We start from the raw sequence: 103,924 nt of genomic DNA on the forward strand, positions 1-103,924 counted from the left end.
GCATATAGCCATTGCTATATTATCAACATTATGTTTTTATCATAAACATCACAATTATCCAAACCACAAGCTAGAACTAGCACATTTCACTCTGTATTGGTCTGCTCATAGTGAACCACCAAGTTTGGCATTCAGTGAATGCTGATACAGCCTGCCAGGTAGTGCCCACAAACTTGAATAATGGCGTTGTTTACTTCGAAGTACCAACAAACACACAGTAACCTCAGAACTTCTCTAGGCAAGATTTTTTTGAAGTCGTTAGCAAAAATGAGTTATCTTTGTCACAAGTATAGAGAGGAGTAGGCAGGAGGCAGTTGCATGTTTAGAATTACTGAATTTATTCAAGCACCATATATAAAAAAAGTGGGACAAAGCCCAAAGTGCAAAATAAAGTACTCAGGAAATACTAGGAGAGCTTCCTCTCAGGAAAATAAGCAACATTTACAATGACCGACAAAGACAATTGACAGAGGGAGTATATATACAGTGATAGAGTGGGGATTGGAACTAGGTGTGTGTAATGATGACGAGACAAGTCCGGGGTTGATGAGTGAAGGGCGTTTGCCGGCAGCAGGTTCGGCAGCAGCTAGTCCGGCGGCGGTGAACCTGAGTTGGACAGGAGGGGGAGGCAGAGCGAAGGCTGATGTGACAATCTTTCACTATTCTACCTACCAAAGATTCACCTCGATTCTTCCAGTGGCTTGCGGCTATCAAGAATGATGTGATGACCAAAGATTATGAGACAGATTTTCAGGATGTTGGAGAATCCATTTTGACGACAGCTGAGAAGTGATGCTATATCAGCAATTGTTTTTCTTCACAACAAAACTGACGAATCTCAATTATAGGTAACCTAACTTTGGCTAACTTGCTAGCCTAGTTGGGTAAGTTAGCTCGCTAGCTAACTAACTAACATTAGGCCTGTATTTAACTCTGAAAGCCATTAGCTAAATCATATATAGCTATATTTTGGTATACACAATCAATTCCGCCTATGCCATTTTAGTCACTGCTAGACTGGTGGCTACCTTCAGAGTAAGCGTGTTTGTCTGTTCTTTGACTAATGTTAGCTAGCTAATGTTGCCAAATAAAGAGTATCTCAATTTGGCAGCCATATATTCCACCCTTGATTGGAAAACACTCCATTACTAAAAATAGAATTGTCAATATAGCTAACTCACTGTGTGTTGGTAGCAATGATGAATGTGTATAAATCATTTATGGGTGATTAGTTTGTACTCAGCCAGTCTCAGCTGGCTAGCAATCTTGCTGACAATTTAGTAATGCTAGTTAGCTAACAGCAAGATGACAATATTGAAATGTCCATGTTAGGTATGCTTAGCTAGCAAGTCTAATAGAGTTCAATGTGATCATTCTATAATTGTCTGTCGTAGGTAGGTTCAGAAAACAGTTTTTAATTGTCATAACTCAATAAAAATGTGGTCTGTGAAGAATTATAGTCAGATATTTTTGTTAATTGTTTGAGCAAATTGGACTGGTCTGCTGTATTGAAATGCAATGAGGTGGAAAATGCCTGGGGCAATTTTAAGTAATTGTTTTTTGATGCTGTAGATAAGCAAGCTCCAGATGTATTTATTTGTATTAATCAAATAACAGGACCGTGCATAAACGCTAACATTTTAAAGGCAATTAAGCGTAGAAATGAATGCTTTCTGGAGTTCAGGAAATCCAGGGCAGATTATATATTTATAGACTAACAAATGGGGTCAACAGGATAATACAGAAGGCCAAGAAAGATTATTTTAATGACAAAATAATTGAAAATAGGAACAATCCGAGTAAATTATGGAAGTGTCTGAAGCTGTTAGGTTACAGTAACAGATTAAATACCAAAGCTTGAAATCTTAGCTTGGACATTAGAGGAAAAGTTACATCAGACAAGACCATGGTTGCAGACAGTCTGAATAGCTAATTTACAACTATAGCTAATACATTAGTTAGCAAGTTACCTTGTCAATCAGGTTGCTATTGGGAAAGTCATGTCCAGCAGTTTTACTCACAGCAGGGGATTCACGTGTCTGAGTCAACTGTGCTAAAGAAGAACTTGACTATTCCAAAGAAACTGGCCTTGACAACATTCCTGCCAGATTTCGAAGGGATACTCCGGTAATTATCACCCCCGTGTAACTCACATTGGAAATCTGTCTATTGAACTAGGGTGTTTTCCCATTGAACTAAAACTTGCAAGGATCATTCCTTTATATTAAAAAGGGAATAAATTAGATCATGGAAACTATCGGCCTGTCTCAATTCCTGTGTGTTTTATCGAAGGTCTTGGAAAAGATTGTTACATATATCTAACTGACCACATAAGCAAGGAAGTAGATGGAAGGACATTTTGTGGTATGGTTATGTTAGATCTCCAAAAGGCATTTGATACAGTGGATCATGAAATTATGTTAATCAAACTAAGAGACATGGGCTTTAACAAGTTAACAGTAAAATGGGTTAGTTCTTATCTGCAAGGAAGAAAACAGATAGTGGATGGGATCCTGTCTAAACCCAAAATCTTGAACTGCAGGGTACCCCAAGGGAGTGTGCTGGGTCCACTTTTTTTCTATTGTATATAAATTCTATCTGAAATCTGCTTGTGCATGTGAAATGTTCCTCTATGCAGATAATTCTGCACTGTTGGTTTCCCACATAGACAAAAATGTGGTTGAGAAAGCCTTATTAAGTGCTGAACGTCTGAATGTCAGTAAATGGCTATATGACAATAAGCTGTCACTTCACCTTGGAAAAACATCTTGTTCATCTTTTTCCAGTCCAAAGGGAAACTGAGGAAATCCCCTGATTTTAAGTTGGTATTAGGTGACATAGTACTCACAGCAAAATACTCTGTTCCTTATATTGGATGTGTGCTAGATAATCTGACAGGGGAGAGCATGGCACAAAACATTATCTCCAAAGTGAACCATAAAATTAGTTTTCTGGCAAGAACCTGCAAATATCTGGATAAGAATGCAACAGGGGCATTGGCAGGGACTCTTGTTCAGTGCCACTTTGACTATGCGTGCTCTTCCTGGTAAAATAGTGCCTCCAAGATAATCAAACAAATTGCAGACATCTCAGAACAAATTAGTCAGGATTACTCTTAAACTTCCAGCATTTACGCATGATGGCTCAAAGTGGAGCTGAGCGTCTCTCAGATTAAATTGTGTCTTGTACATAAGAATGTCAACAGCATGGTCCCCAAGTAATGTAAATGTAAATGTAAATTGTTTTCCCCCCTCATCAATCTACTGTACACACAATACCCCATGATGACAAAGCAAAAATTGGTTTAGAATTTTTTGCTCATTTTAAACAATTAAAAAACTGAAATATCACATTTACATAAGTATTCAGACCCTTTACTTAGTACTCTGTTGACGCACCTTTGGCAGTGATTACAGCCTTGAGCCTTCTTGGGTATGACACGACAAACTTGGCACACCTGTATTTGGGGAGTTTCTCCCATTCTTCTCTGCAGATCCTCTCAGGCGCTGTCAGGTTGGATGGGGAGCATTGCTGCACAGCTATTTTCAGATCTTTTCAGAGATGTTCGATCTCGTTCAAGTCCGGGCTCTGGCGGGGCCACTCAAATGATAGTCTCCCAGTTCCTGCCGCTGAAAAACTTCCCCGGAGCACGATGAGAGTCCTCCCCTTTTGTTTAGGTGCCTTTTGGCAAACTCCAAGCGGGCTGTCATGTGCCTTTTACTGAGGAGTGGCTTCCAACTGGCCACTTTACAATAAATGCCTGATTGGTTGAGTGCTGCAGAGATGGTTGTCCTTCTGGAAGTTTCTCCCATCCCCACAGACGAACTCTAGAGCTCTGTGAGAGTGACCATCGGGTCCTTGGTCACCCCCCTAGTCAATGCCCTTCTCCCCAGGTTGCTCAGTTTGGCTGGACGGCCAGCTCTAGGAAGAGTCTTGATGGTTCCAAACTTCTTCCATTTAAGAATGATGGAGGCCAATGTGTTCTTGGGGACCTTCAATGCTGCAGACATTTTTTAGTACCCTTCCCCAGATCTGTGCCTCGACACAATCCTGTCTCTGAGCTCTACGGACAATTCCTTCGACCTCATGGCTTGGTTTTTGTAAGGTCCCACAGTTGACATGCACTGTCAACTGTGGGACCTTATATAGACAGGTGTGTGCCTTTCCAAATCATGTCCAATCAATTTACCACAGGTGGACTTCAATCAAGTTGTAGAAACATCATAAGGATAATCAATGGAAACAGGATGCCCCTGAGCTCAATTTTGAGTCTCATAGCAAAGGGTCTGAATACTTATGTAAATAAGGTGTTTCTGTTTTAAGTTTTTATAGACTTACAAAAAATTCTAAAAAGCTGTTTTTGCTTTGTCATTATGGGGTATTGTATGCAGACTGTTGAGGAAAAAAATAATTGTATCAATTTTAAAATAAGGCTGTAACATAGCAAAATGTGGAAAAAGTAAAGGGGTCTGAATGGGGATTGATTGTTTTTTAAGGGTATGTGAGACAAGGGAGATGTACCTGTCCATAGTTGTTTATTACGAAAGGGAATTGTACTAATTGTCTCATGTTATGAAACAAACAGCAATTTTGTTTGTCATTGTCTGTTGCTACTACAATTGCAGCCTAACCTTGTTGCATTCCTTCCCTCTTACCTCTTCCCTCTTCAAAAGGAACACAATGGAAATAAGCTTTTAAGCTTTATTGTGTTATCCTTGATGATTTTCTTAAATTTTACGTGGAGGCATCACCGGCTGGAGCACACTTATGTATGTTTTAAAACAATTGTCTAATAAAATCCATCAAACAATACAATTAGGGGTGATTAGTAGGTTGGACAAAATATTCACAAGCTGATGGCTAAGTTAGCTCAATTGACAGTAACTATGGTATAAACATGAATTGGGTAGTGTTTGTATGGTTTGTGTTATGGGGTAGCAGGTGGTTAGAGGTAGCCTGAGGATCCACATAGTACCTTCCAGACCATGTAATCAATTTAGTCTACCCCTCTTTTCTTTTTACCTTTTCTTTTTGTAAAACTCAGGTTATCTGGAGTCATTCCACAGTGCCCTGCTGAAAAATACCCAAAGCGGGGGCATTTTGGGTACACAAGCATGAGGGAGCAGACACACTTTCCAGTTATGGAGCACAACAAGATTGTGTGGGACACTGAAAAGTATAAAATCAAGACTACAACAGTAATGACACAACCACCTCATTCTCTCTGCAGATTCTCAAAACACAATACAAGGAAATGGCTAGAAAATTCCCCTGCAAAGGGCTACTATTGACAAGAGTGATCTGTCAAAGTCTACAGGCTGGGGGAGGTTTACAGGCAGTATTTTGAGATGAGGAAGGGGGTTTTGGTTGTGCAGGGTTGTGCTTAGACAGTAAATGTATTGTTGTGTATGAGAGCGATTGAGGTGCAATTTCTCCTCAATGTCCAATACATAACAATTCATACTGTAAGAACTGCATTCCTAAGACTTTTCACAACTTATTTAGCCCCCCAGCCCATTCACTTTGTTGACTGATTCTCAAAAGCGTATCCCATGTCCCCTCTTTGTCCCTAAACAATAAGCGTAAAATGCTAAGACCACAAGCATGTATTTCCAGGAGACGCGCAGTACCAGCAAATCTTCTGCAAACTGACAAACAGCTGGTGGTTGAGAAGCCCTAAACCTCTTTCGGCAGAGTCTTATCCAGCTGGCCGTTCACCGCAGACAGGACAAGCCCATAGCTATAAGCACAAATAGTCTCAGTTTCCCCAGCCCACCATTGCCAGTGTACCGAAGCCGGATAAAGGACTGACCAATCAGATCAGTTCTGGAAAAGATCTGATGTGATTAAGACCAATTAGTGGAAAAAAATATCATAATTGGGCTGCCTGTGTAAACACAGCCAGTGTGGCTCAGCATTAGACCATGTAGAACAGGGGTCTTCAACCCTGTTCCTGGAGAGCTACCCTCCTGTAGGTTTTTTCACTCCAAGCCCAGTTGAGACAAACCTGGCTCAGCTTATCAACCAGCTAATTATTAGTATCAGGTGTGCTTGTCACGTGTGGTCCCTCTCTGGCCTCTAGGTCACCAGGCTGCTTGTTATGGCGTACACGTGTCACCATCGTTAAGCGCACCTGCGTGTCATCAGACTCATCTGGACTCCATCACCTCCTTGATTACCTGCCCTATATATGTCACTCCATTTGGTTCCTTCCCCAGGCGTCATTGTTTCTGTTTTAGTTTCCTGTCTGTGCATTGTTTGTGTTTCTTGTTTTGTTTATTAAATGATGCACTCCCTGAACTTGCTTCCCGACTAATCGAGACAGGTGGGTGTTCACACCAAGGTGCTGCATGTCTTGATGACAGAGACCTGTCTCGATCAACGAGTGAGAAGACTTGAAATAGACACGATGGCGGGGCACATATTGTTTGTGTAAGGACCGGCGCTGGAGTAGAGAAGCAGGTATGGGGAGTCAAACATTTAATCGGAACAGACATGGAACAAGACAGGAACAGCATCAGCACACGGGTATACAAGGACATATAACAATCAATGCTGAAGTGGGGAACAGCGGGGGAACAGACAGATATAGGGGAGGTAATGACAGAGGTGATTGAATCCAGGTGAGTCCAATAATCGCTGATGCGCGTGACGAGGGAAGGCAGGTGTGCGTAATGATGGTGGCAGGAGTGCGTAATGCTGGGGAGCCTGGCACCCATGAGCGCCAGGGGGGAAGTCTTTGTGTAGGATTGTTTGTGTTACGTGTATTTTGATATTGTGGATATTGTTACGCGCATTACTTTTTGTCTGTTCCGGGTTTTGGGCACATTTTATGTTATTTTTGTGCTGTCATTTTGACTGGAATAAAAAGTGTGCCTGTTCACTACACTCTGCTCTCCTGCACCTGATTTCGCCTCCGATACACACTCCTAACAGAGTACCCCTATACAGTAACTTCCAGTAATGGAAGTTATCATTCTCCGTTCTGGCGCCTTCTGAGAGCCTATGGGAGCCTTAGAAAATGTCATGTTACAGCAGAGATCCTCTATTTTCGATAAAGAGGCTACAGAAGGCCAAGAAATGGTCAGACGGCACTTCCTATATAGAATCTTCTCAGGTTTTGGCCTGCCATATGAGTTCTGTTATACTCACAGACACCATTCAAACAGTTTTAGAAACTTTAGGGTGTTTTCTATCCAAATCAAATAATTATATGCATATTCTAGTTTCTGGGCAGGAGTAATAACCAGACTAAATCGGGTACATTTTTTATCCGGCCGTGAAAATACTGCCCCCTATCCTAAACAGGCTAACAAACTATAGTTTTAGCAAGTCGGTTAGGACATCTACCTTGTGCACGACACAAGTCATTTTTCCAACAATTGTTTACAGACAGATTATTTCACTTAGAATTCACTGTATCACAATTCCAGTGGGTCAGAAGTTTATTTACACTAAGTTGACTGTGCCTTTAAACGGCATGAAATATTCTAGAAAAGGATGTCATGGCTTTAGAATCTTCTGATAGGCTAATTGACATCATTTGAGTCAATTGGAGGTGTATCTGTGGATGTATTTCAAGGCCTACCTTCAAACTCAGTGCCTCTTTGCTTGACATCATGGGAAAATCAAAACAAATCAGCCAAGACCTCAGAAAAAAAATTGTAGACCTCCACAAGTCTGGTTCATCATTGGGAGCAATTTACAAATGCCTGAAGGTACCATGTTCATTTGTACAAACAATAGTATGGAAGTATAAACACCATGGGACCACGCAGCCATCATACCGCTCAGGAAGGATATGCGCTCTGTCTCCTAGAGATGAACGTACTGTGGTGCGAAAAGTGCAAATCAATCCCAGAACAACAGCAAGGACCCTGTGAAGATGCTGGAGGAAACAGGTACAAAAGTATCTATATCCACAGTAAAACAAGTCCTATATCAACATCACCTGAAGGCCGCTCAGCAAGGAAGAAGCCACTGCTCCAAAACCACCATAAAAAAGCCAGACTACGGTTTGTAACTGCACATGGGGACAACGATCGTACTTTTTGGAGAAATGTCCCCTGGTCTGATGATACAAAAATAGAACTGTTTGGCCAACAATGACCATCATTGTGTTTGGAGGAAGAAGGGGGAGGCTTGCAAGCCGAAGAACACCATCTCAACCGTGAAGCATGGGGGTGGCAGCATCATGTTGTGGGGGTGCATTGCTGCAGGAGGGACTGGTGCACTTCACAAAACAGATGGCATCATGAGGAATGGAAAATTATGTAGATATACTGAAGCAACATCTCAAGACATCTGTCAGGAAGTTAACCTCTTACATCTACACGTTCCGCTAGCAGAACACCTGCTCCAATATCCAATGATGGGCGTGGCGCGAAATACAAAGTCCTCGAAAATCCGAAAACTTCAATTTTTCAAACATATGACTATTTTACACCATTTTAAAGACAAGACTCTCCTTTATCTAACCACACTGTCCGATTTCAAAAAGGCTTTACAGCGAAAGCAAAACATTAGATTATGTCAGCAGAGTACCCAGCCAGAAATAATCAGACACCCATTTTTCAAGCTAGCATATAATGTCACAAAAAACAAGACCACAGCTAAATGCAGCACTAACCTTTGATGATCTTCATCAGATGACACTCCTAGGACATTATGTTATACAATACATGCATGTTTTGTTCAATCAAGTTCATATTTATATCAAAAAACAGCTTTTTACATTAGCATGTGACGTTCAGAACTAGCATACCCACCGAAACTTCCGGTGAATTTACTAAATTACTCACGATAAACGTTCACAAAAAACATAACAATTATTTTAAGAATTATAGATACAGAACTCCTTTATGCAATCGCTATGTCTGATTTTAAAATAGCTTTTCGGTGAAAGCACATTTTGCAATATTCTGAGTAGATAGCTCGCCATCACAGGCTAGCTATTTTGACACCCACCAAGTTTGGCCCTCACCAAACTGAGATTTACTATAAGAAAAATTGGATTACCTTTGCTGTTCTTCGTCAGAATGCACTCCCAGGACTTCTACTTCAATAACAAATGTTGGTTTGGTTCCAAATAATCCATAGTTATATCCAAATAGCAGCGTTTTGTTGTGCGTTCAAGACACTATCCGATGGGTGACGAAAGGTGACGCGCCCGGCGCGTTTCTTGACAAAAAATGTCAAAGTATTCCATTACCTTACTTCGAAGCATGTCAAACGCTGTTTAAAATAAATTTTTATGAGATTTTTCTCGTAAAAAAGCGATAATATTCCGACCGGGAGTCGTTGTTTTCGTTCAAAGACTGAAAATAAAAACATGGAGTCTTCTCGTGCACGCGCCCCCAGTCTCATTGTTCTCTGATCGACCACTATCCAAATGCGCTACTGTTTTTCAGCCATGGCCTGCAAAGTCATCATTCAACATTCTGCCGCCTTCTGAGAGCCTATGGGAGCCGTAGGAAGTGTCACGTTACAGCAGAGATCCTCAGTTTTCAATAAAGAGAGTGTAGAAGGCCAAGAAATGGTCAGAGAGGGCACTTCCTGTAAGGAATCTTCTCAGGTTTTGGCCTGCCAAATTAGTTCTGTTATACTCACAGACACCATTCAAACAGTTTTAGAAACTTTGGAGTGTTTTCTATCCAAAGCTAATAATTATATGCATATTCTAGTTTCTGGGCAGGAGTAATAATCAGATTAAATCGGGTACGTTTTTTATCCGGCCGTGAAAATACTGCCCCCTATCCATAACAAGTTAAATCTTGGTCGCAAATGGGTCTTCCAAATGGACAATGACCCAAAGCATACTTCCAAAGTTGTGGCAAAATGGCTTAAGGACAACAAAGTCAAGGTATTGGAGTGGCCATCACAAAGCCCTGACCTCAATCCTATAGAAAATTTGTGGGCAGAACTGAAATAGCATGTGCGAGCAAGGAGGCTTACAACCCTGACTCAGTTACACCAGCTCTGTCAGGAGGAATGGGCCAAAATTGAGTGTATGTAATCTTCTGACCCACTGGGAATGTGATGAAAGAAATAAAAGCTAAAATAAATCATTCTCTCTACTATTATTCTGACATTTCACATTCTTAAAATAAAGTGGTGATCCTAACTGACCTAAGACAGGAATTTTTACTAGGATTAAATGTCAGGAATTGTGAAAAACTGAGTTTAAATGTAGTTGGCTAAGGTGTATGTAAACTTCCGACTTCAACTGTAAGTAGCTAGTAAAATTATATACAGTTGCTGATCTTACACGTTTGCTAACAAGTTACAAATGTGAAGCATGGTGCGTAAGTTAGCAGGCGCCAGCCTAACTAGCTAGCCAACTCCAGTCATGTGCTAACATTTGCTGATAAACCTAGCTTTAGGTGGCTGGTTATAACGTTGTAGCTTTCTGTTTAGTAGCTAGCCATATTTATGACTAAAAAGAGAAGAGGTTTTAGAATCAAGAGACAAAAGATCTCAGATTGTAAAATCTCTTCTATTTTTCGTCATGGATGTGGCTACTGGCAGTTGTTTATCTAGCTAACTTACCTAGCTAGCTACAAGCTAGCTAAGTTAGAAAACATAAAATAATTGTATTTCCCCCCACTGTATGACAGTAGTATGTTATCCATTAATAAACAATATTAGCTAGCTAGCTTGAAGCCATTATGTCTGGTCAGTTCTTTCAGTTTTGCCCAAATGATTGTTGTTAGTGTCTTCCTCCTTTATAAAAAGCCAGCTTTCACAATATCAATTGTGGCCGGTAATATCAAAGTCTCTGCAATAGTGTGAGGTTTCATAGCGTAGCGGGCCTAGCCAATCACAGTGGGAATGATTCAAGTGCAGCGATCAAGTGTGACCTTTTCCCATGATCTAAAGCAGCTCTCTGGTTGAGTTTTATCTTTTAGTTTTTCATAATTTTCATTTAGATTTTGAATGTTAACCACATTACAATGATTTTGAGATACAAGGACTATGTATATATATATATATATATATATATACAGGATATAGGATTCTGGAAATTCTCTCGTGACCCCATTATCAAATCAGGTGACTCCATATGGTGTCGCGACCCCTAGTTTGAGAACCACTGGGCTAAGGTAACACCGACATCTTTTAGGGAGCGGTAATGAGGTGACCAATAATGGTTGCAATTGAGATCAGCTGTGCGGTGAATTTAGCACATATTGATGGTTTGAGACATCAGCTGGTGATAATCTAGTGCCATCAATGGTTGCAATAGGCTTATCCCCCTCAGTTGAAACTTGTCCCCCCTCAGTTTGAGTTTTATGTCCCTATATAAAAATAGCAAAAAAAAGTTCAAATGATTGAGTGACAAGTTGGTGCAAAATCTCTATCTCTGCTGCGCTATGTCATCATAATGGACAGAGTACGTTGTGGTGTGTGGAGGGGGACGATGGAAAGCCACTGGGGAGCAGGGTTTCTGTTAAGCGGTAATTGACAGCTTTTGGCCGATAAAATACAGTGAGGGAAAAAAGTATTTGATCCCTTGCTGATTTTGTATGTTTGCCCACTGACAAAGAAATGATCAGTCTATCATTTTAATGGTAGGTTTATTTGAACAGTGAGAGACAGAATAACAACAAAAAATCAAGAAAAACGCATGTCAAAAATGTTATAAATTGATTTGCATTTTAATGAAAAGTAAGCTAACATTAGGCTATAACTAGCAATGCAAATTGCTCTGAGATTCAAATAATATTACTACACAGATCCTACATGTAACATTAGCTAGTGAGCCAGCCAGCTAACATTATCTAGCTAGCTAACAGTACACATTAACTTGCAATGAAAACTACTTTCTGACAAAATTAGGAACTTATAATATCTGAAAATGTAGCTAGCTAGACTCTCTTACCCGTATACATGGATGAACGCTTCTCCCGCTCTGTCATGGATGCCATGGTTGCCCTTAGTTTGAAGATGTAATCCGGAGACAGGGGTTTAAAACCTCTTTGGGCTCCCACCTGGCCAACATCCTGTGAAATTGCAGAGCGCGAAATTCAAAATACAAAATTTGTAATATTAAACATTCATGAAAATACAAGTGTCTTACATTGTTTAAAAGCTTAACTTCTTGTTCATCCAGCCGCTTTGTCAGATGTCAAAAAGGCTTTACGGCGAAAGCATACCATGCGATTATCTGAGGACAGCGCCCCGCGTACAAAAGCATTTCAAGCATTTTCCAAACAAGCAGAGGGGTCACAAAAGTCAGAAATAGCGACAAAATAAATCACAACTTTGAAGATCTTCCTCTGTTTGCAATCACAAGGGTCCCAGCTACATAACATATGGTCCTTTTGTTCGATAAAGTCCTTCTTTATATCCAAAAAACATCAGTTTAGTTGGCGCGCTTGACTCAGTAATCCACTGGTTTCCCTTGTTCAAAATGCATACAAATGAATCCCGAAAGTTAACAATAAACTTTGTCCAAACAAGTCAAACAATATTTCTAATCAATCCTCAGGTACTCTAATATGTAAATAAACGATACAATTTAAGACGGAGAATAGTATGTTCATTACCGGACATAAATAACGAAGTGCACGCCCTCACCAACACGCGCCACAACACTACAGCCAAAACAACTACAAAAACTACAAATTCAAGCTCATTTTTCAAAAAACAAGCCTGAAACTCTTTCTGAAGACTGTTGACATCTACATCTAAGCCCTAGGAACTGCAATCTGGGAGGTATTCCATTGATTTCCCCATAGACAGGCATTTTAAATGGTGTCACCTCCAAAAAAATAAATTCCGGATGGATTCTCCTTGGATTTTTGCCTGTTATATCAGTTCTGTTATACTCACAGACATTATGTTAACAGTTTTGGAAACTTTAGAGTGTTTTCTATCCAAAACTACCAATTATATGCATATCCTATATCCTTCTGGGCCTGAGTAACAGGCAGTTTACTTTGGGCACCTCATCCATCCAAACTTCCAAATACTGCCCCCTACAACAGCCTACTTTTGTGTGTTCTCTTTTCAACTCCCTCTCTATTATTTGCAATCAAACAGCAGATTTTTTTTCCATATCCTTAGCTATCATACTCTGCTTCCACCGGGCATTCCACTGATTTCAAAACACGGTCCTCCAGAAAGTGGAGAGCCTTAGCAACATTTATGCAGTTCTTTTTGATATCTTTCAAAATGTCCGTGTAAGAAAAGATTACCTACACATACTGAGCAGCTCATGCTATAGACATTAGCGTGACCAATCTGAACTAATTTCTCGGCTTGTCCAGCCCATCTATTATCTCAGCCAATCATGGCTAGTGGGAAGGCTCCTAACTTTTTCCATTGCTAAAACAACTATACTCGTAATTTAATAATTGTATCTGTATTTACAGATGGCATACAAGTTTGTTATTAAGGCACATGAAAATTCACGTTTCAGAATGCATTTCTGCCAAAAAACGCATTTTGATAAAAAAAATGAAATATTCAAATGCCTCTCCAGTAATGTAGTGACGAGCGACATATACCTATTTTCCTCAAAAGAGTCACATTTAGTTACATTTTGCGACCCTTTGACACCTAGATGTGGGAGTGCAAAAAATTATTGGTTGCATCGGTGCGGTCTGCACATTTATTCACCTCACTAAAAACATCCTATTTTTATAAGGCTAAAACCATGATTTTGTCAAACAGTAAAGTACATTATCCTTATGATTCCTGTAATGAAAGTGTCTTCCCGCCAGCCCCTGTACCTGTTTCTCTGGGGCCTGCTAATGTGTTGAGCGAACCAGTATGCACATTCGCCATTGTGAGTGCATAGGCATCATTGGATGGTAGGCTACAACTGCCAATTTATTTTTACATTAAATGCACTGTTAGATTAACCCTTGTGTGATGTCCGGGTTGTGGGACCCATTTTCAATGTTTACTAAAAGAAAAATGATACAATTAATTATTTTTTCATCCTGAGACTCATTGGCCTTAGCTCATTTTCTGTGAAGAACATGTAAAAGAACACACTGTGCACCCCCCCTACACATGTACAGTTGAAGTCGGAAGTAAACTTGGATTAGCTAACACAACGTGCCATTGGAACACAGGAGTGATGGTTGCTGATAATGGGCCTCTGTACGCCTATGTAGATATTCCATTAAAAATCAGCCGTTTCCAGCTACAATAGCCATTTACAACATCAACAATGTCTACACTGTATTTCTGATCAATTTTATGTTATTTTAATGGACAACAAAATGGATTTTCTTTAAAAAACAAGGACATTTCTAACCCCAAACTTTTGAACGGTAGTGTATGTATTTTTTTGTATACATTTTTTTTATTGTTTCACATAAAATGGGGCGGCAGGTAGCCTAGTGGTTAGAGCATTGGACTAGTAACCAAAAAGTTGCAAGATCGCATCCCCGAGCTGACAAGGTAAAAATCTGTCGTTCTGCCCCTGAACAAGGTAGTTAACCCACTGTTCCTAGGCCGTCATTGAAAGTAAGAATTTGTTCTTAACTGACTTGCATAGTTAAATAATGTAAATACACCATGCAAATCAGCTCCAAGTGATTTTAATTTTGGAAATCTGTTCCAAAGTATTCCCATGCATAATAAATAGATATACACTGAGTATACCAAACATTAGGAAAACCTTCCTAATATTGAGTTGCACCATGTTGACTCCAATGCTTTCGACCAGTTGTGTCAAGTTTACTTGGTGTCCTTTACATTTGACATATTTCAGTTGAACATTTCTCTATATCTCTTTGCCATTGAGGACTTCTTTCATTATGCTCTACTTGTGACTTATTTGTGCGCAACTTCATGGAATTACTTGATTTACTGTTGTAGCAGAGAAGTGTGCCAGGAATGATGTGTGGGTCAGTGACGGCACGCGCCACTCGCTCATTAGAATATCCATGCACGAACGAGATGCAGTGGTGGCCCTTCCCCTCTAAATCTCTCTCTCACACACACACACTTTCGCGTGAAGAACTTTCTTTTCAAGTGGTGCTGCTTGATAGAAAGTTTTGTTCTCAATCATCAGGAGACTTCAACATCTCTTCGCACTTTAAAACCATGAATTATGAGTCTACTCTGCGTAAAACGGCAGTGCACTCAGCAGGCTACCCATATTGTTAAGACTTGGTTGGTTGGATATTTTATAGTAATATGTGAAATTGCCTGTTGTCCAATATCCAACAGTAATTGTTTGGGTTATTAGAGTTCATTTTAATAATACAGAAAAGACATATGATCTGAAAGTGGTCAAAGATCTTAACGTGCATGGTGTAAAGTAGCCTAGTCCCTAGTCCTATAGCTAAACTACTAGATAGCACCCTTTTTTTCTAAAAGGCTATAATGGCAATAAGCACGACAGATGCTGGAAATACCCCTGTTGATGCCCCCTAAATCAATATGCATTAAAAAAGTAGTGTGCAGTTGGGAAGGACCGTTTGAGAAAACACTAGTGTGTGGGGACACCGCACGGTAGATCATGTGCCATTGATTACCATACAGCTGTTCACACAAAGGCAAAAACTCTAGCCCGCTGCAGGGTCCAGAGGGAGTGCCCCTCCCCCGACTCAACCTCAACAATAGACCCCCGAATATCCCCGAAGCGCACATTGAAAGGTCTCATCCATAACCTGCCCGCACGCGTCTGAGCAATTACAATTTTGTGACTGAAGAAAGGGCGGATCATGCTATTCTTCCCTACTTCCTTCAGATCGATATTTACCACAAATTAATTAATACTGAACAATGAATTGATACTGAACAATACATGTTCTTATGCCAACGTTTTGTGAAAACAACTTATTTGGAATAGAATGTAAAGGCCTAAGAATAGGTGATATCGAATAGTAGCCTATGTTATAACCACTCATAACCCAAATGTTTATTATCATGTGATGCTGTCTAACACTTAATTTACCATCATTGTGTCGGTAGGCTAAAGTGCTTAAATTAACAACTTTTTTCTGTTACATGTTTCCAGTAGGTATAGATACTGTAGAGCTGTTAGGCTGTGAAGCCTATTCATTATACTGGTTGAAAATCATGTGCTTGTGTAGGCCTATATTATTATTTGTTTTATTGAAGTTGAATAATTAAATATGTAGGCCTAAAAATTCAGTTTTCGATGCTTGTGTCACACATTTTCTAACTCGACTCCAAAATCGTGGACATTTGGCTAGTTAGTTGTATTTATGTTTTATTTATTTATTTAACCTTTATTTAACTAGGCAAGTCAGTTAAGAACACATTCTTATTTACAATGACAGCCTACCAAAAGGCAAAAGGCCTCATGCCGGGACTGGGGCTGGGATAAAAAATAAATAAATAAATGAAATATAAATATATGACAAAACACACATCACGACAAGAGACACAACACAACACTACATAAAGAGAGACCTAGACAACAACATAGGAAGGCAGCAACACATGACAACACAGCATGGTAGCATCACAACATAACAACATGGTAGCAACACAACATGGTAGAAGCACAAAACATGGTACAAACATTATTGGACACAGACAACAGCACAAAGGACAAGAAGGTAGAGACAACAATACATCACACAAAGCAGCCACAACTGTCAGTAAGAGTGTCCATGATTGAGTTTTTGTTGCAGCTTGTTGCAGCTGTATAACAGTATAAAATGTGTATTGTGCCAATCACACTTCAAATATGATTATGCTCTAAGTATAGACGTTATGTTTTTTTTGCTGATAAATGTAATCAGCACCAAATCCACACACATGACCCGACGCGTCGTGGTTGTCCCTTGGGTCTTACCGTGCCCCGCCTCCTGACGCGTGACAGGGGCGCGCATCAGGGGTATAAAATTCATTCACTCTCAGTAACCACCAGAACCAAAACAAGTGAAGACCAGGACATAGGGAAGAGCGAGGACTTTGCTTGGACTGCTATACCTTTTCATACAAATTTTATGGGGTGACTGCAATGATTTTTTTTCTCTCCAGCTTTTTGGGAATACGCGCCTGTCACATTTGTATTGGACACAACGAGTGCAAACACCTGCGAATTGTTGTATAGCTACCAACCAAACACCTGGCGGAAATGGCCTCGCTACCTCTTAGATGTGTCTTTGCTTTGGCTGTAGTGCAAGTGGTAAGTACGAAGTGTAACAATAAGGAACCATTCAATATTGCCGTGCTTTATGCACAACGGATCTCTAATGTCCAATTCGCTCTTCTCTTGGCAGGTATCATCTTCTGGTGTGTTCGAGTTGAAAGTCCATTCGTTCAACACTGCTCAGCGCATATGCAGAAGGCATAGGGACTGCCACATCTTTTTCAGAATTTGTCTCAAACACTCAGAGGACGTTATCCATGCGGAGCCACCATGCACTTTTGGAACAGGACACACCAACGTCATCCGCGCAGATCAGACCTCAATTTCCAGCAGCGCTCCTATTAGAATACCGTTCCATTTTAAGTGGCCGGTAAATAATATTTTATTCATAAATACTAATGTTAGACAAGGAATTATAATTGTTATGTTACTCTATCATTCTTGCATTCACGTTTTAATCCAGGATTTACCTCTATTACAGGGAACATTTTCGCTGATCATTGAAGCATGGAACGCAGAAATCCCTACAGAATACACAGGTAAGGTGTTGTTGCAGTAGGCTTATTATAGCATTTCTTTTAAAACTGCCTACCTGTTACTTTCAAACATTCAGTATGCCAATAGGCTACTACAATACTATTTTTCTTATATTTTTGCAGACAACCAAAACAACCTGGTCAGCCGCTTGGCTACCAGAAGAAGACTGGCCATAGGCGAGGACTGGTCTCAAGACGTCCACTTCGGGGAGCAGAGCGAGCTGCGCTACTCCTACCACGCATTCTGTGACGAGTACTACTTTGGCGACAGCTGCGCCGAATACTGCAGACCCCGCGATGACGCTCTGGGCCACTACACCTGTGACGTGGAGGGGAACAAACAATGTCTGGAGGGCTGGAAGGGCAACTACTGTTCTGATCGTAAGTTCAGTCTACTTGGTTAACGTCAATGACTTTAGGCTACATTACTGTCCAGACTCAGATTCTGTCAACCAGGTTGTCTCAGTCTGCACTGTATAGGCCTATTGTAAATAGACTGCACAGTGCACACAATGATTAATTGATAAATGAGGCAAATGTTATTTTTGGCATTGTCCTTAGTGAAAACAATTAATGCTCTTTGAAGGTGTCACAAGGGCAGTATATAGACCTGAATGATTGGTGGCAATAATTTGTACATACAGGCCTACATATAACCACACCAACAATTAAGCATGTGCAACACATTTTAATTGTAAATTTTATGAAAATGTTTGTGCCAAGTTATTTCTAAAGTAAGATTACTCTTCTGCCTCAAGGATTTCAATTTAATCCCATAACCAGCCACTACTATTTTAGACAGGCATAATTGGCTGAGTCTTAAGTATGTACTTTTATCTCAAAAAGTCTCCTGTCGTGTTGCTTTATAGACTTTATAGTAAGGAAGGCTTGTGGAGTTTGATCTGCCCTTTGTTCCCCTATAACAAAGGGAGAAAGAACCATGACTCACCAGGGACACATGTTGGAGATGCTGTGTGTGTGAGTTGCGGGGTGTGCGTGAGGCAGAGGGCGAAAAGAAAGTCCTGGCTTCTGTTCTTACGGTGGAGTGCTCACCAGCTGCTTGGTTTAATACTTAACAAACAGTTGGGAGGGCCGGCAGTGGGGGGGCTCAGACAGAGTTGGTGGGTGGGGGGGGGGGCGCATGCGTGCCCAATCTGCCCATTCATTATAATCACACCCTCTCCCCCCTCCTCCCACCAGCCATCTGTTCGGCAGACTGCAGCGCGAGGCATGGCTACTGCGAGGCCCCTGGGGACTGCAAGTGCAGAATGGGTTGGCAGGGGCCCTCGTGCAACGAGTGTGTGCGCTACCCGGGCTGCCTCCATGGCACCTGCGTCCAGCCGTGGCAGTGTGACTGCAAGGAGGGCTGGGGCGGCCTCTTCTGCGACCAGGACCTCAACTACTGCACCAACCATCGGCCATGTGCCAACGGTGCCACCTGTACAAACACAGGCCAGGGCAGCTACACCTGTAACTGCCGCCCGGGCTACGGTGGCACCAACTGTGAGCTGGAGACCAACGAGTGCGACAGCAACCCCTGCAAGAACGGAGGCAGCTGCAATGTGAGTAATATTACAGCTTACAGGAAATAGGGGTAGTTCAATATTGGCCCAGATTTTTTTTATATGTTCAATTGGGTGTTAATGAAACAATATATTTTTTTATTTTAGTTAATTTGGCATTCCATGTTATTGTTAATTGTCCATTTGAAGGTAACATGGAAATGTGTCCAAGGTACAAATGCAGTGTAACATAACACAGTAATAAACATGTTTAAATAAGACACAATGTCAGAAACATGATCAGTAATCATGGTTCATCTATGGATTGTAAAAAGCCAAATATCAGTCAAGGTGTCTGTCTAATGACAATTAACTCAACATGATCAAAAATACTCTAATGACAATCATCTCTCTCTCTTTAGGACCTGGAGAACGACTACTCATGCACCTGCCCCCAGGGCTTCTATGGGAAGAACTGTGAGATCATCGCCATGACGTGTGCCGACGGGCCCTGTTTCAATGGAGGCACCTGTATGGAGATGCTGACGGGGGGCTATACTTGCCATTGCCCTCCCACCTACACTGGCTCAAACTGCGAGAAGAAACTGGACCGCTGCAGCAACAGCCCCTGTCTGAATGGTGAGTCTGACTTCAGTGGATCAAGCTCAAATTCAAGTTGATAGTTTATTTGCAGGTATTAAAGCAGTTGGAATTCTTTATTGGAGCGCCCTCACATATAGTACAGTACATAGACATGTACAGTAAAAATATATTTTTTAAATGTTTTCAGTCATACAGTATGTTGAAGTCGGATGTTTACATACACCTTAGCCAAATACAATAAAATCAGTTTTTCACAATTCCTGACATTTAATCCTAGTAAAAATTCCTTGTCTTAGGTCAGTTAGGAGCACCACTTTATTTTAAGAATGTGAAATGTCAGAATAATAGTAGAGAATAATTTCTTTCTTTCATCACATTCCTAGTGGGTCAGAAGTTTACATACACTCAATTAGTATTTGGTAGCATTGCCTTTAAATTGTTTAACTTGGGTCAAACGTTTTGGGTAGCCTTCCACAAGCTTCCTACAATTAGTTGGCCCATAACTCCTGACAGAGCTGGTGTAACTGAGTCAGGTTGATAGGCCTCCTTGCTCGCACATGCTTTTTCAGTTCTGTCAAAGGATTTTCTGTAAGACTGAGGTCAGGGCTTTGTGATGGCCACTCCAACACCTTGACTTTGATGTCCTTAAGCCATTTTGCTACAACTTTGGAAGTATGCTTGGTGTCATTGTCCATTTGGAAGACCCATTTGCGACCAAGCTTTACCTTCCTGACTGATGTCTTGATGTTGCTTCAATATATCCACATAATTTTCCATTCCTCATGATGCCATCTATTTTGTGTGAAGTGCACCAGTCCCTCCTGCAGCAAAGCACCCCCACAACATGATGCTGCCACCCCCGTGCTTCACGGTTGGGATGGTGTTCTTCGGCTTGCAAGCCTCCCCCTTTTTCCTCCAAACACAACGATGGTCATTGTGGGCAAACAGTTCTATTTTTGTTTCATCAGACTAGAGGACATTTCTCCAAAAAGTGCAATCTTTGTCCCCATTGTGCAGTTGTAAAGCGTAGTCTGGCTTTGTAATGGCGGTTTTGGAGCAGTGGCTTCTTCATTGCTGAACGGCCTTTCAGGTTATGTCGATATAGGACTTGTTTTACTGTGAATATAGATAATTTTGTACCTGTTTCCTCCAGCATCTTCACACGGTCCTTTGCTGTTGTTGTGGGATTGATTTGCACTTTTCGCACCAAAGTACGTTCATCTATAGGAGACAGAACGCATCTCCTTCATGAGCAGTATGATAACTGCGTGGTCCCATGGTGTTTATACTTGCGCAATATTGTTTGTACAGATGAACGTGGTACCGTCAGGCATTTGGAAATTGCTCGCAAGGATGAACCAGACTTGTGGAGGTCTACAATTTTTTTTTCTTCTGAGGTCTTGGCTGATTTCTTTTGATTTCCCCACGATGTCAAGCAAAGAGGCACTGTTTGAAGATAGGCCTTGAAATACATCCACAGGTACACCTCAAATGATGTCAATTAGCCTATCAGAAGCTTCTAAAGCCTCGACATCATTTTCTGGAATTTTCCAAGCTGTTTAAAGGCACAGTCAACTTAGTGTATGTAAACTTCTGACCAACTGGAATTGTGATACAGTGAAATAATCTCTGTAAACAATTGTTGGAAAAATTCCTTGTCATGCACAAAGTAGATGTCCTAACCGACTTGTCAAAACTATAGTTTGTTAACAAGAAATCTTTGGAGTGGTTGCAACACTTAGGTCATTAACTCGTTTATGTAAACTTCCAAAAGTAGGAGAAAAACAGCAGCCAGGTTGCTTTGTTTAAAAGGAGGATTGCACTCTGATTAAAGCTATTCTTGAACCTGGTAGTGGAGGTCTTGATGCTCTTGTAACCCGCCCAGATGGTAGCTGGGAGAACAGTGCACTCGCAGGGTGGCAGGGGTCTTTTGGGCCCTAGTAAGGGATCTGTCTGCATAGATGGCCTCGATGACGCGGAGGGTAGTGCCAATTATTCTCTTTGCAGTGTGTGCTACCCTCTGAAATCTTTTGCAGTCTTATGCATTGGTGTTACCATACCACACATTGATGGATCCAGTCAGGATGCTCTCTACTGTGCATTGGTAGAAGTTGACTTGAGTGCCTGTACTCATGCCAAACTTCTTCAGTAGCCTCAGGAAATAGAGCCGCTGCTGTACCATCCTGATCACAGCGTTTGTGTTGGCTGGCCATATCAGATCGAATGAGATGGTTATGCCAAGGAATTTAAAACAGTCCACCAGCTCCCCCAAAAAGTGGAAACAGGTGAAAGTGGATGGAGAGGAGCTTGCCTTAGTTCTGGCAACATCTAGTGGTTGAAGTACGCACCTGCACTTGCTTGAAGGACCTGATAATGAAGTACTTCAATTGGCTGGTAGAACAACTAATTAATACATGTTTTCAGGGTATATAAATTCATGATGGCATGAAGTGCCAACAGTGTGATATCCCATGTATCACATCTTGTGCTACTTCAGAATGTGGTAGGCTGCAGTGTACTAATTGGCGCCGTGTGATATGTTGTCTTCTAGGTGGTGAGTGTCTAGACCTGGGTCAAAGCGTGCTGTGCCGCTGCCACTCTGGCTTTACCGGCGCCAACTGCCAGTTCAACATCGATGACTGTGCTTTAGCGCCGTGCCAGAATGCTGGCACCTGCCAGGACGGCGTGGACGACTACACCTGCTCATGCACGCTGGGCTACGCCGGCAAGAACTGTAGCCTGCGCTCAGATGCCTGCGGCCGCGGTGCCAGTGCCCAGCCCTGCCAGAATGGTGGCACCTGCTTCACCCACTTCACGGGGCCCGTGTGCCAGTGCCCGCCGGGTTTTATGGGACCCAGCTGCGAGTTCACGCTGCAACCCAGCTTCCATCCTGCCCCTCGACTGACCAATAAACCTTCCTCCACCGCCCTCACAGCCTCCTGCGTCCTGGCGTTACTCGCCCTTGGCCTGGCGACGGGCATTGTGGTGCTGCGGCGGCGCCGGCTGAGTGGCAGGAAGCAGCTGAACGACACGGCGGTGTTCAACGACCTGAAGATGGGGATCAACCGCTTCCCCAGTGAGAGAGAGGCTTTCATGGCGGCTAGCAGCCTGTTCAAGATCAGCAACAGCGACCCGCGCCTCAGCATGGCATCACTTGCATCGCTGAGACCCACAGACGACAGGATGGGCCGAGGACTTGGGGGGGAGCGCCACTCATTCTCCCCTGGACAGGACTACCTCTGGAGGGGGGACAGCGGGGCTGGGCTGAGATGAGCCACTGGCCTGGACCCAAGATGGACAGAAAAAGGAGACTGGACAGCCAAACACCTGGGGAGGTAGAGACAAAAACTGGGAGGAAGAACAGGGGATCGTTAGCACTTATTTTTCTCTCTTTTTGAAATGTTAAGTGAATGAAGAAAAAGACAAACTGTTTGAATGGTTGTAAATTATTCCCCTCATTCTGAAAATGTTGTTACACATTTTGACAACAAGAAAAAACATGTTGGAAAACAACCTTGTGTCGTGAAGAAGAACAGTAAATGACCTCTTGAAGAATGGGAACTTTAGGAAATCTCATCAGAAAGGTCTTCCATGTCAAATAACCCAAAGAGATGACTACCAATACCACATGACTACTTACAATGGACACTTACCTATCATTGCACTTGCTCCAACACAGTGATATTGACCAAATGACTCTGGAAGAACCATTTAAACCAAATACAGGAAGACCTGATTCTCTGACCTGTACCTTTTTGGAAGACAATAGACTGTTATCAATGACCTTCAAGGAGATGAATATATTTGCTGTATTGACTTTTCCCACTGTTTTTGTTTGTAAGCTCATTTCACCAGAACTCTGATAATAGCAATTCCAAAAGATAAAACATATATATTTTTCATTTTGAAAATAACTATTCTTTTGTCAAACATACCATTTCCTAAGATGAAACTATCAGTCTTTATACCTTCATTTTATTTATGTTATTTATTAAATTCAGCAAAAAAAGAAATTTCCCTTTTTCCGGACCCTGTCTTTCAAAGATAATTTGTAAAAATCCAAATAACTTCACAGCTCTTCATTGTAAAGGGTTTAAACACTGTTTCCCATGGCTGTTCAATGAACCATAAACAATTAATGAACATGCACCTGTGCGGTGCATGTTTAAGACACTAACAGCTTACAGAAGGTAGGCAATTAAGGTCACAGTTATGAAAACGTAGGACACTAAAGAGGCCTTTCTACTGACACTGAAAAACACCAAAAGAAAGATGCCCAGGGTCCCTGCTCATCTGCACGAATGTGCCTTAGGCATGCTGCAAGGAGGCATGAGTACTGTCGATGTGGTCAATTTGGTGGTGGAGGGTCCGTCATGGTCTCGGGCGGTGTGTCACAGCATCATCGGACTGAGCTTGTTGTCATTGCAGGCAATCTCACCGCTATGCGTTACAGGGAAGACATCCTCCTCCCTCATGTGGTACCCTTCCTGTAGGCTCATCCTGACATGACCCTCCAGGATGACAATGCCACCAGCCATTCTGCTCATTATGTGCGTGATTTCCTGCAAGACAGGAATGTCAGTGTTCTGCCATGGCCAGCGAAGAGCCCGGATCTCAATCCCATTGAGCACGTCTGGGACCTGTTGGATCGGCGGGTGAGGGCTAGGGCCATTCCCCCCCAGAAATGTCTGGGAACTTGCAGGTGCCTTGGTGGAAGAGTGAGGTAACATCTCACAGCAAGAACTGGCAAATCTGGTGCAGTCCATGAGGAGGAGATGCATTGCAGTACTTAATGCAGCTGGTGGCCACACCAGATACTGACTGTTACTTTTGATTTTGACCCCCCGCCACATTATTCCATTTCTGTTAGTCATATGTCTGTGGAACCTGTTCAGTTTGTCTCAGTTGTTGAATCTTGTTATGTTCATACAAATATTTACACGTTAAGTTTGCTGAAAATAAACGCAGTTGACAGTGAGAGGACGTTTCTTTTTTTGCTGAGTTTATATGTAAAATGTTTTCCTTTTGTCACAAATTCAGAGATATATTTATGTGATCCTAAATAAACAACTTGTTCTACATCTTTGTTATGCTGTGTATTCTAAATACACCAGGAATATTCCTTAGAAATTATTTATGACCTGAAATCAATGAACATGTGACTTTGATACACGGATCATGTGTATTGCTGTTTCTGAAGAACAGCCAGTGTAATTTTATGTTCATGCCAAAGTTAGTTTTGTGAGGCATTTGCTAAAAAAAAATGTTTAAAGTTTTTTGTTGCTGTGAGTGTTTGTGATGTGTTGAATAAAAACTATAAAAGCATCAGCTCTTGTCACCTATCGATTATCAGCATACAGCAAGTTGGCCCTATGATAAACAAAGGTATAAATGTCATTCAATTCAAATGTTGTTTACATGCATATTTGGCTGGGTTTGAAAATAAGCCTATAATGAGGGGTTTATGTCAAACGATTGGTATAAAATGTGAGAAGTAACCTGCCATTGTATAATGCACGCAAGGTAGGCCTACCCAATTAGCACAATTATTCGAACGCTTGCTCAAAAACATGTTTCTATAATATATATTTTTTTTACCAGAATCTGTCCTAATTTCTGTCTGTGTTGGTTTACCAACCTACAATGTTTCGGTCACTTTTTACTATGCGCTTTATTTCGGTGCGCTTCCGCAGGAAAGAGGTGAAACTAGAACCCTGAGACTGCTTTAGGTTTGCTACATTGAATGTTGTCGAATCCACAATGACATTGTCGCTTCATCCCACACAGTGTTTCAAGCTCCCATTTGCTTGGGAACCAGTCAGATCAGACATGGCAGCAGACAGGGTCGGACGGACGCGAGCAGATGAAGTCCACTCATCAGATTTGGAAACGTCTCGAGAACACGGAGTCAACCTTCAGAAGAGACAAGCTCGAGTGACTGTGAAATACAACAGAAAAGAGCTACAGAGACGACTAGACGTGGAGAAATGGATCGATGACTGCTTGGACAAGCTGTACTTGGGCAAAGTGAGTGCCGTCATAGCCTATTGATCATAATAATGGTCACCACACAAAGTGTCATGTAAGTGCTCAGGCAATAGGTTTCAGACTGTAAAGAGATTTTGGGTATCATGGCAAGTTAACTTTCTAATCAGGCAATATTATCTGAAAGTTTCCCATCCTTTAAGAATGAGAACTTTGCTCTTTCACCTTTGCCTAAATCAATAGAATTTGATTTAAAAAATTGTTCACTAAGTTTAAAAACAAGGCTTTGAGTTGGATATTCATATAAAAAGGGCTGGGTTTGTGCTCTGTAAAGACACACTGTACATAACACATGGATCTCAACATTAAACTTGTACTTTTCGCAGCACTGAGGGTATTACAGGGCTTTATAACCCATGTCTAACATGCAGACAAATGAACACTCCTCTGAGACACAAACAATGTAGAATAACTACTGTAGTATATTCCAATGCAATAACTTGCACTTGAAATTACAGAGGCATTTCTAAACCAGCTGTTCTGCGTAGTCCTTAACAGGACTAAGCAGACTTGCACATTGTTGTGGGTGTGATATATGAGATGTATACACAAGGTGTATACAATATGTATGTTATGAGAGGGCACAGTGCCCATAAAAGGACTGGGGAAGATGCAAGGTACACTGTGGACTAAGGCTCTGTCCAAAATGGCACCCTATTCCCTATACACTGCGTGCACAATTATTAGGCAAATTGTATTCCTCTGGATTAATTTTATTGTTGAACAAACACAATGTTCTCAGTCAATCCAAAATGTTATTGAACCTCAAACCTGAATGTTTAACAAAGGAAAAGTGAGTTTTGTCTTTCTCAGGGAAATATATAAGTGTGCAGAATTATTAGGCAACTATTAGTGTGCAGAATTATTAGGCAACTAAATTACAAAAATAATTTCTCTCAACTCACTTGTTTATTCTCAATTTTTAGAGTAAGTGTAACAGATAAGTAACACAAAACGACAATTATATAACATTTTTGGCCTTTCAAAAATATTCAGTGACCAATATAGCCACCCTTATTTTCAATAACTGCCATGAGCCTTCCATCCATGGAGTCTGTCAGTTTATTGATCTGTTCACAATCAATTTTTGCTGAAGCAGCAACCACAGCCTCCCAAATGCTGTTCAAAAAGGTGTATTTTCTTCCATCACTGTAAATCTCACGTTTGAGAAGGGCCCACAAGTTCTCAATAGGATTTAAGTCAGGTGAGGAAGGGGGCCAGGTCGTTATTCAGGCATCTTTGAGGCCCTTGCTGGCTGGCCAAGCAGTGGAGTACTTGGATGCATGTGATGGAGCATTGTCCTGCATAAAGATCATGGCCTTCTAGAATGCTGAGGACTTCTTCCTGTACCACTGTTTGACGAAAGAATCTTCCAGAAACTGGCAGTAGGTTTGGGAGTTGAGTTTCAGTCCATCTTCAACCCGAAAGGGTCCAACTACCTCATCCTCAATGATAGCAGCCCATACCAGTACCCCTCCTTGACCTTGCTGGCACCTGACACAAAGTGGTGCCCTGTGTCCATTACTGATCCAGCTACGGGCCCATCCATTTGGTCCATCAAGAGTCACTTTCATTTCATCTGTCCATAAAACCTTTGAAAAATCTGTCTTCAGATATTTCTTTGCCCAATCTTGATGCTTCAACTTGTGAATCTTATTCAGTGGGGGTCTTGTTTCAGTCTTCTTGACCTTGGCCATGTCTCTGAGCACTTGACTCCTTGTACTTCTGAACACTCCGGGTAGGTTGCTATTCTGGAATACGGTGGCACTGGAGGATAATGGGTTCCTGGTAGTTTGACGTTTAATTCTTCTCAAGTCTTTTGCAGTTCATTTGCGCCTTTTCTTCCGCATGCGTTTTTTGTGCCCCAGTTGACTATTCGCAACAAAATATTTGAATGTCCGGTGGTCACACCTCAATAGTTTAGCTATTTAAAGAGTGTCGCATCTGTCTGAAAGGCATTTTACATTTTTGGCTTTTCAGTGTCAGTTAATAAATTAGTTTTTTGGCCCATTTTACCTGAGGTAATGAGGTTGCCTAATAATTATGCACACCTTGATATAAGGTGTTATTCACTTTCGCCACACCCTCCCTCATTACACAAATACATATCCTCTCTAGGATATGTGGGTCCCACCTACTCAACAGCCAGTGGAATCCCGTGGCGCGTTATTCAAATACCTTAGAAATGCTATTACTTCAATTTCTCAAACATATGACTATTTTACACCATTTTAAAGACAAGACTCTCGTTAATCTAACCACACTGTCCCGTTTCAAAAAGACTTTACAACGAAAGCAAAACATTAGATTATGTCAGCAGAGTACCCAGCCAGAAATAATCAGACACCCATTTTTCAAGCTAGCATATAATGTCACATAAACCCAAACCACAGCTATATGCAGCACTAACCTTTGATGATCTTCATCAGATGACAATCCTAGGACATTATGTTATACAATACATGCATGTTTTGTTCAATCAAGGTCATATTTATATCAAAAAACAGCTTTTTACATTTGCATGTGACGTTCAGAACTAGCATACCCACTGCAAACCTCTGGTGAATTTACTAAATTACTCACGATAAACGTTCACAAAAAACATAACAATTATTTTAAGAATTATAGATACAGAACTCCTTTATGCAATCGCTATGTCCGATTTTAAAATAGCTTTTCGGCAAAAGCACATTTTGCAATATTCTGAGTAGATAGCCCAGCCATCACGGGCTAGCTATTTAGACACCCACCAAGTTTGGCCCTCACCAAACTCCGATTTACTATTAGAAAAATTGGATTACCTTTGCTGTTCTTCGTCAGAATGCACTCCCAGGACTTCTACTTCAATAACAAATGTTGGTTTGGTTCAAAATAATCCATAGTTATGTTCAAATATCCTCTGTTTTGTTCGTGCGTTCAAGACACTATCCGAAGGGTGATGAAGGGTGACGCGCCCAACGCGTTTCGTGACAAAAAAATTCTAAATATTCCATTACCGTATTTCGAAGCATGTCAACCTCTGTTTAAAATCAATTTTTATAAAAATTTTCTCGTAAAAAAGCGATAATATTCCGACCGGGAAACCCTGTTTTAGTTCAAAGACGAAAAAATAAAAACATGGTGTCGCCTCGTGCACGCGCCTCAGTCTCATTGTCCTCTGATCGACCACTATTCAAATGCGCTAATGTTTTTCAGCCAGGGCCTGCAAAGACATCATTCACCGGTTTGCCACCTTCTGAGAGCCTATTGGAGCTGAAGGAACTGTCACGTTACAGCAGAGATCCTCAGTTTTCAATAAAGAGAGTGTAGAAGCCCAAGAAATGGTCAGAGACGGCACTTCCTGTAAGGAATCTTCTCATGTTTTTGCCTGCCATATGAGTTCTGTTATACTCACAGACACCATTCAAACAGTTTTAGAAACTTTAGGGTGTTTTCTATCCAAAGACAATAATTATATGCATATTCTAGTAATAACCAGATTAAATCGGGTACGTTTTTTATCCGGCCGTGCAAATACTGCCCCCTATCCCCAACAGGATATCACCTGAAAATGATTAAATCCAATAAGCATTCAAGTTTATATGGTTTGGAGTTCGAAAATGTGAATAGAAACAATGATAAGATCAGAATACTCACTTGCCTAATAATTGTGCACGCAGTGTAGTTCACTACTTTTGACCAGGGATGTATGGATAGTGCACTAGGGAATAACATACCATGTCAGATGTAGCCTAAGTCTTGAGCCACCACTGTAGCCTCCTGACAGAGACACATGTATACATGGTGGCTGGGGGATGCTGACTCACTGCCTTACATGGCCACTTGGAAAAAGGGAAATTAACAGAAACGGAACTTCATCCAGAGGAATGAGGGATGAAGGATGAGAAACTTGAAGAGAACGTACAGAGGATGGGGTTAATACTCCTTGAGGTAGGGTAAACATACTGCAGCTGGCCATGTGACATCACTAGCCAGATGTTCTGCTCTCCTGTGATGTTTTGGGTTTGGGGATACAGGTGTCCTAGTGGCAGGGAGCCTAGCGGTAAAGAGTGTTGGGCCAGTAACCGAAAAGTTGCTGGTTCAAATTCTAACTAGTTGAAACATCTGTCAATGTGCCCTTTAAACATTTTTTATTTTATTTCACCTTTATTTAACCAGGTAGGCTAGTTGAGAACAAGTTCTCATTTGCAACTGCGACCTGGCCAAGATAAAGCATAGCAATTCGACACATACAACAACACAGAGTTACACATGGAATAAACAAAACATACAGTCAATAATACAGTAGAACAAAAGAAAACAAAAAGTCTATATACAGTGAGTGTCACGTCCTGACCCTTGTAAGATGTCATTTTCTATAGTAGAGTGGTCAGGGCGTGACAGGGGTTGTTTTTGGGTGGTTTTTCTAGGTTTCTATTTCTATGTTGGGGTTGTTGGGATGATCTCCAATTAGAGGCAGCCGGTTCTCGTTGTCTCTAATTGGAGATCATATTTATGTAGGGGTTTTTTCCACTTGTGTTTGTGGGTTGTTAATTTTTGAGTAGTGTTTATTTCTCTCTGCGTCATGGTTTGTTGTTTTGTTGTTTCAAGTTATTGGTGTATTGCAACGTTTCACGGTATAATAAATATGTGGAACTACAACCATTCTGCACGTTGGTCCGATCCATTAAACAGCCGGGACAGTGAGTGCAAATGAGGTAAGTTAAGGCAATAAATAGGCCTGTAACATGGGTCGTATAAAGGGTACCAAGGCGCAGCGTGTATAGTGCTCATATTAACTTTTAATGAATATATTTTAACAAAACAACAAAGCGACCGAAAACAGTTCCGTCAGGTGACATACACTAAACAGAAAACAACTACCCACAAAACCCAGGAAGAAAAAACCCTACTTAAATATGATCTCTAATCAGAGGCAACGAGGATCAGCTGCCTCCAATTAGAGATCAACCCAAACAATCCCAACATAGAAATAGAAAAACTAGAACTTAAACATAGAAATAGAAAACATAGAACAAACCAAAACACCCCCTGTCACGCCCTGACCTACTCTACTATAGAAAATGACATCTTACTAGGATCAGGACATGACAAGGCCATGGTGGCGAAGAAATTACAATATAGTAATTAAACACTGGAATGGTAGGTGTGCAGAAGATGAATGTGCAAGTAGAGATACTGGGGTGCAAAGGAGCAAGATAAATAAATAAATACAGTATGGGGATGAGGTAGGTAGATAGATGGGCTGTTTACAGATGGGCTATGTACAGGTGCTGTGATCTGTGAGCTGCTCTGACAGCTGGTGCTTAAAGCTAGTGAGGGAGATATGAGTCTCCAGCTTCAGAGATTTTTGCAGTTCGTTCCAGTCATTGGCAGCAGAGAACTGTAAGGAAAGACAACCAAAGGAGGAATTGGCTTTGGGGGTGACCAGTGAGATATACCTGCTGGAGCGTGTGCTACGAGTGGGTGCTGCTATGGTGACCAGTGAGATGAGATAAGGCGGGGCTTTACCTAGCAGAGACTTGTAGATAACCTGTAGCCAGTGGGTTTGGCGACGAGTATGAAGTGAGGGCCAACCAACGAGAGCGTACAGGTCGCAATGGTAGGTAGTGTATGGGGCTTTGGTGACAAAACGGATGGCACTGTGATAGACTGCATCCAGTTTGTTGAGTAGAGTGTTGGAGGCTATTTTATAGATGACATCACTGAAGTCGAGGATCGGTAGGATGGTCAGTTTTATGAGGGTATGTTTGGCAGCATGAGTGAAGGATGCTTTGTTGCGATATAGGAAGCCAATTCTAGATTTAATTTTGGATTGGAGATGCTTAATGTGAGTCTGGAAGGAGAGTTTACAGTCTAACCAGACACCCAGGTATTTGTAATTGTCCACGTATTCTAAGTCAGAGCCGTCCAGAGTAGTGATGCTGGACGGGCGAGCAGGTGCGGGCAGTGATCGATTGAATAGCATGCATTTAGTTTTACTTGCATTTAAGAGCAGTTGGAGGCCACGGAAGGAGAGTTGTATGGCATTGAAGCTCAACTGGAGCTTTTTTTTTCAACTAGAGCTGCCGCTATCAAGGAGCCGGACACTAATCCGGACGCATATACGAAATCCCGCTATGCCCTCAGACAAACCATCAAACAGGCAAAGCGTCAGTACAGGACTAAGATTGAATCCTACTACACCGGCTCTGATGTTCACCGGATGTGGCAGGGCTTGCAAACTATTACGCACTACAAAGGCAATCTCAGCCGCGAGCTGCCAGCCTACCAGACGGGCTAAATACCTTTTATGCTCAAAAGGCAAGCAACACTGAAGCATGCATGACAGCACCAGCTGTTCTTGACGACTATGTACAAGACCTTTAAACAGGTAAAAATTTGCGTGGCCAGACAGATTACCAGGATGTGTACTCAGAGCATTCACGTACCAACTGGCAAGTGTCTTCACAGACATTTTCAACCCCTCCCTGACCGAGTCTGTAATACCTACATGTTTTAAGCAGACAACAATAGTCCCTGTACCCAAGAAAGCAAAGGAAACCTGCCTAAATGACTACCACCCCGTAGCATTCAAGTCGGTAGCCATGAAGTGCTTTGAAAGGCTGGTCATGGCTCAAATCAACACCATCCTCCCGGAAACCCTAGACCCACTCCAATTCGCATACCGCCCTAACAGATCCACAGATGATGCAATCTCAATCGCACTCCACACTGCCCTTTCCCACCTGGACAAAAGGAACACCTATGTGTGCTTGCTGTTCATTGACTACAGCTCAGCGTTCAACACCATAGCACCCACGAAGCTCATCACTAAGCTAAGGACGCTGGGACTAAACACCTCCCTCTGGAATTGGATGCTGGACTTTCTGACGGGCCGTCCCCCCTGGTGCTAAGGGTAGGCAACAACACATCTGCCACGCTGATCCTCAACACCAGGGCCCCTCAGGGGTGCGTCCTTAGTCCCCTCCTGTACTCCCTGTTAACCCAGTACTGTGTGGCTAATCACGACTCCAACACCATCAAGTTTGCTGACGACACAACGGTGGTAGGCCTGATCACCGACAACGATGAGACCTGGCAGTGTGTTGCCAGGACAACAACCTCTCCCTCAACTTAAGCACGACAAAGAAGATGATCGTGGACTCAAGGAAAAGGAGGGACGAACACGCCCCCATTCACATCGACAGGGCTGTAGTGGAGCGGGTCGAGAGTTTCAAGTTCCTTGGTGTCCACATCACCAATAAACTTTCATGGTCCATACACACCAAGAAGAAGAGGGCAAGACAAAGCCTTTTCCACCTCTGGAGACTGAAAAGATTTGGCATGGGTCCCCAGATTCTCAAAAAGTTCTACAGCTGCACCATCGAGAGCATCCTGACCAGTTGCATCACCGCCTGGTATGGCAACAGCTCGGCATCCGACTGTAAGGCTCTACAGAGAGTAGTGTGTACAGCCCAGTACATCACTGGGGCCAAGCTTCCTGCCATCCAGGACCTACTGTACCAGTCAAAAGTTTGGAACACACCTACTCATTCAAGGGTTTTGTAACGATGTGCGCTGAGAGTCGGGAAGCAAGTTCAGGGAGTGAGTGTTTTAATAAATAAACACACCATAATATAAAATAAGATCCATGAACAATGCACAGAAATTACACAGGAACAGAAACAATGATGCCTGGGCAAGGAACCAAAGGGAGTGACATATATAAGGCAGGTAATCAAGGAGGTGATGGAGTCCAGGTGAGTCTGATGACGCGCAGGTGCACGAAACAATGGTGACAGGTGTGCGCCATAACGAGCAGCCTGGTGACCTAGAAGCCGGAGAGGGAGCACACGTGACAGGTTTTTCTTTAATTGTACTATATTCTACATTGTAGAATAATCGTAAAGACATCAAAACTATGAAATAACACATATGGAATCATGTAGCAATCAAAAAAAGTGATAAACAAATCAAAATATGTTATATTTTAGATTCTTTTAAGTAGCCACCCTTTGCATTGATGACAGCTTAATTTTAATATATATATATTTTTTACTTTAGTTATAGTTAATATATTTTTTTGTAAATTCTATTTTCTTAACTGTATTGTTGGCTAAGGGCTTGTAAGTAAGCATTTCACGGTACCTGTTGTATTTGGCGCATTTGACAAATAAACTTTGATTTGATTTTAGTACACTAAGAGTGTAAAGCAGGACATTCAACTCAGTAGGGCCACAAGTGCACCTTGTTTGCCCATGCCGGATCTCAGCTAAGCATTAGATCAGATAAACAATAATGTCACCAACTATCATTTTAGTATATGTCCTTAAGAGAGAATTTTAATGGATTTTATGACTGTAAAATCCAGCCACCCAGAAGTTGAACAGGTACCAGGCCGGCAGTTCAGAGGAGTTGTGTGGAGAGGAGGCTGATCTGGTCTGGAACAACAGAGCTCTGTTCTGTCTGGCTAGACCACTGATACAGTTTGGAGAGTTGGATACATGGACATTGCTACTATTACTTTTCTACTCTAATAATATACAGTATACGTGTGTGTATTTTTAATATACAGTTGAAGTCAGACGTTTACATACACCTTAGCCAAATACATTTACACTCAGATTTTCACAATTCCTGACATTTAATCCAAGTAAGAATTCCTGTTTTAGGTCAGTTAGGATCACCACTTTATTTTAAGAATGTGAAATGTCAGAATAATAGTAGAGAGAATGATTTATTTCAGCTTTTATTTCTTTCATCACATTTCCAGTGGGTCAGAAGTTTACATACACTCAATTAGTATTTGGTAGCATTGCCTTCAAATTGTTTAACTTGGGTCAAACATTTCGGGTAGCCTTCCACAAGCTTCCCAAAATAATTTTGGTGAATTTTGGCCCATTCCTCCTGACAGAGCTGGTGTAACTGAATCATGTTTGTAGGCCTCCTTACTCACACACGCTTTTTCAGTCCTGCCCACACATTTTCTATAGGATTGAGGTCAAGGCTTTGTGATGGCCACTCCAATACCTTGACTTCGTTGTCCTTAAGCCATTTTGCCACAACTTTGGAAGTATGCTTGGTGTCATTGTCCATTTGAAAGACCCATTTGTAACCAAGCTTTAACTTCCTGACTGATGTCTTGAGATGTTGCTTCAATATATCCACATCATTTTCCTGTCTCATGGTGCCATCTATTTTGTGAAGTGCACCAGTCCCTCCTGCAGCAAAGCACCCCCACAACATGATGCTGCCACCCCCGTGCTTCACTATTGGGATGGTGTTCTTTGGCTTGCAAGCCTCCCCCTTTTTCCTCCAAACATAACGATGGTCATTATGGGCAAACAGTTCTATTTTTGTATCATCAGACCAGAGGACATTTCTCCAAAAAGTACGATCTTTGTCCCCATGTGCAGTTGCAAACCGTAGTCTGTTTTTTTTATGGTGGTTTTGGAGCAGTGGCTTCTTCCTTGCTGAGCGGCCTTTCAGGTTATGTCGATATAGGACTTGTTGTACTGTAGATATAGATAATTTTGTACCTGTTTCCTCCAGCATCTTCACAAGGTCCTTTGCTGTTGTTCTGGGATTGATTCGCACTTTTCTCACCAAAGTACGTTCATCTCTAGGAGACAGAATGCGTCTCCTTCCTGAGCGGTATGACGGCTGCGTGTTTTCCCATGGTGTTAATACTTGCGTATGATTGTTTGTACAGATGAACGTGGTATCTTCAGGCGTTTGGAAATTGCTCCCAAGGATGAACCAGACTTGTGGAGGTCTACAATTGTTTTTCTGAGGTCTTGGCTGATTTTCTTTTGATTTTCCCATGATGTCAAGCGAAAAGGCACTGAGTTTGAAGGTAGGCCTTGAAATACATCCACAGGTACACCTCCAATTGACTCAAATGATGTCAATTAGCCTATCAGAAGCTTCTAATGCCATGCCATCATTTTCTGAAATTTTCCCAGCTGTTTAAAGGCACAGTCAACTTAGTGTATGTAAATTTATGACCCACTGGAAATGTGATACTGTGAATTATATGTGAAATAATCTGTCTGTAAACAGTTGTTGGAAAAATTACTTGTGTCATGCACAAAGTAGATGTCCTAACCATCTTGACAAAACTATAGTTTGTTAACAAGAAATTTGTGGAGTGGTTGAAAAACAAGTTTTAATGCCTCCAACGTAACTGTATGTAAACTTCCGACTTGTGTTTTGCAGGAGGATGACATGCCAGATGAGGTAAACATTGATCATCTGTTAGACCTGGCTAGCAATGAGGAGCGAGTGAAAAAGTTAAAGGTAGGCCCCGCCCACCCAAAGTTGTTCTGATCATGGACTCAAACCAACCAGACTGCCAGATAATTTTACTGATGGAATTTTGATACAAGGAATTCTCTCTTCTTTAAACTTTGTTCACCATCAGGAGATCCTTCAGACATGCAGCAACAACACAGAGGTATGTTTTACCCTAATGTTTTATGATATGGAATAATCATGCATATTGAGTCATACCTATTTATTTTGTCTGCACACACACACACACACACACACACACACACACACACACACACACACACACACACACACACACACACACAGACACACACACACACACACACACACACACACACACACACACACACACACACACACACACACACACACTCACACTGTGTAGGCCTCAGATAGGAGGCAGCAGTGTCTGACACCTCCTTCCACTGTCACTCCACATGCCTTACAATGACCATCTGTCCTAGCCTTCTCTCTCTCTCTCTATTTCTTCTCTTGTCTTTTTCCCTCTGTTCCCTGCTGTAACAAAGGACCTATTTTGACAAAGGACAGGGCCCACTCTGGCCTGCTCAGTGTGGGCAGGCCAGTGCATGCACATGCACCAGAGCATGTGAGCACAGTTGAGCTGTTGGAAATCCCACTCATCACTCATGGAGTGGTGGTTCTGGCGCTCCTTGTCCTTTCCTACCGTTCAGCTAAAATCCGTTCCACACTCACAGAAAAAAGAACCCCCCGCTCCAAACTCACTACATTCATTAAAATCACAATTGAACCAACACCCATCTATTTGTGTGACTACCTGGACCTACCAATTGGGTTTTTAAAGTATTGAAACCAAACCATATGGATTTGAATGAAAAGTATTTGAATAAACATGAAAGGTGAATGTAAGAAGCGAACATAGTTTCAAGGAGCTTTCAGTTTTGATTGGGTTATTTTGCCTAAAAACCTTTAGGCCTACCTATAGAAAAACAAAAAAAAACAACTCTGCCTCTCTGCCCAACCTGGTAAGAGCGGCCAAAGGAGTGTTTTTAGCATCCCCAGTGGTTCTGCAAGTGTGGAGAGGATATTCTCTGCTGCTGGCCGGCTCTCCAGTCACCATCGCATGAGCCTGAAGCCCCAGACTGGCCTAACTCCAGTCACCATCGCATGAGCCTGAAGCCCCAGACTGGCCTAACTCCAGTCACCATCGCATGAGCCTGAAGCCACAGACTGGCCTAACACGTGTCTCTAAAAACTGATTGCAAAACAAAAATTCTAAGGCACTAATAAGGCATTTTTCATTTAATTTGTATTTAAGTCACAGCCTATATACATAATTTATAGACTATAATGATTTAATACAACAAAATGTTGTTCAAATGCTGAGGGTTTTATGTCCTTACCAGCCTATTGTGTCGCACTTGCAAATGCTTCACAATGTATTTCTTTGTAGGCTATAGCCTTGAAAAAATTGAAATAATATAGCCTAATATAGCCTAAAGCACCTTAATTGGGCAGGACAGGCTCGTGGTAATGGCTGGAGTGGAATAGGTGGAATGGTATCAAATACATCAAACACGTGTTTGATGCCATTCCATTAGCTCCTTTCCCAACATTATTATGAGCCGTCCTCCCCTCAGCAGCCTCCACCGGTACATACAGTACCAGTCAAAAGTTTGTACACACCTACTCATTCATTGTAGAATAATAGTGAAGACATCAAAACTTTGAAATAACACATATGGAATCATGTAGTAACCAAGAAAGTGTTAAACAAATCAAAATATATTTTATATTCTTCAAAGTAGCCACCATTTGCCTTGATGACAGCTTTGCACACTCTTGGCATTATTTCAACCAGCTTTATGAGGTAGTCACCTGGAATGCATTTCAATTAACCGATGTGCCTTGTTAAAAGTTAATTTGTGGAATTTCTTTCCTTAATGCGTTTGAGCCAATCAGTTGTGTTGTGTCAAGGTAGGGGTGGTTTTCAGAGGATAGCCCTATTTGGTAAAAGACCATATTATGGCAAGAACAGCTCAAATAAGCAAAGAGAAACAGCAGTTCATCATTACTTTAAGACATGAAGGTCAGTCAATCCGGAAAATTTGAAGAACTTTAAACATTTCTTTAAGTGCAGTCACAAAAACCATCAAGCACTGTGATGAAACTGGCACTCATGAGGACCGCCACAGGAAAGGAAGACCCAGAGTTACCTCTGCTGCAGAGGATAAGTTCATTAGAGTTAACTGCACCTCAGATTGCAGCCCAAATAAATGCTTCACAGAGTTCAAGTAACAGACACATCTCAGCAACTGTTCAGTGGAGACTGCGTGAATTAGGCCTTTGTGGTTGAATTGCTGCAAAGAAACCACTACTAAAAGACACCAATAATAAGAAGAGACTTGCTTGGGCCAAGAAACACTTGAAATGGACATTAGAACGGGGGAAATCTGTCCTTTTGTCTGATGAGTCAAAATTTGAGATTTTTGGTTCCAAACGCTGTGTCTTTGTGAGACGCAGAGTAGGTCAACGGATGATCTCTGCATGTGTGGTTCCCACCATGAAGTATGGAGGAGGAGGTGTAATGGTGTAGGGGTGCTTTGCTGGTGACACTGTCTGTGATTAATTTAGAATTCAAGGCACACTTAACCAGCATGGCTAACACAGCATTCTGCAGCGATACGCCATCCCATCTGGTTTGCGCTTACTGGGACAATCATTTGTTTTTCAACAGGACAATGACCCAAAACACATCTCCAGGCTGTGTAAGGGCTATCTGACCAAAACGGAGAGTGATAGTGGTGCATCAAATGACCTGCCCTCCACAATCACCCGACCTCAACCCAACTGAGATGGTTTGGGATGAGTTGGACAGCAGAGTGAAGGAAAAGCTGCCAACAAGTGCTCAGCATATGTGGGAACTGCTTCAAGACTATTGGAAAAGCATTTCTCATGAAGCTGGTTGAGAGAATGCCATGAGTGTATAAAACTGTCATCAAGGCAAAGGGTGGCTACTTTGAAGAATCTAAAATATTTTGATTTGTTTAACACTTTTTTGGGTACTACACGATTCCATATGGATTCTTTCATAGTCTTGATGTCTTCACTATTATTCTACAATGTAGAAAATAGTAAAAATAAAGAAAAACCCTTGAATGAGTAGGTGTGTCCAAACTTTTGACTGGTACTGTACATGATGCTACTATATGTCCCTCCATGCCAGGCCTTCATCGGAGAGCTGTTGGTCAAGCTGGAGGGCCTTCACAAGCAGGAGGAGCTGGCTACCGAGGGCATCGAACACCCCTCCCACTACAACCACGCCCAGCACCGCCATGAGCCCTACCACTTTAACAGATCCCACTGGCCCCGAACCCACACCCACCAGACCCCCTGAGCTCACCAAACCCCTGACATATGACCTCTGACTAGGGTCGTAAAACTCTGAAAATGTTCCATAAATTCCCACGTTTTCCATAAATTCTGGTTGGAGAATTTCTGGAGTCAGGAGGGAATATGCAGGGACCAAGTAACCAAGTATTCGGGAATCCTACAATCAGGATTTCTAGAAAAGTGGGAATTTTGGGAATGTTTCTGTAAATTTGTTTCCCAGTCACCCTATTTCATCCCGGTCATCTTGGCAGTGATGACCCCAACCAGTTAGCCCTCTTGTTTGTACTGCCAACTTTATTTTTGTGTGAATTTTAATGAATTCGTCATATTAAAATTAAGGTAAATAAAACATTTGTCAATCACTATAGGGCCTGTATTGTCGTTGTTGTTGTCATTCACAAAGACGCTGTAGATAGGCTGCTTAGACAAGGTTTTAAAAGAACAGCATGTCTAGCCTGGCCCCAGGTCCTGAATTCAGTAGCATTGCTGATCTTGGATATTGTTTTGCCATTTAGATCATAATGAAGAAGATGATATAGAGAGAGGGACTTAATCCTAGATCAACACTCTTACTCTGGGACGCTTTATGAATACGGGCCTGGAGATCTGTATGTGTTTTAGGCAACTCCTCTTTCTATGGTTGTCATGCTTCACATGCACTGTTCTAGGCAGTTTATCTTTGGCTCTAGTTCAAAAAGAGGCCGACAGTGTTACTACTCTGGGCTTGCATGTGACCTAGCCTACAGTACGTCCGTCCTTCTTTTGTACAGGTTTGTCTGTTTGACAGGCCAGGGCTGGGACAGGCATGCAATCTTTTAGGGGGGAATTTCTATAGAGACAGATAGCCGCCAAAAGGTTGAACGGACTTATTGTCAGGATCGTAAGAAAAGCCATGTGTGAAACATGAAAGGTAAACACAAAATGTTATCTTTGAACAGATAATCACCATGTTACGATTATGGACTAACATTTTAGGCTTGAGCAAATCTCGTGTTGCGATTCTGACGTACCTTAACACCTTTCAGAGTTTTATCAGTTTAATCTCACCAACAAAAAAGAACGTACGCAAAACGGTCTGTGAGGAATGCTACTCAACAAGCATAACACAGTATAAAAAAAACGGAAGTCAGGCAAACCGGAAAGAGGTATCCTGCACGTATTCAAGTTAAAAGTCTCCATTCTCTATTACTCCTCAGTTGAGTTTACTTCACATTTAGGTAGCTAATGCAATGGATTTGTTTACCAGCACAGGTCTAGATAGCACTAGCTGTATTATAACTACAACAGTGAAGTTTCAGTCTGTTAGGTGTATCTCTACAGCATGTCCATATCTCTGAGTGACGTGGACATCCCCATGCATGCACTTAATCAAAATATGACTAATTCAATATTGCACCATCCATTCTCTGGGCTCTGTCTGCAATCATAACCAGTAGTATATACCAGGAATAATGAAACTGTAACGCCCTGGCCATAGAGAGGGGTTTTTTGTTCTTTATTTTGGTTAGGCCAGGGTGTTACATTGGGTGAGCGTTCTATGTTCCTTTCTCTATGTTTTGTATTTATTTGTTTTGGGCCGTGTGTGGCTCCCAATCAGGCACAGCTGAAGCTCGTTGTTGCTGATTGGGAGTCACACATAAGGAGCATGTTTTTCCTTTGGGTTTTGTGGGTAATTGTTTTCTGTTTAGTGTGTTCCTAACAGAACTGTTGCTAGTCGTTTTCTGGTTTCTTTTGTATAGTGTTCGTTGATCATTAAAACCTTTTATGATGAACACTAACTCCGCTGCACCTTGGTCTCTCTCTCATGACAGCCCTTACAGAATTACCCACCAAAAACGGACCAAGCAGCGGAGGAAGGAGAGGCACCAGGAGAAGGAAAGGAATGTGGACTCATGGACTTTGGAGAAAATGGAGAGGATCGTTCAGGATTCCTGGAGACGGGAGGAATTACTGGACGAAGGTGGACCATGGGCTCAAGCTGGGGATTATCGTCACCCGCAGTGGGAGATCGAGGCAGCGAGAGCTGAGAGGCGCTGGTATGAGGAAAGGGAGCGCAGCAGACACGGGAGGCAGCCCCCCAAAATGTTTTGGGGGGGGCACACGGGGAGATTGGCGGAGTCAGGCGGTAGACCTGAGCCAACTCCCCGTGCTTACCGGAAGCAGCGTGGTACTGGTAAGACACCGTGTTATGCTGTGGAGCGCACGGTGTCCCCAGTGCGCGTTCAAAGCCCGGTGCGCTACATACCAGCCCCCCGCAAGTGCCATGCGAGTGCAGGCATCGAGCCAGGGCGGATGGTGCCAGCTCAGCGCGTCTGGTCTCCAGTGCGCCTCCTCGGTCCAGGTTATCCTGCGCCGGCGTTGCGCACTCTGTCTCCAGAGTGCTGGGAGGGTCCAGTTCGCCCAATGCCTGCTCTCCGCCCGTGCCGGGCCAAAGTGGGCATTCAGGCTGGAGTGTGGGTAAAGAGCGTCCGTACCAGAACTCCAGTGCTCCCCCACAGCCCGGTTTATCCTGTGCCTCCTCCTTGGACCAGGCCTCCAGTGGGTCTCCCCATCCTGGTCAGTCCTGTGCCTGCTCCACGGACCAGGTCTCCAGTGGTTCTCCCCATCCTGGTCCGTCCTGTGCCACCTCCCAGGACTAGGCCTCCAGTGGGTCTCCCCATCCTGGTCCGTCCTGTGCCGCCTCCTAGGACTAGGCCTCCAGTGGGTCTCGCCAGTCCGGAGCCGCCAGAGCCGCCCGCCAGTCTGGAGCCGCCAGAGCCGCTGCCAGAGCCACCCGCCAGTCCGGAGCCGCCAGAGCCGCCCGCCAGTCCGGAGCCGCCAGAGCCGCCCGCCAGTCCATAGCCGCCAGAGCCGCCCGCCAGTCCGGAGCCGCCAGAGCCGCCCGCGTGTCCGGAGCCGCCAGAGCCGCCCGCCTGTCCGGAGCCACCAGAGCCGGCCCCCTGTCCGGAGCAGCCAGAGCCGCCCGCGTGTCCGGAGCCGCCAGAGCCGCCCACCTGTCCGGAGCAGTCAGAGCCGCCCGACAGCCCGGTGAGTCCTGTGCCTACGCCTAGGGCCAGGCTTCTTACATGTCTCCTCAGCCTGGTGAATCCTGGGTCAGTGCCGCCGGAGCCGCCAGGAACGCCCGCCAGCCGGGCGCAGCCAGGTACACCCACCAGCCGGGCGCAACCAGGGTCGCCCGCCAACCGGGCGAAGTCAGGGTCGCCCACCAGAACTTCGGCGCGGCCAGGTGCGCCACCTAAGAGGGCGACGCCAAGAGTGGAGCAGAGGCCACATCCCGCACCTGAGCTGCCGCCGTAAGAAGGCCCACCCGGACCCTCCCCTTCAGTGTCAGGTTTTGTGGCCGGAGTCCGCACCTTGGGGGGAGGGGGGGGGGGTACTGTAATGCCCTGGCCATAGAGAGGGGTTTTTTGTTCTTTATTTTGGTTAGGCCAGGGTGTTACATTAGGTGGGCGTTCTATGTTCCTTTCTCTATGTTTTTGTATTTCTTTGTTTTGGGCCGTGTGTGGCTCCCAATCAGGCACAGCTGAAGCTCGTTGTTGTTCGTTGATTATTAAAACCTTTTATGATGAACACTAACTCCGCTGCACCTTGGTCTCTCTCTCACGACAGCCCTTACAGAAACATAGAATAATGTTTGGTAAATCTATGAATTATGTATGACCACTGGAGTCTTTGACACTCAAAATAGCTTTTATAGAATATTTTGAAATGTATTTCATCACTCAAAATCTTGTCAAAACGTATTCTGTAGGAAACATAATTTGACATGATTTCTATGAATCGAGTCATGAACATATGGACTTAATGTAGGGAGAGGTTAAACGTAGGCTAAGTCTGGCATAAGCTTATTCCCACACTTTAATAATTAATAATAATTATGTTGCAGTGGTCTTGGGTAGTCTCTGTATAGGCTATTCCCTCCATCGCGACACTGCTGCCCAGTTGAAGAGCTTGTGATCTCCATGCAGCACCATGCGCCTTTGGAAAAGCACCCCTCAGGATCAGAAGATGCCCTTCTGGAGGCATGAATCCATGGAGTCATTATACCTAACGTAACCTAATGAATCACACTTTTTCCAGTATTTGGGAGCATGGACTGTAGGCCTTATATTAGGCATTTTTGACTGTTGTGTTTGCGAATTCCACTCTGTATGTAGGCTTGTTATAGTCATTTGTGTTGCACAATCCCATCACACAGAAGCTAAATTAATTTCAATAAATGAGACAAAACTAAATATTGATTAAGTGTTGGCTATAACCTGTCCTGAGTGAATAGCCAAGGGGTCCCAAATGGTCAAGAATATCTAAAGCCTATTCTTATTGCCAGTACTGTTTCCCTTATCAGCCACTACACGTGCTTCTTCAACTATTTTGTTTAACATTTATTTAGAGACTATATTTAGAGGCCTGTGAGCTAGGGTCTCTTTTTAACTGGAGCCGTATAATAGAAACAGTCATAAAACACAAATAGAGTTCTAAAATTATTCCGCAAGACACCAGTAGCCAAAATGATTGCAATGCCTACAAGTTGAAGGCCTATTTCTTTTTGGATAGGCCTAAATGAAACGTTGAATTATTACATTTTAGATAATTTTGAATACACATGAATTTCAATAAACTCATGGATAAGACTGTTCTATTCTGCACTGTTGGAGCTAGAAACACAAACATTTCGCTACACCTGCAATAACACTGGATATCATAAGGTGAATGCACCAATTTGTAAGTCGCTCTGGATAAGAGCGTCTGCTAAATGACGTAAATGTAAAATGTAAATGTAACAACTGGGCGGCAGGTAGCCTAGTGCTTAGAGCATTGGGCCAGTAACTGAAAGGTTGCTAGTTCAAATCCCTCAGCTGACAAGGTAAAAATCTGTTGTTCTGCCCCCTGAACAAGGCAGTTAACCCACTGTTCCTAGGCTGTCATTGTAAATAAGAATTTGTTATTGACTGACTTGCCTAGTTAAGAAAAATAAAAATGTGTGTGTGACCAATAAGATTTAATTTGAACTCAGACAAACAACTGAATGGATGACATACTGAATGAATGATTAATTAAATGTTCAAATATGTTGAAATGACAAGATGCACGCATGCTCTGCACTTTATTTGGCTAGTAGGCAAATAGGCCTACATTAGGGTATATGACTGCATGCCTCCAGAAGGACATCTTCTGAGGCTGAGGGGTGCTTTTCTGAAGACGCATGGTGCTGCATGGCGATCACAAGCTCTTCAACTGGGCAGCAGTGTCATGATGGAGGGAATAGCCTATGCGGAGACTACCTAAGACCCCTGCAACCGAGTTATTGTAAAGTGTGGGAATAAGCTTATGCCAGAATTAGCCTACATTTAACTAGGCAAGTCAGTTAAGAACAAATTCTTATTTACAATGACGGCCTACCCTGGCCAAACCCTAACCCAGACGACACTGAGCCAATTGTGCGCTGACCTATGGGACTCCCAATCACGGCCGGTTGTGATACAGCCTGGAATCTAACCAGGTCTGCAGTGACATCTCTAGCACTGAATGTAACGATCGTCCAAGGATTAGACCAAGGTGCAGCGTGGTGAGTGTTCATCTTTATTTTAACTCAGAACACTTAAACAAAATAATAAACAAATACAAACGACCGTCACGTCTTGCAGGCTAAATACGAGCAGTACAAAATCAAGATCCCATAAACACAGGTGGAAAAAGGCTGCCTAAGTATGGCTTCCAATCAGAGACAACGATAGACACCTGCCTCTGATTGGAAACCATACCCGGCCAAAACATAGAAAATAACACAGAATGCCCACCTCACACCCTGACCTAAACCACATAGAGAAACAAACCCTCTCTCTCAGGTCAGGGCGTGACACTGAAATGCAGTGCCTTAGACCACTGCGCCACTCGGGAGGCCTCTCCCGTGTTCATTTCAAAGTCCATATGTTCATGACCCGATCTATGCAAATCATGTCAAATTATTATAAATTCATATTAACCCCTCCTCAGTGGTGGAAAAAGTACCCAATTGTCATACTTGAGTAAAAGTAAAGATACCTTAATAGAAAATGACTGAAGTAAAAGTGAAAGTCACCCAGTAAAATACCACTTGAGTAAAAGTCTAAAAGTATTTGGTTTAAACTATACTTAAGTATCAAAAGTAAATGTAATTGCTCAAATATACTTATGTATCAAAAGTAAAAGTATAAATAATAAAACAAATCCTTATATAAAGCAAACCATATTGCACCATTTTCATGTTTTTTATTTACAGCTAGCAAGGGGCATGCTCCAACACTCAGACATCATTTACAAACGTAGCATTAGGGGTTAGGCAGTAGGGATGACCAGGTATGTTCTCTTGATAAGTGTGTGAATGAGACAATTTTCCTGTCCTGCTAAACATTCAAAATGTAACGAGTACTTTTCATTGTCAGGGAAAATGTATGAAGTAAAAAGTACATACTTTTCTTTTGGAATGTAGTGAAGTAAAAGTAAAAGTTCACCAAAAATATAAATAGTAAATAAAGTAAACTACAGATACCTTGCAAAACTACTAAGTAGTACTTTCAAGTCATTGTACTTTACACCACTGTCCCCCCCTACAGGATATGCTTTGGCAAGATTTTGAGTGATGAAATACATTTCAAAATATTCTCCCCAAAATAATTTGAGTTGCAAAGACTCCAGTGGTCATACATAATTCATAGATTCACCAAACATCTATTATTATTCAATGTTTCATTATTCCTGGTATGTACTACTGACAGAGCCCAGAGAATGGGATGTGCAATATTGAATTAGTCATATTTTGATAAGGTGCATGCGTAGGGATGTCCACGTTACCCAGAGATATGCCCATGCTGTAGAGGTACACCTAGCGGACTGAAACTTCACTGTTGTACGCTCAACCTTTTGGCAGGTATCTGGCTCCATAGACCAACTCCATATTAATGCCCATGATTTTGAAATGAGATCTTCGACGAGCTGGTGTCCACATACTTTTGTTCATGTAGTGTATCAACGTCCTCAACTAACAGACATCACCTTCCTCAAGACACCCCCCTTGTGTTGGTTATAGGAAATGATCCAGATGATCCACAATTCTACCACTAGTGGGCACAGGAGGACAAAATTGATCACTGGAGGTGCAAGAGTTTGAAGCTTACTCCTTCTGTTCAAGTTGGCATGGAATCAACCTAATAGTGTTGTCATGCTAAATTGTAAGTACGCACTAAAGTTAACTTCTTTCCACTGTGAAGGTTTCTAAGCAAAGCAACCGTCTTATAAAATGTACCTAGCATCTTTGAATATTAACTAAATGTTAGTTCTAGATGTATGATTCATGACATACTGTGGGCCTCAAAATACTTTTGATTTGTCATGTAAGATATCAAACACGCCAGCCCTTAATCTGTTCACATGCTCTCTTCAAGGTCTATATTACAAACGATTGCTGAAAAGCTTCACAGAGGAAACACACACACACGCACGCACGCACGCACGCACACACGCACACACAAAGAAACGTGCTGAATTAAAAAATAAGGAGCCATTGCAGAAGAATGTGCTGCCAGTGGTCATGTAATTAGTATAATTTGCAGTCTCCCAGAACATGCATGTGAGTGTATTTGTGTGTGTGTGTGTGTGCTGGGGGGAAATTTCCTCAGGAAAACGCATCATCTACAGCTACAATACAGCCAGAGTCAGGAAGCCGGGTGAGCACAGTGCTCTGCTGAGCCACAGAGGAGATACACACACAATCTCTCACACACACACACTCTGCCACACATACATACAACACACATCGGGATGACATCCCACTGAGACACTGTGCATTAACTACACAAGGTAAGAGGAATCCAGACATTTCTCATATTATGAAAAAGCGGGACGTATGTTGTACTTCTGATTTCTGAACCTCTTGCCGTCCTTTCTCAAATCCTCTAAACGCCTATACAATCATCATATGTTCAGGTTAGCTTTGTTGTACCATAGTGTGATGGTCTGTGCGCATGTTCTGATTTTCTCTGAAAAAAACTAAAAAAACATGTTTTTTAATCAATATGACATATTTCTAGACTGGGCTGATAATTCAATTATTTCCATATACCTTTCATGTTTCCATCTCCCAAGACTTTAAGAACTACTTTATATTTTACTTACTATGTTACGTAAAATGTATGCAAGCTTTGGATAAAAGCATCTGCTAAACGGCGTTTATACATTGAGTGTACAAAATATTAAGAATACCTTCCTAATATTGAGTTGCAACCTCAGAACAACCTCAGTTTGTTGGGGGCATGGACTCTACAAGGTGTTGAAAGCGTTCCACAGGGATGCTGGCCCGTGTTGACTCCAATGCTTCCCACAGTTGTGTCAAGTTGGCTGGATGTCCTTTAGGAGGTGGACCATTCTTGATACACACAGGAAATTGTTGAGTGTGCAAAACCCAGCATTGTTGCAGTTCTTGACACAAACCGGTGTGCCTGGCACCTACTGCCATACCCCGTTCAAAGGCACTTCAATATTGTGTCTCAAGGCTTAACCATCCTTCTTTAACCTTTATTCTACTCTGATTGAAGCGGATTTAACAAGTGACATCAGTAAGGGACCATAGCTTTCACCTGGATTCACCTGGTCAGTCTCTGTCATGGAAAGATTAGGTGTTCATAATGTTTTGTACACAGTGTATATTTTCATTATTATATGTTATTTTTGGACAAAACCTCTGTGTCCCACTTTATAATAAGTGCACATTACCTATACCTGTGCATTATACAGTAGTGTATGGTTAAACATGGTTATATAGTAGGCTGCAGTACTAAATGTAATTACATGCAGTGTCAGCAAGCTAGTGTCCCAGGCAACCAGGCACTAAAACCAGTTGACCCAATCAATTCTTTCACTCTGAACTTAAGGAGGAATTGTAAGTGATTAAATCATAGACATAGTTGGAAGTTATACCAAGTTGTTAAAATAGTTAAGTGTTTTAGTAAAATAAAATAATGTAGCTAGCTACAGACAGACACTACTTTTATTTCCTGTTATTTTCTAAACTGCTAGTGAGCAGAATGTCCAGTGTTAGTTTAGAATCTCTCCTCCTGCTCCCAGTGTTGCTGTTCAATGTGTCTGCACCAGCTGAACATTGGCCTCAACACAATCCAACATTCATACACTGTCCATATTTTTGGGATTCTGAACTGAGATGTTAATGAGTGGTTTAACACATGGATTCACAGTGTTCCTCTGAAACACATGAATATTTAAGGAAACAATCACTGTTAAGATTTGAGCTGAGCATTGTAAAATAAAATGGAAAATACCATTTTGGAATCCGCCAAATAAATATGTGAAAATAGTTCAATCCAAAGTCAGTTATTGTTAAAAAAAAGCTGAAATAGTTCACAGCATTTTCTCTTAATGTTCACAAACTGTAGTTTTAACTAATTCAAATGGGATCAATCCCAATAATCTCTAAAATATGAGCAAAAATCCATATTACAACCTATGTGTTGTGATAATCGCATTGTTTATTCTATAACCTGTTAGTTCATATGCCTTGACACTGTGATATATAGGCCTAAGGCAGAGACAATAAGAAGACACAGTGGCAGAATATATTCAACCACACATTTGTTTCATTACGAAACCGGAGAGCAACATCTGTCCGGTGAAGTCCAAAAAACATATTGCATGTAACAAACAGTTACATGACCTACAGCATGGTCAAGCAAGGTAATGTTTCAGACATTTTCGGACTACTAAACAACTATTAATTTCGAACCGCAGAGTTACCGCAAGTCGCAAAGTAAAGAGGAGCTGCCTCTGCTCTTCCAGCTCCATTTCAACTTCAACATTTCAACATCATCTAATCACCTATGCTTAGTCTAATACAGTGACAACTAAAAGATACCAAAAACAACTCAAATATATATATATGGGGGATACAACCAACCCAGCTCTACAGATTTTGCTGCGAAGAGACGGAATCATTAGATCATTTGTTTTGGTACTGTCCATTCAGTATTTAGCTTGTTTTTGGTCGCAGGTTCAGGAATGGCTGAAGAATTGCAACGTTTACCTGGAGCTAACTCTCTAAATAGCACTGCTGGAGGATTTGAAAAGTCATTGTCAATCGATCAATAATATAATAATACTCTTAGCAAAAATCTTTCCTTTACAATCTGTAGAAACTATGAGAATAGAAAGGTTCAGAACTTTTGTGAAACATCACATCATTGTTGAAAAATATATGGAAATCAAAACTAATAATAGAAATCAAAACTGGATGGTGTTCTGAAATAGATGGGAGGGGTTGAGGGGAGGGGGAAAAAAGAAAAAAAAGATACCTAATGAAAAACATACTGTGTCCATAAAATGTATATAGTATATATAAGCTGGAAGTAGAAGCCTAAGTGTTGTTGTCCATTAGTGTACTCCAATTAGGGGAAGGGTAGCAGGGTTAGGGGAAATTAATATAGGAAAATATATAAAATTATACATATTTAAATGAATATATATATATATATATATATATATACACTGCTCAAAAAAATAAAGGGAACACAAACAACACATCCTAGGTCTGAATGAAAGAAATAATCTTATTAAAGACTTTTTTCTTTACATAGTTGAATGTGCTGACAACAAAATCACACAAAAAGAATCAATGGAAATCCAATTTATCAACCCATGGAGGTCTGGATTTGGAGTCACACTCAAAATTAAAGTGGAAAACCACACAACAGGCTGATCCAACTTTGATGTAATGTCCTTAAAACAAGTCAAAATGAGGCTCAGTAGTGTGTGTGGCCTCCACGTGCCTGTATGACCTCCTACAACGCCTGGGCATGCTCCTGATGAGGTGGCGGATGGTCTCCTGAGGGATCTCCTCCCAGACCTGGACTAAAGCATCCGCCAACTCCTGGACAGTCTGTGGTGCAACGTGGCGTTGGTGGATGGAGTGAGACATGATGTCCCAGATGTGCTCAATTGGATTCAGGTCTGGGGAACGGGCGGGCCAGTCCATAGCATCGATGCCTTCCTCTTGCAGGAACTGCTGACACACTCCAGCCATATGAGGTCTAGCATTGTCTTGCATTAGGAGGAACCCAAGGCCAACCGCACCAGCATATGGTCTCACAAGGGGTCTGAGGATCACATCTCGGTACCTAATGGCAGTCAGGCTACCTCTGGCGAGCACATGGAGGGCTGTGCGGCCCCCCAAAGAAATGCCACCCCACACCATGACTGACCCACCGCCAAACCGGTCATGCTGGAGGATGTTGCAGGCAGCAGAACGTTCTCCACGGCGTCTCCAGACTCTGTTACGTCTGTCACATGTGCTCAGTGTAAACCTGATTTCATCTGTGAAGAGCACAGGGCGCCAGTGGCGAATTTGCCAATCTTGGTGTTCTCTGGCAAATGCCAAACATCCTGCACGGTGTTGGGCTGTAAGCACAACCCCCACCTGTGGACGTCGGGCCCTCATACCACCCTCATGGAGTCTGTTTCTGACCGTTTGAGCAGACACATGCACATTTGTGGCCTGCTGAAGGTCTTTTTGCAGGGCTCTGGCAGTGCTCCTCCTTGCACAAAGGCGGAGGTAGCGGTCCTGCTGCTGGGTTGTTGCCCTCCTACGGCCTCCTCCACGTCTCCTGATGTACTGGCCTGTCTCCTGGTAGCGCCTCCATGCTCTGGACACTACGCTGACAGACACAGCAAACCTTCTTGCCACAGCTCGCATTGATGTGCCATCCTGGATGAGCTGCACTACCTGAGCCACTTGTGTGGGTTGTAGACTCCGTCTCATGCTTTCACTAGAGTGAAAGCACCGCCAGCATTCAAAAGTGACCAAAACATCAGCCAGGAAGCATAGGAACTGAGAAGTGGTCTGTGGTCTCCACCTGCAGAACCACTCCTTTATTGGGGGTGTCTTGCTTATTGCCTATAATTTCCACCTGTTGTCTATTACATTTGCACAACAGCATGTGAATTTTATTGTCAATCAGTGTTGCTTCCTAAGTGGACAGTTTGATTTCACAGAAGTGTGATTGACTTGGAGTTACATTGTGTTGTTTAAGTGTTCCCTTTATTTTTTGGAGCAGTATATATTAGTTTAAATATATATAATTTTATATATTTTCCTTTAACCCTACAGTGGCAAGAAAAAGTTTGTGAACCCTTTAGAATTGTCTGTATTTCTGTATAAATTGGTCATAAAATTTGATCTGATTTTCCTCTAAGTCTGCTTTAACTAATAACACACAAATTATTGTATTTTTCTTGTCTATATTGAATACATAATTTCAACATTCACAGTGTAGGTTAGAAAAAGTATGTTAACCCCAAGGCTAATGACTTCTCCAAAAGCTAATTGGAGTCAGGAGTCAGCTAACCTGGAGTACAATCATTGAGACGAGATTGGAGATGTTGGTTAGAGCTGCCCTGCCCTATAAAAACCACTTACAAAATTTGAGTTGTTGACTTGCATAAAGCTGGAAAGGGTTACAAAAGTATCTATAAAAGCGTATATGTACATCAGTCCACGGTAAGACAAATTGTCTATAAATGGAGAAAGTTCAGCACTGTTGCTCCTCTCCCTAGGAGCTGCTGTCCTACAAAGATGACTGCAAGAGCACAGCACAGGATTCTCAATGAGGTTAAGGAGACTCTTAGTGTCAGCTAAAGACTTACAGAAATCTCTGGAACATGCTAACATCTCTGTTGACGAGTCTACGATACGCAAAACACTAAACGAGAATGGTATTCATGGGAGGACCCCACGGAAGAAGCCACTGCTGTCCAAAAAAAACATTGCTGCACGTCTGAAGTTCACGAAAGAGCATCTGGATGTTCCAGATGGTCAAATATTCTGTGGACAGATTAATAAACTAAAGTTGAGTTGTTTGGAAAGAACACAAAACACTATGTGTGGAGAAAAAAGGCACAGCACACCAACATCAAAACCTCAACCCAACTGTAAAATATGGTGAAGGGAGCATCATGGCTTGGAGCTGCTTTGCTGCCTCAGGGCATAGACAGCTTGCTATCATAAATTCCCAAGTTTATCAAGACATTTTGCAGGAGATTGTAAGTATATTTGTCTGCCAATTGAAGCAGAAGTTGGGTGATGCAACATGCAACATGACAACGGCCCAAAACACAGAAGTAAATCTTCAACAGAATGGCTTCAACAGAAGAAAATACGCCTTCTGGAGTGTCCCAGTCAGAGTCCTGACCTCAACCCAATTGAGATGATGTGGCATGACCTCAAGAGAGGGGTTCACACCAGACATCCCAAGAATATTGCAGAACTGAAACAGTTTTGTAAAGAGGAATAGTTCAAAATTCCTCCTGACCGTTGTGCAGGTCTGATCCGCAACTACAGAAAACATGCACTGTGAATGTTTACACTGTGTGTTCAATAAAGACATGAACAATTATAATTGTTTGTGTGTTATTAGTTTAAGCAGACTGTGTTTGTCTATTGTTGTGACTTAGATGAAGATCAGATGAAATGTTATGACCAATTTATGCAGAAATCAAGGTAATTCCAAAGGGTTCACAAACTTTTTCTTGCCAGTGTGTATATACACTACCGTTCAAAGGTTTGGGGTAACTTAGAAATGTCCTTGTTTTTGAAAGGAAAGCAATGTTTTAGTCCATTAAAACACCAAATTGATCAGAAATATAGTGTAGACATTGTTCATGTTGTAAATGACTATTGTAGCTGGAAATGGCTGATTTTGAATGGAATATCTACATAGGCGTACAAAGGCCCATTATCAGCAACCACCACTCCTGTGTTCCAATGACACGTTGTGTTAGCTAATCCAAGTTTATAATTTTAAAAGGCTAATTTATCATTAGAAAACCCTTTTGCAATTATGTTAGCACAGCTGAAAACTGTTGTTCTGATTAAAGAAGCAATAAAACTGGCCTTCTTTAGACTAGTTGAGTATCTGGAGCATCAGCATTTGTGGGTTCGATTACAGGCTCAAAATGGCCAGAAACAAAGACCTTTCTTCTGAAACTCATCAGTTTATTCTTATTCTGGGAAATGAATGCTATTCCATGTGAGAAATTGCCAAGAAACTGGAGATCTCGTACAATGCTGTGTACTACTCCCTTCACAGAACAGCACAAACTGGCCCTAACCAGAATAGAAAGATGAGTGTGAGGCCCCGGTGCACAACTGAGCAAGAGGACAAGTACATTAAAGTGTCTAGTTTGAGAAAGAAACGCCTCACAAGTCCTCAACTGGCAGCTTCATTAAATAGTATCCGCAAAACACCAGTCTCAACGTCAACAGTGAAGAGGCGACTCCGGGATGCTGGCCTTCTAGACAGAGTTCTTCTGTCCAGTGTATGTGTTCTTTTTTCCATCTTAATCTTTTATTTTTATTGGCCAGTCTGAGATATGGCTTTTTCTTTGTGACTCTGCCTAGAAGGCCAGCATCCCGGAGTCGCCTCTTCACTGTTGACGTTAAGACTGGTGTTGGCCTGGTACCTGTTCAACTTCTGGGATGCTGGATTTTACAGTCATAAAGTCCATTAAATATCTCTCAAGGACATATCCTAAAATGATAGTTGGTGACATTATTGTTTATCTGATCTAATGCTTAGCTGAGATCCAGCATGGGCCAACATGGGCACTTGTGGCCCTATAGGGTTGAATGCCCTGCTTTACACGAGTAGTGTACTAAAATCAAATCAAATCAAAGTTTATTTGCCAAATGCGCCGAATACAACAGGTGTAGTACCTTACCGTGAACAGGTGTAGTACCTTACCGTGAAATATATTTTTATTTGTTTAAGACTTTTTGGATTACTACATGATTCCATATGTGTTATTTCATAGTTTTGATGTCTTCACTATTATTCTACAATGTAGAAAATAGTAAAAATAAAGAAAAACCCTTGAATGAGTCGGTGTGTCTAAACTTATGACTGGTACTGTATATATTTACAAAGAAAAGATATGGGGGATTGGAAATTATGGAGACAATTACATTGATAGAAGCCTAAATATTTCTGCAATTTAAAGCTGATCTACACCCCAAAAAATGTAAATAAAATAAATGTTGGTGGAGGGCAGGTGAGTTTAAACAGTAAACACTGATTATGAGAATTATACCGTGCATTCGGAAAGTATTCAGACCCCATCCATTTTCAGTCTAAATACAGTCTAAAATTGATAAAATACTTTTTTTAACTCATCAATCTACACACAATAATCAATAATGCTAAAGCAAAAACAGTTTTTTAGAAATTTTTGCAAATGTATAAAAATACCTTATTTACAGAAGTTATGAGACACTAAATTGAGCACAGGTGCGTCATGTTTCCATCGATCATCCTTGAGATGTCTCTACAACTTGATTGGAGTCCACCTTTGGTAAATTATATTGATTGGACATGATTTGGAAAGGCGCACACTTGCCTATATTAAGTCCCATAGTTGACAGTGCATGTCAGAGCAAAAACCGAGCCTTGAGGTCAAAGGAATTGTCCGTAGAGCTCCGAGACAAGATTGTGTCGAGGCACAAATCTAGGGAAGGGTACCAAAGAATGTGTGCAATGTTGAAGGTCCACAAGACCACAGTGGCCTCCATCAATCTGAAATGGAAGAAGTTTGGAACCTCCAAGACTCTTCTTAGAGCTGGCTGCCCGGCCAAAGTGAGCAATCGGGGGAGAAGGGACTTGGTCAGAGAGGTGACACTGACAGAGCTCCAAAGTTCCTCTGTGGAGATGGGAGAACCTTCCAGAAGGACAACCATCTCTGCAGCACTCGTCCAATCAGGCCATTATGGTAGAGTGGCCAGATGGAAGCCACTTCTCAGTAAAAGGCACTTGACAGTTGCTTGGAGTTGGCCAAAAGTCACCTAAAGGACTCTCAGACCATGAGAAACAAGATTCTCTGGCCTGATGAAACCAATATTGAACTCTTTGGCCTCAATGCAAAGCGTCAAATCTGGAAGAAACCTGGCACCATCCCTATGGTGAAGCATGGTGGTGGCAAGATCATGCTGTGGGGATGTTTTTCAGAGGCAGGGACTGGGAGATTAGTCAGGATCGAGGGAAAGATGAACGGAGCAAAGTACAGAGAGATCCTTGATGAAAACCTGCTCTAGAGCGATCAGGACCTCAGACTGGGGCGAAGATTCACCTTTGAACAGGCCAACGACACTAAGCAAACAGCCAAGACAATGCAGGAGTGGCTTCAGGACAAGTCTCTGAATGTCATTGAGTGGCTCAGCCAGAGCCCGGACTTGAACCTGATCGAACATCTCTGGAGAGACCTATAACTAGCTGTGCGGCGACGCTCCCCATCTAACCTGACAGAGCTTGAGAGGATCTGCAGAGAAGAATGGGAGAAACTCCCCAAATACAGGTGTGCCAAGCTTGTAGCGTCATACCCAAGACTCAAGGCTGTAATTGCTAACAAAGGTTCTTCATCAAAGTACTGAGTAAAAAGGTCTGAATACTTAGGTAAATGTGATATTTCTGTTTTTTATTTTTAGTACATTCGCAAACATTTCTAAAAACCTGTTTTTGCTTTTTCATTATGGGATATTGTTTGTAGATTGATGAGAATAAAGCTGTAACGTAACAAGATCTAATGTACAGGAACCTAAAACAATTGAAGATCTTAGAGCATTAGGTCCTACATAATGTACATGGGATAAACAGGTGGTTGTAAATGTACTGTACAGGTGAAATTCATTATGCACTATATGGATTATCTATAGGTAACTGCCAAAATAATGGAAACACTTGAGAAATTAGGGAAACAAAGTATATTGAATTAAGCAATTAACATCCCATCATGCTTCGGGTCAAGTATAAAAATGCTGGGCAGGCCCTTATTTTGGATAATATTTTGGCTACCATGGCTATGCCCCCATACGATATCAGTGGTCACTGAATGGTTTGTTGAGCATAAAAACAATGGAAACCCTAAGCCATGGCCATCTTATCACCAGATCTCAACCCAACTGAATGCTTGTGGGAGATTCTAGAGCGATGCCTGAGACAGCGCTTTCCACCAACATTAACAAAACACTAAATTATAACATTTCTTGTGGAAGATTGGTGTCGCATCACTCCAATAGAGTTCCAGACAATGTACATTGAAGCTATTCTGACTCGTGGTGGTCCAATTACCTATTAAGACACTGTATGTTGGTGTTTCCTTTATTCTGGCAGTTACCTGTACATTACTATAGCATGTTGTACTGTCGTAACTTGAAAGAGCTGTTGGCTAATCATCTGTGTTGGTATTTTAGCTCTGAGTCCATAAGTCCATAATGAATAATATTATTTCAACAGTTCCTATGCTATTAGAATATTCTGTAGATCCTCGAGTACAACATTACTCTACCATTCATTCTGGTTTTAGCTTTCATTATCTGTTCAACCTTTTCCAGCACACTCCTACTGAGCTCTTGGTATTGGTAGCCTAACTAGCTTGTTCAAATGATCTGTGATCTCATTCTCTCTTTTAACTAACTTGCCTTGTGTCTTTGCAGTATTTGATTCTTGAGCACAACATTTTAATGCCCATCCTTAAGAACCTCCCGGGGAGGATCAAGAGTAACCATGGGAATGGTGAGCTCATCCTGCCCAGGTTAAACTTGAACCTGAACCCCTTCGAGGAGGTGGACCTTGAGGAGGAGAGGAACGAGGGTGAGCCCCCCAATTTGGGGGTATGTGGGGGAAAAATCTTCCAGCGCAGGTCCTCATGTGACGGGGAAGAGGAGGAGAATGAGGTGAACGCGGAGAGGCACGGCCCTGAGGCCCCTAAAGTAGGAGGGGGGAGGCCACTGAGGGGAACCCTTGAGCGGCTGTGCGGCTCTTCGCCCCTGAAGACCCTGGGGAAGCTGGGGAAGGGGCTGCGTATGTCGGGGTGCAGCGGGTGGGGGACATTCCCGTCCCAGCGATGCCCCACAGACCCCCACTCACCCCAGCCTGAGAAAGAGAAGAGGAAGGGCCTCCGCAGGAGCTCAGCGGAGATCATGACCCTGCTCAGGTAACGGGGAGGGAGGGTTGCTGATCTAGGATCAGTTATGCCTTTTAGATCACAATGAAGATTGCATGGACAGGGAGGACCTGATCCTAGATCAGCATTCTCACTCTGAGATGCTTTATAAATACGGGCTCAGAGCCACAGATTAACATACATGTAATGTCTATATATAATATGACTCAGTAACTATTTTCATTCGTAATATCTCAACCAAAGGGCTTTTGTTGTGTTCCATTAATTACTGATTTGCTTGTCTATCCAAACTGATTTTCCTGTTACCGGGTAGGACTGAGACCCCCTATCAAGCTGTAACAAAATGACGGAAATGCTCACAGCATATAGCATAATCATTTCCTATTTGGTTATGTAATATAAAAATGTTCCATGAGTTACTATGTTCATGAACAGAACTGCTTTGTTTGCTAATACTATGTTGTGTACCTAAGCACTATTTACAAACAGTTTTCACTTTGAGTGCTCCAGTCAGGGAAAGCCACAATCACCTCTCAAGCATTTAAATATCTGCTTATTTATAGCATATGAAGCCTAGTCTAGATATGGTGGTCACACGTTAACATTGAACTCTACAGTATTTGGTAACAATTATGTATCCCATTCCATTTATATTTTAGATGGTACCGTTATTTCCACACAATATTTCACACTCTGGAAATCCACACATAGCCATTCCTTGCCTTTCAAAGTCATACTGTGGCATAATATAGTTCCGACCCTCTCCTAATGATTCTCTTCTGCTTGTAGATTTGCAGGGCGGAGGAAGCAGACGCAACGCAGAGAGAGTCTGCCTTGTGGTGACCTGAGCGCCGACAGCGAGGCTGAGTCCTGCCGCCAGCCCTCCTTCCTCAGGATGGTCAGCCTTGGCAAGCTGAAGAGGGAGTCCCTGTCGGACCACAACTCCCAGGAGGCTGAGGAGGAGCTGGAGGAGGAGCCACTAGTGGTCAAACCCAGGGAACCTCTCTCAGGTATACAAGGCGCTTCAAAACAAACCAATCAGGAGGGGAGATATGGTATGTTTCCTGCAGGGCCAACCAATCACAGCTCACCTAATCGAAACATCTGAATCATGGAAGGGTCAGTGCAGGTTACTTCTGTCTGTGGCATAAGCACCTTAGACCTCCCACAGTCAGTGTTTGTAAGTTTCAGTGTTTACTTTACGAGTCAGGAACTTCCTGGTCAGGTCCTGCAGTATTTCCTCCTCCAATCCCATGCTGGTTTCTGATGAGCTGTGTGGGGTCCCCGGACCCCCGAGTCATCGGGTTCAATCAGCACCAGACTATGAAAGCCGGAAATGACTGACTTCCTCCCACTGCAGATCCCTTTAGATAGAACTTCATCCAGAGCTACTGTTCGCAGAGCTCAATAGGGACCAAAACAGACAAGGGACAATCAAAGGACAGTGTAGTACATTGTGTGTTCACAACAATCCAAAATGCCAGGTCAAGAGATTTGTATTGTATTTTTTATGGATCCCCATTACTCTTCCTGGGGTACAGCAAAATTAAGGCAGTTATACAATTTTAAAAACATTACAATACATTCACAGATTTCATAACACACTGTGTGCCCTCAGGCCCCTACTCCATGACATATCTACAATACAAAATCCATGTGTACGTGTATGTATAGTGCGTATGTTATCATGTGTGTGTATGCATGTGTCTGTGCCTATGTTGTTGCTTCACAGTCCCTGCTGTTCCATATGGCAAATAGGAGTGGCAATTTCGTCCGCTATTATCCTCAGTCATTTTCCATCCAAGTTGCCAGACCCCGGAGGCTTGTCTTTGTTGATAGACAACAATCATTTTTTCACCTCTTTCACACTCACTTTACGGAACTCCAAATTATAATGCTTGTTTTTCATAATTTGGTCAGCTATATTTGGATGTGTAGTGTCAGCATTTGTTGCTGGCATGTCATGCCTAAGTTTGCTAATCTTGCCAATAAAAAATAATTCAAGTAGTTGGCATTGTCAGTCGGTTTTGTGATGAATGAGCCATCTGATTCAATGAATGATGGAGCTGAGTTTGCCTTTTTAGCCAAAATGTAATTTAAGGTGCTCCAATGCTTTTTACTATCACTCTTTATGTTGTCTTTGTTTCATAGTGTAGTTTCTTCTTCTTTTTATTCAGTTTAGGTCACATGATTTCTCAATTTGCAATATTTCTGCCAATCGGTTGTGCAGCCAGACTTATTTACCATTTATTTTGCCTCATCCCTCTTAACCATACAATTCCTCCTCAATCCACTGGGATATATCAATTTTTACAGTAGTTTTCTTAATAGGCGCATGCTTATTAGTAACTGGAATAAGCTATTTCATATATGTGTCAAGTGCAGCGTCTGTTTTCTCCTCATTACACACCACGGACCACCAAATATTCTTTACATCAACAACATAGGGATAACTACAAAACATATTGTATGACCTCTTATACACTATATTAGGCCCAGTCTTTGGAACTTTGGTTTTCCTAGATATGGCTACTATATTGTGATCACTGCATCCGATGGATCTAGATACTGCTTTCAAGCTAATTTCTGCAGCATTAGTAAAGATGTGATCGATACATGTTGATGATTTCATTCCTGTGCTGTTTGTAACTACCCTGGTAGACTGACTGATAACCTGAACCAGGTTGCAGGGACTGATTACAATTTTGAAGATTTTTCATGAGTGGGCAGCTTGATGAAAGCCAGTCAATATTTAAATCACCCAGAAAATATACCTCTCTTTTGATATCACATACATTATCAAGCAGTTCACACGTGCTATCCAGATACTGACTGTTAGTGCTTGATGGTCTATAGCAGCTTCCCACCAGAATGGGCTTTAGGTGAGGCAGATTAACCTGTAGCCATATTACTTCAAGAGTATTTAACATGAGATCCTCTCTAAGCTTCACAGGAATGTGGTTCTGAATATTAACAGCAACACCTCCACCATTGACATTTCTGTCTTGTCTGTAAATGTTATAACCTTGTATTGCTACCACTGTATCATCAAAGGTATTATCTAAGTGAGTTTCAGAGATAGTCAGAATATGAATGTCATCTGTTACTAGCAAATTATTGATTTCACGAACCTTGTTTCTTAAGCTACATATGTTAACGTGGTCTTATTTGAGCACTTTTCTTTTGGGATGCTTACTTGTTTTCATTGCTTTACTGGGAAGCTTAGAAGAAGTAGATATGCTCATGTTATTTAGGTTAGTGTAGGGTGAGCTGCACACAGTGGACTTCTTACTAGGGCACACTGCCTTAGTGCTAACAGTATAAATCTGGTTCATAGGCACATGATTACTGCATACAATAGCGGTATGATCAGGCATTCAGGGAAGTTAGAGGGACATGAATTAGGTTACTTACATTGTGTCTACCAACACTCCAGGATAACGTACATTTGCTGGGCTTGGATCATTGATATGCTCAATATCACACATATCAGCACCCTTCAATATGTCAATGTTGATATTTCACACAGGATGTAGCCTCCTACCCATACATTAATACTCTGTGCAAACCAATAGACTAAACAGTATGACATTGATTCCTCTCTCTCTCTCCTTCCCTCAGTACTGGAGATCCTACAGCTGGTCAACCAGAGGGACCTCCTCCTGGCAGACACACACATCCAGGAGCTGGAGCGTGAGTGCGAGCTGATGGCCCTCCTGCCCCACCCCCCCACACCCTCATTCACGCCTCCCGGAGTGACCCCTTTCGGGTCCTTCGACGACCCCTCCAGCCCCAATGTGTCAAGAGATGCCAGCTGTCGCAAGGCCAAGGATGTGGAGTTGCTGTACGAGGCCCTGCAGAAGGAGATGTGGGACGTGGTGAGGGAGTCACTCCGACAGCCAACGGCCGGGCCCAACCTGGGGCTGGTGGTGCTGGTCATCCAGCAGGAGGAGCAGGCCGACACCGCCCAGGCACAGAAAGAGGAGACCCAGCCCCTGAGGGAGGGCCCCCAGCCCCATCCTAGCCAGCGGCCCCGTCAGCTCAAGCTGAAATGGCGGCAGGCAGTAGGGGAGGCGTCTGACTGGAGCCTGCCCCAGCAAGTGAAAACTCCGGCAGGGCAGCTAGCCTCGTACCTGGAGCGGCTGAGGGGCCGCATGGTGGACGACCTGGACGCGGTGCGGAGGAACGTTGTGTCGGTCTACCCGGAGGAGTTCCAGGCCTTCCAGGTGTACGTGCAGAGCTACCACCGGGCAGTGGCCCGACGCCTGAACATCATCACCAGCTCCCAGCTGCAGATCACTGATGTCTACTCCCTGCTGGACTGGTTCTATAACATCTACAACAGGTCAATATCAGAACTCATAACATAACAACATTAAGAAAATCTATGACATGTACAACAGGTTAGACGTATACACTTTTAGAAAACAAGGTACTACCTAGAACCATAAAAGGTTATTCAATTGTCCACATAGGAAAACCCTCTGAAAACAACTGTTTTTGGTTCCAAGTGGAACCCTTTTTACTAACTCAAGGTTCTACATGAAACCGTTTCACCACTAAAAGGTTCTTTGTATAACCTTTTTCACAAACAAAGGGTTCTACTTGGAACTAAAAAGGGTTCTCCTATGGGAACAAACAAAGAAACCTTTTTATTTTATGAGAGTTAGTAAGTCCATGTACGTGTATATGAACATATATATCTTTACAGGTATTCAAACTGTGAGACTTGAATGAATAGTGACAGACAGTAGCACTTCCTCCCTTTTCCTCTGGTCTTTTTAAGGGATGTCCTGGGTACCGTTGGCATGAAAACCCCTATTAACTACTCCCCACTAGAACCCCTACTGCACCAAGATACAGTGGACCGACTGGAACAGGACTGCCTGAACACTGTCAGGGTAAAATCACACTTCCTTTAATACTGAACACTGTCAGGTGAAAACTTGTCCACTGACAGAGGTAATGTTTCTGGCACTAATCTAATGTTAGTGGTACTGCCCATGCTTGGATTGACAATGCACTTCATGGTTGTGTGGGTTCTGTTGTTTATCTCAGGAGAAGGTGACCACAGAGCTCACTCAGGTTCTGGACGAGGAGGAGAGGCGGTGGGCCCAAATGCTGCACATAGAGGAGTACCAATCCAATCTGGCCCGCTCCATCATCCAGGTCTGTCACACTGTCACTCAGAGACACTACTGTACAGTATATATGTAGGTCACTATTACCATGGCAGTCTGGTGACATTGTGGCAAAAAACTCTAAGACATTTGTAAATCTGTTATGAATATTCAGGAATGACCTATTTTGGCTGGTTGGATTTTGAAGTTCCTACCCTTATTAGTGTGTATGTGTGTGGCTGTAACAGAGACTGACGGTGGACCTAGACAGATCCACAGCTGTAAGCTCGTTTCTGGGGGCCAGGGTGGCACGCTGCAGTCTTAATGGGCTGTCTGACTTCCTGTACAGGTGAGGAGAATGTGTACTTATAGAGACATGGACAATGAGTATATTCAATCAATAACCTGTATGTAAATCGATATATATGGATTTCATTTCATAATCTTACTGTGTGTCCAGTTTCCAGAGAAAAGTGGAGATGTTCCATGAGACCCAGGCTGAGTTTGGGGACCGGGGTGATGGATACATCTCCAGGACCATCGCTCTGGTCAACTGTTGTCCTCCTCTAAGGTAGATACCCAGTACATCTCTTGTGGCAATTGTGTTGACTGATGCTCCATTCAAATGCTCATCGAAAACGTATATTTTCAAGTTGGTGAAGTCGTAAATGCGACAAGAGAGCGTTCAAGTGCATAGACCAATGAGTTAGCTAGATAATCCAGCCCGATAGATAAGCTTGCTAACGTTGCAAATAATAAGTTAACTATCTTGCTAAAGTTAACAACATGATCAAACTAGGTTATACACATGATTAAGGTTGTAAATGGTTCAAGTGGTTTTTCCATGTCAGAAATACGATCATTCCGAGACCAACAGGGTTTGCATTCCAATTTTTGTGTAGGTCCTTTGTACAGCGCTGCAGGCAGTGTGACCCACAGGGCAGTGAGGAGTCCACACAGAGAGCTAACTCCTCCCTCGATAGGATCATTAACCAATCAGTGAGGGTTCTGACGGAAAAACTATTTGAGCACATCAGGGTGAGGCAATGTGCTTTTTTCTTTTGTTAGGGCGGTAAAACTTCCTCAATACACAACTCACCAATTCCACACTTATTCATGACTGATCAAATACAAACAAACATGCTCTAACGTTAGCACAAACATTTTGATATAGGAGAAGCTGTTCGTCAACTTCATGTGAATGAAAGCTGTGTATTTTTATTCTAGCCGTTCTGTGACAAGCTGGTGAAGAGAAAGTGGCTAAACAACACTGAGGCATTTGAAGCCATCGAAGCAAGCATCAAGCAACACTTTAAGAAGTTCAGAAGAATGGACTGCCCACCTTATCAGGTATCCACCAATGACCACATACCTGACACGATAACATGTTGCGCGAAATACAGTGATGGAAAAAAGTATTTGATCCCCTGCTGATTTTGTACGTTTGCCCACTGACAAAGAAATGATCAGTCTATAATTTTAATGGTAGTTTATTTGAACAGTGAGAGACAGAATAACAAAGGAAAAAAAAAAGCATGTCAAAAATGTTATAAATTGATTTGCATTTTAATGAGGGAAATAAGTATTTGACCCCTCTGCAAAACATGATTTAGTACTTGGTGGCAAAACCCTTGTTGGCAATCACAGAGGTCAGACGTTTCTTGTAGTTGGCCACCAAGTTTGCACACATCTCATGAGGGATTTGTCCCACTCCTCTTTGCAGATCTTCTCCAAGTCATTAAGGTTTCGAGGCTGACGTTAGGCAACTCGAACCGTCAGCTCCCTACACAGATTTTCTATGGGATTAAGGTCTGGAGATTGGCTACGCCACTCCAGGACCTTAATGTGCTTCTTCTTGAGCCACTCCTTTGTTGCCTTGGCTGTGTGTTTTGGGTCATTGTCATGCTGGAATACCCATCCACGACCTATTTTCAATGCTCTGGCTGAGGGAAGGAGGTTCTCACCCAAGATTTGATGGTACATGGCCCTGTCCATCATCCCTTTGATGCGGTGAAGTTGTTCTGTCCCCTTAGCAGAAAAACACCCCCAAAGCATAATGTTTCCACCTCCATGTTTGACGGTGGGGATGGTGTTCTTGGGGTCATAGGCAGCATTCCTCCTCCTCCAAACACAGCGAGTTGAGTTGATGCCAAAGAGCTCCATTTTGGTCTCATCTGACCACAACACTTTCACCCAGTTGTCCCCTGAATCCTTCAGATGTTCATTGGCAAACTTCAGACGGGCAGGTGTATGTGCTTTCTTGAGCAGGGGGACCTTGCGTGTGCTGCAGGATTTCAGTCCTTCACGGCGTAGTGTGTTACCAATTGTTTTCTTGGTGACTATGGTCCCAGCTGCCTTGAGATCATTGACAAGATCCTCCCGTGTAGTTCTGGGCTGATTCCTCACCGTTCTCATGATCATTGCAACTCCACGAGGTGAGATCTTGCATGGAGCCCCAGGCCGAGGGATATTGACAGTTCTTTTGTGTTTCTTCCATTTGCGAATAATTGCACCAACTGTTGTCACCTTCTCACCAAGCTGTTTGGCGTTGGTCTTGTAGCCCATTCCAGCCTTGTGTAGGTCTACAATCTTGTCCCTGACATCCTTGGAGAGCTCTTTGGTCTTGGCCATGGTGGAGAGTTCGGAATCTGATTGATTGATTGCTTCTGTGGACAGGTGTCTTTTATACAGGTAACAAACTGAGAATAGGAGCACTCCCTTTAAGAGTGTGCTCCTAATCTCAGCTCGTTATCTGTATAAAAGACACCTGGGAGCCAGAAATCTTTCTGATTGAGAGGGGGTCAAATACTTTTTTCCCTCATTAACATGCAAATCAATTTATAACATTTTTGACATTATTTTTTCTGGATTTTTTGTTGTTGTTATTCTGTTTCTCACTGTTCAAATAAACCTACCATTAAAATTATAGACTGATCATTTCTTTGTCAGTGGGCAAACGTACAAAATCAGCAGGGGATCAAATACTTTTTTCCTCACTATACATAAAATAATAAATGTTTGCCCTTTCTATCCCAATTTTTTTGTTTATCAACACTTATATTGCAATTGACGACTGAACGATTGACTGGTTGATTATTTGATTGACAGATACTGGTGGGGGAGGTACACAGGCGGATCCTGGTGGAGTATGTGCGTGCGATCATGCGAGGACGGGTCATCTGCACATCATCGAAGATGAGAAAGAGGATGGCGTTCCGACTTCAGGACGAGGCCAAACAGCTCAAAGGACTCTTCAAAGACATGGTCAGTCATCCCTCTGATTTATGGTCATAATGACCACAAATGTACAGTTATTAATATAACTACTGTTCCCAAAGGGAGGGAACAAGGTACACCATACTATGGGGAGTCAACGACCAATCCTATTCACCTGAAAACTGAAATCCTACCCAACGTGCATGCCAATGGATGCCAAGCCCACACTTGGAAGCCCTGCCTTTCTGGCTATAATATCAGGGGTCACATTCATTTCCTCAATTCAGTGCCTCTCTTCATCGAGCCCAAATCCCTTGACGGCGCAGGGCGATAATATGTTATACTTCGTTCCCTCCTTCAGCGAACAATAGTTATTTTCATAACTTTATGTTCCCATTCAGTCAGTCACTTGGTATAACATACACTATACAGTGGCTTGCGAAAGTATTTACCCCCCTTGGCATTTTTCCTATTTTGTTGCCTTACAACCTGGATTTAAAATAGATTTTTGGGGGGTTTGTATCATTTGATTTACACAACATGCCTACTACTTTGTCTCTTGGGGTATGTCTCTATAAGCTTGGCACATCTAGCCACTGGGATTTTTGCCCATTCTTCAAGGCAAAACTGCTCCAGCTCCTTCACGTTGGATGGGTTCCACTGGTGTACAGCAATCTTTAACCTCTCTCGGGTATGTGGGACGATTTCGTCCCACCTACGTAACAGCTACTGAAATTCCAGTGGCGCGATTTTTGAATCGTTAGAAATACTATTACTTCAATTTCTCAAACATATGACTATTTTACAGCTATTTAAAGACAAGAATCTCGTTAATCTAACCCCACTGTCCGATTTCAAAAAGGCTTTACAACGAAAGCAAAACATTAGATTATGTCAGCAGAGTGCCCAGCCAGAAAAAATCAGACAGCCATTTTTCAAGCTAGCATATCATGTCACATAAACCCAAACCACAGCTAAATGCAGCACTAACCTTTGATGATCTTCATCAGATGACACACCTAGGACATTGTGTTATACAATACATGCATGTCTGTTCAATCAAGTTCATATTTATATCAAAAAACAGCTTTTTGCATTAGCATGTGACGTTCAGAAAAAGCATAACCCCCGCAAACTTCCGTTGAATTTACTAACAGTTTGCTAAATTACTCACGATAAACGTTCACAAAAAGCATAACAATTATTTTAAGAATTATAGATACATTACTCCTCTATGCACTCGATATGTCCGATTTTAAAATAGCTTTTCGGATGAAGCACATTTTGCAATAATCTAAGTACATAGCCCGGCATTACAGGGCTAGGTATTTAGATACCCACCCAGGTCAGCCTCCACCAAAATCACATTTCCTATAAGAAAAATGTTCTTACCTTGCTTGTTCTTCATCAGAATACACTGCCAGGACTTCTACTTCAATAACAAATGTTGGTTTGGTCCCAAATAATCCATCGTTATATCCAAACAGCGACGTTTTGTTCGTGAGTTCTAGACACTATCAGAATGCTTCTTCACGGTCCTGCGCATGGCGCATTGGCGTGTCAAAAATGTCTAAATATTCCATTACCGTACTTCGAAGCATGTCAACCGCTGTTTAAAACCAATTTTTATGCCATTCAACTCGTAGATTAGTGATAATATTCCGACCGGGAGTATGCATTGAGCCTAAACAGCCGAATAAAATTTCTCCTCAGAAGCGACTCATGCACGCGCCTCATTCAAAGGTCCTCGGAGCAGCCACTTACAAAAGGTGATAATGTGTTTCAGCCTGAGGCTCCCTCGTAAACCTTCAGGTTTTTCGCGGGTTCTGAGAGCCTATTGGAGCCCTGGGAATTGTCACGTTACAGCTAAGATCCTTACTTTTCAATAAAAAGATGCAAGACGCACGACTCCTTGTCAGACAGGGTACTTCCTGCTTGAAACCTTGTCAGGTTCTTGCCTGCCATAGGAGTTCTGTTATACTCACAGACACCATTCAAACAGTTTTAGAAAATTCAGAGTGTTTTCTATCCAAACCTGAACAATAATATGCATATTCTAGCTTCTGAGTTGGTGTAGGAGGCAGTTAAAAATGGGAACATATTTTTTCCAAAATTCTCAATACTGCCCCCTAGCCCAGACAGGTTTTAAGTCATACCACAGATTCTCAATTAGATTGAGGTCTGGGCTTTGACTAGGCCATTCCAAGGCATTTAAATATTCTCCTTAAACCACTCAAGTGTTGCTTTAGCAGTAGTCTTAGGGTCATTGTCCTGCTGGAAAGGGAACCTCCGTCTCAGTCTCAAATCTCTGGAAGACTGAAACAGGTTTCCCTCAAAAATGTCCCTGTATTTGGAGCCATCCATCATTCCTTCAATTCTGACCAGTCTCCCAGTCACTGCCAATGAAAAACATCCCCACACCATGATGCTGCCACCACCATGCTTCACTGTGGGGATGGTGTTCTCGGGGTGATGAAAGGTGTTGGGTTTGCGCCAGACATACCGTTTTCCTTGATGGCCAAAAAGCTACATTTTAGTCTCATCTGACCAGAGTACCTTCTTCCAATATGTTTGGGGAGTCTCCCACATGACTTTTGGCGAACACCAAACGTGTTTGCTTATTTTTTTTCTTTAAGCAAAGGCTTTTTTTCTGGCCACTCTTCCCTAAAGCCCAGCTCTGTGGAGTGTGCGGCTTAAAGTGGTCCTATGGACAGATACTCCAATCTCCACTGTGGAGCTTTGCAGCTCCTTCAGGGTTATCTTTGGTCTCTTTATTGCCTCTCTGATTAATGCCCTCCTTGCCTGGTCTGTGAGTTTTGGTGGGCGGCCCTCTCTTGGCAGGTTTGTTGTGGTATTCTTTCAATTTTTTTTAATAATGGATTTAATGGTGCTCCGTGGGATGTTCAAAGTTTGGGATCTTTTTTATAACCCAACCCTGATTAGTACTTCTCCACAACTTTGTCCCTAGCCTGTATGGAGAGCTCCTTGGTCTTCATGGTGCTGCTTGCTTGATGGTGCCCCTTGCTTAGTGGTGTTGCAGACTCTGGGGCCTTTCAGAATAGGTGTATATATACTGAGATCATGTGACAGATCATGTCACACTTAGATTGCACACAAGTGGACTTTATTTAACTAATTATGTGACTTCTGAAGGTAATCGGTTGCACCAGATCTTATTTAGGGGCTTCATAGCAAAAGGGGTGAATACATATGCACGCACCACTTTTACGTTTTGAATTTTTCTTGATTTTCTGAAACAAGTAATTTTTTCATTTCACTTCACCAATTTGGACTATTTTGCTTATGGCCATTACATGAAATCCAAATAAAAATATATTTAAACTACAGGTAGTAATGCAACAAAATAGGAAAAACTCCAAGGGGGATGAATACTTTTGCATGGCACTGTATATACAAAAGTATGTGGACACCCCTTCAAATTAGTGGATTTGGCAATTTCAGTCACACCCGTTTCACACAGCCATGCAATCTCCATAGACAAACAATGGCAGTAGAATGGCCTTACTGAAGAGCTCATTGACTTTGAAGGTGGAATTGTCATAGGATGCCACCTTTCCATCAAGTCAGTTCATCAAATTTCTGCACTGCTAGAGCTGCCCCGGTCAACTGTAAGTGCTGTTATTGTGAAGTGGAAATGTCTAGGAGCAACAACGACTCAAGCCGTCTCAGAGGGTACCAAATTAGGATGCCCAGGGCAGCTCAAGCACAGAAAGGTTCCACCACCTCTAAAAGGGGGTATAGAAGCCACCTTTTTCCCTAATACTTACCTGAGAAGTCTGAACTGTCAGAGCCTCATGAGGCCTGAACTGTCAGAGCCCCATATAGGGAACCAGAACCTGCTGCAACTTGGCTATGCGCACTGACATGCTGCAACTGCAGCCCAAGTCCATAGACCCCATGGTTCCAAAAACAAAACTTACCTTGCGATCCTGAAATGTCAGAACTGATAAAAGGAACCGAAAGTCCAAAATATCAGACCACCTGTTGTGACTTGGTATAGCATCGACTAGAGTTGATGAACCACGGCAGCCGGAGGCTCCATCCCACTGGAAACTTGCTGTAACCTGGATAAATGCGCAACCTGTACGCTGCCTAACACCCACTCCTAGTCCCAGCCATAAGAACACTATGAGCCACACCGACAGCAGTTATATCCAAGCGATAAAACCTTGTCATGCCCCTGAACAATACCCAAGCAGCCGCCTCACCCTTAGTGGCGTGAGCACGCACATCGCTAGGCAATCCTTGTCCTTTGTTGTCATATGGATTAGCGAAAAATACAAAAAGCTGGCCACAAACACAGATATCCTTGGTCCTACACATATACAGCACGTGCGTAAAGCGTACATCAGACACAGGCCATGCAACCTCCGTTGTTCATTGGAAGCAAACAGCGGAGGTGAGAAAGGGAACTGCTCGAAAGCCCGGAAGGGTGTACTGATAGCACGTACAGATCCCCAACCATCACATAGAGCAGGATCCAAGGCCACTGATACTCCAAATAATCAGTTCCCAATGGAGCATCCAGATCCATCATCGACAAGAACAGACTAGAATACGTGTTATGGGCAACCATCGAGGGGTGCAGTCTCCACTCCGTAGAGATAGGACCACCCCCTGGAAAGCAGATCCAAACCTACGTTGAGAGATCCGGGAAGATACTTCACCCTAAGTGACTCGAAATTTGCACTGCTCCATACGAGCAGATAACGGGACAGGTTTATGAGAGAGAGAGACCACATCCCCTCCTGCCTGTTGATGTATGCCACCGCCATCCTTGTCAGACCTTACCAACACATACTGGCCCTCCAACATCGGAAGGAAACTGCTCAGCCATAGAAAACAGTCAGTAGCTCTATGTAATTGATATAAGTGCCCTTTGCGCTGTTGACCAAATCCCTCTTCCTGAGTAGCCCACACACAGCGCTCCCCATCCCATTAAGGATGCATATGTCGTGATCACTCTGTGGGACAGTACCTGGTCCATGAGAACCCCCTGCAACAACAGTCCCTCCAAGGAATTAACATCCTTATGCATGACTGGGATACCATGAGCAGCTGATGGCTGTGCCGAGATACGTCCAGACACGTAGCAGTCACCCAGCACTAAAACAAAAGCATCAACAGAAGTCAACAGAAGTCCCAGAGGCACTACAGAGGCGAACTGCAGAGCCCCCATCCTCATCACCCATGGTGAAACTGCTTGCCTCCCACTGGACTGGAGAATGCTGCCAGTCTTCCATACCTTATCTCCTGAAAAGGTAAAGCGCCGCCCTGAGGACTGGGATCATTTGTTTTTTTATCATGCTCGTTTTCATATCCACCACTCTTGACAACCGTGTGTCTGAATGTGTGGAAGGAACTCATTTTTTGTTATGCCCACACCTGGACAATAACACAGTCTTGATACCCCTCACCAAGGATCCTTGGGTAGAAACAATGTGCTTTCGTATTACCTCTGTTCTGATACCCGGTCCACACTGGGTTCAGGGACTTCGGCAACTTGTAACTTGGCCCCATTGACCGAGCCACTTAAAAGCACTGTTGCCACAGCAAATGCTTGGGGAGGAGGGCCCTGCTAAGCCACCACCCTTGATTGCCCCCATACTTTCCCCCACAGCCAGGATAGTACAGCGGTACAGACGCAGCACAAAATCAGCCATAGCATGGATTTTGTCGAGAAGCTCTGAAACCGGCTTCCCCGTCTCCACGGTCTTATTTAGCTTCTGCAGCAAATCGATATGATACATCTGCAGCACTGGACCACATTCAACGAAAGGGCCGCCACACCCTCAGCCTGATACATTTTGTCCAACTGATCCGCCGAGAACCGGCACTGTGTATTTGGAAGCACAATGCTAGAATAAGCCCCCTTGTTAGCCTCTGGAGCTAAGTAACCTGCCAGCTTTCCATCCATCGGCAGTGTGTAAATGAGCCCCGCCTCCTCCGTACCCTCTACATTATTGAGCTCGCCGTAACCTGGTAGCACCAGCCTGGTTGAATGAGGGGATTCCCAGGTCATCAGCAAAAATCTTTAAACATGGGTAAGCGCTGCATGGATAGGAGGTAAATAACTTCACCCAAACCTGGAGGAACTCCGCTGTGGAGAAGAAGACGCCCAATCCAACCCAGGTGATCTGCCAGCCTATGACACAGCTCCATCAAAGGTGCATTAACCACCAATGGTTCACTCTCCCCCACCGAATCCAAAACCGGGGCATTAGGCTCCCTGTACAGATGCCATCTTATTCACACTCTGAATACCGTACATATATCATCCCTGCAATCCAGACTCTGAACACTGCCAGAGAAACTGGAATGAGCCTCACTCAGATGAGATGACAACCTTATTAACTCTAACCACCGCTGCTGCTCTCTCCCGGCAAGCCTCCTGAGTGTGGTTCCACTCCAGGCAAACAGGACAGCACTAACTTTTCATTGTGAAACCCCATGCATGAGGTTGGAGGTTCAAATTTGTCTGGTTAGGCTTTTTGAACTCTTACCACTGGCCCTCTTACCCAAGCAAGGAAGCATTAGCTACACAAGCAGAGCAGAAAGTGCTTAGCTTTCAGCATACAGAAAAAAAACAAGTACGCTCCCCCCACTAACAGACACCTAAGTCGGAGCTGAATCTTGAGCCCCGGCATCCATTGGCTCCTTTCATTTTCATTTTTCTTCAGGTGAATAGGATTGGTCGTTGACTCGCCGTAGTATGTTATACCAAGTGACTGACTGAAAGGGAACAACTGTCTGAATGAAATAAGATGATTAAGCTTAACACTTGCAATAATTGTTTGGTAAACCCTAAGTGTGCATTTATAATAGACCTCTAATAAAATACAATACACGTGCCAATTTTGTTTGAAATTGGTTAAGTGAATGCTGAGGTGCTGAGAGAACATAGGGCTGACACGCTGAGGGAACATAGGGCTCAGAAAAGATAGGGCTGAGGGAACATAGGGCAGACCCTGTCAGTCTTTCCACTGAGAAACTGACTTCCCTATAATCTTCATTGACCTTGTTCTGAAAAATCACTCAGATTTAAAAAATATTTTATAGTTTTTTTTTAAAGACGAAACAAAAGGACTTCGGCTGTGGAATGCAGAGGCCTGTCTGTTACGAATGGTCCCGTGACCCTGGGGGTTGCCAGGTCAGGCGTAACTCATACAGTGTTGATACGGGGTAGAAGGCTGAAGAATGGCCGCTGTCAGTGAGATGGAGATGAATGAGTGCAGGCCTATGTTAGTGTTAGGCAGGGGGTGGGAGATTGTGAGGAACTGGGTCTGCCAGCATGGCATTTACCCCTCTCCAAGAGCCAGTTGAAACAAAATATCTGTCACCTCGCACTGATAACAGGAAGTCTCTGTGTTTTGAGGAACTTCCTGTTCCTGTCAGCTGGACGACTTTGATGTGTTTCTAGGTAGCCTTGATTGCCTTTCGCTTGAGAAGCAGAACGAGACATCTGTGGAAACTGGGGGTTGAATACATTTTTAATCACTGTCTAAAAGGGAAGAGGATATTTTTAGTGGATGGGGAGGTTAAGCTGTGTTAGCACACTGCGTGCTGTTGTCTTTCTTTCTGAAAAAGTATGTCTGAAAAACATACAGCTTGTTGTTTGGCTGTCCCTGTAGGAGACACATTTATTGGTTCCAGGGAGAACCCTTTCAACAAAGAACCTTTAACACTAGAAACATTTACCCCATACAGTCCCTGACAGTTATTTTGATGCTGCTGCCACTTTAGAGCATGTTTACAAAGGGTGCGAGAAGCTCCAGACTTTCTTTTCCATTTAAGTCAATTGTTATGATGCTTGTGAATATCAGTTGGATGAAAGCTTCGCTACAGTTCAGTGAGACAATCACCACACCGACCGACTCCAGATAGTGATGTACGTATCCCATCGGTAGATGGCCTTAGATCCAGAACAGCAGTGTTCCTCTGATTTATTTGTCTAATTAATGATCAAATATTAGTTGAAGTTGTGCTTCAATAAAGAGCTAGAGATGGTTTGTTAACTGAAGGGTATTTAAAAGGCTTGAATGTGCAAGAAATCAGAGCCATAGCTTGACAAGCAAGAGCAGTCTTCCTTCGGTGGTTATAAAAAAAGTGGCTTATAAATTAAACATTTGGCTACTGAACAGATCTGTTATAACATGACATAAACCAGGAAGTCAGTAGAGCATGATCTGTTTCTCTCATTCAAGTAAAGTGTGACATAAACAAGACACATGGCCATAATCAAACACAAATCTGTGTCTCAGCACGCACACACAAACTACACATGCACACACACGCACGCACGCACACACACTGAATGAGCCGAGGCAGAAGCCCTGTGTCTCAGTGCAGCCTTATCATCTTTTATGTATTATTTGTATTCCAGTCAAAGTCAGGTCCTTGGTCCCGCATGCCAGCGTTATCACTCTGTGGATCAAGATGGCGCCGGAGGGGAGGGCTGCTGTCATATCGGCTCTTAAATAACCATGCTATTTGGTTTGTTTTTTCGCGTTGTTCGTAACTTGTTTTGTACATAATGTTGCTGCTACCGTCTCTTATGACCGAAAAGAGCTTCTGGATATCAGAACTGAGATTACTCACCTCAAATTGGACGAGGAGTTCTTCTTCAATGAGTTGGACGCGAGGGATATACTACAGACACACGACCAGGCCCAGATCCCCGTGATTCGCTGGAAAAGGAAACTTAGGTTTCGCGGGAAGAGATCAGGATGCCTTGTGAGGATCAGGCGACGAGTGGCTAATCTGCCCTTGCCTTCCGTTCTGCTAGCTAACGTTCAATCGCTGGAAATAAATGGGATGAACTGAAAGCACGTATATCCTACCAACGGGACATTAAAAGCTGTAATATCTTATGTTTCACCGAGTCGTGGCTGAACGACGACATTAAGAACATACAGCTGGCGGGTTATACACTCTATTGGCAGGACAGAACAGCAGCCTCTGTAAGACACGGGGCAGGGGCCCATGCATATTTGTAAACAATACCTGGCACGATATCTAAGGAAGTCTCAAGGTTTTGCCTGCCTGAGGTAGAGTATCTCATGATAAGCTGCAGACCACACTATCTACCGAGAGAGTTTTCATCTGTATTTTTCATAGCTGTCTACATACCACCACAGACCGAGGCTGGCACTAACACCACACTCAATGAGCTGTATTCCGCAATAAGCAAACAGGAAAACGCTCATCCAGAGGTGGCGCTCCTATTGGCCGGGGACATTAATGCAAGGAAACTTAATTCAGTTTTACCTATTTTCTATTTGCTTGTTAAATGTACAACCAGAGGGAAAACAATTCTGGACCACCTTTACTCCACACACAGAGATGCCTACAAAGCTCTCCCTCTGCCTCCATTTGGCAAATCTGACTATAATCTGACTAACTCTATCCTCCTGATTCCTGCTTACAAGCAAAAATTAAAGCAGGAAGCACTAGTGACATGGTCTATATAAAAGTGGTCAGATGAAGCAGATGCTAAACTTCAGGACTGTTTTTCTAGCACAGACTGGAATATGTTCCGGGATTCTACCGATGGCATTGAGGAGTGTACCACATCAGTCACTGGCTTATCAAGTGCATCAAGGACATCGTCCCCACAGTAACTGTACGTACATACCCCAAACAGAAGCCATGGATTACAGGCAACATTCGCACTGAGCTAAAGGGTAGAGCTACCGCTTTCAAGGAGCGGGACTATTTTACCTGAAATGCACATTATTTTACCTGAAATGCACATGGTCCTCTACTCCGCCAATTAATCCACACATAAAACGGTCAACCGAATCGTTTCTAGTCATCTCTCTTCCTTCCAGGCTTTTTCTTCTCTTGACTTTATATTGCGATTGGCAACTTTCATAATTTAGGTGCATTACCGCCACTGACCTTGTTCGTCTTTCAGTCACCCACGTGGGTATAACCAATGAGGAGATGGCACGTGGGTACCTGCTTCTATAAACCAATGAGGAGATGGGAGAGGCAGGACTTGCAGCGCGATCTGCGTCACAAATAGAACTGATTTCTATTTTAGCCCTTGGCAACGCAGACACTCGTTGGCGCACGCGAGTAGTGTGGGTGCAATAATTGAATAACATAGATTTCTACATTTATTTTGCAACGCGAGCGTGTGCGACGCGAGCGGTGTGGTCAGCCTGTTAGACTCCACTATGAGGCACAATCATCTGCAGGTTGAACATAGAAGAGTGGCCAGAAAAAAAGCCATTGCTAAAAGAAAAAAATAAGCAATCACGTTTGGTGTTCGCCAAAGGTTTGTTTAGGCGATTTTACAGCTAACTAGCTACAGTATGTTACATGCTAATATTGTCTTTGGTATTATTGTGTGTAGCTACATTTGCTAACGTTAGCTAGCTAGCTAGCCAGTCAACCCATAGATAGAGAATTGATTAGTGGATTTTGTAGTCGACTTGAGCTGCAACAGATTTCCACAATGATTTTCCATGTTGCTACCATTCTTATTAAAATGCCAAAATGGAACATTTGTTCACAAAAAACATTATTGTCACATATTAGTGATATTTAACACTGTACATTAAAGGAATGTGTGGTTTTGGTGGATTCTTTGTCCGACAATCATGGATTGAGACAATGGTTTTTCAATGGTTTTTCCATCAGCCATCCGTTGATGGCTGATGGACAACGGAGATGATTGACCTTTGTACTTAAAGTACGCAACTCATCCAGAACACATGAAATTAGCTAAACCTTTTAAGGACAAAAATGGACAATGAAGAATGCATATGCATTTTCAAATGCTTTTATATGTCTCTGGGTGGTCATTCGTGTTACACATTTTTATGAGGACTTATCTTATATCTCTTCTCTCAGGAGTCAGGATCCTCTTGGCTGGACAGTGTCCTCACTCATCTAGCTGACATCATTCTACTGGAGGACACTCCATCCATCCAGATGGAGGTTGCTGTTCTGGTGAAGGAGTTTCCAGACATACGGTAAAGGTTTCAATCATTTGGGGAATGCAGTATAGAGCACTGTTTAGAAACGTTGTACAGTGAACTAATTTGCCAAGTGTCATTCATTGGTCACCATTTCCTATATACGCAATGCCACAGTACACAGAACCTACATTCCACAGTGCAGTTTCATAAGTGCTGTTTTTGGCATGTGGACAAAGGTAGCACAATTTTTGTCCACATATATACTGAGTGTATAAAACATTAGGAACACCTTCCTACTATTGAATTGCACCACCTTTTAGCCCTCGGAACAGGGATGCTGGCCCATGTTGACTCCAGTGCTTCCCACAGTTGTGTCAAGTTGGCTGGATGTCCTTTGGTTGGTGGACCATTCTTAATACACACGGGAAATTGTTGAGCGTGAAAAACCCAGCAGCGTTACAGTTGTTGACACACTCAAACGGATGCGCCTGGCATACTACCATACCCCGTTCAAAGGCACTTAAATCTTTTCTCTTGCTAATTCACCCTCTGAATGGCACACAATCCATGTCTCAATTGTCTCAAGGCTTTAAAATCCTTCTTTAACCTGTCTCCTCCCCTTTATCTACACTGATTGAAGTGGATTTAGCAAGTGACATCAATAAGGGATCATAGCTTTCACCTGGTCAGTCTATGTTATGGAAAGAGCAGGTGTTCCTAATGTTTTGTGCACTCATTGTCGACTTTCTGTTGACACAATGGGTCAACACAAGGAAAAGAAGCACGGAAACATACTTATATTAACCCTGCTATTCTTGGAGAGGACCGAGGAGCTGTTATGAGTGGCAGAGGCTGGTTAGCCCCATAAGGTACTGTCCCTGGCCCCTCGTTGTTTGTGTGTTTCATGGGGTCAGCCACTGGCTGGCTAGCTGGCAGCGTACCCAATATGTGACGCATGACCCGTGGCCCGGCAGACAGGAAGCTTCTGCGGAGTATTTCCTTTTCCTGCCACCCCACGGGAGACATTCTGGTGCCACGCTCTGGAATCAAAGGATGGAGCTAAAGCAGGTCGATACGATGTTAACTCATTCAGGCACAAGGAGTGCCTTTTGTTTGGTTGCTCGCAACTCGCCGTTGGTATTTTCAGAGATCAAAGTCTGCAGTACACCACTGGGACTCCCCCATATGTCCCAATAGTTCCTACATCAGCCCCTCATCCCCCCAACCACTGTTTAACACCTTTGTTTACTGGCTCAGTCAGTTTCACCCCACCCTTGATTGCTTTGTGAACAAACCCTTCCTCTTGTTCATATTGAAACAATCAGCAAATCAAATCAAACTTAAATTAACGTGAATTTAAAATCGCAACACACTTTAGAAAGTCTGGTAGATGTACCGGGTGAAGAAAATTAAGGTTTTGTCACATCTTTGTTGAATCATGTCTAATTGGTGTGAAATATACATACTATTTTATCAATAGATCAACTGAACATAATAAGTCATGGCCCTTTGCTCTGCATAATTGAATCATGAATCAGCATCAAAACCACTGAAACGCACTAACACCAGTCTTTATCTCCCTCCCTTTCCTCCCCTTCTCTCCCTCCCTTCATCATCCCTGCAGGAAGAAGCACGTCTCCACCCTGCTGAACGTGCGGGGCATGATGCGTCAGGTGGAGCGTGAGGAGATCCTGAACATAGTCCGAGACTTCGAGAGCAGTGGCAGCTCTGCCCTGCTATGCCGGGATCACGCCCTCTTCTCAGACATCCCTGTCACCTCCGAGGTGCACTGCATCAACCTGGGCCTCATCCGCGTTGCCATGACCCTCGCCAACTGGTTCTCAGAGGCCCGGCCTCGACGACACCACAAGAAAACCCCCAGGAACAGAACCGCGCTGCCACTGGAACCCCTGACCGAGGAGAAGGATATGGATGATGATTGACTTCAAGGAAAATTATATGGAGCACATTGGTGGAACAGAGGCTCACCCGTAACACTCATAATGCTGTATCAATGTGTTCATTTGTATGACTAATTAATACTGATGGTGCGTAATATAATTGTTTGGCTTTCTGCTGTAAATAACATAGGTAGAGGTTTGTTGTTGACAACAATTTGACGAGCACTCAATCCTAAAATCTGTCATATTATGTGCTGCGACTACTACTATGGGGCCGAATACTGTGAAACATACTACTGATAAGAAATTCAAGTCTCCAAAGAAACGTGAAACTATCAAATACCGCTTTTAATTAATCTGTAAATTGACTTCTCACTCATTTACAGACATTTCAAAGGAATGTGATAAAAAATTACTTGACCTCAGGTACAGCACATACAAGCTCATCTACTGCTCCTCGTGCTCAGATATTTCTTCATGTCTGGAATGAGAACCAGTACACAGTTGCATTGCTTGGATTGATTTTAAGGCATACTTGAAACACAGATTTTGCATCATCTATGAATATATCCCTTCAATGGTTTTGTAAACCTTATTGGGTAACACTTTACATTAAGGCAGTGTTTCTTAATGATGGTCCTGGGGACACAAAAGGGTGTACATTTTTGTTCTTGCCCTAGCACTTGATTCAACTAATCAACTCATCATCAAACGTTTCGATGTGAATCAGGTGTGTTAATGCTGAGGCAAAAAAAAACAACATGTTCACCCCTTTTGGTCCCCAGGACCAGGATTGAGAAATACTGTCTTAAGGTATAATTATATACATAAATAAGTAGTTAATAAACTGTTAATTATTCATTTAACGATAACTTACAGCTAACTAATGTGCTATAACTTTAACTTTTATAACTAACAATTCATTGTTTATAAACTACTTAGGGAAAGGGGGTACCTAGTCAACACACCTGAATGGATTCCACCGAAATGTGTCTTCCGCATTTAACCCAACCCCTCTGTATCAGAGAACTCTGAACTTAAGAATCATTTTAAGTACACCTTAATGTAAAGTGTTACCAAAACTATTCAAACTGTTGTCATCATATTCCAACTAATTATTGTCCAGTTGAATGCTTTGTAGATTCCAATGCAATGTATGACCTATGGATATATATGTTGTTCAATATCTCTTTATTCTATGGGTAATTTAACCTAATCCTAACCTTGTCTTGGATACTGCACATTTTTTCTCTGCTCTTTCTCTAACTTTGTATTGTTTGATACACGTATGTATGGAAATGTATGAGAAATATATATATATATGACATGGTTTGTAAATGTTTTGAGCACTCAACTGTGAATGAATATGATCTATTATGTTGCCAAAGAGTAAATAAACCCCCTTTGATTGGGTGGATCTCATTTGATAGGGGCATATATTTTACCATATATAGAAGTACATACTGTATATTTGGTCACGTTTGGGAGCAAACTAATCTTTAAAATACAAAATGTCATGTGCTGAGAAGCATATGTTTGATGACAGAAAGGTGGTTTCCTGCCCAACATCTTGAAAACAGCAGTGGTGAACAATACAAACCAAAGGCAGTCTGACAAACTGATATAGTGTATGATGAAGGGTATACACTGAGTGTACAAAACATTAAGGACACCTGCTCTTTCCATGACAGACTGACCAGGTGAATCCAGTTGAAAGCTATGATCCCTTATTGATGTCACTTGTTAAATCCACTTCAATTGGTGTAGATAAAGGGGAGGAGACAGGTTAAAGAAGGATTTTTAAGCCTTGAGAGAATTGAGACATGGATTGTGTATGTGTGCCATTCAGAGGGTGTATTGGCAAGACAAAATATTTAAGTGCCTAGTAGGTGCCAGGCTCATAAGCTTGTGTCAAGAACTGCAACGCTACTGGGTTTTTCACACTAAACTGTTTCCTGTGTGTATCAAGAATACTCCACCATGTGTTATGGCAGCTACTGTATGTCCATTTGGGTTCCACCGTGGCTCCTATATGGTGCTTGGTTGCAAAGGGAAACTGAAGGGTCGTACCTCCAGACTCATCCGAGGGGATGTTTTGTGGTAAACAAAGGCAACGTGTTGTCTACCGCTGAGGTGGCAAACGGATGCTTTTATTGGAGCCAAGTTTACGCCAACGCACTATGAGGGAACTTCCTTTTTGCTGGTCGGAGTGTGGGTTCAGCCACGCTGGATCTTTTTCATGCTTTAAAAACACTCATGGGCTGTTCAACAATTTTGGACCCCCTTGTGGCCCCCCTAAATGTGGAGTATGAAATAATTTTTACATAACTAATTTTTGCTATCGTTCTTTTTTTACATCCGTTAATAGACAGTGGCAACGCGGAACACTAATGATTATGAACATGGTCTTTTGCCTGCTAATGCCTGCAATGCAGTGAAGAAAACGATATGACAACAATAACGTCTAATGTAACTGGCCCCTCTAACAGTACAACTGGTCCCAGCTTGGCCCCCCCAGTTGAAATGGTCTAGAACCGCCACTGCTGTTCAAAAGAAGTCAGACAACCTCAGTATGGGTTATGTGCTGTGTATTCTCTTCACACACTCCCTAAATTGGCCTGTATCTCTAAAAGCCTATGTCACTACATGTCTATGTGTAGCTTTCTTACCCTTTTCCATGGAAAAATTACATCACGTGGCAGCAAATTCTATACTCAGAGCAGATGGTTCACATTGACCACTTGAACATCCTTATTTTTCAATGGTGACCAATAGCACACAATGTCCCACTTCCCTTCTGTGAGTGTTCATGACTCACCTGCACCAGACCACCTGGCATCACAGCTGGAGGAAACCTGGCACCATCCCTACAGTGAAGCATGGTGGTGTCAGCATCATGATGTGGGGATGTTTTTCAGCAGCAGGGACTGTGAGACTAGTCAGGATCGAGGGAAAGATGAACGGAGCAAAGTACAGAGAGATCCTTGACGAAAACCTGTTCCAGAAAGCTCAGCACCTCAGACTGGGTTGAAGGTTCACCTTCCAACAGGACAACTACACTTAGCACACAATCAAAACAACGCAGGAGTGGCTTCGGGACAAGTCTCTGAATGTTCTCGAGTGGCCCAGCCAAAGCCTGGACTTGAACCTGATCAAACATCTCTGGAAAGATGTGAAAATAGCTATGCAGCAATGCTCCCCATCCATCCTGACAGAGCTTGAGAGGATCTGGAGAGAAGAATGGGAGAAACTCCCCAAATACAGCTGTGCCAAGCTCGTAGCATCATACCCAAGAACACTTGATGCTGTAATCTCTGGCAAAAGTGCTTCAACAAAGTACTGCGTAAAGGTTCTGAATACTTATCTAAATGTGATATTTTATTATAAATGTGATAATTAATTAGCAAAAAAGTCTAAAAAACTGTTTTTGCAGGTTTCCCTCAAAAATGTCCCTGTATTTAGAACCATCCATCATTCCTTCAATTCTGTCCAGTCTCCCAGTCCCTGCCAATGAAAAACATCCCCACAGCATGATGCTGCCACCACCATGCTTCACTGTGGGGATGGTGTTCTCGGGGTGATGAGAGGTGTTGGGTTTGCGCCAGACATACCGTTTTCCTTGATGGCCAAAAAGCTACATTTTAGTCTCATCTGACCAGAGTACCTTCTTCCAATATGTTTGGGGAGTCTCCCACATGACTTTTGGTTGAACACCTAACGTGCTTGCATATTTTTTTCTTAAGCAATTGCTTTTTTCTGGCCACTCTTCCCTAAAGCCCAGCTCTGTGGAGTGTGCGGCTTAAAGTGGTCCTATGGACAGATAGTCAAATCTCAGCTGTGGAGCTTCACAGCTCCCTCCTCCTTATCTTTGGTGTCTTTGTTGCCTCTCTGATTAATGCCCTCTTTGCCTGGTCCGTGAGTTTTGGTGGGCGGCCCTCTCTTGGCAGGTTTGCTGTGGTGCCATATTCTTTCCAGTTTTTAATAATGGATTTAATGGTGCTCCGTGGGATGTTCAACGTTTCTGATATTTTTTTATAACCCAACCCTGATCTGTACTTCTCCCCCACTTTGTCCCTGACCTGTTTGGAGAGCTCCTTCGTCTTCACGGTGCCGTTTGCTTGATGGTGCCCCTTGTTTAGTGGTGTTGCAAACTCTGGGGCCTTTCAGAACAGGTGTATATATACTGAGATCATTTGACAGATCATGTGACACTTAGATTGCACACAGGTGGACTTTATTTAACTAATTATCTGACTTCTGAAGATAATTGGTTGCACCAGATCTTATTTAGGGGCTTCATAGCAAAGGGGATGAATACATACGCATGCACGCATCACTTTTCTTTTTTCTTATTTTTTTAAACAAGTAATTTTTTTTAAATTTCACTATTTTGTGTATGTCCATTCCATTAAATACAAATAAAAATCTATTTAAATTACAGGTTGTAATGCAACAAAATAGGAAAACGCCAAGGGGGATGAATACTTTTGCAAGGCACTGTTTCTCCTCTGCCAAGCGGAGATGCATCATTGGTATGATGGGGATTGGATTCCCAACCTTCCAATCTCAGGGCGTATAATAACCACAAGGCCACTGAACTACCAGGGTAGGTTTGCAAAATTCTATTAACTTCCCTAAAGTCCTGTCTGGAAGTTTCCTGGAATCAAGAGGGAATAAGCAGGAATCCTCCAACAAGTCATTCTGAAAAAGGTTGGAGTTTTGGGAAAGTTACTGGAATTTTGCAACCGTATGGGTAAACAATAGCGTTAGGAAGTCTTCAGTTGTCAGACAACCAAAGTTGACAGCATGGTCAACTGTCCCTGGTACCAGGCTGCGCTGTCATCTGAAACAAAGATGTCACGGTTGTCGTATGAAAGAGATACAGTGCGCATCACCGCATAACACGGTGCCTGACTGGTCACATGCTCCCCACGGTAAGCACGGGGAGTTGGCTCAGGTCTCAACCCTGACTCCGCCAATCTCCCCGTGTGCCCCCCCACAAAAATGTTTTGGAGCTGCCTCTCGGGCTTCCGTTGTTGCCGTGCTAGTTCCTCGTATCGTCGCTGTTCCTCTCTCGCTGTCTCCGCCTGCTTCCATGGCAGGGTCTTGTCCCCTGCCATTACCTCCTCCCAGGTCCAGGATGTCCTCAACTCTCTTCTCTCCCGGGTCCAGGATCCCTGCTCCTCCTGGGCACGCTGCTTGGTCCTTTGGTGGTGTGAGATTCTGTCACGGTTGTCGTATGAAAGAGACCAAGGCGCAGCGTGCGTATCGTTCCAAATCTTTATTTCTATGTGAAACTATGCAAGACAGACAATAAACTATAAACAAGAACAACAAACCATGATGAAGAGGTGCTACATGCATAAACTCAAAATAATCTCCCACAAACACTAGTGGGAAAAACAACAACTTAAATAGGATCCCCAATTAGAGACAACGATGACCAGCTGCCTGTAATTGGGAATCATACAAAAACCCCAACCTAGAAAAAATAACCTAAAACACAACATAGAAAATGTAAACTAGACAAAAAACCCAACATAGAAAAAAGAAACTAGAACCAAACATAGAAATAAATAAACTAGACAAAACCCCCCAGTCACGCCCTGACCTACTCTACCATAGAAAAATACGAGTTCTCTATGGTCAGGATGTGACAAAAGAGGAAAGGTTAGTCTACAGACTTCATTCCCCACGCTTAGAATACCAGACATGAAAGTTTCCGTCCATAGCATTCTTACCTCCCCTGTCAGCTCACTTTGTCTGTCATGTCTGCCATGTCTCTCCTCAGTCTTCCTCTGACTGGGGCTGTCATCAATCCTTTCCTAATCCTCCCTCTTCTCTTTTCCTCAAAAGTAAAAGTATAAATCAAAAGTATCAAAAGTAAAAGTATAAATCATTTTTCATTCCTTATATTAAGCAATCCAGATGTTTTTTTAATTTACGGATAGCCAGGGACACAGTTGTGCTCAGACATAATTTACAAACGTAGCATGTGTGTTTAGTGAGTCTGCCAGATCAGAGACAGTAGGGTTGACTAGGGATGTTCTCTTGATAAGTGCGTGAATTAGACAATTTTCCTGCCCTACTAAGCATTCAAAATGTAATGACTACTTTTTGGTGTCAGGGAAAATATAAGGAGTAAAAAGTACATTATTTCTATAGGAATGTAGCGGAGTGAAAGTAAAAGTTGTCAAATATATAAATAGTAAAGTAAAGTACAGATACCAACAAAAAAAACTTAAGTAGTACTTTCAAGTATTTTCACTTAAGTACTTTACACCATCGGTTGATTGGAGCTAACCCTTTAGCTGTAGCCATGTTAGCTTCAATGCTAACCCTGTTGAAACATCCAAAGTGTACAGAACACTGTGAGACTAGGCTATTTGACCTAGAAAAGCACATTGTTTTGTCCATTTAGGCAAGTCTTGTGAAGGACAGGAAGTAAGTAAATTTAAGTTTGGCATTGCTTTGAATGTTGAGCTTGGCTGGCTGACTCTAATTTATATAGATATCTAACGGCATTATCAGACATCCTTTCATATACCTAGAACACTACGGACACGGATGCCACCGGTGCGTATTCCAGGCAAGGACCAACCTTTTTGGCAGAGGCAGGCAGGTAGGGGCAGGAACCAAATGAGCTCATGTACATGGAGGTTCCCACTGATCAGGTCCTTTAATGGCGCAACAGCAACAGAACAGCACAATGAAGTCCCTGGGAAGAACGACCCAGCTTCCTCCTAATTAATATGGGCCAGCACTGGAAAACACATCTGACTTAATCACCAACAATCCACTGTTTGTTTTCGAAACAAAGCCTCAACCGCCTCCCCCTCTTTTTTTCCGCTCAATGAATACAGATTTTCATGGTTTGGTTCCTAAATTTTTTTGGTTTGTTTGCTCTGGATTTGCCTGGCTGTGTTGAGGAGGGAGGGAGAGAAGGGGTCGGCCCAGTCTGGAGCACAGCAACCCTTTATTCCCTTTGATTATAAATACAAGCTTCTGGTCTGAGTGTGCCTCAGGGTTGAGTTGTGTCCACCCACGTGGGCACACACTGGTTGAATCAACATTGTTTCAACATTATTTGTCAAAGTATTGTGATGTGGAATCAACTTGGAAAATACATTGGATTTGAAAAAAGTACAAAAAGTTCAACCAGCATTGTCAACATTGAAATTAGGGTAAAACATCCCCGTAAATACATTGACTTAACCTGACTAACTGGTTGTTACATCAATCTAATTTCAACATAATCATCAGAACTATGTATAAGTTGAAATTGCATCAAAAATTCCACATAGAAACGTTCAAAATATTTTTCATCCTGTTCACAACATTGTTTACAACGCTGGTTGAAATGAGATGAAAACAGTACTGGTTGATTATGTTTTTCAAATCCAATGTATTTTTCACGTTGATTCCACGTCACATTACGTTGAAACAACGTTGACTCAACCAGTGTGTGCCCAGTGGGCACTCTTTCTCTCCTAGTGGGTGACGGCCCAGCAGGGCAGGGTTGTGGCATCGACTGCCTATAGATTGCTTAACAACGTTCCTATAAACAACACATCACAATGCAACCCGCCATAACACACCACAGGCCGACAGAGGAAGACTCAATAGAACCCCATGTCCTCTTCCACTACTGTATACGTCTGCTCTGCGTCTGTCAGGATGGCTACCCACTTGAATCAAAACAATAGGGCACTTCGTCAAACCCGATGGGATATCCTGATTTATGTTATCACAGTGTATCCATCAGGTTACTCTTTATTTAGCCCTGTAGGAGACATATGGTTCCGCAACCTGTGAACTGAGAAAAAGACTCAGGGTGCATCCCAAATGGCACCCTATTCCCTATACAGTGCACCACAAAGGTAGTGCACTATAAGTGGAATAGGGTGCCATTTGGGATGCTGCAGCCTCAGTATTTTTTCTCTGGATTCCTGGCTTGTGGACCACCCACCCTGTTTGTGTCAGTATCCATGTCCACCTTAAATTATTACCCTTGACCAGAATATGAGAAGCAGATGTACACTTTTGTTCAGAGGGCATCGTAAAATGACCTTGATAAAATCTAATCCGACTTAGACAAGTGTTCTCTCTGAGACGGAAACATGTAAGCCACAAAGTCAAATTTAAGGTTCCATGCTTGTGTTTTTAAAATGTGTGTCATGTCATGCACAAAAATACATATTCATTGTGAAAATGGATCAAACTCAATATGAAAACATACAGAAGGATAAGGAGAACTATAAACAACCCTATCAAAAATAAGCTCAGGGTTTAATAACAAGTTATTCATTGCTTTACTTTGTTAATTGTGTTTACATTTTTTCTACACAAGATTAATTCTGGCTTGAGGGCAATTCATAATTCTGACAAAGTGAGAGAGATCGCCCATATTTCAAAAATAATAATACAATGCCAAGAAACAAAAGACCGAATTGGCCAAAGTATGTCCCTACAAATATTTTGTTGGGCCTGAGTTGCATGATGTCACTGACACTGTAAACATCCACAGCGGCTGGGATATTTGTTTTCCTTTGAGTAAACTGTTTTGACATTTGAATAATAGTGAGAGAAAAAACAGAGGGATGCCTTATTCATCCTGCGTGCGTATGCAGCTGTCTTTATTTACGCGATCACATCCCCTGTCCTCAGAGATCTGGATGCGATACAGGAGCACTGTCTACACTCATCACACACAGGACAGACCACCTCACCTCCTTTTCATAATGCAAACAGGAGCTCGAATGTATAGAAATACAATCTATTGCACAATGATATTATTTATATGCCCAAAATACTCTATTGGGGTCCATCACGGTCTATATTTGTTGTTGTTGTGTTTAACTCTTTTAATATTTTCTATATTTTATTTAACAGACATGGCAGTGACAGGAGAGGTAGGAGAGATACACTCCACTGCGGATTTATTTGGACAATGAAGCTAAAACGTTTAATTTGGCTCTATACACCAATATTTTGGATTTGAGATCAAATGTTTTATATGAGGTGACAGTACAGAATGCCACCTTTTATTTGAGGGTATTTTCATTCATATCTGTTATACCGTTTAGAAATGAATGCACTTTATGTATCATGAATAATGATGAGTAAGAAAGTTAAACTATTCCTTTAGGTCATCAGACTGTCCAAACCTTAACACTGTAAAGGTCATCCCTTTTCCATGTCTCTTTTGAGAAAAAGATTGTATCTCAATTGAACAAACTTAAAGGGAAAGTTCACCCGAATTACAAATGAAAATCAAATCAAATGTATTTATATAGCCCTTCTTACATCAGCTGATATCTCAAAGTGCTGTACAGAAAGCCAGCCTAAAACCCCAAACAGCAAGCAATGCAGGTGTAGAAGCACGGTGGCTAGGAAAAACTCCCTAGAAAGGCCAAAACCTAGGAAGAAACCAAGAGAGGATCCAGGCTATAAGGGGTGGCCAGTCCTCTTCTGGCTGTGCCAGGTGGAGATTATAACAGAACATGGCCAAGATGTTCAAATGTTCATAAATGACCAGCATGGTCAAATAAAAATAATCACAGTAGTTTTCGAGGGTGCAACAAGTCAGCACCTCAAGAGTAAATGTCAGTTGGCTTTTCATAGCTGATCATTGAGAGTATCTTTACCGCTCCTGCTGTCTCTAGAGAGTTGAAAACAGCAGGTCTGGGACAGGTCAGGGTTCCGTTGCCACAGGCAGAACAGTTGAAACTGGAGCAGCAGCACGGCCAGGTGGACTGGTGACAGCAAGGAGTCATCATGCCAGGTAGTCCTGAGGCATGGTCCTAGGGCTCAGGTCCTCCGAGAGAGAGAAAGAAAGAAAGAGAGAAAGAGAGAAAGAGAGAAAGAGAGAAAGAGAGAATTAGAGAGAGTATACTTAAATTCACACAGGACACCGGATAAGAAAGGGGAAATACTCCAGATATAACAGACTGACACATAAACTACTGCAGCATAAATACTGAAGGCTGAGACAGGAGGGGTCAGGAGACACTGTGGCCCCATCCGATGATACCCCCAGACAGGGCCAAACAGGAAGGATATAACCCCACCCACTTTGCCAAAGCACAGCCCCCACACCACTAGAGGGATATCCTCAACCACCAACTTACCATCCTGAGACAAGGCCGAGAATAGCCCACAAAGATCTCCGCCACGGCACAACCCAAGGGGGGGCGCCAACGCACACAGGAAGACCACGTCAGTGACTCAACCCACTCAAGTGACGCACCCCTCCTAGGGACGGCATGGAAGAACACCAATAAGCCAGTGACTCAGCCCCTGTAATAGGGTTAGAGGCAAAGAATCCCAGTGGAGAGAGGGGAAACGGCCAGGCAGAGACAGCAAGGGCGGTTCGTTGCTCCAGAGCCTTTCCGTTCACCTTCACACTCCTGGGCCAGACTACACTCAATCATAGGACCTACTGAAGAGATGAGTCTTCAGTAAAGACTTAAAGGTTGAGACCGAGTCTGCGTCTCTCACATGGGTAGGCAGACCATTCCATAACAATTTAGCTCTATAGGAGAAAGCCCTGCCTCCAGCTGTTCGCTTAGAAATTCTAGGGAAAATGAGGAGGCCTGCGTCTTGTGACCGTAGTGTACGTGTAGGTATGTACGGCAGGACCAAATCGGAAAGATAGGTAGGAGCAAGCCCATGTAATGCTTTGTAGGTTAGCAGTAAAACCTTGAAATCAGCCCTTGCCTTAATAGAAAGCCAGTGTAGGGAGGTTCTAGTCAGGATTCTAGTAGCCGTATTTAGCACTAACTGAAGTTTATTTAGTGCTTTATCCGGGTAGCCAGAAAGTAGAGCATTGCAGTAGTCTAACCTAGAAGTAACAAAAGCATGGATTAACCTGTCTGGGCTAGGGGGCAGTATTTTCACGGCCGGATGAAAAACGTACCCAATTTAAACAGGTTACTACTCTGGCCCAGAAACTAGAATATGCATATTATTAGTAGATTTGGATATAAAACACTCGGAAGTTTCTAAAACTGTTTGAATGTTGTATGTGAGTATAACAGAACTCATATGGCAGGCAAAAACCTGAGAAAATTCCAAGCAGGAAGTGGAAAGTCTGAGAATTGTAGTTCTTCTTCTGATTCTCTATTGAAGCTACAGTGTCTGTGGGGTGACGTTGCACTTCCTAAGGCTTCCATTGGCTGTCTAAAGTCTTCAGAAAGTGGATTGAGCATTCTCCTGTCACTGGGCAGAGTATAGGAGCTCAGTTACTGAGTGGTCTGCCTGGCAACAAAGGGATTGGAAATGCTCGGTCCCGCGAGCGCGCCCCTCCTTCCTTTTCTTCTTGAATGAATATGCTATTGTCCAGTTGGAATATTATCGCAATTTTACGTTAAAAATACCATGAAGATTGATTTTAAACAGCGTTTGACATGCTTCTAAGTACGGTAATGGAACATTTTGACTTTTCGTCTCTCGTTCCGCGCTCGCGCATTACCCTTTGGATAGTGACCTGAACGCACGAACAAAACAGAGGTATTTGTACATAAATATGGATTAATTCGAACAAAAACAACATTTCTTGTGGAAGTAGCAGTCATGGGAGTGCATTCTGACGAAGATCAGCAAAGGTATATGAATATTTCTAATACTAATTCTGAGTTTAGGTTGCCCCGAACTTGGCGGGTGTCTGGATAGCTCACCGTGATAGCTGAGCTATGTACTCAGAATATTGAAAAATGTGCTTTCTCCGTAAAGCTATTTTAAAATCTGACACAGCGGTTGCATCCAGGGGTAGTCTATCTATAATTCTTAAAATAATTGTTATATATTTTGTCAATGTTTATGATGAGTATTTTTGTAAATTGATGTGCACATTCACCGGACGTTTTGGTGTGAATAAATTTTCTGAACATCACGTGCCAATGTAAAATGCTGTTTTTGGATATAAATATGAACTTTATCAAACAAAACATACATGTATTGTGTAACATAATGTCCTAGGAGTGTCATCTGATGAAGATCGTCCCACCTAGCCCATAGAAGTAAATTTTTCGGCATCATTTTTGGACAGAAAGTTTCTGATTTTTGCAATGTTACGTAGATGGAAAAAAGCTGTCCTTGAAACAGTCTTGATATGTTCTTCAAAAGAGAGATCAGGGTCCAGAGTAACGCCGAGTTCCTTCACAGTTTTATTTGAGACGACTGTACAACCATCAAGATTAATTGTCAGATTCAACAGAAGATCTCTTTGTTTCTTGGGACCTAGAACAAGCATCTCTGTTTTGTCCGAGTTTAAAACTAGAAAGTATGCAGCCATCCACTTCCTTATGTCTGAAACACAGGCTTCTAGCGAAGGCAATTTTGGGGCTTCACCATGTTTCATTGAAATGTACAGGTGTGTGTCATCCGCATAGCAGTGAAATTTAACATTATCTTTTCGAATGACATCTACAAGAGGTAAAATATATAGTGAAAACAATAGTGGTCCTAAAATGGAACCTTGAGGAAGACCAAAATTTACAGTTGATTTGTCAGAGGACAAACCATTCACAGAGACAAACTGATATCTTTCCGACAGATAAGATCTAAACCAGGCCAGAACTTGTCCGTGTAGACCAATTTGGGTTTCCAATCTCTCCAAAAGAATGTGGTGATTGATGGTATCAAAAGCAGCACTAAGATCTAGGAGCACGAGGACAGATGCAGAGCCTCGGTCTGACACCATTAAAAGGTAATTTACCACCTTCACAAGTGCAGTCTCAGTGCTATGATGGGGTCTAAAACCAGACTGAAGCGTTTCGTATACATTGTTTGTCTTCAGGAAGGCAATGAGTTGCTGCGCAACAGCTTTTTCAAAATGTTTTGAGAGGAATGGAAGATTCGATATAGGCCGATAGTTTTTTATATTTTGTGGGTCAAGATTTGGCTTCTTCAAGAGAGGCTTTATTACTGCCACTTTTAGTGAGTTTGGTACACATTCGGTGGATAGAGAGCCGTTTATTATGTTCAACATAGGAGGGCCAAGCACAGGAAGCAGCTCTTTCAGTAGTTTAGTTGGAATAGGGTCCAGTATGCAGCTTGAAGGTTTAGAGGCCATGATTATTTTCATCATTGTGTCAAGGGATATAGTACTAAAACACTTTAGTGTCTCCCTTGATCCCATGTCTCCCATATTTGTGTCCTTGCCCTGTAAGCAGTCTTTGGACAAGGAGAGACAGCAATCCATGCTTTGGTTCAGTTTACCTGGCTACTGTCACCAAATGCTAACTTCAGCATTTTTGTCCAAACACCAATGCAAGTCAATACAAAGTCAAAATTAGCAGGTTTTAAATTACCTGCACAAATCATCTTAAAGTAACTTAATTAAGCTACACAATCAAATTATATACCTTTTGGGATAATTTGGTCAAGAAATTCTCTTTACTTTTAGCTTTACCCTTTAACTGTCTCTTCTTAAAAAATGTTACTTGATGTTTATTTTGGAAATAACAGAGCTCTACCAGGTGGTTGTGAAGTCAAAACAGAGTCATACCAGCAATGCCATATTAGAAGGGAAATTTGCATAGCAATTTTACTCATTTCAATGATATTACAAAAAATGCCTTTAGGTCTGCTTCAATGGCTTTTATATGTAGGTAAGAATACTTAAATGAGGACTGATGTCAATTATGGTAATTTTGTATGTTCAACATAAATATTAAATTAAATCGATGCTGGAATGCTGTTTGACAAATACAAAGCTCCTCATGTAGACTAGCCTATCCACACAGGCTACCCGCAGTGTATCTGCAAACTGTTGGCTAGAGCACATCTGCCAAGACCATAGTAGGCATATTTGCTATTTAATGCAACAGTTTTTGTGACAAAACTATCGGTAGAGTTGAAAATGTGATGGAAACACATTGAACTTTAGATTTCTATTTGGTACATGAAAACTTAAGCAAAAAAACCCCACATTGAAACACATCACTTATGAGAAAATTCACATTATGCGAGAAATGCTGGTGGAAATGCTTTTATGCACAAATATTGATATAATGAGAATCATATCTAGGTAAATTTGGAGTCCCACGATGACATGTTGTGAGGTCCTCCCACTTCAACTCATCAGGAAAGCATACAGTTTATTAGGCTACAGATAAAATAAATCATGATGAACTTCACATGATGAACAAAAATAAAAACGCATTATGTAAAGTGTTGGTCCCATGTTTCATGAGCTGAAATAATAGATTCAAGACATTTTCCATATGCACAAAAAGCTTATTTCTCTCAAATTCTGTGCATACATTTGGTTAAATCCCTGTTAGTGAGCATTTCTGCTTTGCCAAAATAATCCACCTAACAGGTGTGGCATATCAAGAAACTGATTAAACAGCTTGATCATTACACAGGTGCACCTTGTACTGGGGAAAATAAAAGGCCATTCTAAAATGTGCCTTTTTGTCACACAACATAATGCCACAGATGTCTCAAGGTTTGAGGGAGCGAGCAATTGGCATGCTGACTGCAGGAATGTCCACCAGAGCTGTTCCTAGAGAATTGAATGTTCATTTATTTACCATAAGCTGACCTCCAACGTCGTTTTAGAACATTTGGCAGTACGTCCAACCGTCCTCACAACCGCAGACCAAGTGTAACCACACCAACCCAGGACTTCCACATCAGGCTTCTTCACCTGTGGGATTGTCTGAGACCAGCCACCCAGCTGATGAAACTGTGAGTGTACAACCAAATAATTTTTGCAGACAAACTGTCAGAAACCATCTCTGGGAAGCTCATCTGCGTGCTCATTGTCCTCACCAGGGTCTTGACCTGACTGCAGTTCCGCGTCGTAACTGACTTCAGTGGGCAAATACTCACCTTCAATGACAACTGACAAGTGTTCTTCATGGATGAATCCCGGTTTCAACTGTACCAGGCAGATGGCTGACAGCATGTATGGCGTTGTGTGGGCGAGTGGTTTGCTGATGTCAACGTTGTGAACTGAGTGCCCCATGGTGGTGGTGGTTTTATGGTATGGGCTGGCACGAACAGCGAACACAAATATTGATGGCAATTTGAATGCACAGCGATACCGTGATGAGATCCTGAGGCCCATTGTCATGTCATTCATCCGCCGCCATCACCTCATGGGCTCCTAGACCCTCTGCTCGCTCTGGCCCCTGCATTAGCATAGGCTATGTGTATGTTACGTTGGCTATGGCAGCTTCATTAAATAGTACCGGCAAAACACCAGTCTCAACATCAACAGTGAAGAGGTGACTCCAGGATGCTGGCCTTCTAGGCAGAGTTGCAAAGAAAAAGCCATTTCTCAGACTGGCCAATAAAAATAAAAGATTAAGATGGACAAAGGAACACAGACACTGGACAGAGGAACTCTGCCTAGAAGGCCAGCATCCCGGAGTCGCCTCTTCACTGTTGACATTGAGACTGGTGTTTTGCGGGTACTATTTAATGAAGCTGCCAGTTGAGGACTTGTGAGGCGTCTGTTTCTCAAGCTAGACACTCTAATGTTCTTGTCCTCTTGCTCAGTTGTGCACCGGAGCCTCCCACTCCTCTTTCTATTCTGGTTAGCGCCAGTTTGCACTGTTCTGTGAAGGGAGTAGTACAAATCAAATCAAAGTTTGTCACGTGCGCCGAATACACCAGGTGTAGACCTTACAGTGAAATGCTTACAGGCTCTAACCAATAGTGCAAAAAAGGTATTAGGTGAACAATAGGTAAGTAAAGAAATAAAAACAACAGTAAAAAGACAGTGAAAAACAGTAGCGAGGCTATATACAGTAGAGATCTTCAGTTTCTAGGCAATTTCTCGCATGGAATAGCCTTCATTTCTCAGAACAAGAATAGACTGATGAGTTTCAGAAGAAGGTCTTTGTTTCTGGCCTTTTTGAGCCTGTAATCAAACCCACAAATGCTGATGCTCCAGATACTCAACTAGTCTAAAGAAGGCCATTTTTATTGCTTCTTTAATCGGCACAACAGTTTTCAGCTGTACTAACATAATTGCAAAAGGGTTTTCTAATCTTGGATTAGCTAACACAACGTGCCATTGGAACACAGGAGTGATGGTTGCTGATAATGGGCATCTGTACGCCTACAGTATGTAGATATTCCATTTAAAAAAATCTACCGTTTCCAGCTCCTAGATATATATATAGACCTGAGGAATACAATGCATTAGCATAGCCTATGTGTATGTTACGTTGGCTATGACATGCTATGGTTTTTGAATGTTATATTGCCTATTGGTCCACATATTTCCGTATAGTGATTGTGTTCCCCATACTCTATATAATATATATATATATATATATATATAAATATATATATATATTTTACAGGCTCACACCCTTCTTAAATAAACACAAAATAAGTAATAGTAAACGTATACTTTTTTTTCAATTCTCAATAGCGTTAGAGACTCTGACTTAGATGACCTCTGGGAGCCAACTCCAAAGAGACCATATTCAAGTCCTCTGTCCCCCTCTCAATCAAACATAGGAACTGTTTCCTCCAGTGTGACCCCTGCGTCTGTCTCTGGCTCCACATCCACCCCTGCCCGGCCATCTAGAGGTGTGAAGAGGCCGGCCCAGAAGCGGAGTAGGGCCAGTGCACCAGCGGCAACTACCACCGAGCGAGAAGACCGTTGGCACATTGTGCTAGAGGATGATGTGGAGCCACTTCCACCAACATTTCGACCTAAGAAGCAGCCAGGAACTCAACTGGACATGACTGGAAAGTACAGCGCCCTTCATCTTTTCCAGATCTTTTTCTCCTTGTCAGTTCTTGGTTCGTTAGTGTCTAACACCAACAAGTATGGGGCTAATTTCCATACAAGACCTATACTGTTACATCTCACTGGTCATTTACATGGGGCTTGTGAAGTTGAAAAACCTGAAGGACTACTGGATAAGCTCAAGACTCAACCATCTGCCTTTCCCCACCACTGTCATGTCTTCTAACAGGTTTCTGACTATCTTGAGGGCGCTTCATATCAGTGACCCACAAGCTTACGATGACAATGAGAAGGGGCGCAGCAAGCTTTGATAGGCTCTGCAAAATCAAACCTCTCTACTCCAGCATTGTTGAGGGCTGCAAGACCCTTTTTCAGCCCACCTTAAAGGCTAGAATTGGCCTCAAACAATGTATGTGTAACAAGCCAACAAAATGGGGTTAGAAACTATTTGTTTTGGCCGATTCTGTGTGTGCATACAATTTGATTTTTTTTGTTTTATGAGGGGAAATCCATCTTAGCCACCGGTAAGGGACTTAGTTATGATTCCGTTATGGAATTATTGGATTTTTCTGTGCTGGGGACAGGCTACAAACTGTTTGCGGACAACTTTTACAACAAGCCCTACCCTGTTTACAGACCTAGGGAAGCTGAATATATGTTCCTTTGGCACCATTGATCCCAACAGAGTGGGTTTTCCCAAAACAAAAGTAAACAACATGCCCAAGAGGGCTGATAGGGGTACCATGCGATGGATTCATAAAGATGACCTGCTCAAGAGCATGGGAGGTGTGGACCTGTCAGATGCGCTGATTGGCTACAACAATGTTCTCTACAAGACAATTACATTTTTCTATCACCTCATTGACATTGCTGTGGTGAATGCATTCATCCTCCAGATGGAAATGCCTAAGAGCTGCTATAGGTATTCAGTGTATGATAGGTTCGTGATTCTGAAAGGACAGCAATCGTAATAACAGCGGACTCATGTAGGAGAGTGCACTTTTTGTAGAACACAAAGGGCCAGTGGCAACTCGTCATTTAGGGCAGGTGGGCCAGCGGAAAATACAGAACGTAAGGGTTGATAATGTCCTCTAGTTGCGCAGTGATTGGCTCAGTGTTCTGTCCCTCATTGGGACACTACGTCACCTCAAAATCTACGAGGAGAGGTAAAAAATTCAAGCCTCTTGGGTTCTGCCATAGAGTTACATTAGAAGTGCCCATCCAAGAAGGCTCAAGGTCATTGGCCACAGACAAAATGACATCAAATCATTATATTTTTAATATCTACAGTAGCTTTGATTGGACTGATCATGTCAACATCATACTTAAAAAATCTAGCAAGCTAGCAGTCATCATCATGATGATTCAAGTTGACAGTCTACTGACAAATGATCTTTAATCATTGTCATATGAAGAGAAATTATAGATAAATCGTATCGGTGCTCATTGGCCATAAACATTACACAACAAGTTGGAAATCGCAAAGTCAACAATGAGTGGTTTGGAAGGAATCAGTGGCTAACTGCAAGCATTGCAAAGCAATCACTAGCCTGCTATTTAGTGGAGTGGCTGTGTGGTCCCAAGTCTGGGTTTAAGGGTCTCTTTTCCAAGCTTAAAAGGATAAACATTCAACATAGGTCTTGACTCAGTCTCGGACCCCTTGTCCCCCTCCCGGTCTCAGTCTTGACTCGGTCTCGCTTCCCCCAACGCATTATCAGTATGCAAAAATAGAACATTTTATAGTATGTGAATTTTCTAAAATCGAGTATAGTTTACATGCCAGGGTGTTATAGGCTACTCATTTTGGCTCTTTGTCTATAGTAGAATTCAATACACACGTTTCCACAATGCATTGGAAGAGGTGGGCTGCGAGTGATGAAGCCCTAGTTCTCTTCAAGTTGCCAAACAACAAAACTAGGCTACTTAATTGGGAAGATGCCGAATAGCGAAGGTTTTGCAGTGGTGTTCAAATGTAGGCCGGGTAGTATTTGTTCTCCTTAAAATTATCACAAGTATTGCATCGTAGGCTACATTTTGAAAACAAAGTATTTTTTATTTACCCAAAGTGGACTGCTTTCTCATTGAATAGGCCTAGTGTTTCTTGTTCTCTTGACCTTCATCAGAGCTTTTCAACTAAATCCTAAACCATCTTTTGATTTCTGAATGTGTCGGCACCAGGGACTCAGGATGTGGCTGTGTTATGATGTCATGTTAATCAGGCCTTTTGATTTGAACATAAGCATTGTTTGAATTTTGTAGGCTACCTATTTCATTATTTAATTTATGGATCAAGCCTTAGCAGTCACTCTGTTCCCAATGATCAGTGCTTTAGTTTATTATGTTGCTGTCCAGCGGTTCTGAACTTTTTTCTGTGCAAACGCCTTTTGATTTGAACATTTGAAAAGTGTTTGTGTGTGTACTGCATCTTTCTTTTTCCCAACGAGGTTAAGCCAAAACCACACCCCATTATTCAGAGGGGCGTTCTACAACGCTTTGAGCGCTCTCCAAGTCCGGAAGTGAATATCATGTAGATAGACATTTCAGTCACTAATTAATAATGTTTGCCCTTGTATTTCAAGATTGAAAAACATAATAACATAATGTCGTGGACCGAGCTAGCCATTAACATCCCTTAACGCTCAAAGACAGATTCAATGGCTGTAGAATAGTGTATTTGACTGAATGATTAGCTAATAAATATTTGAGAAATTATGATTAATGAGCATATGCTTTTACCTGATAATAGACTACTAATGATAACATTACAACTTCAAATACCAAGCTAGTAACGTTAAGTAGCCTTGGTTAACTTAGCTGACCTTCAATTGAGAGAATTCAGCAGAGCTCTCTGAGACATTTTTACAACTCATTGAAACTCTGAAAATAAATACATGGGCAAATGTTACCAAACATGATAATAATAGGCCTGCATTACAGTAGGCAGCTAATTGTTAAATTACACTTTCCATCCTTACCTTGCAAGGTCCCTGTCTCTGCGCTGATTGCCTGTGAGTGAGACAACGCTAGCTAGCCAATGGGAGTGTAGTAGAGCGCCGGGGTGTGGTTTTGGCTTAACTGCAATGGGAAAAAGAAAGACATGTTTTCTACCCCCCCTACGCAAACATTTGAAACGTTGAACTAAAAGGAAAGATATAGTATGTGGGCCTGTAAACAAAGTGATATTGTGATAGTCACTGTCGTAAGAGTAGCAGTCTGAGAGCCTTTTCCAAAATCTCATGAACCTAATGACATGTGATTAGTAGATTTATGTTTGTTGATGTGAGCTGGTTTATTATGTTGTCAAAAAATGTTTATTACATTTGATAAACACTCCTACTACAGATGTAGGATCTTAATTTGATGACTCTTTTGTTGCTGAGAATTGTCCTGCCCGATTTACATAAATTCACTGAAAACTGCACTTACCCTGCGTTCATAACAAAGTGGAAAGGTGGTATTTTCCACATATGACTGGGAAAAGTCCACTTGAACACCCCTCCAACTGGTAATTACTAGTGGGAAACTGCTGACCTCTTGAAACTCCTGTCAATTTGGTGAAAGCCTATGTTATCTCAGCGGGTAAAATAACAATTTTCACCATGATTTAACTTCTATGTAATCGATCTGTGAAATCAGGAAATTGTGTAGGATCTATAGCTATATAGTTCTGTCACTGGAGATAGGGGATAACACACCATCACATTTCATAAAGCTTATAAAAACAATTACCTGCACTCCAGATCAGCCAATAGATGGTATGGGTATACTTGTCTGGAACACATCCATCCATCTACAGTACCCGTCAAGTATGCGAAGAGTGTGCAAAGCTGTCGTCAAGGCAAAGGGTGGCTACTTTAAAGAATCTCAAATATAAAATATATTTTGATTTGTTTAACACTTTTCTGGTTACTACATGATTCCATATGTGTTATTTCATAGTTTCTATTTCTTCACTAGTATTCTACAATGTAGAAAATAGTCAAAATAAAGAAAAACCCTGGAATGAGTAGGTGTGTCCAAACTGTTGAATGGTACTGTATTTATATTATTTAACAATGTAAATCATAGGAATTTGTGGTTTTGAGTGGATTATTCCTTTCATTGAAACAACAAAACATTATTTCTAAAACATAATCTATTAATAAGGTTTTTGACACTGTAATTTGTTAGTGAGCATGATACCTGTACATGTAGTTTATGGTTGACACAGCTTGTATGCCATTAGCCAATCGCCATTAGCCAAGTTCAAAGCATGTGCATTTATCCAACTTGTATTTATTACTTCACAACTGAAAGTTGCCACCTTCCCTCTTGGTTATGAACACAACATAGCACATGGTTATATTAACATTGCATTTTTCATGTTCACTACCTTTGTCCAGCTAATAGCCTAACTGCTGATCAAGCAACATTGTGGACTAAACGTTAAATCTTTTTGCTGCAGGATTATTTAGCTATGACAATAGTGGGCAAATTAATATTCTACACGTGTACAGCAAATATGTATGTATTGTGAATGATGTCCTCTTTTTACCCCTCCTAAATGTGACCTTTCCTTTAAAGGTGCTTTAGGCGAAGTGTCAGAGTTGTGAACAAATGGAGCTAATAGCTAGACAAAGAGTACAATAAAGACAGTTGTTCTCTAAGGGGCCTCCCCCACGGTGTTTTGTTTTTTATCGTTCACCTCCCTCCAAAAAATGTGTCTGTTTCTGCAGAACAACACATTTATTGGCGCGATCCGATCCCAGGAACGGAAACTACTTTACATGACAAGAAAGAAGTCTGGAACACAAACAATGGTGGCTGTCTTGAAATATGGCAACAGGTTCTCACCTTTGGCTCTGTGTGCTTTTCTCCCCCTGCCTTATTTACGTAAGCAAGGTTGTGCTCCCTGCTCTCTCGAGGCGTTGCAGGAAGCCCAAACCTGAGGTAGAATCAAGGGTAAACACACAGCATTAGACCCCCAGTGTGATCCTTATCGGAGATCCCCAAGCTGAGAGCACCATGCACTCAGCTTGCCACTTCCCCCTCCTGTGGAGACATGCTGACCTATGGAACTCTTTGGCATCCTCGCTGAAGTCAGCCAACGTGGAACTACTACTTGGTTGTATTCATTAGGGCACACCGTAACAAAATATTTTACAACGGAAAACAAAATTGATTGTTTCTTAGTTTCATGTTTTATTGTTACATGTACATGTCTTTCTTGCAAGCGCTTTCCCAACAATGCAGAAATCAATATCAGTAGTACTGTAAAAAAAAAGTGAAGTAGAACAAAGGCACACGAGAAACAGAAAGAAGAAGAACACAAGAAAAGTAAGCTATATACAGGATCAGTTCCAGGGTCAGTGCCAATACCATATTTACAATGTGCAGGGATGCTGGAGAGGTAGATATGTACAGTATAGGGGTAAAGTAACTAGGCGTCAGGAGATATATGATAAACAGAGTAGCAGCAGTGTATATGATGATTGTATGTGAGTGTGTGTTCTTGTGTGTAGAGTCAGTATGAATGTGTGTGCGTGTTGTGTGTGTGAGCAAATTAAGTGTGTGTGTGTGTTGGAGTGTCAGTGTGAGTGTGTTATCCTGTGAGTGTGCATAGAGTCAGTGCAAAAGTAAAAAATAAAATAGAAGGGTCAATGCAGATAGTCTCTGTAGCCATTTTGGTAGCTATTTATCAGACGTATGGCTTGGGGATAGAAGCTTTTTCAGGAGCCTGCTGGTGTCAGACTTGCAGACTTGCTTGCTGTACGGAAGCAGAGTACAGTCTATGGCGTGGGTGGCTGGAGTCAAACAATTTTCTGGGCCTTTCTTTCACACTACCTGATATAGATACCCGGGATGGCAAGGAGCTGGGCCCAGTGATGTACAGGGCTGTCCACACCACCCTCTGTAGCCATACAAAGCAGTGATGCAGCCAGTAAAGATGCTCTCAATGGTGCAGCTGTAGAACTGTGTGTGTGGAACATTTTAATTCCTTAGTGATTTGGACACAAGGAACTTGACAGCTCGACCCACTCCACTGCAGCCCGACGATCAGCTCCTTGGTCTTACTGACGTTGAGGGAGAGGTTGTTTTCCTGACACCATACTGCCAGGTCACTGACTTCCTCCCTGTTGGCTGTCTCATGATTACTGGCGATCAGGCCTATCACATCCATGTCGTCAGCAAACTTAATGATGGTGTTGGAGTCGTGCGCTGCCACGCAGTCATGGGTGAACAGGGAGTACCGGAAGGGACGTTCTGAGAATGCGCCCTGGAATAACGTCCGGTCCCGTGGCCTTGAGAGTATTGACCTCATTAAAAACTTTACTCGGGTCGGCCTCGGAGAGCGAGATCACCCAGTCCCCTGGGTCGCTAAGGGCCCTCATGCATGGCTCATTGTTATTTTTGTCAAAGCACGCATTGAGTTTGTCTGGTAGAGAGGCATCGTTGGACAGATCATGGCTGGGTATTCCTTTTTAATCTGTAATTGACAGTCAGATATAGTCCCCTCCCCTCCTTGTTTCAGTCTGCTGTCTTCAGTTTGGTGCTTAATGAATACCGCCGGGACTCATTATCAGATTTTATTGTTGTTGTCAAAATGTAGGCTACATGTATTGTTGTAGTTTATCGATAAAGCCCACTATTGTGAGTCAACATGATTATTGTTGAACATACAGTACATAAAGACAGTCCCTAATCATAGAATAGGATAGGACACAAATGGATAGGATAAGCAAGGAAAGTATAGGGTATAGAATAGGATATGAAGGATAGGATGGGATAAGAAAAGAAAGGAAAGGATAGGGTTTAGGATAGTATAGGAAACGATATCGTAGAACAGTAAAACATTTTTATTGTCCCTGAGGGGGAACATTTTCTAGGACTCACAGTAGGCCTACTGCTGTAAACAAACAAATACAGAAGCACAGGTGTCCAGGTTGCTACCAGGCAGAAGAGGGTACATCGTACAACATGAACATTTGGCTAATTTACTGTGGAAGGGTGTTTTTACGGAATAACATTCATTGCTAAATGAGTCCCAAACATGTGGCAGGGACATCATGCTCTCCCTGTAGAGATATGGACAATCATGCCTTGGGACAAAAGACAAACATGATTTCTCTGTGACGCCTGTCACCTCTGCGTGAACCCCCTTCCATCATTAGGGAGTTGTGGTTTGACCTTGTTAACATGACATCCTCCCCAGTCCCCACACGGCCCTGCCACCTTGTCTCTCTGGTACCTCATCCCAAATGGCACCGGAACAGCCATTTGGGGTCGCATACTCTGATTCCACACAACCTCAAAGTTCTTCCACAGTTTACAATGAGACCACAAGACCTTTAAGACGGGTGCCTACTCATCTTCTTCTTTTGTCTCCGAAACTGGAAGGTATTCCCCTTTCTGTGTTTTTTCTCCCTCTCTCCCTCGTTCCTTTTTTCCTCTCTGTCTTCCTCCCTGTCCCTCTTATCTAAGAATGCTAATATGTATTGATGTGAATATTTGTTAATCCAGCGAGCGACTGCATGCATTGCTGAATGCTTACACCAGTCTGGCTTGTAGTGACATTACAAACACAGCTCATTGTCGCTACCCAGAGGCTAGAAGAGGCAGAGTACAGCATTGAAGAATAGGATGCTAAATCAATTATTTCCAAAGTTGTTTGCAGTGTGATACACCTAAAATCTATTTAAAAAAAAACATTTTTATGACTCTCCAAATGAACAGAATTATTTTTCTCTTTTCTTGTCACTTAAAGCCACAAATCCACAGGATTTCCTGCTGATCAATTACGATAGCTTATATGTAACTGGTGTGAAATGGCTAGCTAGTTACCGGTGCGCGCTAGTAGCGTTTCAATTGGTGACGTCACTCACTCTGACACCTTGAAGTAGTTGTTTCCCTTGCTCTGCAAGTGCCTTTGCTTTTGTGGAGCCATAGGTAACAATGCTTCATGGGAGGCAGATGTCGATGTGTTCCTGGTTCAAACCCAGGATGGAAGCAACACTGTTACATGTAAATGGATTTTACCCCATTTTTCTCCCCAATTTCATGATACCAATTGGTAGTTACGATCTTGTCTCATCGCTGCAACTCCCCAACGGGCTCAGGAGAGGTGAAGGTTGAGACATGCATCCTCCAAATCATGACCCGCCAATCCGTACTGCTTCTTAACACACTGCTCGCTTAACCCGGAAGCCAGCCGCACCAATGTGTCGGAGGAAACATCGTTCGACTTATGCCCGAAGTCAGCTTGAAGGTGCCTGGCACGCCACAAGGAGTTGCTAGAGGGTGATGAGCCAAGGAAAGCCTCCTGGTCAAATCCTCCCCTAATCCCAGATGGTGCTGGGCCAATTGTGCGCCGCCCTATGGGGCTACACAGCCGGCTGTGTAGTGGCGCCTTAGCACTGCAATGCAGTGCCTTAGACTGCTGCTCCTCTCGGGAGGCCCACATAGATGGATTTTTTAAGAATAAACATTGTACATGTCTCATTAAATCAGGACAAGTTAGGCCTATCTCAGTCAGTCAAGAGTAGCCAAGTAGTTCAGTTCTCTCTATTGGCCTTTGCAGGATTTTTTCTCACATTCTTGAACACTGTAAACGTCTATAATCGACATT

The 103,924-nt window shown here is 42.5% G+C and overlaps 3 protein-coding genes across 3 annotated transcripts; all 3 read left to right on the forward strand.

Annotated features, from left to right (window-relative positions):
- Positions 1 to 16,810: 16,810 nt before the first annotated feature.
- Positions 16,811 to 23,741, forward strand: LOC115148644 (delta-like protein B). Its single transcript, XM_029690720.1, has 7 exons — positions 16,811 to 17,125; positions 17,220 to 17,459; positions 17,571 to 17,628; positions 17,749 to 18,006; positions 18,826 to 19,187; positions 19,550 to 19,766; positions 22,282 to 23,741. Exons 1-7 carry the CDS (start codon positions 17,075 to 17,077, stop codon positions 23,001 to 23,003), a joined length of 1,908 nt encoding a protein of 635 aa, XP_029546580.1. The 5' UTR covers positions 16,811 to 17,074; the 3' UTR covers positions 23,004 to 23,741.
- A 1,704-nt stretch (positions 23,742 to 25,445) lies between these two features.
- On the forward strand, positions 25,446 to 39,789 carry LOC115148645 (protein phosphatase 1 regulatory subunit 14A). Its single transcript, XM_029690721.1, has 4 exons — positions 25,446 to 25,757; positions 35,976 to 36,056; positions 36,181 to 36,213; positions 39,256 to 39,789. Exons 1-4 carry the CDS (start codon positions 25,491 to 25,493, stop codon positions 39,424 to 39,426), a joined length of 552 nt encoding a protein of 183 aa, XP_029546581.1. The 5' UTR covers positions 25,446 to 25,490; the 3' UTR covers positions 39,427 to 39,789.
- A 7,367-nt stretch (positions 39,790 to 47,156) lies between these two features.
- Positions 47,157 to 80,026, forward strand: LOC115148646 (exocyst complex component 3). The gene is made up of 13 exons (XM_029690722.1): positions 47,157 to 47,258; positions 56,944 to 57,443; positions 58,203 to 58,423; positions 61,035 to 61,758; positions 62,200 to 62,314; positions 62,472 to 62,582; positions 62,782 to 62,882; positions 62,994 to 63,104; positions 63,436 to 63,571; positions 63,761 to 63,883; positions 65,642 to 65,797; positions 76,631 to 76,752; positions 78,323 to 80,026. Exons 2-13 carry the CDS (start codon positions 56,971 to 56,973, stop codon positions 78,639 to 78,641), a joined length of 2,712 nt encoding a protein of 903 aa, XP_029546582.1. The 5' UTR covers positions 47,157 to 47,258; positions 56,944 to 56,970; the 3' UTR covers positions 78,642 to 80,026.
- The last annotated feature ends 23,898 nt before the right edge of the window (positions 80,027 to 103,924 follow it).

The sequence above is a fragment of the Salmo trutta genome, chromosome 15 (genome assembly GCF_901001165.1).
Source record: "Salmo trutta chromosome 15, fSalTru1.1, whole genome shotgun sequence".
In the NCBI taxonomy this organism is placed as follows: Eukaryota; Metazoa; Chordata; class Actinopteri; order Salmoniformes; family Salmonidae; genus Salmo; species Salmo trutta.

Coding starts and splice junctions, on each gene's coding strand:
- LOC115148645 (XM_029690721.1), top strand. CDS start 25,491: ATGACATTGTCGCTTCATCCCACACAGTGTTTCAAGCTCCCATTTGCT. Junction 36,057..36,180: donor AGCGAGTGAAAAAGTTAAAG/GTAGGCCCCGCC, acceptor GTTCACCATCAG/GAGATCCTTCAGACATGCAG. Junction 36,214..39,255: donor CATGCAGCAACAACACAGAG/GTATGTTTTACC, acceptor CCTCCATGCCAG/GCCTTCATCGGAGAGCTGTT.
- LOC115148644 (XM_029690720.1), top strand. CDS start 17,075: ATGGCCTCGCTACCTCTTAGATGTGTCTTTGCTTTGGCTGTAGTGCAA. Junction 17,126..17,219: donor CTTTGGCTGTAGTGCAAGTG/GTAAGTACGAAG, acceptor TTCTCTTGGCAG/GTATCATCTTCTGGTGTGTT. Junction 17,460..17,570: donor CGTTCCATTTTAAGTGGCCG/GTAAATAATATT, acceptor CCTCTATTACAG/GGAACATTTTCGCTGATCAT.
- LOC115148646 (XM_029690722.1), top strand. CDS start 56,971: ATGCCCATCCTTAAGAACCTCCCGGGGAGGATCAAGAGTAACCATGGG. Junction 63,105..63,435: donor AACTGTTGTCCTCCTCTAAG/GTAGATACCCAG, acceptor ATTTTTGTGTAG/GTCCTTTGTACAGCGCTGCA. Junction 65,798..76,630: donor AAGGACTCTTCAAAGACATG/GTCAGTCATCCC, acceptor CTCTTCTCTCAG/GAGTCAGGATCCTCTTGGCT.